At 37.1% G+C, this 144,179-nt stretch overlaps 1 pseudogene; it reads left to right on the top strand.

The window, feature by feature from the left end:
• The first annotated feature begins 39,831 nt into the window (after positions 1–39,831).
• LOC109563517 (UDP-GalNAc:beta-1,3-N-acetylgalactosaminyltransferase 2-like) lies at positions 39,832–122,325 on the top strand (annotated as a pseudogene).
• Positions 122,326–144,179: the final 21,854 nt, after the last annotated feature.

Below are 144,179 nucleotides of genomic sequence, written 5' to 3'. Positions count from 1 at the left end.
TCTTTAACAAGTGGTGCTGAGAAAACTGGTCAACCACTTGTAAAAGAATGAAACTAGAGCACTTTCTAACACCATATACAAAAATAAACTCAAAATGGATTAAAGATCTAAACGTAAGACCAAAAACTATAAAACTCCTAGAGGAGAACATAGGCAAAACACTTTCCGACATACATCACAGCGGGATCCTCTATGATCCACCTCCCAGAATATTGGAAATAAGAGCAAAAATAAACAAATGGGACCTAATTAAAATTAAAAGCTTCTGCACAACAAAGGAAATTATACGCAAGGTGAAAAGACAGCCTTCAGAATGGGAGAAAATAATAGCAAGTGAAGCAACAGACAAACAACTAATCTCAAAAATATACAAGCAACTCCTTAGCTCAATTCCAGAAAAATAAATGACCCAATCAAAAAATGGGCCAAGAACTAAATAGATATTTCTCCAAAGAAGACATACAGATGGCTAACAAACACATGAAAAGTTGCTCAACATCACTCATTATCAGAGAAATGCAAATCAAAACCTCTATGAGGTACCATTTCACGCCAGTCAGAATGGCTGCAATCCAAAAGTCTACAAGCAATAAATGCTGGAGAGGGTGTGGAGAAAAGGGAACCCTCTTACCCTGTTGGTGGGAATGCAAACTACTACAGCCACTATGGAGAACAGTGTGGAGATTCCTTAAAAAACTGGAAATAGAAGTGCCTTATGACCTAGCAATCCCACTGTTGGGCATACACACTTAGGAAACCAGAATTGAAAGAGACACGTGTACCCCAATGTTCATCACAGCACTGTTTATAATAGCCAGGACATGGAAGCAACCTAGATGTCCATCAGCAGATGAATGGATAAGAAAGCTGTGGTACATATACACAATGGAGTATTAGTCAGCCATTAAAAAGAATACATTTGAATCAGTTCTAATGAGGTAGATGAAACTGGAGCCTATTATACAGAATGAAGTAAGCCAGAAAGAAAAACACCAACAGTATACTAACGCATATATATGGAATTTAGAAAGATGGTAACAATAACCCTATATACGAGACAGCAAAAGAGACACTGATGTATAGAACAGTCCTTTGGACTCTGTGGGAGAGGGAGAGGGTGGGATGATTTGGGAGAATGGCATTGAAACATGTATAATATCATATATGAAGTGAGTCGCCAGTCCAGGTTTGATGCACGATACTGGATGCTTGGGGCTGGTGCACTGGGACGACCCAGAGGGATGATATGGGGAGGGAGGAGGGAGGAGGGTTCAGAATGGGGAACACATGTATACCTGTGGTGGATTCGTTTTGATATATGGCAAAACCAATACAATATTGTAAAGTTAAAAAAATAAAATAAAAATTAAAAAAAAAAAGAAATGAAGAAAACAATTTCATTTAAAATACATCAAGAATAAAATACCTAGGAGCAAATTTAACCAAGAATTTGGAAGACCTGTATTTTGAAGACTGTAATACATGATTAAATATTAAATATGATATAAATAAATGAAAGTATGCCCCATGCTTGAGGAGTGAAATTACTATTATTGTTAAAATGTCCATATCACCCAAATAATTCTAATTATTTTATGCAATCCTTATCAAAATACCCATTGCATTTTCAAAGAACTAGAATTAGAAACGAAGAAGGCAATGGCACCCCACTCCATTACTCTTGCCTGGAAAATCCATGGACGGAGGAGCCTGGTAGGCTGCAGTCCATGGGGTCGCCAAGAGTCAGAAACGACTGAGCGACTTCACTTTCACTTTTTGCTTTCATGCATTGGAGCAGGAAATGGCAACCCACTCCAGAGTTCTTGCCTGGAGAATCCCAGGGACAGGGGAGCCTGGTGGGCTTCCGTCTATGGGGTCGCACAGAGTCAGACACGACTGATGCGACTTAGCAGCAGCATCAGCAGCCGAACTAGAAAATTCTGAAATATGTAGAGAACCATACATATTTGTATCGTGAAGTCGCTCAGTCGTGTCCGACATTTTGCAACCCCTACCAGGCTCCTCCGTCCATGGGATTTTCCAGGCAAGAGTACTGGAATGGGTTCTCATTTCCTTCTCCAGGGTATCTTCCCAACCCAGGGATCGAACCCTGGTCTCCCGCATTGCAGGCAGACGCTATAACCTCTGAGCTACCAGGGAAGTGGTTTAGAACCAGAAGAGACTCCAAATAGTTTAAACAGCTTGAGAACGAAAAACAAAGATGAAGGCATCATACCTCCTGATTTCAAAAAATGCTACAAAGCTATGATAATCAAAATAGCATGGTACTGGCACAAAATTAGAAACATAGATCAATGAAAAGAACCAAGGGCCAAGAAACAAGCCCATGCTTATATGGCCAATTAATCTATGACAATGGAAGCAAGAATATACATTGGGAAAAAGACAGTATCTTCAACAAATTATTCTGGGAAAACTGGACAGCTATACAGAGAAGATGAAAATAGATCACTTTCTTACACCATATACAAAAATCAAGTCAAATTTGATTAAAGATGCAAATGTAATATGTGAAACCATACAACTTCTAGAAAAAATATAAACAATAAACTCTTTGAAAACTCTCTTAACAGTATCTTTTTGGATCAGTTCAGTTCAGTTCAGTTCAGCCACTCAGTCGTGTCCGACTCTTTGCGACCCCATGAATCCCAGCACGCCAGGCCTCCCTGTCCATCACCAACTCCTGGAGTTCACTCAGACTCACGTCCATCAAGTCAGTGATGCCATCCAGCCATCTCATCCTCTGTCATCCCCTTCTCTTCCTGCCCCCAATCCCTCCCAGCATCAGAGTCTTTTCCAATGAGTTAAGTCTTCGCATGAGGTGGCCAAAGTCCTGGAGTTTCAGCTTTAGCATCATTCCTTCCAAAGAAATCCCAGAGCTGATCTCCTTCAGAATGGCCTGGTTGGATCTCCTTGCAGTCCAAGGGACTCTCAAGAGTCTTCTCCAACACCACAGTTCAAAAGCATCAATTCTTTGGCGCTCAGCCATCTTCACAGTCCAATTCTCACATCCATATGTGACCACAGGAAAAACCATAGCCTTGACTAGATGGACCTTTGCTGGCAAAGTAATGAATATGCTTTTGAATATGCTATCTAGGTTGGTCATAACTTTCCTTCCAAGGAGTAAGCGTCTTTTAATTTCATGGCTGCAGTCACCATCTGCAGTGATTTTGGAGCCCCCAAAAATAAAGTCTGACACTGTTTCCCCTGTTTCCCCATCTATTTCCCATGAAGTGATGGGACCAGATGCCATGATCTTCGTTTTCTGAATGTTGAGCTTTAAGCCAACTTTTTCACTCTCCATTTTCACTTTCATCAAGAGGCTCTTTAGTTCCTCTTCACTTTCTGCCATAAGGGTGGTGTCATCTGCATCTCTGAGGTTATTGATATTTCTCCCCGCAATCTTGATTCCAGCTTGTGTTTCTTCCAGTCCAGCATTTCTCATGATGTTCTCTGCATATAAGTTAAATACGCAGGGTGACAATATACATGTTTCCTCATACAAGGGCAACAAAAGCAAAAATAAACATATGTCACTGTATTAAAGTAAAATGTCTTTGCAAAGCGAAGAAAATCATCAACAAAATAAATGGGCAACCCACTAATGGGAAAAGATATTTTCAAATTATATATGCAATAAAGTGTTATTATCCAAAATATATAAATAATTTATACAACTTAGCATCAAAATAACCTAATTAAATTCAGCAGAGGACAGCAATAGACATTTTCCCGGAGAAGATGTAAACATGGCCAACAGACATATGGAAAAATGCTCAATACCACTAATTACCAAAGAGTGCAAATCAAAACCACAATGACATATCACATCACACCTGTAAGGAAAGCTATTATTGTTGTCAAAAAGACAGAAAATAACAAGTGTGTGACAGGATGTGGAGAAAGCAGAACCCTCATGCAAATGGTGAGAAATTAAACTGTTACAGTCACTATGGAAAATAGTATGCAGGTTACTCAACAAATTTAAAAATAGAGATACCATAATCACCCAGAAATTCCACTCCAGGGTATTTATCTGAAGAAAACAAAAACCCTAATTCAAGAAGATAAATGCACCCACTGTGTTCTCTGCACCATTATTTACAATTGCTAAGATATTGATGCAGTCTAATGTCCACCATCCATAGATGAATGGTTAAAGAGTATGTGATACACACACACACACACACACACACACACACACACACACACGTATATCAGCTATACAAAATAATGAAAAAATCAAAACATAAAACTGTAACTCACATACATACAGAGAGTAATATATTGGTTGTCAGTGGGATGGTGATAGGGAGATAGAAGAATCAGGAGAAAAGAATTAAGAGGTACAGATGTATTACAAGAATGCACTGCACGGCATAAGGTATATATCAATAATATTTTAATAACTTTGTATAGTGACAGATGAAATGGTAACTACACTTATCATAGTGATCATTTTGTAATGATCCAGTGTAAGATCATCTTACATCAAATGTAAGATCATTGGATCATTATATGAAACACTAAAACTAACCCAATATTCTAAGTTAATCATACTTCACTAAAAATACAAATATATATATATATACACACACACATACATAAACATCATACATAACTTAGGGGTGTATATTTAGACTTTTTTGGGAGCAGTAATAAAACAAACATTTTTTTACTTGTCTTTATCATGATTTTATGAGTAATTCATGATTTTCTGAGTCAAAATGATTAAAATGTTTATTTTGATGGATATTGCCAAGTTGATAGATTACAGAATTGTTCCATATATTCATGACTGTTCCTATAAATCTTAACTTAATTTCTGGTCATAGACAACAAGGGAATAAGTGCGATATGAGTCTCATGTTTGAGAAGAAATTCAAAATTGGTAAGTTACAATTGGGGAAGTAGGTAGTGCTGTGCAGCTTAAAAGGGGATGAGGGTCTGGACCTAGTTTTACAGTTAGAAATGATATCCCTTATGATATGATATTTAGGATGAGTTAAAAGAGTGAATAGGAATAAAACATGGAACAGCAAAATTCATGTTACCCTTAAAAGGTACACAGTGATTGCAGAATTGAACTTTACATTAACGTATAATTATAAACCAAATAGGGATATGACGGATATCCTTTAGAAAGTCTAAGCAAATACTATTTCCAGAGTGTGGTACTTTATTTCATCTCTTAATATCTCTTGAATCAAGATCTTTAGTTTTTAAATAATGTTTTATAAAGCTTGAAAAAATATATACAATTCAAATTCCTCAAGTAGTTTACAAATGCATGAAGAAGGTTAAGTTAGCTAGGCTATAATTAAACAAGACAGAATGTGATGGCCAGGTCCTGTCTAGTTTTTTCTATGTTTAGATTTCATCTTGCAAACCATGTTGAAAAACATGTTCAATTTGTTTTAGCAAAGAAAAAGAATAAAGAATATAATCATTGAGTGTGGAATTATAATACAAAATCTTTTAAAGAAAATAGCTCCTATAACTAAGATTCACACATCTCTGTTGACTTGGCAGTTTGTATAATAAAATGAAAATAGTTTACCAAAATTCATGTTTACATTATGCAAGTGAATTAACACTGTGAAATGACTGAATTCATTTTTCTGCCAACTTAAAATACAGCTGTTATAATACTTACCCAGAACTCATTTGAAAGCTTTTATGCAAGGAGTTTGAGTACATATATCTAGATTTCCAGAAATAGGCAGAGGATATCATTCCTTTAATTCATAAAAGAAATGTCTATAAATGTTACTATATGACAGATACTTGTCTACCTAGTGAAATTTCTGAAATCTGACTCTATTTTTTTTCCTTCTCTAGCACTATATGTCATTAAAAGCTCAACTTTCATGAGTGGGAACTCTGGAGGAATACATGTGTTAGTGAAAGTCACTCGGTTCTGTCTGACTCTTTGCAACCCCATGGACTATACAGTCAATGGAATTTTCCAGACCAGAATACTGGAGTGGGTAGCCTTTCCTTTCTCCAGGGGATCTTCCCAACCCAGGGATTGAACCCAGGTCTCCAACACTGCAGGCGGATTCTTTACCAGCTAAGCCACAAGAGAAGCCAAAGAAGAAAGAAAATTCATTTATTTGATTAGAATGTCAAGCACTGGTTTCTCATTTATAACATACAAAGTAGGCATTAATCTTGATAATATTTTAGATCACGTTAATTAATTCCAATGGGAGTATAACAAATCCAGGCCTAAAAGGTTATTGGGTATTTGCAATTATTTAAGTATAGCAGTTACTTTCCTGGTGGCTCAGACAGTAAATTGTCTACTTACAATCCAGGAGACCTGGGTTCGATCCCTGGGTCAGAAAGATCCTCTGGAGAAGAAAATGGCAACTTACTCCAGCACTCTTGCCTGGAAAATCCCATGGACAGAGGAGCATGGTAGGCTACAATCTATGGGATAGCAAAGAGTCAGATACGAGTTCACTTTCGTTTTCTCTTTTTAAGTATGGCAGCACACTGGACACAGAAATAATTTAGTAAATCTTTTTTTTTTTAGATCACTACACAGAAAAAGGCTTTATATCCCTTCTACAGTAATATAACAATACTACAGAACTGGCAACTATGTATAAATAATTATGCATGCACACACACATATCCATGGTGGTGGTTTAGTTGCTAAGTCATGTCCAACTCTTGCGACCCCATGGACTGTAGCTTGCCAGGCTCCTCTGTCTGTGGGGTTCTCCAGACAAAAATACTGGAATGGGTTGCCATTCCATATCCCTACATAAAACAAATATTAAGATAAAATATACTGATATATATTCTTATTACATATATGGTGTCCTGAAGCTATATCTAATTTTAAACTCTGTGAAGGTTCTTATGGTAATTGGAATTAAACTTTATTAATATAAGACCTAAGAGCGACTTTTACATAAACTTTCCATTTTCTATTTCAGTCATAAGTACTTTCTATTTTACAAAACACGTAATTTATGTATATTAGTATAAATATTGCTTAGATATTTCAAGACAATCCAGAAAAATAAAACTCAAACTTTGTCTGCAGAGGAATTCAATTTACTACCTACAGTTTAAAAAGCAGTATAACACTGCTGAGAGATTTTCTTTAAGAGTTATTATTTAAACTATATTATTTTATTAATTTTAAGGCTGTGATTATATAAAATACTTATAACAGGAAAACAATAAAATATGGGAATGAGCCTCAAGATAATGTGTAAAAAAACATAGAAGGAATTAGAGGATTAATAAAGAAAAATTACAAAAGAATTAGTATATTTTATCCAAAGAAACACATATTCCAAAACCTCAAGTAAGTCAACTTCAATATTTTGAGTCATTTATAGGAGTTGGACACATTATTGTATATTCTCACATCTTAGAAACATTTGGAGTCTTACAGTAGAATAACTTCATTTATAGAATTCATGCTTATTAAGGATAAACAAATCCCATGAATTATTCTTTCTTAAATTAGATATCAGTAAGAGAAAAAAAATACCCAATACATATGTATCATATATATATATATATATATATATATATATATATATATATACATATACACATATATATATACACACACACACATAAGGGCCATGAGATACTGAAGAATATCTTATTAGAAAATATTAGTATTATTAGAAAACACATAGAAATATACATGAATAGGTGCAGAAGTAAAGATGTGAATGTATATCTTTTCTCTTGTTTTTTTTTTTCCTTCAGGATACTATTTAAAAAAAATATAACAAGCATGGTTTTTTTAATGGAAAAGCAATATTAAATTCAATAATAAAATATGCAAATGTGCTATGAGAAAATACTATAATAGATGAGAAATCAGAACATCAGGGGAAATGAATACACAATACTCAAGCATAAAAATGAGGACATTTGTAGAATTTTTATCAAGGGATAAAGAAAGAAGTATCTTTATAGAGATTATACAGGGCAAAACAGTTAATAAGGCCTTGAGGGAGAGATTAAAAAAGTATTAAGGTTAATGCCCAAGTTTCACACTGATAAAATTGAGAGAGTAATGGAGCTGGGAAGAGTGGAAGGGTGCTTAGCAGGAAATTTCAAGAGTCTGACCTTGTCACATTAAGTTTTAGATGGCAATGGAACATACAGGAAGATGTCACAAGTAAAGGTATAGATAGTGAATTGAATAAAGCAGAACATGTCATGGGTAGAAAGACCCATGGAATTGGAATTGATCGTATAGTAATTGAAGACATGAGAAAAGATGAAGACCAGTGGAAAGAGAATAGAAGAGAACATGAAAGGGTAATAAATGGTAAATATATTCTGTACAGTGAATAAAACTGAGAAATCACTGGTAAAGTTGCTGGTATTATAACAGGAAAGAGAATTATTTTATTCTGAACCGATATCTGACTGAGACATTTTTGAAGTGGAGTAGTAAGAAGAATATAAAGATATGATAAGGATAACAACATAGTGACAATTAGATCATGAGTAGGTATTTATAAGGAGATTGAGAGTTTAGGAATGTATAGGAAACACAGACCAGTTTATTTCATAAAGGCAGTAGCTAAAGAAATCTTAAGTGAGGATACAGGGCTGAAAGTGGATTGTAAGAGATCAAGATGAAGACTGGATGACTGAAAGCCTTAGTACTTTTGTAAATTGCCTCTTAAGGGACCACAGATATCAAGAAGATAATGGCAGTTGGAAAGAATAGGCATGCTTTGCAGCTGCAAAATCAAAGCAAGACTGACAAGGGGAAAAAATGAATGTGACAGAAAAAGAAGAGGCTGTGGGTTCAAGTATAGATGCCATGTAAGAGTAAATGAGTTTATCTCTGAAGTTGAAAATATTGAAAATTTCTCTTAAGAAATCTCTTCTCTGTTATTATGTTATTAACATCCATGTTTATTTATAGCCTGGTATCTGTTTACATATTCAAGACAAAGAAAATCCCCCGCTTTTGCCAACACTGTCTTTTCTCTCTCTCTTTTCAAGGAAATACCTTAAAGAAATAAAGCAGTGGCCAATGATTCTTAGAGCAAAAATTCAGCTAAAATTCCTATTAAACAAGATTACCTAAAATTCTGTTCAGAGCGTCATTGAAACAAAAAGAAATTCATACATACAAAAGTTTTAGACTATATCTTGGATTTTTTGAACAATAAAAACTATTTGGTGATTAAACGTTTAATTTTTTTTAAATTTTATTTTATTTTTAAACGTTTAATTTTATCCTGAGGCTTTTATTTAGAATATTCATAAATCAAAGTATAGGCAGAGAATAAAGTACTAAATCCCTCATCTCAGTTAGCCACCCTCTACTTCCTCCACACCCACTGACCACAGCAGTAATCTTTCTAACTTATCTAATTTATCTGGTTGGTTCATAACACTTTTAATATCCTCCCACATCTACAAATTATTCATTGTGCTCTCCGGAACTGCTCTTCCAAACCAGCAGATCCTCTGTGTCAAATGAGGAAACTACTTCCCTGCAATCTCCTTAGATGGTGAGTTCCAGTGTACACTGGAACTTTTCCCTTATTCCTTTTCATGCAGTCCTGTTCACCACATCCATTGAACACAGGCTCAATTTCCGTCCTCACCTCAAGCCTTGCCATTAATTTAGGGGACTCCAATAATTAACTGTATTACAAATCCTAAAGCCTTCCCTGTCAACCTCTTCACAATCTCATTTCAAGTGACCTCCTTTTCTCCACTTGAATAACCCATGCCCAAAGCTAAAATTTAGGTCACAATCACAAAAGTACTGATCTTTTTGCTTTTTCTAAATCCATTCCTCCTCTATTTTCTTCACTTCCCTTCTATTTAATTTGATATCCTATGGTCTATCATTTCAGTAACATATTCTTACCAGTGTCCTAATCTCCCTCACTTCTCTAAATTTTTTGGTTGCATGTGTCTAGCAAAACTCCAGCTTTTGATGAATCCAAATATTTGATTTCTCTATGACACATTTAAGGAATCTATTCCAATGACAACTAACCTTTCATATATATAATCTCACCTATGGAAAAAGAAAAACTGCTAATGTCTAAGCATAAGTGGTTTAGATGCTGTTTTAACAAGTCAAATTTGTATGTCAGACTAATGAATTTTTCCTCCAAAATTATACAAAGGGAACTTCAACTCTTTGACAGGAAATTATTAATTCTGCAATATACTAAGAGATTCAATAGTTTTCTGTACCAGTTGACATTGATTGACTTTAAAATGTAATCCGTAAAATACAGTGTATATAGTAACATCTAAGTAATCATGTTTATTATATAGGAGTTTATTCCACTTGTGTATTTATGTGGTACTGTCAATTGAAGAATACAACTTCATTTTTCAGGATTGTTAAGTATGTAAACAAGGCACTCTAGCATTCTGGATTATAAATCATAACAAAACAAGACATATGTCTTTAACTCAAAATATACTGGCCAACAGAATGTAAAATTGTCAAATAAATGGAAAATTTAGTATTTTTGCATTTTTTGTTTTTGAGGATTTCTGTTATTTCCTGATGGACTTTAGAAAATTGCTAGGTATATATTCAAAGTCAGCACCAACCATGCATGGCTATAAGAAAAGATCAATACTTTCTTAAATTGTGTGAGAAAAATGAAAAAGTCAGAAGGAGTCTGACAAATTTTTGTGATAAACATTTTAAGTGTTAGACCTTCAAAATCCTTGAAGGTTCTTTAAAACACCCTTTTAGACATTTCTTTTTTAACATTTTAGACACACTTGGCTTTTCTAAAGCTAGGTATCAAGACAAAGAGATTCTGCCGAACATGCGATATCCAATCTGTCATGGGAGGCTTTGCTGCCATTTCTGAGAAATCTCCTTTTGGGTATGATCCTTCCTAGAATAGAAAAGATTTACAACCTTAATACAACCTGCAGTGAAATGCTATTGCATCATTCTAAAATTACTTATAAGTCTCATTGGAAGTCATCTTTGTTCCTATATGAATAGTATGATAAACTTTCATGAAAGAAAATATGAGTAAAAAACTGAATTTATTACAGTAAAAGTTTAAAGGGTGACAATATGAAAAATATGCTTTATTTTCTTAAGTATGAACAGATTTGTAACTCTGGAAGTAAATAATTAGTCTTCCTTTATATACTGGCTGCAGTTGATTTAAACTGTTGTTGACATGGGTTGCCACTGATTAATTCATATATATATTCACACATATATTCTTTACATTTATATGTGTGTGTGCATGTGTATGTATGTTTATACAGTTAAAAAATCCAACTTTAATAATATGTGGATATTTATCTGGGCTGTAATCTTCAAAACATAATCCTTTGAGTGTCACAACTTAAAATATATGGCCATCTCTTTCTAAAGGAAATAATATATATCTTCTTAATGAGAATAACTGTGAAATAAAACTCTAACAACATATTTTTATATTTATTTAGATGTTTTAAGCAAATCCATAAAGTGCAATTATTTTTTTAAATATCTTAGAAAGAAAACATCCAAATATTCATTTGTTTCTGTTGTTCAGTTGCTAAGTTATATCTGACTCTTTGTGACTCCATGAACTATAGCACACCAGCCTTCACTGTCCTTTACCATCTCCCAGAGCTTGCTCAAACCATTGTCCATGGAGTCAGTGATGCCATCCAACCATCTCATCCTCTGTTGTCCACTTCTCCTCCTGCCTTCAATCTTTCTCAGTATCAAGGTCTTTTCCAATGAGTTGGCTGTTCGCATCAGGTGGCCAAAATATTGGAGCTTCAGCTTCAGCATCAGTCTTTCCAATGAATACTCAGGGTTGATTTCCTTTAGAATTGACTGGTTTGATCTCCTTGTTTATGCAAGGGACTCTCAAGAGTCTTCTCCCACACCATGATTCAAAAATATCAATTACGAGTAGCTGAAATATTTCTTTTAGCTCTATTCAGTATTGGTCCAAAGTGAAAGCACTGGTAGGTAGAAAATCTTTACAAAAAAAAGTCTTTATGTACAAATTGTGGGAGTTCATATAATAGAAATTATGATCACACTAAAGGCAAAATTTACATTAAATAAAATGGTAATCAAGGAATAATGAAAATTCAAAACAATTATATGCAGATTTAAGATATATCTGATGATTTTATTTCTTTATAGCAAGAAATCTCTCATTATATTATCCAAATATTAACAAAGATTGATATCATTGTTCAGAGGTATTATTTTAAAAAGGATTTTAATTAAGATGACATGTGCATTATTAAATTATTTTTTCATTGTCAGTATAGAAAATTAGCAAACTACTTCTAGCTTTATTGCTCTATCAACTTTGTATGATGTCATGATAGCTTGAAAGCAGAGCCTGGAGAATGCAACACAAATATGTTTACAGTTAGACTCATAAACAGGGAGTGAGTGACCTCACAGTCCCTGGTATAGTGAACCATCATCCAACCCCTCTAAAGGAGAAACCAGCAGTCCTAAGATGTTTCCTAACAAAAATAGCATGGGATAAAACTCATTATGAGAATGGAATTTCTCAAATAGATGCTTCATTCAGGCCAGTACACATTTGATATTTTAACTGTGCAGGTTAAGACATGGGGAGAACAATCGTGAAGAATCTGCGAAGCTAGTCTCCAATAGGAGAAATTAGAATTATCTTTCACAGAGGGGACATGGTTTAAATTGAAGGCTGAAACAATGGTACTACCATAGAAGTGATGACCAAATCATTGAAGAATTTTAGACTAGGCCTTTAAGAACAGACATATGTGAAAGGTAGCATTTTGATAATATGTACACTAAGTCGCTTTAGTTGTGTCCAACTCTTTGTGACCCTATGGACTATAGTCTGCCAGGCTCCTCTGTCCATGGGAGTCTCCAGGCAATAATCCTGGAATGGATTGCCATGCCCTTCTCCAGTGTATCTTCCTGACCCAGGGATCTAACCTGTGTTTATGTCTCATGCATTCGCTGGTGGGTTGTTTACATTGTCTACGAAGCTTCCTGGTGTTAATTAGGACCTCTTAGTAATTTTTATCTGAATTGTGAAGGTGAAGGGAAGAAGATAAACCAATGAAGTATAAGTTGCACCAAGTATGAAAGATGGCACAGGAAGGCATAGTATAAAAGAAAGTTTTTCGCCCATGGTGAGAAAGATGGTGAACATTAGACCAAAAACAGAAAGGCCGATTCCATTATCACTGTATTATAGTTACTTTCATATAAAACCATTAATCATGTACCAAGTTGATAAGAACCAAACTGTGGAAAGATAGATTAATGTCCAGGTTTCAGTAGAATGCACAGTAAAATTATGAATATGTGTTGGAGCCAATTTGGGTTTTTGTCTGCTTTTTTGTTCACAATGAATTTAGTTCATAGGTCTGTAGCACTGCAACCACATAGCTGGCTAGATTACCATAAGCAAAAGATAGATTTAAAAATAATTTCATATATATCTCTAATAGTTAAAAATTAAAATCTATTCTAAATGTCAATAAAGCATTCAATTTGATAATGAAATTTGATCAGTTAAGGGGAATATTCATGTATAACCAGAATCTAAAAATAAATTTACAGATAAACTTATTTATGAAACAGAAACAAACTCACAGAGAACAAACTTATGTTTGACAAGGGGGAAAATATGGGGAAGGAACTGATAGGGAGTTTGGGACAGACATGTACACATCACTATATTTAAAATGGATAATGAACTTCCTCCTATATAGCACAGGGAACTCTGCTCAGTGTTATTTGGCAGCTTGGATGGGAGTACACACCTGTAAGCTATGGCTGAGTCCCTCTGCTGTTCATCTGAAACTATCTCAAAACTGTTGATTGGCTATACTCCAATATAAAATGTTAAAGCTTGAAGTGTGATAATCAGTAAATAAAGCAAAAAGAAAAAAAAAAACAAAACTGACTTTCAGGCAGAAGTACTTACAAGGATATTATTTAAAAATAAAATAGGGTATGTAATCACATTCAATTGTATATTGAATTCAATTAATGGGATACAACTGATCTTTTCCCCTATTTTATCAGTAGGGAAATAATATATTTTATATGCTTTGATAGCATAAATTGTATCTCAAACTTTGAGCTTGCTGAGAATCTTCTAAAGAAAATATGAAATTTTGATAGACTTTTTAAAAACTATCTTATTTATATAATCACAGATTCAGAATCATCATTTTATGAATTATCTTTTTTCCCTGCATTATTAACATAATTTTTAATGAAACAACTTGGAATGTGTCTTAAAAGAAATCAAAACCACTGCTGAATTTATCATGTCTTATGAACCAATTAGAGAAAATTAATAATGACTACACAGTTTGCAGTTTGTAGAAGTTAGAATTGACAACATTATATCATGAGCAGTGATGATATAGCAAACAGAAACAACATTTGACTTCACAACCATATAAAAGATTACCTGTTGGAACATTTGAATTATAGTAAAGACTTTTCTGAGATTGCTTTTAAACAATAATTTTCCTCATGCTTGTGTCCCTCCTCATTTTAAATATCTCCAAAACACTTCAGTCCTAAGGCCATTAATTAATTGTCAATATAGCAAACACTTTTCTCTCTCTTTGTAGTGAGATCACAGTTATGACAATTGAATCCTCAAAGATAATGACCTAAAATGTGTTAAGTTGCAATTGAAAAGAAAGTGACCAGGAAAAGCTTTTAAATATTGTGATAGCTTTTTTTTTTTTTAATAAAATGTCTAAAATCAAATAAAATATCAGAATATTGGCAGCCATAAGTATCTGAACCAAGATTAGAGTTATGGTTAGTAAGAATAACTGTAACAATTTAAATAAGTGATTTCATTTCAGTTCAGTTCAGTTACTCAGTCATGTCCAACTCTGCGACCCCATGAATTGCAGCACGCCTGGCCTCCCTGTCCATCACCAACTCCCGGATTTCACTCATACTCATGTCCATTGAGTCAGTGATGCCATCCAGCCATCTTACCCTCTGTCGTCCCCTTCTCCTCCTGCCCCCAATCCCTTCCAGCATCAGAGTCTTTTCCAATGAGTCAACTCTTCACATGAGGTGGCCAAAGTACTGGAGTTTCAGCTTCAGCATCATTCCCTCCAAAGAAATCCCAGGGCTGATCTCTTTCAGAATGGACTGGTTGGATCTCCTTGCAGTCCAAGGGAGTCTCAAGAGTCTTCTCCAACACCACAGTTCAAAAGCATCAATTCTTTGGTGCTCAGCTTTCTTCACAGTCCAACTCTCACATCCATACATGACCACTGTTAAAAACCATAGCCTTGACTAGACGGACCTTTGTTGGCAAAGTAATGTCTCTAATTTCATTTAAAATTTTTCATTTTGAAAAAATTGAGTCAATTTCCTTGAAAACCATTATAAGTGATCACATATCTACTAAATCATATGAATTAATTACATGTTGTCTGTCAACTATTTCCAATCATCACTGCAACATTATTTTAATATTTATGTTCCTTATTTTTCTACATGGGGGATAGTTTTTCTGCTTGATTTATAAGAACTTCAAAACTTGTGTAAAAAATCGCAAACATAAAAAAAATGAAAAATTTATCAATAATGACCATAATCCTCCCTCATCCTGAAAGAATGCTATTGATATATGCTGGTAAAGCAATATTGAAGGAATACTAGATTTGGAGGATAAGTAGGAAACATCTTAAGTTGTTAAATTGGAGGTCTCAATAAAAAATCCAAGTACAGTAGACCACTGATTGGCTGGGTTAAACTGATTAGCATTTGATATGATGTCTGAGCTAGAAATACAAATTTGGGGCATGGGAACATAAGTGTAGAGAAATAAAAAGATGCACAGAAGCAGCGGCAGCAGAATGCTGAGAAATAAGAGAAATAGGCCAGGAAAACATTTCTGCAAGACTCCAATCCAATCTTTAGGGACAGACTAAGGAAAGGAAGCCAACAGTAGGAACTTCAAAAGAGACAGAGTTACCTTTGCCCTTTCCATTTCTTTAGCTGTACATCAAACAGCCATCAAAAGTTGTGGCCACTTCTATCTAATGTCACTAGTATATTGTATCTTCTTCTAATAATATCTGTAGTTTTACATATATCAGCTAACCACAAGGTAACTTCTCCTGCTTCAGTTAGCTCCTTTTCATTCTTCAGAACCACTTTATTTTCTGCTGCTCTTGAAAAAAACTTATGTAGATGTTTATGTCTTGCACACTCTACTATTTATAATGTCTACCGTATTAATCAGACTTTAGGGTGCGCAACAAACAGAGAAATTTGCAACAACTTCAATATAGAACATGCTAGTTTTATTAGATATGGTATTGAACTCACCTACTCACCTTCCTTTAGTAACAAGGCTTTATTGACTATGCCAAAGCCTTTGACTGTGTGGATCACAATAAACTGTGGAAAATTCTGAAAGAGATGGGAATACCAGACCACCTGATCTGCCTCTTGAGAAACCTATATGCAGGTCAGGAAGCAACAGTTAGAACTGGACATGGAACAACAGACTGGTTACAAATAGGAAAAGGAGCACGTCAAGGCTGTATATTGTCACCCTGCTTATTTAACTTCTATGCAGAGTACATCATGAGAAACACTGGGCTGGAAGAAGCACAAGCTGCAATCAAGATTGCCTGGAGAAATATCAATAACCTCAGATGCAGATAACACCACCCTTATCGTAGAAAGTGAAGAGGAACTAAAGAGCCTCTTGATGAAAGTGAAAGTGGAGAGTGAAAACGTTGGCTTGAAGCTCACCATTCAGAAAACGAAGATCATGGCATCTGGTCCCACCACTTCATGGGAGATAGATGAGGAAACAGTGGAAACAGTGTCAGACTTTATTTTGGGGGGCTCCAAAATCACTGCAGATGGTGATTGCAGCCATGAAATTAAAAGACACTTACTCCTTGGAAAGGAAGTTAAGACCAAACTAGATAGCATATTCAAAAGCAGAGACATTACTTTGCCAACAAAGGTCTGTGTAGTCAAGGCTACGGTTTTTCCAGTGGTCATGTATGGATGGGAGGATTGGACTGTGAAGAAAGCTGAGTGCCAAAGTATTAATGTTTTTGAACTGTGGTGTTGGAGAAGACTCTTGAGAGTCCCTTGGACTGCAAGGAGATCCAATCAGTCCATTCTAAAGGAGATCAGTCCTGGGTGTTCATTGGAAGGACTGATGCTGAAGCTGAAACTCCAGTACTTTTACCACCTCATGCGAAGAGTTGACTCATTGGAAAAGATCCTGATGCTGGGAGGGATTGGGGGCAGGAAGAGAAGGGGAGCACAGAGGATGAGATAGCTAGATGGCATCGCCGACTCGATGGGCATGAGTTTGGGTGAACTCCGGGAGTTGGTGATGGACAGGGAGGCCTGGCATGCTGCAGTTCACGGGGTCACAAAGAGTTGAACATGACTGAGCAACTGAACTGAATTGAACTGAATTTAGCATAGCTCTAACCTCTTTATGAAAGTGAAAGAGTAGAGTGAAAAAGTTGTCTTAAATCTCAACATTCAGAAAACTAAGATCATGGCATCTGGTCCCATCACTTCATGGTAAAAAGATGGGGAACAATGGAAACAGTGGCTGACTTTATTTTTGCGGGGGGCTCCAAAACCACTGCAGATGGTGACTGCAGCCATGAAATTTAAAGATGCTTACTCATTGGAAGGAAAGTTATGACCAACCGAGACAGCATATTAAAAAGCAGAGACATTACTTTGCCAACAAAGGTCCCTCTAGTCACAACTATGGTTTATTCAGTAGTTATGTATGGATGTGAGATTTGGACTACAAAGAAAGCAGAGCACCAAAGAATTGATGCTTTTGAACTGTGGTGTTGGAGAAGACTCTTGAGAATCCCTTGGACAGCAAGGAGATCCAACCAGTCCATCCCAAAGGAAATCAGTCCTGAGTGTTTATTGAAGGGACTGATGTTGAAGCTCTCACTTGAAAAGAGCCTGATGCTGGGAAAGATTCAAGGCAGGAGAAGGGGACTACAGAGGATGAAATATTTGGATGGCATCACCGTCTCTATGGAGATGAGTTTGAGTAAACTCCGGGAGTTGGTGGTGCACAGGGAAGCCTGACTGCTGCAGTCCATGGGGTCACAAAGAGTTGGACACACTGAGTGAATTAACTGAACTGATTTTTAATTTTATGAGAAACTTCCTTATGGTTTTCCACAGTGGCTCCATCAATTTACATTTCCAACAATGCATAAGGGCTCTCTTTTCTCCACATTCTTGCCAACACTTCTTATTTCTTGTCTTTTTGATTAGCCATTATAACATGAGGTGATATTTCATTATGATTTTGAGTTTCATTCCCACAGCATTAGTAATGTTGAGCATCTTTACATGTATCTTTTCATCATCTGCACACCTTCTTCAGAAAATTTTTTATTCAGATCACTGATTTTTAATAGGATTGTATGTTGTGTGTGCTAATATTGAAATGAATCCCTGTCATAACTCACTTAATTCAATGTTCTGGCCCCTGCAAAAGCAAATATATCATAGCGGATTACAGTGGTCTGGTCTAACTTTAACCACGTGATAGGCTCTATCATAGCTTCTCTAACATATGTAGTATCTTACTGAGACATATCACAAAACCCTGAACATTGGCAAATGGTTACTAATGTGGTCTTATTACCCCAGACCAGGATGGGAATCAGAAGTCATTTACATTCCTTTAGGACAGAAAACAGGACACATTTACTAGCTTTAGAGTTATATTAACATTCCTTCTCTGCCAGAGTAAAGTATGAAAAAGGCTAGACTCTGTGGTCAATGTACAGAGCATCATGCATGTCCTCCATATTGACAAGAACTGAATCAATTTTGGGGCTTTGACTGAGCCAACAGCAAGAGAGGAACCTGTATCTATTTCAAATTACAATACTAAGTAGTTCTGTCAATTGAGTCACACAACTTTGCAAATGCCATGATGCCAGAAAAAAGTCTATACCTTCCAAAATAATAATGTTATTAAAGTGTCCAGAAAGTAGATAAATATATGCAAATATCTTTATGCATTATCCAGAAAATTTAATGGAAAAAAGATTTCACATTTAAATAGCAACACCAATAAAATACCTAGAAATAACAGTAAAGAACATTGCTTGAGATTGACATGAAGAAAACAACACAATTTTATTATTACAAAAAAAGTCTAATACATTTGAGTTAGGTAAGAGGATAAACTTGTATCTCCAAACCAATATACTATGGTGTGTATGAATTGTACATTCCCTATATAATAAAACTTAAGGTTACCAGATGCTGATGCAAAGAGCTGACTCATTTGAAAAGACCCTGATGCTGGAAAAGATTGAGGTCAGGAGGAGAAGGAGACAACAGAGGATGAGATGGTTGGATGGCAACACTGACTCAATGGACATGGGTTTGGGTGGACTTCAGGAGTTGGTGATGGACAGGGATGCCTGGTGTACTGCAGTTCATGGGGTCACAAAGAGTCAGACATGACTGAGCGACTGAACTGAACTGAACTGAAGGTTACCAGAAATCTGATCATTAACAGAGTAGAATGACTGGCCAAGAATTTTGAATTTTACTTTGGTATTTTAGGAATGAGTTTGATAATTTGTGGATTTTGGAAAGGTCTGGCGCTGAAAGGTCTAATTTGGAATATCAAGAAGCCATAGTCCATAAAACAAGGTCTATATGACAATGACATAATTATTATTGGTGTGTATATTAATAAAAGAAGATTAACCTGATAAGATTAGTTTATAATTGAAATACTACTTAAGAAAGCAAAATACTCTGTTTCAATCTTCCCAAAGAAATATGTATGTGTGTGTGTATGTGTGTGTGTGACAGCTGTGTATAAAATTTAAAATGTAACCGTCACTGACTTGATGACTTTTTTTTAAAGTTTATTTATTTATTTATTTATTGGAGGCTAATTATTTTACAATATTGTATTGGTTTTGCCATACATCAACATGAATCCACCACAGGTGTACATGTGTTCTCCATCCTGAACCCCCCTCCCACCTCCCTCCCCATCCCATCCCTCTGGGTCATCCCAGTGCACCAGCCCTGAGCACCCTGTATCATGCATTGAACCTGGACTGGCAATCCATTTCACATATGATAATATAGATGTTTCAATGCCATTCTCCCAAACCATCCCACCCTGCCCTCTCCCACAGAGTCCAAAAGACTGTTTTATACATTTTTGTCCCTTTTGCTGTCTCGCATACAGGGTTATCGTTACCATCTTTCTAAATTTCATATATATGCGTTAGTATACTGTATTGGTGTTTTTCTTTCTGGCTTACTTCACTCTGTCTAATAGGCTCCAGTTTCATCCACCTCATTAGAACTGATTCAAATGTATTCTTTTAATGGCTGAGTAATACTCCATTGTGTATATGTACCACAGCTTTCTTACCCATTCGTCTGCTGATGGACATCTAGGTTGCTTCCATGTCCTGGCTATTATAAACAGTGCTGTGATGAACATTGGGGTACACGTGTCTCAATTTTGGTTTCCTCAGTGTGTATGCCCAACAGTAGGACTGCTGGGTCATATGGCAATTCTATTTCCAGTTTTTTAAAGAATCTCTACACTGTTCTCCATAGTGGCTGTACTAGTTTGTATTTCGACCAACAGTGTAAGAGGGTTCCCTTTTCTCCACACCCTCTCCAGCATTTATTATTTGTAGACTTTTGGATCGCAACCATTCTGACTGGCGTGAAATGGTACCTCATCGTGGTTTTGATTTGCATTTCTCTGATAATGAGTGATGTTGAGCATCTTTTCATGTATCTGTTAGCCATCTGTATGTCTTCTTTGGAGAAATGTCTGTTTAGTTCTTTGGCACACTTTTTGATTGGGTCGTTTATTTTTCTGGAATTAAGCTGCAGGAGTTGCTTGTGTATTTTTGAGGTTAATTCTTTATCAGTTGCTTCATTTGCTATTATTTTTTCCCATTCTGAAGGTTGTCTTTTCAACTTGCTTATAGTTTCCTTGTTGTGCAGAAGCTTTTAATTTTAATTAGGTCCCATTTGTTTATTTTTACTTTTATTTCCAATATTCTGGGAGGTGGGTCATAGAGGATCCTGCTGTGATGTATGTTGGAGAGTGTTTTGCCTATGTCTTCCTCTAGGAGTTTTATAGCTTCTGGCCTTACATTTAGACCTTTAATGCATTTTGAGTTTATTTTTGTGTATGGTGTTAGAAAATGTTCTAGTTTCATTCTTTTACAAGTGGTTGACCAGTTTTCCCAGCACCACTTGTTAGAGAGATTGTCTTTTCTCCATTGTATATTCTTGCCTCCTTTGTCGAAGATAAGGTGACCATAGCTGTGTGGATTTATCTCTGGGCTTTCTATTTTGTTCCATTGATCTATATTTCTGTCTTTGTGCTAGTACCATACTGTCTTGATGACTGTGGCTTTGTAGTAGAGCCTGAAGTCAGGCAGGTTGATTCCTCCAGTTCCATTCTTCTTTCTCAAGATTGCTTTGGCTATTCGAGGTTTTTTGTGTTTCCATACCAATTGTGAAATTATTTGATCTAGTTCTGTGCAAAATACCGTTGGTAGCTTGATAGAGATTGCACTGAATCTATAGATTGCTTTGGGTAGTATATTCATTTTCACTATATTCTTCTGATCCATGAACATGGTATATTTCTCCATCTATTAGTGTCCTCTTTGATTTCTTTCACCAGTGTTTTATAGTTTTCTATATATAGGTCTTTTGTTTCTTTAGGTAGATATATTCCTAGGTATTTTATTCTTTTCATTGCAATGGTGAATGGAATTGTTTCCTTAATTTCTGTTTCTATTTTCTCACTGTTAGTGTCTAGGAATGCAAGGGAGTTCTGTGTGTTGATTTTATATCCTGCAACTTTACTATAGTCATTAAATAGCTCTAGTAATTTTCTGGTGGCGTCTTTAGGGTTTTCTATGTAGAGGACCATGTCATCTGCAAACAATGAGAGTTTTACTTCTTCTTTTCCAATCTTCTTTTCCAATTCCTTTTACTTCTTTTTCTGCTCTGATTACTGTGGCCAAAACTTCTAAAACTATGTTGAATAGTAGTGGTGAGAGTGGGCACCCTTGTTTTGTTCCTGACTTTAGGGGCAATGCTTTCAATTTTTCACCATTGAGGATAATGTTTGCTGAGGGTTTGTCATACATATCTTTTATTATGTTGAGATATGTTCCTTCTATTCCTGCTTTATGGAGGGTTTTTATCATAAATGGACGTGTAAGGCTCAAAATGGTTGGCTTTTCAAATACATTCTATGGCTCAAAAACTGCAATCAGTCTTGCTATGGCTGTTGGTAGTTCTGATATCCAGACCAGCATGAGTGTTCCTGCCTTAGCGGAAAACTGCCAATCCCCTCAGTATCTATTAAGATTTCAGAATTGTTTTCTCTTTTCCTGATTTGGTTTTGATGTAGATATGTTACCAATGAACATTCTACTTCACTCCTGTCTAGGAATTTCATTTTAACACCATCTCTGAACATTAAAAACTAAAATAAAATCCCTTAAGGGTAAATAGAAATGTCTGGATAGAGATAAAACATAAAGTATTTGAAGGTGATTCTAAGGTTGGGGATTATGCATATATACATATGAAAAATCTAGTGCAATGCCAATAATCCCTTTGAACTTGCACAGAATAGATTATTCAAATGTATTTAAAATGAATCATCAAATTAGACAGATTCCATTTTCCAGATAGTCAACAAACTAAAGCAGCACTTTCCACATTGTACAGCTTTCTTAGATATAAATATGGTTAATAATACAATACAAAATCAATTAGAAGTGTTCATTCCATTATTAGACTTTTGTGAGATACAATGAAAAATATTTTGCATAGAATAACATTTGAAAATTTTAAGTCTCCTTGACTCTCGTTTCTAAAAATAAATGTTTATGTTTCTGCTCTGGCATGTAGGGTCATTCTTTCAATTAAAAAAATGCTAATAAGCTGAAAGACAACTCAGAGAATTGAGGTCAAAGAATAAGGTGTGGCCTGAAAATCTGAACAGAGACTCAGATTTGGAGATTCACAGAAATCACAACTTACTTGGTGCAGAAGCCACTGCTGGCACTGGTACAAGTAGGTAGACATAAACTGTAACTGAACAACTGCTGGCAGTTAAGTGTGGAGTATCATGAAAGTTATGCACTTTGGGGATCCTAGTGTTAGGAAGGAGAAGGCAATGGCAACCCACTCCAGTACTCTTGCCTGGAAAATCCCAAGGACGGAGGAGCCTGGTAGGCTGTAGTCCATGGGGTCGCTAAGAGTCGGACACGACTGAGCGACTTCACTTTCACTTTTCACTTTTCACTTTCATGCATTGGAGAAGGAAATGGCAACCCACTCCAGTGTTCTTGCCTGGAGAATCCCAGGGATAGGGGAGCCTGGTGGGCTGCCGTCTCTGGGGTCGCACAGAGTTGGACACGACTGAAGCGACTTAGCAGCAGCAGCAGCAGTGTTAGGGAGGCCACCAATGTTTTATGTAGTTTACCTTCAGGATCCCTGCCAGCTTCTCACTGTGTAAAGAAAAAAGGGAAAAAAAAAATCCCTTAGTTCTTTCTTCATATAGTATTGATTACTGTAGCTTCATAACAGTATTTAAAAGTGGATACTCTGAGTCTTTCCATTTTTTTTTTTTTAAAGTTGTTGTGGCTACTTAAAATCCTTTGATTTTCCACATAAATATTAGAATCAGTGTGCAAACATATGCAAAAATATGATGGGAATTTAATTGGAATTCCATCAGCTCTATAGTTCAAATGGGGAAGACTAGTAAATTAGCAATACTGAATCTTTAACTCCATCAACAGAATTCTTTTTCCACTTAACAAGGTTACTTAAAAATGTATTTGTATTTGGAATTTTCTTTATCCAGTTTTACTGAGGTATAATTGACTTACAACATTGTATGAGTTTAATGTATATAACAAGATGACTTGATACAGGCATATGTTGTGAAATGATCACCACAATGAGGTTAATTAACATACACACTTCACATATTTACAACTGATTTTTCCTGTGATGAGGACTTTTAAGATCTAGTCTCTTAGCAATTTACAAATATACAGTACAGTATTGTTATCTGTAATACTATAATATTATAATACCATCAGGCTTCCCTTGTGGCTCAGCTGGTAAAGAATCTGCCTGCAATGCAGGAGACCTGGGTTCGATTCCTGGGTGGGGAAGATCCCCTGGAGGAAGGCATGACATGACAACCCATTTCAGTATTCTTGCCTGGAGAATCCCATGGACAGAGGTGGTCTACAGTCCATGGAGTCTCAAAGAGTCAGACACGACTGAGTGACTCAGCACACAGTACATTATTATCTATTGTCATCAGGCTGTACATTACAGTTAGAACCAAACATGGAACAATGTACTGGTTCCAATTGGGAAAAGAGCATGTCAAGGCTGTATATTGGCACCCTGCTTATATAACTTATATGCAGAGTACATGATGAAATGTTGGACTGGATGAAGCACAAGCTAGAATCAAGATTTCCAGGAGAAATATAAATAACCTCAGATATGCAGATGACAACCACCCTTATGGCAGAAAGCAAAGAGGAATTAAAGAGCCTCTTGATGAAGGTGAAGAGCAGAGTGAAAAAGATGGCTTAAAATTCAACATTCAAAAAACTAAGATCATGGCATTCAGTCCCACCACTTCATGGCAAATAGATGGGGAAACAATGGAAACAGTGACAGACATTGTTTTCTTGGGTTCCAAAATCACTGCAGATGGTGACTGCATCCCTGATATTAAAAGCCCTTGCTTCTTGGAAGAAAAGGTATGACAAACCTAGACAATACATTAAAAAGCAGAGACATGAGTTTGCTGACAAAAGGTCCATGTAGTCAAAATTATGGTTTTTCCAGTAGTCATGAATGGATGTGAGAACTGAACCGTAAAGAAGGTTGAGCACCGAGGAATTGATGTTTTTGAACTGTAGTGTCAGGGAAGACTCTTGAGAATCCCTTGGATCCCTTGCAAGGAGGTCCAACCAGTCAACCTTAAAGGAAATCAGTCCTGAATCTTCATTGGAAGGACAGATTCTGAAGCTGAAGCTCCAGTAATTTGGCCATCTGATATGAACAGCTGACTCATTAGAAAAGACTTTGATGCTGGGAAAGATTAAAGGCAGGAGGAAAAGGGAATGACAGTGGACAAGATGGTTGGATGGCACCACTGACTAAAAGGAAATGAGTTTGAGCAAGCTCCGAGAGATGGTGAAGGACAGGGAAGCCTGGCATGCTGCAGTCCATGGGCTCATAAAGAGTAGGACATGACTGAGGGACTGTACAACAACAACATTACATCCCTAGGAGTCATTTATCTTATATTTGGACATTGTACCTTTTGACCACTTTCCCCATTATCTTACCCCAACTCAAACCTTTGCCAACTATCATCTTGATCTCTGCTTTTACAATTTTTTTTTTCCAGATTCCACATAGTAAGTGAGATCATGCAGTACTTGTCTTTCTCAGACTTGTTCCACTCAGCATAATGTTCTCAAGATTCATCTATGTTGGTGCAAATGATAGGATTTCCTTTTGAATAACTAATTAGCATCTATATCTGTACATCTATCCACCTGTTCCATTCTTTTTTGTATGTTCTATTCTTTTTTTCCCTCAAGGAATGCTAGTAATGCTTTCTCTAGAACTCTAAAATCATGGAGGAAAATGGGAAATATATATATACATTTTAATTGCTTTCTGTATAAAGACTGAACACTGATGTAGCTCACCAGCCATGTATAACTAGATTCAATAAACGTTATCTTATTATATTAGGGTGATTTTTTTTCCTTTTGTTTAATTCTGTATGTAATTTATTGCGTGAGTTTCACTTATATTGTCATAATATCTTATCGTTTGCAAAATAGCAGGCCCAATTTTAAAATGGGAATCCCTAGTGGCTCAAAGGTAAAGAATCTGCCTGCAATTCAGGAGACTGCCTTCAGTGCAGTTCTATCCCTGGGTTGGGAAGATCTCCTGGAGAAAAAAATGCCAACCCACTCCATTCCTGCCTGGGAAATCCCATGAACAGAGAAGCCTGGTAGGCTACAGACCACAGGGTCTCAAGAGTTATGCATGGATCAGTGACTAAACTACCACCTACTTAAAAATATTTCTATATGGTAGGAGTATTCCCATTTTAGATGAAGAAATTTTCAAAGAGGAAAAATTTTGATAAAGTTTACCAAGAAAATATACATTAAAGTTTGAAAATAAATTAGTGCTTCCAAAATCCTTGTCATTGTTCCATACTTACTCTGTGTTTTATGTAATGGTGCATTTAAACATTATAATAAAATTTAATGCTGAATGTATAACAATATGTTTATAAAACTGATTAATGGACTGTGAAGAAGGCTGAGCGCTGAAGAATTGATGCTTTTGAACTGTAGTGTTGGAGAAGACTTTTGAGAGTCCCTTGGACTGCAAGGAGATCCAACAAGTCCATTCTGCAGAAGATCAGCTCTGGGATTTCTTTGGAAGGATTGATGCTAAAGCTGAAACTCCAGTACTTTGGCCACCTCATGCGAAGAGTTGACTCATTGGAAAAGACTCTGATGCTGAGAGGGATTGGGGGAAGGAGGAGAAGGGGACGACAGAGGATGAGATGGCTGGATGGCATCACTGACTTGATGGACGTGAGTCTGAGAGAACTCTGGGAGTTGGTGATGGACAGGGAGGCCTAGAGTGCTGCGATTCATGAGGTCACAAAGAGTTGGACATGACTGAGCGACTGAACTGAACTGAACTGAATTAACAATTAGACTTTATATCTGTGTTGTGAGTAATCTGGGGATATAAACCTATTCATGAGTAAGATTTACCTAATCTAGATATCATAATACCATTATGTGGTTTAGACAGTAAAGAACCTACCTGCAATGAGGGAGACCTGGGTTCAAACCCTGGGTTGCAAAGATCTCCTAGAGAAGAGAATGGCTACCCACTTCAGTATTACTTACCTGGAGAATTCCACGGACTGAGGAGCCAGGTGGGCTACAGTCCATGGGGTCACAAAGAGTCGGACATAACTGAACGACAAACACTTTGACCTTCATTCAATATATCACGAATATTGGTATCAAGAATTTTTATTTTTAAATTTTATTTATTTTTTTAATTGGAGGATAATTGCTTTACAGAAACATGCTATATTTAAATGAATCTCTATCCAGGAAAATTACTTTGTCATTGATGGGCTATATAGGAAATTATTATTTAAGAAAAAAAGATATAATTTTAAAAATCCTCGCCTTCCCACTAGGAAAAAAAAGATTGAAGTAAACAGAAATATTAAATTATTTTAAGAACTAATTAAATAGATTTATTACTAAAGAAAAAGAAAATATTTTCCTATATTTTTTATTCTGTTCTTCTAAATTGAAAATATATTACTGTGCTAGATATCAAGCCAAACCTCCAAGAAAAACACTTAACAGTTTCATAGTTTCATTGACTAGTGTTTAAGATAGTTACTTTAAATCATAGCAGGATATGTGGAGTTAAATGATTTTATCTTGGCTTGAGAATTAACCAACAGCTGAGCATTTTACCTGAAAACTCACTCAATGTGATTTTAATGGACTAGTTCATGGGAAAATGCCATCACAATTAAAATGAATCTTTTAGGTTTATGAATCCTTGCAGAGACTAACACAAGAAGGATATCAACACAGGTTAAAAAGAGTTATTTCAAGCTTGAAATTATTTCTAATACCCTGAATAGGTGACATTTTTACAAACTCTTACAATTTACATATTTTCTTTTTTAATACACAAAAAATAATCAACTAAATATTATGTGCATATTTTTTAAAGTGCTATAGACCAGATGTTAATGGTATTCCTTTCAAGAGGATTATTTGCACTTCAGGGCTTTAACTACTCTCTAATATACAGAATTCTATACTGAGCAGTTTGCTCAAGTGTCCCTAATCCTCTGACTTTGAAAGATATTGTCATTAGAGGCATCAAAATTCTAGATCCAAAACAACAACAAAAAAATGCTCTTCATCTAGAAGGATTCTGGAATTAACAAAATCACTGGAGGCAGTTTCCAATCAGTTTTTCATTTTTTTTCAGTAAGATTACAGCATTATTTATTTCAACAGTGTTTAAAATAATTTTAATGGCAGAAGTGTTGACAGCATTAATAGTATGATAGATTTAAATGAAAAAGCAAATAAAAATTCATAAAGAGTACCTTGTTGGTAATAACACATAGGCAGGAAAGACAACAAAGACAAGTTGATAATTGGAAAGACACTTGAAACTGCAAGGATAGCGAGTCTTGGACTAGGATGGGAAATAAGGTACAGAATTAAAGGAGGTACTCTCAGATTCTTGAAAATGAGTGCCTCCCTACATTTTGTGCCCTAGGCTCTTGGCTTACCTCATCTTAGTCTAGACCAAGAAAAGCTGAATTAAATACTACACAGATTTCCTAAGTTTGGATATCTCAAAGGACTCATCAAACTTCCCAATGCATATACACATACTGCTTTTTAATTAAAATATGAAAATAAAAGACAGCAATAGAAAGAGAGTACAGACAAGTTCTAGAGGACTGAAAGATACTCAGTCCTCTACAGAATCTCTATAGACAATCTCTCTGTAGACAATCTCTACAGAATCCATAATGCACACTGGCTAGGCATTAACACCAACTGAGCTATCATGATCAACTGGAATGAAATGTGGGTCTTGCGAGCACTTAGGCAGAAGTAAGGGAGAGGGATTACACATATTTGGCTATGCAGTTAAGCTAATGTAGCTAACACGATACACGGGTGAAAACCACTAGTAAATCAAGCCCTAGGTGTATATAGGAGATTTCGACTTTTAACTACACCTTATAAATATGGCAACCCACTCCAGTATTCTTGCCTGGAAAATCCCATAGACAGAGGAGCCTGGTAGATTACAGTCCCTGGGGTCGCAGAGTCAGACACGACTGAGTGACTTAACCCAATGTATAAATATCACAGCCCTTATTTTCATTAAAGCTGACCTCCTATACCCATAAGAGAAGGATAGAGTTTTCCTAGAACACCTGAAAATCAATTCTATCCTATACATATTTCAATATGACTTCCCAAACCTTAAAGCCTCTGTGCAGAAACATTTTGACAGATGCCAGCTGGATAGCAAGTTAGTTTTAAAACAGTCTTAAGAATGCAAGAGATATTTTGAACAGATCTAGATGTAGCCCAGGACTCCCTGGTGACTTGATATTAAAGAATCTGCCTGCAATGCTGGAGACCCAAGTTTGATCTTTGGGTCTGGAAAATCCCCTGGAGAAGGAAATGTCAACACACTCCAGTATTATTTCCTGGGAAATCCCACAGACAGAGGAGCCTGGTGTGCTACAGTCCATGGGGTCACAATGGGGTGAGACATGACTTAACATGTCTTCCTAAGCCTCACTTGACTTCGTGAGCCTCAGGAAGGAAGCATCAGTACGAACAAAGCTAGTGGGAATGATAGAATTCCAGTTGAGCTATTTCAAATCTTAAAAGATGATTTTGTGAAAGTGCTACACTCAATATGCCAACAAATCTAGAAAACTCAGCAGTGGCTGCAGGACAGGAAAAGGTCAGTTTTCATTCCAATCCCTAAGAAAGGCAATGCCAAAGAATGCTCAAACTACCACACAATTGCACTCTTCTCTGCTGCTGCTAAGTCGCTTCAGTCGTGTCCAACTCTGTGCGACCCCATAGGCGGCAGCCTGCCAGGCTCCCCCGTCCCTGGGATTCTCCAGGCAAGAACACTGGAGTGGGTTGCCATTTCCTTCTCCAATGCATGAAAGTGAAAAGTCAAAGTGAGGTCGTTCAGTCTTGCCCAACTCTTAGCGACCCCAAGGACTGCAGCCTACCAGGCTTCTCCGTCCATGGGATTTTCCAGGCAAGAGTACTGGAGTGGGGTGTCATTGCACTTATCTCACACACTAGTAAAGTAATGCTCAAAATTCTCCAAGCCAAGCTTCAGCAGTACATGAACTGTGAACTTCCAGATGTTCAAGCTGGTTTTAGAAAAGGCAGAGGAACCAGATATCAAATTGCCAACATCTTCTGGATCATGGAAAAAGCAAGAGAGTTCCAGAAAAATGTCTATTTCTGCTCTCTTGATTAAACCAAAGCCTTTGACTGTGTGGATCACAACAAACTGTGGAAAATTCTTAAAGAGATGGGAATACCAGACCACCTGACCTGCCTCTTGAGAAATCTGTATGCAGGGCAGGAAGCAACAGTTAGAACTAACATGGAACAACTGACTGGTTCCAAATAGAGAAAGGAGAATGCCAAGGCTGTATATTGTCATCCTGCTTATTTAACTTCTATGCAGAGTACATCATGAGAAATGCTGGGCTAGAAGAAGCACAAGCTGGAATCAAGATTGCCGGGAGAAATATCAACAACCTCAGATATGCAGATGACACCACTCTTATGGTTGAAAGCAAAGAACTAAAGAGTCTCTTGATGAAAGTGAAAGTGGAGAGTGAAAAAAGTTGGCTTAAAGCTCAACATTCAGAAAACTAAGATCATGGCATCTGGTCCCATCACTTCATGGCAAATAGATGGGGAAACAGTGGAAACAGTATCAGACTTTATTTTGGGGGGCTCCAAAATCACTCCAGATGGTGACTGCAGCCATGAAATTAAAAGACACTTGCTCCTTGGAAGAAGAGCTATGACCAACCTAGATAGCATATTAAAAAGCAGAGACATGACTTCGCCTACAAGCTCTGTCTAGTCAAGTCTATGGTTTTTCCCTTAGTCAAGTAAGGATGTGACAGTTGGACTATAAAGAAAGCCGAGCACCAAAATATTGATGCTTTTGAAATATGGTGTTGGAGAACACTCTTGAGAATCCTTTGGACTACAAGGAAATCCAACCAATCCATCCTAAAGGAAATCAATCCTGAATATTCATTGGAAGTACTGATGTTGAAGCTGAAATTCCAATACTGTGGCCATCTGATGTGAAGAACAAAAGAGCCTGATGCTGGGAAAGATTGAAGGCAGGAGGAGAAAGGGATTACAGAGGATAAGATGGTTGAATTACATCACCAACTCAATGGACATGAGTTTGAGTAAACTCCAGGAGTTGGTGATGGACCCGGAGGCCAGGGGTGTGAAGTCCACGGGTTCACAAAGAGTTGGACCTCACTGAGCAACTGAACTGAACTGAACTGACTTAGCAACTAAACAAGTTATGTTCAAATGTGAGGGGTGGTACATAAAGAAGGCTGGGTGCCAAAGAATTGAGGCTTTTGAATTGTAGTGCTAGTACAATCCAGTCGCTCAGTGCTAGTACACTCCAGTTGCTAAGTCTCCTGGCAATCTTGATTCCAGCTTGTACTTCTTCCAGCCCAGTATTTCACATTATGTACTCTCCATATAAATTAAATAAGCAGGGTGACAATATACAACCTTGATGTACTCCCTTCCAGATTTGGAATTAGACCATTGTTCCATGTCCAGTTCTATTGTTTCTTGACCTTTATACAGATTTCTCAAGAGGCAGGTCAGGTGGTCTGGTATTCCCATCTCTTTAAGAATTTTTCTCAGTTTATCATGACCCACACTGTCAAAGGCTTTGGCATAGTCAACGAAGCAAAAGTAGAGATTTTTCTGGAACTCTTTTGCTTTTTGATGATCCAGCAGATGTTGACAATTTGGTATCTGGTTCCTCTGCCTTTTAAAATCCAGCTTGAACATCTGGAAGTTCATGGTTCACATTCTGTTGAAGTCTGGCCTGGAGAACTCTGAGCATTACTTTGCTAGTGTGTGAGATGAGTGCGTGTGCGGCAGTTTGAACATTCTTTGGCATTGCATTTCTTTGGGCTGGAATGAAAACTGACATTTTCCAGTTCTGCAGCCACTGCTGAGTTTTCCAGATTTGCTGGCATATTGAGTGTAGCACTTTCACAGCATCATCTTTCAGGATTTGAAATAGGTCAACTGGAATTCCATTTCTTCCACTAGCTTTGTTCATAGTGATGTTCCTAAGGTTCACTTGACTTCGCATTCCAGGATGTCTGGCTCTAGGTGAATGATCACACCATTGTGGTGCTAGAGAAGCCTCTTGAGAGTCTCTTGTACTGAAAGGAGATCAATCAATCCTAAAGGGAACCAACAATGCATATTCATTGGGAACACTGATGTTGAAACTGAAGCTCCAATTTTGGCCACCTGATGCAAGCAGTCAATTCATTGGAAAAGTTCCTGATGCTGGGAAAGACTGAAGGTAAAAGGAGAAGAGGGCAACAGAGGATGAGGTGGGTAGATAGCATCACCGACTCAATGGATATGAATTTGCACAAACTCCAGGAGATAGTGGACTGGGAAGCCTGGCATGCTGCCGTCCATAGAGTTGCAAAGAGTCAGACACAACTTGGTGACTGAATAACAACAACAATAATAACTGACTATAGAAATCTGAATACTCTGGATAGTTATCAAATTTTGCCTTTTCATTTTTTTGGTCCCTTCTTCACATGCACACCCTTTACATGTACTGAAGAATTCCAAATCTGAAAACCTGCATTATATTTAGCCATTTGCAATATGCTTAGACAATGTTGAGTGTTCAGTGACCTGATCCTTAAAACAGGTTTCTTTGGGAAATTTTCCAAAACTATATATTATCTTTGAACTCTTGCATGTACTTATTTGCTCTTTTAGTAGGTAAGAATAAAAGAAAATAAAGAAATTAAGTATAACCAATTTAAAATGGTTAGTAATCACATAGGTGAAACATTTAGATGAAATAGGAATGTTTGTATTATAATTAACACATTTCAGTGCCCAGTAGTAGTTGCCCAGTTGAATCTAACTTTGCAACCCCAAGGATTGTAGCCCACCAGCCTCCTCCATCTGCAGAATTTTCCAGGCAAGAAACTAAAGTGAGTTGTCATTTCCTTCTCCAGGGATCTTCCCAACCCAGGAATTGAACCTGGGTCTCCCTCATTGCAGGCAGGCTCCTTACCATCAGAGCCACAAGGAAAGCCCATAATAGCACATTTGGAGAGTTTAGATACAAAACCAAATGCCTGTGAGAATTTCCATATAGTTTGATTTCTAGTTTCCAATACAGTGTATGTAAAAATACTTTGAAATTATGTTTTTCTTTCTCACTAAGAAAAATTAATGAAGGTACCAAGATAGCATTAAGATTGAAAATACTCTGAATTTATATTTTATAGATAGAGTGTCTTAAGAATTTTATTTATAAGCATCTGTTCAGATATATTTTTATTTTCTATTAACATATTCAAAAAGTAGAAAATTTTTTCTGTCCAAAAATATTTTACCAAATAAATGTATAATATTAAGGCATACATTTACTATTTAAATTACACTGAGATTACCAAAGCAAAAATTAAGACTCGGAAAAATGTTTTGAAATTACATGTTTCTGTGAAATTAAAGTAGTTAAAGTAATTCTTCAACATTAAAATGATAGTTATTTTCTTCATTTAAATAAGATATTATACCGATTTAGATACATATAAGATGATGGAAATTTTTCATTGATTTATAAAATCAGAGCATAAAAAAAGAAATATTCAAAAACAGTAAATTATATTACAAATTCCAGGTGAATGAGGTCAATAAAGCCACAGAAATGTTTTGGAATTAGCAGGATGAAATGACTCATGAATATATGTGATAATGTACTACTTAGCTATTAAAACACTAACCTATGTTGTATAAATATGTACTGCTTAACATCTTTTATTATAATTTTAATTTTAGTTTTACAATTTTATTTTAAGCATCATTATCAATACTGTGTGATGGCATTATTTAAAGATGAAGAAAATTTAAGTTTTATAATTTTCATTAAAAATTTGAGAGAACTATATAGTAGGGAAAAAATCATTGGAAATGTTATAATTAAAAATTTTTATGAGATGAATGTATTTCTATTAATGTTAAAAAAGAACAACTTAGGAACTATAATATTTTGATATAATTTTGAATTATCTGAGTTACTTTCTTTAAATAGTGCCTCATTCTTTCTCAGTTTTCTAGATTGGTTGTTAGGGGACTTCAGTGGATGAGGATATTGTACATATTATACTTTCAGTAAAAAAAATTAAAAATCATATTTCCGTCAATGAATTTGAGACATATAGTAGTTCAGCTTTAGAAACAACATATTAATTCATCAGTTTTTTAAAACTCTTTTATATATTACTAACACTTAAGTCTATTAGAATAAATATGTAAGAATATCCTTTAAACTTGTTACCAAAAATTTTTTGTATGCCTCAGTGTGTAGTTTTATTACGCTCATACAATTAAATTCAGTTCAGTCACTCAGTCGTGTCTGACTCCTTGGGACCCCATGAATCGCAGTATGCCAGGCCTCCCTGTCTATCACCAACTCACAGAGTTTACTCAAACTCATGTCCATCAAGTCGGTGATGCCATCCAGCCATCTCATCCTCTGTCGTCCCCTTCTCCTCCTGCCCCTAATCCCTCCCAGCAACAGAGTCCTTTCCAATGAGTTAATTCTTCACATGAGGTGGCCAAAGTATTGGAGTTTCTGCTTTAGCATCAATCCTTCCAAAGAACACCCAGGACTGATCTCCTTTAGGATGAACTGGTTGGATCTCCTTGCAGTCCAAGGGACTCTCAAGAGTCTTCTCCAACACCACAGTTCAAAAGCATCCATTCTTTAGTGCTCAGCTTTCTTTAAAGTCCAACTCTCACATCCATACATGACCACTGGAAAAACCATACTCTTGACTAGACGGACCTTTGTTGACAAAGTAACGTCTCTGCTTTTTAATATGCTATCTAATTTGGTCATAACTTTCTTTCCAAAGAGTAAGTGTCTTTTAATTTCATGGGTGCAGTCACCATCTGCAGAGATTTTGGAGCCCAGAAAAATAAAGTCTGATACTGTTACCAGTTTGCCCATCTATTTGCCATGAAGTGATGGGACCAGATGCCATGATCTTAATTTTCTGAATGTTGCACTTTAAGCCAATGTTTTCACTCTCCACTTTCACTTTCATCAAGGGGCTTTTTAGTTCCTCTTCACTTTCTGCCATAAGGGTGGTGTCATCTGCATATCGGAGGTTATTGATATTTATCCAGGCAATCTTGATTCCAACTTGTGCTTCTTCCAGCCCAGCGTTTCTCATGATGTACTCTGCATAGAAGTTAAATAAGCAGGGTGACAACATACAGCCTTGATGTACTCCTTTTCCTGTTTGGAACCAGTCTGTTGTTCCATGTCCAGTTCTAACTGTTGCTTCCTGACCTGCATATAGGTTTCTCAAGAGGCAGGTCAGGTGGTCTGGTATTCCCATCTTTTTCAGAATGTTCCACAGTTTATTGTGATCCACACAGTCAAAGGCTTTGGCATAGTCAATAAAGCAGAAATAGATGTTTTTCTGGAACTCTCTTGCTTTTTTGATGATCCAGTGGATGTTGGCAATTTGATCTCTGGTTCCTCTGCCTTTTCTAAAACCAGCTTGAACATCTGGAAGTTCACAATTCACATATTTCTGAATCCTGGCTTGGAGAATTTTGAGCATTACTTTACTAGTGTGTGAGATGAGTGCAACTGTGCGGGTAGTTTGAGTGTTCTTTGGCATTGCTTTTATTTGGGATTGGAATAAAAGCTGACCTTTTCCAGTACTGTGGCCACTGCTGAGTTTTCCAAATTTGCTGGCATATTGAGTGCGGCACTTTCACAGCATCATCTTTCAGGATTTGAAATAACTCAACTGGACTTCCATCACCTCCACTAGCTTTGTTCACAGTGACGCTTTCTAAGGCCCACTTGACTTAACATTCCAGGATGTTTGACTCTAGGTGAGTGATCACATCATCGTGATTATCTGGGTCATGAAGCTCTTTCTTGTACAGTTCTCCTGTGTATTTTTGCCACCTCTTCTTAATATCTTCTGCTTCTGTTAGGTCCATACCATTTCTGTCCTTTATCGAGCCCATCTTTGCATGAAAAGTTCCCTCTATGTCTCTAATTTTCTTGAAGAGATCTCTACTCTTTCCTGTTCTGTTTTTTCCCCTCTATTTCTTCGCATTGATCACTGAGGAAGGCTTTCTTATCTCTCCTTGCTATTCTTTGGAACTCTGAATTCAGATGCTTATATCTTTCCTTTTTTCCTTTGATTTTTGCTTCTCTTCTTTTCACAGCTATTTGTAAGGCTTCCTCAGACAGCCATTTTGCTTTTTTGCATTTCTTTTCCATGTGGATGGTCTTGATCCCTCTCTCCTGTACAATGCCACGAACCTCAGTCCATAGTTCATCAGACACTCTCTCTATCAGATCTAGGCCCTTAAATCTATTTCTCACTTCCACTGTATAATCATAAGGGATTTAATTTAGGTCGTACCTGAATGGTCTAGTGGTTTTCCCTACTTTCTTCAGTTTAAGTCTGAATTTGGCAATAAGGAGTTCATGATTTGAGCCACAGTCAGCTCCCGGTCTTGTTTTTGCTGACTGTATAGAGCTTCTCCCTCTTTGGCTGCAAAGAATATTATTATGGCCATATATAGATTAAATATGCATACCTAAAATAAAATTGAATACAAAATGGTACAGAACTCCTAAAATGTGAAGTTCTTAACTTTGCCGTCCAATATGCAAGTGCCTTTTGTACATAAAAACTGCACTCATCAGAATGGTCATCATCAAAAAGTTTACAAACAATAATCGCTGGAGAGGGTGTGGAGAAAAGGGAATGCTCTTGCACCATTGGTGAGAATGTAATTTGATACAGCCACTATGGAAGATGATATGGAGATTCCTTAAAAAACTAGGAATAAAACCACCATATGACCCAGCAACCCAGCGACACCACTCCTTGGCCTATACCCTGAGGAAACCAAAATTGAAAAAGACACTTGTATCTCATGTTCATTGCACAACCTACAATAGCTAGAATATGGAAGAAACCAAGGTGTCCAACACAGATGAATGGATAAAGAATGTGTGTATGTGGTACATATACACAATGGAATATTCAGTTCAGTTCAATCAATCGGTTGTGTCCGACTCTTTGCGACCCCATGAATTGAGCATGCCAGGTCTCCCGGTCCATCACCAACTCCCAGGTTTCACTCACACTCATGTCCATCGAGTTGGTGATGCTATCCAGCCATCTCATCCTCTGTCACCCACTTCTCCTCCTGCCCCCAATCCCTCCCAGCATCAGAGCCTTTTCCAATGAATCAACTCTTCGCATGAGGTGGCCAAAACACTGGAGTTTCAGCTTTAGCATCAATCCTTCAAAAGAACACCCAGGACTGATCTCCTTTAGGATGGACTGGTTGGATCCCCTTGCAGTCCAAGGGACTCTCAAGAGTCTTCTCCAACACCACAGTTCAAAAGCATCAGTTCTTTGATGCTCAGCTTTCCTCACAGTCCAACTCTCACATCCATATGTGACCACTGGAAAAACCATAGCCTTGACTAGATGGACCTTTGTTGGCAATGTAATGTTTCTGCTTTTTAATATGTTATCTAAGTTGGTCATAACTTTCCTTCCAAGGCGTGAACATCTTTTAATTTCATGGCTGCAATCACCATCTGCAGTGATTTTGTAGCCCCCAAAAATAAAGTCTGACATTGTTTCCACTGTTTCCCCATCTATTTGCCATGAAGTGATGGGAGAAGATGCCATGATCTTCATTTTCTGAATGTTGAGCTTTAAGCCAACGTTTTCACTCTCCTCTTTCACCTTCATCAAGAGGCTTTTTAGTTCCTTTCCACTTTCTGCCATAAGGGTGGTGTCATCTGCATCTCTGAGGTTATTGAGATTTCTCCCAGCAATCTTGATTCCAGCTTGTGCTTCTTCTAGCCCAGTGTTTCTCATGATGTACTCTGCATATAAGTTAAATAAGCAGGGTGACAATATACAGCCTTGATGTACTCCTTTTCCTATTTGGAACCAGTCTGTTGTTCCAGGTCAAGTTCTAACTATTGCTTCCTGACCTGAATGCAGGTTTCTCAAGAGGCAGGTCAGGTGGTCTGGTATTCCCATCTCTTTCAGAATTCTCCACAGTTTATTGTGATCCACACAGTCAAACGCTTTGGCATAGTCAATAAAGCAGAAATAGATGTTTTTCTGGAACTCTCTTGCTTTTTCCATGATCCAGCAGATGTTGGCAATTTGATCTCTGCTTCCTCTGTTATAAAAAGGAACACATTTAAGTCAGTTTTAATGAGGTGGATGGACCTAGAACCTATTATACATAGTAAAGTAAGTCAGAAAGAGAAAGATAACTATTGTATTCTGACATGCATAGAGGGAATCTAGAAAAATTGTACTGAAGAATTTATTTATAGAACAGCAGTGGAGAAACAGACATAGAGAATAGACTTATGGACATGGGGAGAAGGGAGGAGAGGGTGAAATGTATGGAAAGAATAACATGGAAACTTACCTTTTCATATATAAAGTACCTAGCCAACGGGATATTGCTGTATGGCTCAGGAAACTCAAACAGGGGCACTGTATCAAGCTAGAGGGGTTGAATGGGGAGGGAGATGGGAAAGAAGTTCAAAAGGGAGGGAATATATGTATACCTATGGATGATTCATGTTGAGGTTTGACAGAAAACAACAGAATTCTGTAAGGCAATTATCCTTCAATTAAAAAATAAATAATAAAAAAAAACAAGCTTTAAATCCTCTCTACCACTAGGATAAAACGCTGAATTGAGACACGGTTAATGTATCAATTTGATGAATACAATTTATGCTAATTTCAATCAGCTTTGACTTGCGGCCACGTGTGCAGACGCAGATGAGGAGGTGAGAAGACCCAGAAGGCTGGAACTGTGTCTCTATTTAAATGACTATTCCTAAAAGGTGCAGAGAGTGGAGCTATGAGAGCCTAGGGAACGGTGACAAGAGGGACATGAACACCATGGCGCTGTCCCTGCTGAATGCACCGAGCCCCACGTGCTGCTGAGCCAGTAGCTGGAGGAGGAAGTGAAGCATTGAGGTCAGTTAATATACACTATGCACCTGGGCACCTGACTGCCTTCAGGAGGAAGGAAATCCTGCACTATACTGACGGTGCAAAGAGATGAGCATGTCGCGAAACACAACACCATGACCAGCGATCTCGCCTACAGTGTCAGGCTGGCCCAGAGGGACTGGGAGAACACCATCAGTTTCCGTCCATGACACTGTGTCTCCCACCTCCAGGACAATGCCTTGCACCTAGGGGGCCTGAAGAGCCCAGGACCCCAGCATCATTTCTCCAGTCCAAGTCTGTCTGCGGAAAGGTCCAGAGGCCTCAAGGCAGCGCCTTGTCTGAGAGCGGCTCTGGGCCTGCGGAAGCCAGTTGCTTGGTGATCCTGTTTCCTACTCTGCCAGGTCTTCCACATTTTTTGGCAGAGTACACCGTGGAAGCGGGGAGTCAACATCAAACAACACTTACGTTCCTTCACAAAATCGACTGGCTGCCCCACCAAAGTGGACAGTAATGGATCCCATGAGGCCGAACCTTGCACCTTTATCCCTGAGTGCACGCACACTGGGTGGCACCTGGTCCGGCCTCCTTTGTTCGGAAATAGCAGAGCGTCTGCATCACCAGTGAGAGTGCTCGGAGCACCAGCCCGTAAGCTGCTGGCTGCCTCCGAGCTGACGCCAAGTGCCTGTTTCTCCTCCCAGGAGACCCAGCGATTGACTGCCATAGGGTACCGGTGCCTCTAAGGGCCAATCTACATCAGAAAATGTGTGACAATCTATTACTAGAAGAAGATGAGCCCTTTGTTGACACTTTCATTAAAATCTACCAAGTATATTTTTTCCAGTAAAATCACACCAAGCGGCTTTAAAAGAGAGACAAAATTATCATTCCAAGTAGACACCGTGTAGTTCTTCTCAGAAAAAGCCATTTTGAAATCCCCCTGACGGTGAAATAGGTCATGGCTTGGGTGAAATGACTGATAAATGACATTCATATAAAGGCTCCATATTCTATGCCTTTACTCAAGACTCCTAGAAAATTATGTGAATCATTGTACTCTCTCACAGACGCCACTCCTTCTCATCTATACTCTTCATTTGGACCAGAAGTTTCTCAGATTTGTAAGTTTGAAATAGATGCAAAGCTGAGTAAAATTGCAAGTTCTTTTAGTTTATCCACAGTTGTTTCTTCTGAGAATATTAGGCAACATCTAGTGCTCTGGATACATTTCTTTCAGATTAAAAAAATACATATCATATACATATATACACACACATAGATACATGCCTATGTGAGATAAATTTCTATTTCTATATGGCTTTGAGTTAGGAACATTGTTTCTTTAATATTGAAGTGTTTCTTATATAACTGTCTTTTATATTGTCATTTCATGTCATCTAAAGTATTGCCTTTTAAAAATCCCTTCATTTCTGTTATGATTCTATAATCCTTTCATGTACTAGTGTGAATCATGCAGAAATATATTTGAACAAAAGTACCGGTCTGTTGTGCCATGACAAAGCAAGGCATGGCCATAGATGACAAAATCTTGTCTAAGCCCAAAATGAGAGCTATGCATTGCAGAACTTGAATAGGCCCTTGTGTTCATGTCAAAACAAATTCATCTTAATTCCTAGGAAACAGACTCAAAGTTCATAGTTACTGAATAATGACAGAATAACATCATTGGTCATTTATAGAGGACTGCACATACTGTGACTGCACTAGAACTGATTTTTATTTAACAGTTTCTTGTATCGCAAACTAATTTCTCAATTTTCTTAAGTTTTCTTAGTTTCAATTTTTATCTTCTCATAAGTTCTTATTTAGTAGTACCATTTTGAAAGAACTGCAATGTTTAATTTAGGCCATTTTGCTACTCATGATCAAACCATGAAAAGATTGTGAAGTGCAGTGTGAAAATTTCCACTCAATGAATAAAAAACTCATATGAAATGTATAAACTGAGTAAGAAAATGTTAATGAATATTTGATTTCTTGAACAAAATGTAGGAAGGTCAAAAATAGATTTAGAAGGTGATAATTTTAAATCTTTAGAAACACTTCAAGCAAACCTAAAATAAATAAGACTTATTAATAGAAGACAAATGCAAAGCTTGAACTTGCAAACGTACAAGAAACCCCAACAAAAACCATACATTTGATCATGAAGATAAACCTTTAAGCTGCAAACATGAAAAATCTTGTGACTACACATTTCTGATTACAATTCACTAGTATTGGAATTAACAAAAGAGGGATAGCCAAACAACCAAATTTTCCTGCTCAGATATTTAGTGCAAGAAACAGGCAAAAGCAAAACATATATTTAATACAAAAATGAAATTAAAGCAAATGTTAAATTTTTTGAGATTAATCAAACTTTATTGCAGAGCTTGTGTGGAAATTTAAACACTTAAATATCTTTATTGAAAAATATGAAAAGCTGAAAATAACTTAGCAAAGACATTAACTCAATAAGTTAGAAAACATGACAAAATAATCTTTAAAATGGAAGAAATATGAACATATAGTGGTATGAAGCAAAATCACAGAGTATAACTTATCAGTAAAATGAGAATATTTTATCATAAAACCTATATACATGAAACTAAACAGACATTTAAAGGAACTAAGTATGAAAAAAATAATTATTTAAAAAAGGAAAACATAAATGTAAGACAGTGAGATTTTAAATAATTAAGAAATTAAAACATTTTTATATTAATAATTTTAATTAGAGATAAAAGGACTTAATCCAGTGAAAAACGTAAATAGAAACCCCTGAAGAATAAGTAGAGTACATGCATATATTAATAATTTTGTAAGATCATTGAAAATAAACAAAAATTTGATACATAGATTTGTGGTTAGACTTAAAGGAACAAACCAAGATTACTGGGGCCCAGGGGACTAAAAACCAAGGAACTTCATTACCACACATAGGTGGAAGGTAAAAAGAACTGTATTATGGGAACCTGGGAAAAATTCAAGTCTACAAAATAGATCCTTTACCAAGAGTTGTAGCCCTTGGAAAAAGGATGGCTCCTGCTAAAATTTCAGTCCTAGAGAAAAGAATCAAGAAATAAGTACACTTGATTCTGCTGTCAACCTCTTCCATTAGGTGGATACAAAGGGGACCCAGAGTGTACAAAACAAGGTTCATGACAGTAATAGAGGTCAGCCTCCTAGGCCTAGAATAGGTAATTGGAAGATAGAGAAGTCTCTGAAGTGGCAAATACAAGTTGTCCCATTGCAGAAAAAGTAGTCCAATCAAACTTGAATATTGGTAGAGTAATCTTTGGATATGACATACCCTTTCAAAGCACTGTTTAGATTTGTTGTATCTTATGGACTATGCCAAAGCTTTTGACTGCGTGAATCACAATAAACTGTGGAAAATTCTGAAAGAGATGGGCATACCAGACCACCTGACATGCCTCTGGAGAAACCTATATGCAGGTCAGGAAGCAACAGTTAGAACTGGACATGGAACAACAGACTGGTTACAAATAGGAAAAGGAATACACAAGGCTGTATATTGTCACCCTGCTTATTTAACTTATATGCAGAGTACAACATAAGAAATGCTGGGCTGGAAGAAGCACAAGCTGGAATCAAGATTGCTGGGAGAAATCTCAGTAACCTCAGAGATGCAGATGACACCACCCTTATGGCTGAGAGAGAAGAAGAGCTAAAGAACCTCTTGATGAAAGTGAAAGACAAGAGTGAAAAAGTTGGCTTAAAACTCAACATTCAGAAAATGAAGATCATGGCATCTGGTCCCATCAGTTCATGGGAAATAGATGGGGAAACAGTGGAAACAGTGTCAGACTTTATTTTTGGGGGCTCCAAAATCACTGCAGATGGTGACTGCAGCCATGAAATTAAAAGACGTTTGTGCTTTGGAAGGAAAGTTATGACCAACCTAGATAGCATATTCAAAAGCAGAGACATTACTTTGCCAACAAAGGTCCATCTAGTCAAGGCTATGGTTTTTCCAGTGGTCATGTATGGATGTGAGAGTTGGACTGTGAAGAAGGCTGAGCACCAAAAAATTAACACTTTTGAACTGTGGTGTTGGAGAAGACTCTTGAGAGTCCCTTGGACTGCAAGGAGATCCCATCAGTCCATTCTAAAGGAGATCAGTCCTGGGTGTTCATTGGAAGGACTGATGCTAAAGCTGAAACTCCAATACTTTGGTCACCTCATGTGAAGAGCTGACTCATTGGAAAAGACCCTGATACTGGGAGGGATTGGGAGCATGAGGAGAAGGGGACGACAGAGGATGAGATGGCTAGATGGCATCACTGACTTGATGGACGTGAGTCTGAGTGAACTCCAGGAGTTGGTGATGGACAGGGAGACCTGGCGTGCTGTGATTCTTGGGGTCACAAAGAGTCAGACACGACTGAGAGACTGAACTGAACTGAACTGAATGCTATCTATTATGTATAGCTTATACGCAGAGTACATCATGAGAAACGCTGAGCTGGAAGAAACACAAGCTGGGATCAAGATTGCCGGGAGAAATATCATTAACCTCATATATGCAGATGACACCACCCTTATGGCTGAGAGAGAAGAAGGGCTAAAGAACCTCTTGATGAAAGTGAAAGAGGAGAGTGAAAAAGTTGGCTTAAGGCTCAACATTCAGAAAACTAAGATCATGTTATCTGGTCCCATCACTTCATGGCGAATAGATGGAGAAACAGTTGAAACAGTGGCAGACTTTATTTTTTTGGGGCTCCGAAATCACTGCAGATGCTGACTGTGGCCATGAAATTAAAGACGCTTGCTCCTTGGAAGAAAAGTTATGAGCAACCTAGATAGCATATTAAAAAGCAGAGACATTACTTTGCCAAGAAATGTCAAAACTATGGCTTTTCCAGTAGTCTTTTATGGATGTGAGAGTTGGACTATAAAGAAAGCTGAGTGCTGAAGAATTGATGCTTTTGAACTGTGGTGTTGGAGAAGACTCTTGAGAGTCCCTTGGACTGTAAGGCGATCCCACCAGTTTATCCTAAAGAAAATCAGTCCTGAGTGTTCAATGGAAGGACTGATGTTGAAGCTGAAACTCCAATACTTTGGCTACCTTATACAAAGAACTGACTCATTTGAAAAGAGCCTGGTACTGGGAAAGATTGCAAGCGGGAGGAGAAGAGGACAACAGGCTGACATGGTTGGATGGTATCACCGACTCAATGGAGATGAATTTGAATAAACTCTGGGAGTTGGTGATGGACAGGGAGGCCTGGCATGCTGCAGTCCATTGTTGCAAAGAGTCGGACATGACTGAACAACTGAACTGAACTGATGCTGTCTATTATACATTATTTTCACAGTTGTATTAAGTAGATTATTTAGTATTAGTAATAGTTGAGTTGCTTTTCATTTGTTTCTCCCTTTTATGGCTTTTGATATTCATTTTTAAAAGCATATTTACTATTATACCTCTTTTGTCTTATTGCCCCAGAACCTTTGTTTCAGTCTTAAATCATAGTAATGATAAACTCTAACCTTGTTGGTAATTTGCATGCATATACTTCTTCAACTTTGAGTATTGTTTATGCTATAAACCAAGTAGGTAGGTTTTGGTCTTTCCAGGTGGCACCATGGGTAAAGAATCCACCTGCAATGCAGGAGATGCAGGGAGATGTGGATTTGATCCCTAGGTCAGGAAGATCCCCTAGAGGAGGGCATGGCAACCCACTCCATATTCTTGCCTAGAGAATCCCACGGACAGAAGAACCCAGTGGGATACAGTCTATTGGGTTGCAGAGTTGGACACAACTGAAGCAACTGAGCATGCACACACAAATAGCTTTTGATAGCATTAAGCATTTTTTTAACTGAAATTGTATTTTGTGTTTATAGTATATGCTGCATACTAAGTTTTCAAATCATATATAAAATGATATCCACCAAGATAGGCACATAGACACATTATTACAATATGTTACTATAGTAACATAGTCCTTGCTAGAAATGGATTTATTGAAAAATTTTAGTAAAGGAGGGGTTTGGTCAGTAAGATAATATAACAGGCAGTATCTCACTTGTGTCTCTCCAGCTACCTGTGGATAAAAATGCCTTTGTATGAGCATTGGGATCCAAATAGGAGGTTCTGAAACCCTCATGAAGCCCAAGACTGAAGAGAAATACTTTGAGAAGACACACCATGCCCTGGTGGCAGACTTACTATGGTCCTGGCTACAGGCCCAGAAAGAGCCCCATTCCCCTGTAGACTCATCTACATCCATGTTTGGCCTTGACTGTGGCTCTAGTTCCACTCATAGAGTGACCTTGGAGGAGTAATGTGTGCCTGTGTCACAGGCAACAGACTGAAACTTATTTTACAAGGCCAGAATACCCTGATACCAAAGCCCTATGAGGCACTGCAAGAAAATAATATCCCTGGTAACCATATATGTGAAAATTCTCAGCAAAATATAGCAAGCTGAATTCAACAGCACATTTAAAGGATAATGCAGAAATATCTAATGAGATTAATCCCTAGGGTGCAAGGATAGTTCAACATATGCAAATCAGTATTTGTGAACACCACATTAATAGAATGAAGGACAAAAATTACATGATCATCTGGGTAGAAAAAGAAAAAAACTATATTTGAAAAAATTTAGCATCTTTTCATGACAAACTCTCAACAAATTAAGTGTAGAAGGAATATACCTTCTCATAATAAAAGCTCTATATGTCAAGTATACCGTGTGATATCTTACTCAATGGCGAAAAGCAGAAAATTTTCTTTTCAAGTTCTGGAACAACTCAGGTTTACCCAGTCTCATCACTTCTACTCAACACAATACTTAAGAGTCCTAGCCAGAGCAATTAGGCATGAAAAATAAATGAAAGACACATATATTTTAAAGGAAGAATACAAATTGTATCTGATTTCAGATGGCATGATCTTATTTGTAGAAAACCCTAAGTTCTCCACCAAAAGATATTAGAGCTAGTACACAAATTTATTTATTATAGGATACAAAATTAGTTGTGTTTCTACATACTAACAACAACTATTGGAAAAAGATATTAAGAAAACATTCCCATTATAATACAATAACATCAAAAAATAAAATAAGATAAAGTAGATACTTAGGAATAAGTTCACTAACAAAATGAAAGATCTGTACAATGAAAATTGTAAGACATAGATGAAAATAATTGAAGTAAAAAGAAATAAAAGATATTTTGAGTCCATAGGAAGAATTTGTTCAGTCACTAAATCATGTCAACTATTTGTGACCCCATGGACTGCAGCACACCAGGCTTTCCAGTCCTTCACTATCTTCTGGAATTTTCTCAAACTCATGTCCATTGAGTTGGTGATGCCATCCAATCATCTCATCCTCTGTTGCCCCCTACTCTTCCTCCCCTAAGTCTTTTCTAACATCAGGGTCTTTTCCAGTGAGTCAGCTCTTCCCATCAGGTGACCAAAGTATTGGAGCTTCAGCTTCAGTCCTTCTAGTGCCTATTCAGGGTAGATTTCCTTTAGGATTGACTGTTTTGATCTGCTTGCAGTTCAAAGGACTCTCAAGAGTCTTCTCCTGCACCACAGTTCTAAAGCATCAATTCTTTGGTGCTCAACCTCCTTTATGGTCCAGCTTTCACATCCATACATGACTACTGAAAAACCATAGCTTTGGCTAGATGGACCTTTGTGGGCAAACAGATGTTTCTGCTTTTTAATACATTGTCTAAGTTTGTCATAGCTTTTCTTCCAAGGAGCAAGAGTCTTTTAATTTCATGGCTGAAGTCACTGTCCACAGTGATTTTGGAGCCCAAGAAAATAAAATCTGTCACTGCTTTCACTTTTTTCCCAGGCATTTGCCATGAAGTGATGGGACTAGATGCCAGGATCTTACTTTTTTGAATGCTGAGTTTTAATCCATCTTATTTGCTGTCTTCTTTTATCCTCATCAAGAGGTTGTTTAGTTCCTCTTCTCTTTCTGCCATTAGAGTAGTATCATCTGCATATCTGAGGTTATTTCTCCTGGCAACCTTGATTCCAGAAGAATTAATATTGTTAAATGCCCGTACTGTCAAAGTAATCTACAGAATTGATGGAATCTCTTTCTAAATTCTGATGGTATTTTTCACAGAAAAAAAGAAGGAAAAGGAAAAAAAAAAAAAAAACTAAAATGAGATAACAAAAGACTTTTTTTTTTTAGTTTCTGCTGTCCAATGAAGTAAATCAGCTATATGTATACATATACCCACCTTCTCTTTGAACTCCCTTGTACTGTCTTCATCCCACCCATCTAGGTCAGGGAGCACTGAGCTGAGCTCTCTGTGTGTTATAGCAGGTTACTCTATTTTACATATGGTAGCGTATTTATGTCAAACCTAAACTCACAATTCATCCCACAATTCATCACAATTTCCTTTCCTTCACTGTCTCCTGACATCCATTCTCAATGTCTGTGTCTCTATTCCTGCCCTGGAACTAGATTTTTATAGATTCAACACATATTTATTAATGTGTGATATTTGTTTTTCTCTTTCTTATTTATTCCATGCTGTATGACACATTCTATTTCCACCCACATTTCTACAGGTGACCTAATTTGTTCCTTTTTATGACTAAGTAATATTCCATTGTATATATGACAAACATGATTTCAGGTTGAAAACTGCACCATTGTATGAAAAATGTCAGACTAGGTAGTAAAGGCAGGCTAAAGCAATTGACTAAATATATGAATGTTTACCAGACTTCCCAGATGGTGCTAGTGTTAGAGAACCTACTTGCCAATGCAGGTGATGTAAGAGACACAGGACCATCACTGGGCTGGGTAGAGCCCCTGGAGGAGGGCATGGCAACCTACTCCAGTATTCTTGCCTGGAGAATCCCATGGACAAAGGAGCCTGGCAGGCTGCAGTCCATGGGGTCACAAAGAGTTGGATATGACTGAAGTGACTTAGCATGCACACATGAATGTTTACCAGAACAATTATACTGTTATGCTGTTTATTCTCAAATGGTCAATATAAAACGTTTTAAAGTTAATCAGTATTAACTGGGCTTTTAAATACACTGAGCTATATTATATTTATTTATTTTGTCCAAGGTAATATAGTTCTTCAAAATAAGTTTGCTCCCACTTTCCTCATCTGATACAATTATATTATTTGTCACAAACAACAAGCATCATGTAGGGAAAAGAGAGTCTCTTACATTTTCTGTGATACTCTGTGATGCTTTCTCTGTCATTGGCATGAATCAAGTTGTAAACTTCCTGACAAAGTCAATGTGAACAAGCGAACTCAATTTAATGTTTGGTTGAAGATGTTCTTGGCCTACCTCAGAGGTCAAGGTGGGGTAATCCTTTTAACTTCCATGGCAAGTTTGAGGAGGGGTGAATTTGAAAGCAAAACATAAAGAGATATTTGGGGAAAAAATGCAGAAATGAAAGCTTTGGAGGACATTGAGACATTTTCATCATGCTCTTTCCAAAGTCATCATATACAATTCTCCTCAACTCTCAAATCTGTAGCTCCTTGGTTTCTTTATTACACCAGAGTTCTTTCTCTATTTACATGTATGATTGAGCCTCCTCATCTTTTAGTTTTTACACCTCAGAGAGACCTTCCATAGCTGTCTTGTATATGTAGACTCCCCTTGCCCTCCACCACTCTTATTTTTAACAAAATCTTGTGTTGTTTCCTATAAACCATACATCACAGTTTGATTTCTAAATTAGCTTTACATCAGACTTGTGTAAAAACGTGTACTTGTGTTTGTTTTTTGTCTATTTCTCCTTGTATAAAATATGTTCCACAAGAGTATAGGCTTTGCAACTTTTTTCAAAACTCCAGAACCTGATATAGTGTCAGATAACTAGGAGAGGCTTGTAGGTACTTTTTAATTAATTGATGATAATATTGTTGTCTATAATTAACCATGGGAGAAGACGTGTGAAAGTCATGTACCTCTATATTATAGGCAAAGAAAAGTAACCAGAATTTATAGTCCATGAATATTAAAAACCTAAAAAATCAAGCTGAAAGGCAAAATATACAATACAAAACAAGGAAATAATGCAAGATATTTATATACATGAATATGTTGGCACTAGAATGGGCCTTACTGAATATTATCTAGTGCAATTCCCATGTTAAGTAATTACAAAAATAAATACATAAGAGTAATAAATGACTGAGCTTTGCAAATAGGCTTACCTGTCTCAGAAAAGTCTTACTAATATAGTACACAGACTTGTTATAGGAACAGGCTGTGTATATCCTAATCTATTTCAATAATGTATTTTATTTATATATATTATACTTTCACATATTAATTCAGTTTATCTCTAGTTATGTAACTTGCATGCTTCTGTGTGTTTTTGAGTTTTGAGTGGAGTGAATACATTATATATCTCTATTTGAGCATGACTTATATTGCTCTGTTTTAGCCATAGACTCTTTTCCTTTCTTATCATTAAAATTGTGCTAAAATAAAATTAATCTAACTCCATTCAAATTTACCTAAAAGAATATACAATAATACAAGAATATACAAATAATACAAGAATATACAATAATACAAAAAGAGTTGTTACACTCAAGTAATATCTATTAGTGCCGAAGAATTGATGCTTTTGAACTGTGGTGCTGGAGGAGACTCTCGAGAGTCCCTTGGACTGCAAAGAGATTCAACAAGTCCATCCTAAAGGAGACAATAATAGCAAATGAAGCAACTGACAAACAACTAATCTCAAAAATATACAAGCAACTCCTACAGCTCAACTCCAGAAAAATAAATGACCCAATCAAAAAATGGGCCAAAGAACTAAACAGACATTTCTCCCAAGAAGACATACAGATGGCTAACAAACACATGAAAAGATGCTCAACATCACTCATTATCAGAGAAATGCAAATCAAAACCACTATGAGGTACCATTTTACACCAGTCAGAATGGCTGTGATCCAAAAGTCTACAAGTAATACATGCTGGAGAGGGTGTGGAGAAAAGGGAACCCTCTTACACTGTCGGTGGGAATGCAAACTAGTACAGCCACTATGGAGAACAGTGTGGAGATTCCTTAAAAAACTGGAAATAGAACTGCCTTATGATCCAGCAATCCCACTGCTGGGCATACACACTGAGGAAACCAGAAGGGAAAGAGACACGTGTACCCCAATGTTCATCGCAGCACTGTTTATAATAGCCAGGACATGGAAGCAACCTAGATGTCCATCAGCAGATGAATGGATAAGAAAGCTGTGGTACATATACACAATGGAGTATTACTCAGCCATTAAAAAGAATACATTTGAATCAGTTCTAATGAGGTGGATGAAACTGGAGCCTATTATACAGAGTGAAGTAAGCCAGAAAGAAAAACACCAATAGAGTATACTAACACATATATATGGAATTTAGAAAGATGGTAACAATAACCCTGTGTACGAGACAGCAAAAGAGACAGTGATGTATAGAACAGTCTTATGGACTCTGTGGGAGAGGGAGAGGGTGGGAAGATTTGGGAGAATGGCATTGAAACATGTAAAATATCATGTATGAAACGAGTTACCAGTCCAGGTTCAATGCACGATACTGGATGCTTGGGGCTAGTGCACTGGGATGACCCTGAGGGATGCTATGGGGAGGGAGGAGGGAGGAGGGTTCAGGATGGGGAACACATGTATACCTGTGGCAGATTCATTTTGATATTTGACAAAACTAATACAATTTTGTAAAGTTTAAAAATAAAATAAAATTGTAGTTGGAAAAAAAAAAGAAGTAAAACAAACAAACAAAAAAAAAATAAAAAAATAAAAAAAAATAAAGGAGACCAGTCCTGGGTGTTCATTGGAAGGACTGATGCTGAGGCTGAAACTCCAATACTTTGGCCACCTCATGTGAAGAGTTGACTCATTGGAAAAGACCCTGATGCTGGGAGGGATTGGGGGCAGGAGGAGAAGGGGACGAGAGAGGATGAGATTGCTGGATGGCATCACCAACTCCATGTACATGAGTTTGGGTGAATTCCAGAAGTTAGTGATGGACAGGAAGGCTTGGCATGCTGCAATTCATGGGGTCGCGAAGAGTCGGACACAACTGAGCGACTGAACTGAACTGAACTGAACTGAGCTCTAAAAATTACCACTTTAAAAATATTACTTATCCTTTTTCCTGAGAATGAGAAGAGTGACAGGAGTTGCCCATAATCTCACTGTCTTGGTTCTAGATCCCCCAAACTATTATTCTGTTTTGTATTCCAAATTTATTTCCCATTTCACCTCAAAATTATCCTTTGAACACGGAGGTCAGTCTGTTATATGTCAGTTTCTTTTCTTCAAGTGTCACTTTCTCCTTGAAAGTTTTTTGTTTTGCTTTGTTTTTCATTTCTTACTGACTTCTGGTCTCACTAGCAATTTCCAGTATTATTTTCTCTAGGTGCAATATATGCAGTTATATTTAGTTTTCATATCTCCACTGAAACTCAAGTATAACAGCCACAGTGATCAATTGTGTATTTCCAAGTCATTCAAAGTTATAGAAAATAATTTAATAACATAAAATCTTGCCTTCTGAAAGAATGGCTCACCAGTGCTTCTTTGTACCCAAGGATACCCTTTTCACAAAATACAAACTTCCAATACTCACAGTATCAAGGTCTCAAGCTAACTGATTATTCTTCTAAAGCAGGGCTACATTTCAGATTGCTGTTTTAACAGATGGTAAGATAAAAGGAGACTAGGGATAAATGTTTCATATGGAGTGATTCTTTTTCTCAGCTACTTTACCTGCTAAACTTACTTTCTAAGAGTGTAGGCCTCCAGGGCAAGGACTTGTCTTCTTTATGCCTTTTGTGTGGCTGCAACAAATGATAAGTAACAATGTTTAACACATTATGGTAACACAGTGCATTTCTTTAGTATAGAGTATTTTTTCAGTCTATACATTTAACTTTATCCAGAATTTACTCCATGTTATTTATTTATTTTTTTTAAGTTGGCTATCTTATAATAAGCAGTGAGGTAAAGTCAGATGAATTTTCTTTTACAGGGCCCTGTTTTAATGACCTATTAATTTGAAACAACTTGAGAGGAAAGTTTAAAATTCTATTAGAAGAATTCCTTATGCACTACTAATAACTAAAAACATGGTTTTGTTTCTTATTGGTTCTTCATTTAATTACAGTTAAACATGTTTATACAATTCATTGTATGATGTACAGTGTAAAAATGTAAAAGATGATCCTTCTTATTTTCCTGCTTTTAAAGTATCTAGATTTTTCCTAACATAAGTAAATTTATAATTGATGTGGAATATATGTAGAGACTTTCAATATTTCATTACACATCAATTTAGTAAGAGGTAGTTGAGAATATGACTAGCACTACTTAGGGACTGGTTCATTTTAGAGATTTATATTAATGGATATTCTTAAACTTTGTTCATGCTTTATCTATTATAGTATTCCCCAATGATTGCGTGAGTAAAAACAGAATCTTCAGAAGCAAAGTCATAAGACTATTAGATACTCAAAGAAAGACTACTTTTGGCATGGAATAGGTTGATTACAATATACATTAACTATGTTAAAGATATTAGGGAGACTTCACTAGTGGTCCAAAGGTTAAGACTCTGAGCTCCCAATGCATGGGGCATGGGTTCTACCTCTGGTCAGTCTGGTCAGGGAACTAAGATCCCACTGCTAAGATCTTACATGCTCCATGGCATGGTAAAAAAAAAAAAAAAAAGTTAGGTAGATAAAGGAAGGAAGTAAATAGAAGTCTGTCCAAATTTCATGCTTTTTATATAGCATCTTAGCTACAGTGGATATAAATCAATAAATACATGCATACCTGAACACAGGAAGTATACAAAAGTAATTTTAGTATTATACTTATTGTATTGTTATCATTTGTTTTTCTTTTAATGATTTGCTCCCTTCCAAATACCTTCTATTTACCTACCTATTTATCATCTAATTTTCTCTCTACAGGGTCAAAGATTTAGCTGGAAATAGGAATCTACACTCAAATAAAATATAGAAACCCCCTTTGTCTGCAGGGAATATATTCCAGTACCCCCAGTGGATGCTTGAAATGGATGACTGTACCAGATGCTACATGTCCTGTGTTTTTCTCTTATGCATACAAACCTATGATGCAGTTTAATTTATGAATGAAGCACAGTGAGAGAACATCTGAGTTCCCGACATCACTACTCATGTGCTCCAGGGCCATAATTAAGTAAAATAAGGGTTACTTGAACACAAGCACTGACTGTGAAACTTGGAAGGTGATCTGATGACTGAGACAGCCACTAAGTGACTAATGGGTGGGTAGCATATTCAGCATGGATACACTGGACAGAGGGATGATTCACATCCTGGGAGCAACAGGGTGGGATGGTGTGAGATTCATCATGCTACTCAAAATGGCCTGTGATTTAAAACTTATAAATTGCTTATTTCTGGAATTTTACATTTACTATTTTCAAATCTTGGTCGATCACAGGTAACTGAAAGCACAAAAAGCAAGCCCGTGGAGAAGGGGGACTACTGTAGAAAGGCCAACAATACTGTTCATCTTAACGAAAATTCTTAGTTTTCCTAAAATGGATGGCTCACAATGATCCCACATGAAATATTTCATGACATAGATGTACTTCTCAATAAGTTCAGCATCTGAGATGTTAATTCTTTATACTTCAATGATAATTTAGAAAGAAGCAAATTCCATAAACTGTTGTTGCAATTAGATACCTCCCACTACACATGAATCTTTAATATCAGATTGTTTTATCTGCATCAAGAAACTCATGCTTTTCTACCCATAAGTGGAACAAAATAAAGTTTACTGAAATTTATTGTTTTTATTTTTTTGAATATTCTATTTACTTGGTCCCTCAATACATTTCTAATATGTCCTAGTAAGTACTGTATTTTCCCTCTATTTTATTTCATTGCAATATAGTTTGTTTTTAAAATGCTTTTCTTCAAAAATAAAGCAGTGCCAGTATACTGAAAAACAGTAAACTGCTAAGGATGTTGTATGTTGCTGGTCTGTTCTCAGAAGGCCAGAAGGCCATGGAAAGGTCTGCATTTGGGAAAGCTATAGCTGCAGATTGTACTCTCTGGATCCAAAAGCACTAGGAAACATACCGAAAACAAGCCAATCAGCAATCATATCCTATGGTGCTGTTAGGATTTGACTACATTCTGCAACATGTACTATTTATTCTTTTGTGGCTTCTCTTTATGTCCTGGTGAAGCTTTATACCCATACTGACAGACAAATTTTGTGCACAAAGAAAGCAAAATCATGACTTAATGTAGATTTGTATTTCCTAAGGGTCAAGTTTCCTGAGGCTCAAGTTGCCTTTGAGGAAATAGACAATAAATATTAGCATGTGATTAGGATACAATGGAGTCATTTGGTATCATTAAGGAAAATATATACCGTATTGCAACTGGAGAGGCACTGTTCCTTGTTTGTAGGAAAGGTCACTTGAATAAACTGTAGTCAGGGATATGTTGGGGCTTTTAAGGTATTTGAAGAAAACAATGATTATCAGGATAAAAACCTTGGATAAAAATCCTGAATAAAACTGATTCTGTTAGCAGCACCATTTCCAGGAAAAGATAGTTATACTATTAAAAATCTCCTTGATACTCATAACAAACAAACTGATTATTGTAAGCTTCACAAAGCCAAATTTCACTTTCATTATGGAATGAATCGGTGAAAGCCAGAGATACATATCAATGCCTTATAGATGTCTTTTTTTTTAATTTTTTTATTATTATTATTTTTTTTACTTTACAATATTGTATTGGTTTTGCCATACATCAACATGCATATAAATAAAAATTTAAAAATAAGTATATATGTATAGGGTAATCTTGAATTCAGTTCAGTTCAGTCGCTCAGTCGTGTCCGACTCTTTGTGACCCCAAAATCGCAGCATGCCAGGCCTCCCTGCCCATCACCAACTCCTGGAGTTCACTCAAACTCACGCCCATTGAGTCGGTGATGCTATCCAACCATCTCATCCTCTGTCGTCCCCTTTTCCTCCTGCCCTCAATCCCTCCCAACATCAGGGTGCTTTCCAATGAGTCAACTCTTCGCATGAGGTGGCCAAAGTACTGGAGTTTCAGCCTCAGCATCAGTCCTTCCAATGAACACCCAGGACTGGTCTCCTTTAGGATGGGCTGAATGGATCTTCTTGCAGTCCAAGGGACTTGCAAGAGTCTTCTCCAACACCACAGTTCAAAAGCATCAATTCTTTGGCGCTCAGCCTTCTTCACAGTCCAACTCTCACATCCGTACACGACCACTGGAAAAACCATAGCCTTTCCTAGATGGATCTTTGTTGGCAAAATAATATCTCTGCTTTTTAATATTCTATCTAGGTCGGTCATAACTTTCCTTCCAAGGAGTAGGCATCTTTTAAATTCATGGCTGCAGCTAATAGTTTAAATCAATTCTAGCTGAAATAACTCTTGAGTGTAAATGATAATTCAATGCTTTTATGACTAAATTCTTATTCTATAAGTTAGTGACATATTTTGTGTTCTATTGATCACACACTGAGATTTCGAAAAAAATGATTTATAGCATGTGTTTCCTACCTTATGATCTGGTTTATTTGACTTCAACACTATAAGATTGTCTGAAAGCTTATTTCTGTTTTTTGAGATTCTGTTTTGATGTGGTGGCAACATGTTTTTAAGGAAGGAGAGAGACAATAACATAATTGCTGGACAGGATGAAGTAACAGAATTCAAGTGAATATCAGTTTGAAGTCACTGAACAATTTGTGTTGATATAAGATAAAATCTCAATAAAGATATTAGAATTATGAGAATTCAAATTCAAAATATCACACTGAAGAAATATTTCAAAATTTCAGGAGGAAACTGAACATACACATTTTAAAGGAATGAATTTTTATGCACGAATATGTGTGAAAATGTAAATGTTTAGCTGATAATCTAACATATTAAGTTATTAAAAAGAAAAATGTCTAGAATATTTTTAGTAATGTTGGGGGCGCATGTAATTTGCTCGATTTTGTCTTGTTACAACAAAAATTTAAAGTGATGGACGGACCAGTGTTAAAGACCCATGTAATTTCCTCAGACAGACCAATGTTACAGCTCTGTGTTACAGCTCAATTTTATTTATAAAGCAAAGGTGAATACATCCTTGAGGTGTGAGGGTGGGCTGACCCAAAAGACGTGAAGAGAAGTCCCTAGCCCAATTTTGGCTCCTCTTTTTATATGTTTTTTTTCCCCCTCCCTCTGGGCCTACCCTGTGTAAATTGGGCTAGCCAGGAGTGCTGTTTGTTCTACCTGAGGTCCTCATTCCAGTCTTCAGACCTTCCTTTGTTTTATTTTCACAGGCTTTTCCCTTCCTAGTCTTTTAGCCACCACCACTCTGGACTCCATTTTCCTATTCTAACTACCTAACAGTAACATAAATATTATAACAGAATTTTAATAAGCTGTGATAGGATGCACATATTTATCTCTACCCATCCAACTTTCACAATTCATATATATATATATATACATATATATATATATATATATATATATATATATATATATATAAAAGACTAAATCTTCATAGATAGATACAGGAAACAAAAATGACCACAGATGAGAAATGCTAACCAAGTTTGCCAAAGAAAGTAAATGTACAAATAATAAATGACATAGGGTTTGCTGTATCTATCTGAAGTGCCTAAATGAGTGTCCAAGATAAGGTGGAGAATAGTCCAAGAATCCCATAGGTTTCTTCCAGAGAATTCCTTCCAAATGCTCAGTGACTTGGGACCAATGCATCTCTCTGGAAGAATGTGTGCAAGGCAGAGATGCTGAAAGGAGGACTGCTTGAACATCTATGAAGATAATTGATAACCCTGTCACTAGCTAGCTAAGGGACTGCTTTCCTCCACTTCTGTCAAAAAAAGAAATCTGCTTCTTTGGAAAAGTGAATAAGAGAAATTCTGTCCTGGGCCCATTGAACACTGATGAAGCTGAGGAAAAGAAAAAAAAAGTGTCTTACACCATAAAACTTCTGATCTTCACCTCAAACCTTCTAAGCATACCTGGCCAAGCTTAGAATCCTTTTTAGGAAACTAAGCAGTTCAAGAGAGAGCCCATACATATAGGTTCTGGTGATGGGAATGGATACTCCACATAAATCAGCCAGGTCTTGTACTGCACAGTGGACCTAAAGGTCCATCAGTTTATAAATTGTTCATGCATCTGAGCCTTCTGGAAGCTTTGAATGCCTAATTCATAGGTATGAAAATATACACACCGAGAATCATCAGTTGTTGAAAAATATCTCAAAAAAAAAAAAAAAAAAGATGGATTGAAACAACAAAAAAATACCTCTTATTTTAAAAAAAAATGTATTTATATGACAACTTTCCTCCTACATACATCCCGATGCTAAGAATAATTATTATTAAAGATTTTACAACACTGACTTAACAGATATCCTTTATACCACACAGAGAAAGATCATTAGTGTATTTATGCTTTTAAAAGCCACATTGTATGAAACTCACTGCATGGGTTATGGTCATTAAGACCTATGGAACTCAAGAAAACATTTTCCTATTTTGACAAGTTTATGATATTCATTATTGAAGTGCCAGGATGTTTCTGTCAGGTTTGCTAGCCATAGACATTATTCTCATTTGCAGTCAGTAACTTGACTGGCAGGCAACTCCTAGAGAAAGTGAGGATATTTAACTGCTAGCTTTGCCACACTACATCATTTTACTTCATCTTTCAAGCATTTTTCATATGACACAGCACAGAAAATGCCACAGAACACTGCTTCATAATTAGTTTCCTATTTCCTTTTGATATTTTTTTTTTTATGAGAGGCTCTATATCTTATTACAATATGTCATCCTAACACTGTGTAGCCTATTGAAGATTTTATGTTGTGTCTTCCTTTCTTCTTTAAAACGGGGAGGGAGGTTATGGCACATTTTCAATGTAATTAATAATTCTCAGAGTCCAAAAACTATCTCCCTTAATTGCCAAATGTCAGGTTATAATATTTATTATTTTCAGTCTTCATTTAAGTCATGGTGTTGTTAGGAAAAACCCTTTTCATATATCACATATTGTTATATTGCAGTGGGTGAATTGTGATGCCATTTTGCTTTGATTGCTCCAATTCTACCCATAATTCCAACATCCAACAGTCCATAGTTTAAAAAACACATTAAAGTTTTGTTTTTTCTTTTTCCTCACAATTTTGATAGCAGAAGAAAAAAACATGGGTGCCTAAAATCTACAACTTCTGTGTCTGAGTTGATCACAGTTAATGGATTTTGAATTTCCATGAGAGAAATGTGTTATAAATCAAACTACTTTAAATCATTTATCTCTTAGTTAAATGGATGCAACTATGAGGAAGTCCTAAAATATTTATGACCAAAGTTTGAAGAAACTGGGGTGGAGACAGCAGTCATGCTCCAATCTAGAAAATGTATAGATATAAATACAAGTGTGTTCTGAATTAGTGGTATTTTGGTATTTCTCTCACTACAACATTCATGTGAATCATCAGCCTTGTTCATTTCCACAAGGCACACCAACTTTGGCCTCTGTCTGCCCTTGTTTCATAGAACTTGCATGTTCTCTTCTTTCTGCATGGCTTTTTTGCTTATATCTTAGAATACTTGCCCCGGTTTTGTATTTTGTGGCACAGTGCATATGTTCCTGTCATGAAGCTGTACAATGGTGAGTGAATTCTGTTGCAGCAAAACTATAGCATTGCTTACTGCAGTTATCAGCCAGTAGCTCATAGGGCAGAGAAGGCAATAGCAACCCACTCCAGTACTCTTGCCTGGAAAATCCCATGAACGGAGGAGCCTGGTGGGCTACAGTCCATGGGGTTGCACGAGTCGGACACGACTGAGCGACTTAACTTTCACTTTTCACTTTCATGCATTGGAGAAGGAAACGGCAACCCACTCCAATATTCTTGCCTAGAAAATCCCAGGGACGGGGGAGCCTGTTGGACTGCCGTCTATGGGGTCGCACAGAGTTGGACATGACTGAAGTGACGCAGCAGCAGCTCATAGAGAATCACGTCTGCCTCTCTTCTGCTCATCAAGTCTCATGTGAGTGAAATTATCTGACATGGCCTAAATGATACTGAGGATCCCAGCAACAAAGGACTACTTAAATATAGTGTTTTAGCTTTGCAACTTCTCCTGCTAAAAAGAGAGGACTGGAATAGCATTGAAACATGTATATTACCATATGTGAAACAGATGACCAGTCCAAGTTTGATGCATGAAACAGGGCACTCAAACCTACTGCACTGGGACAACCCAGAGGGATAGAAAGGGGAGGGAGGAGAAACAGGAGTTTGGGATGGGAGACATATGTACATCCGTGACTGATGCATGTCAATGTATGGCAAAGACCACCACAATATTGTAAAGTAATTAGTCTCCAATTAAAACAATTAATTTTTTTAAATTACTTTTAATTTTTTTTATTTTAAAATTTAAAAAAAAAGTAAAAAAAAGAGAGGAATGGAATTTGAAGCAATTTAAGTTACAGAGATATAGCTAGAGGTTGATGAAAATATGGTAGATAATAGATATTGTGGACTAGTAAAAATAATGATACTTGCCTCTGCACAAGGCTTTTGAATAAAGACCAGGCCTGTGAGAACTTGAGAAACATGTTAAGACAACCCTATTAGTGGATCTGGAAAAAGGTCAAGGAATTACTTTTCTGCATGACAAATTGCATGTTTTTGCATGTTCAGATGTCTTCAGGGAGTGATGCCTTTGTTATTATTTGGCTATCCAAAAGTTCTTAAACATGCTTTGAAATATTCTTCAACTTTCTTCCTTTGAAACTTTAAGCCTCCTAATAAATACCTACTGAAAGCTTTTTATATATCTTAAAAATGCCGCCAAAGATATAAGACATTTTAGTCTTTTGTTTAATCATTTCCCTTAAAGAGAGTTTTACTGAGTATCCAATGTGACTCAGATTCTTCACTGGAGACAGTCCATCAGTGAAATAGAAAAATGAACTAATAGTTGCATTCTGTGTAGTAAGTGCAAATCTCTATATTTGAAGAATCGAATGAAAAAGCTATCCATGTTGATGGGGTCAGTTGATCCAGGCAGGGAAAGAAGAGTCAACCAAGCTCCAAGGCCTTGAAGTTTACATCAGTTCAGTTCAATTCAGTCCCTCAGTCATGTCCGACTCTTTGCGACGCCATGAATTGCAGCACGCCAGGCCTCCCTGTCCATCACCAACTCCCGGAGTTCACTCAAACTCATGTCCATCGAGTTGGTGATGCCATCCAGCCATCTCATCCTCTGTCATCCCCTTCTCCTCCTGCCCCCAATCCCTCCCAGCATCAGAGTCTTTTCCAATGAGTCAACTCTTTGCGTGAGGTGGCCAAAGTGTTGGAGTTTCAGCTTTCGCATCAGTCCTTCCAAAGAACACCCACTACTAATCTCATTTAGGATGGACTGGTTGGATCTTCTTATAGTTCAGGGGACCCCCAAGAGTATTCTCCAACACCACAGTTCAAAAGCATCTATTTTTTGGCCCTCAGCTTTCTTCACATTCCAACTCTCACATCCATACATGGCCACTGGAAAAACTATAGCCTTGACTAGACGGACCCTTGTTGGCAAAGTAATGTCTCTGCTTTTGAATATGTTATCTAGGTTGGTCATAACTTTCCTTCCAAGGAGTAAGCATCTTTTAATTTCATGGCTGCAATCACCATCTGCAGTGATTTTGGAGCCCCAAAAAGTAAAGTCTGACACTGTTTCCATGGTTTCCCCATCTATTTGCCATGAAGTAATGAGACCAGATGCCATGTCTTAGTTTTCTGAATGTTGAGCTTTAAGCCAACTTTTTCACTCTCCTCTTTCACTTTCATCAAGAAGGTTTTTAGTTCCTCTTCACTTTCTGCCATAAGGGTGGTGTCATCTGCATCTCTGAGGTTATTGAGATTTCTCCCAGCAATCTTGATTCCAGCTTGTGCTTCCTCCAGCCCAGCATTTCTCATGATGTACTCTGCATATAAGTTAAATAAGCAGGGTGACAATATATAGCCCTGACGTACTCCTTTTCCTATTTGGAACCAGTCTGCTGTTCCATGTCCAGTTCTAACTGTTGCTTCCTGACCTGCATATAGGTTTCTCAAGAGGCAGGTCAGGTGATCCGGTATTCTCATCTCTTTCAGAATATTCCACAGTTTATTGTGATCCACACAGTCAAAGGCTTTGGCATAGTCAATAAAGCAGAAATAGATATTTTTCTGGAACTCTTGCTTTTTTCATGATCCAGCAGATGTCGGCAATTTGATCTCTGGTTCCTTTGCCTTTTCTAAAACCAGCTTGAACGGAAGTTCATGGTTCACGTACTGCTGAAGCCTGGCTTGGAGAATTTTGAGCATTACTTTACTAGCATGTGAGATGAGTGCAATTGTGTGGTAGTGTGAGCATTCTTTGGCATTGCCTTTCTTTGGGATTGGAATGAAAACTGACTTTTCCAGGCCTGTGGCCACTGCTGAGTTTTCCAAATTTGCTGGCATATTGAGTGCAGCCCTTTAACAGCATCATCTTTCAGGATTTGAAATAGCTCAATTGGAATTCCATCACCTCCACTAGCTTTGTTTGTAGTGATGCTTTCTAAGGCCCACTTGACTTCACATTCCAGGATGTCTGGCTCTAGGTCACAGTGATCACACTGACGTGATTATCTGGGTCGTGAAGATCTTTTTGGTACAGTTCCTCTGTGTATTCTTGCCATCTCTTCTTAATATCTTCTGCTTCTGTTAGGTCCATACCATTTCTGTCCTTTACATAGGAAAAGCTAAAAAGAGATGGAATCTTCATGTCTTCAGCTATTATCCCAGGTCTTCAGCTATTATCCGGGATCTTAACACGAATGTTTGTTTATGTGATTGAATGAATGAATCTGTGTATGAATGTGTGGAATGACTGTGTTTATGTAAATTCATAGGAGGAACAATGCTGTTAGGTTTCCCTAAGTCCATGTTAGTAAGTGTTCTTGGAAAGGACATGATCTATAATAGCTCTTTTCAACTCTAAACTGGTTTGTGTAAAGTTATACCTTTTTGTTTCCTTTCCAATCACCTATTCTTGATTGGTTTCTTAGTCTTTCCCATCACCTCTGTAACCATTTCCTGCATTAAATTCCTTCTGTTAAAAATTCTTAGAGTGGTTTATGTTTTCATAGCTAGATCCTGACTAATAGAAACTTATCACTAATAGAAGTAATAAAGTATTTCTACAAAATTGTGTATTCTTCCAGAGTTCAGCAATGCATCTTTGAATGAAAGTGAAAGTTGTTCAGTGTTGTCTGACTCTTTGTGACCCCATGGACTATACAGTCCATGGGATTCTCCAAGCCAGAATACTGGAGTGGGTAGCCTTTCCCTTCTCCAACGGATCTTCCCAACCCAGGGATTTAACCCAGGTCTCCAACATTGCAGGTGGATTCTTTACCAGCTGAGTTACAGGGAAGCCCAAGAATACTGCAGTGGGTAGCTGATCCCTTCTCCAGCAGATCTTCCCCACCCAGGAATCAAACCAGGGTCTCCTACATTGCAGGCAGATTCTTTACCAACTGAGCTATCAGGGAAGACATGTAACTGAATATGATGTATAATAACCCAGGTACACTTACTATCAGATATATAGTGTCAAAGTTTTGACGTAGATTCCCACTTGGTACTTCAAAATCTCTGCGTATATATTGACTTCAGCTGTGAGGAATGCATTGCGATTCTGGCTCTCCAAGTGATCAGATGTGGACGGTCACTTGGCATACTTGATACTGGCTAGATATTGGATGAAATCTGCAAGTGTTTCAACATGACACATAAGAACATTGAATGTCAGGTCCTTGATATCCTGAATTATAGCTTAGTAAATGTGAGCTACTCAGATAGCCTGTAGAGGCTCCATTGTAGCTCAGGCAGAACTAGAACATGACGGGATAAAGGCCTTACTTCTGCTACAGCTCTGCTAATAGGGTGAGGGATATTGATGACCTTGATGCTGATTATATGTAGATACTCACTGAATGCTGTGCCTTAATCATAGTGAAACTATGAAAGCTACATATAAATACAGATACATTTTGTGGAGACCAGAGTATCCACTTTCCTGTCATGTATCAACAATTTGGTCTCACATTGAAAAATATAGAGCCATGTCAAATGTTTACCTATGGCCAAATTCCTTGACAGATCTTTGAACCTTGTACTACTGAAGGTACCTGGAACCTATACAGACATTGAATTATACTCAGATTACAATACTTATTCAGTCTTGCTTTTCTCAAACCAGGTACTTGTTAGTACATCATCATGAGCCTCAGTTTCATGGCAGATCTGTTTCTGCCTTTTTGGACCTTAGCTCTGAACACCGTTTCACTTACTGCCACGGTTCCTAGTATCCAGCCCTGCAGCACAATGTTATAATAAAGGAACACATCCTTTACTTTGGATAGGAGGAAACTATATAAAAAGTTTGGGCTTCCCTGGTGCCTCAGTTGGTAAAGAATCAATCTGCAATGTCGGGGACCTGGGTTCATCCCTGGGCTGGGAAGATCTCCTGGAGGAGGGAAAGGCTACCCACTCCAGTATTCTGACCTGTAGAATTCCACTGATGGTATAGTCCATGGGGTTGCAAAGAATCAGACATGACTGAGCACACTACAGTGTATTAAAAAGTTTACTTATGATAAGAAATATACATTATTTACGTTTCCTCTAGTGTAAAATCTCCCTGTCAAAGTTAATGATAACCTCATTTGGTTTACTAGGTTTTAAATACAATGCCCTTATCAACCTATATGTGGCAATTTTCAGCATATTATTTAAATGAACAAAACTTTTGATACTCAAGCATTTTATTTCATGACATTTTTATTAACTAGTGCTGGTTCCTTTTCAAGGAAGGCTTGTAATTTTTTATTTGTTATCTTTTTCTTAAAATAGGGTCTTAATATTTATTGGCATATATATATATATATATTTTTTTTTCTGTTCAATTGTCATTGCACAGCCTAGCTAGAACAGCTGTCTCTGCATGGTGGTGTCCTGTGTTACACTGAGATCTTTCTCCAGCTTGGAGATCATGAAGTGTCCCACTCCTCATCCATTCCTACTTTCTTATTGTTGGTCACAGGTTATTTCATAATTGGAGGTTGTGTTCTGTGTAAGAAAATGGGGCTTTTGTTAAAGATTTAAAGCAAAGAAGAAAAATTATCTTAGTTTTAGAGATGACATGATATGTATCTAAAATCTTAATTAACATATAATTATTAGAATATATAAACTTAGCTATATTTTAGGTTGAGGGATACATTTAAAACTATAAATTTATATGTACTCTCACAAATAATTGAAAGTAAAGTTACTATATTATGATACCATTTCACCCAGAAATAGAAATGAGTTTAACAGGATATTCACAGTTTTTACATTGAAAGTTGCAATATATTGCTGAGAAAAGCTGGGCAAAATCTAAATAAATAAATGGAAGGATATATCATAATCACAAATCAGAAGGCTCAATATTATTAAGATGTCAGTTTTCCTGAAATTGGTTCAGAGATTCATTGTATTCTGAATCAAAATTTCAGATGGGCTTTTATAAGGAACTGCTATACTAAGCCTAAAGTTTATGTGGAATGCAAAGGAAATGGAAGAGATAAACAGCGTTTTACAAGGAACAAAGTTGGATGCATTTACTGCCTGATTTCAAGATTTACCATAGAGCTATAGTCAACAAGACAATGTAGTATTGGCACAAGGCATTTCAAATAAATCAACAAGACAGATTAGAGATACCATAAATAGACCAGTGTTTACATGGTTATTTGATTTTTATCAGAAGTGCTGAAGCAATGCACATATAAAATGACTGGGATCACATTTTTATTTGAATTTCTCCTATTTGGAAAAATATTTAAAATTTGATAGTATCAATTATTATAAGCATATGATGAAATAATTTCTGTAATGCCCGGATGGCAGAGTGAATTAGTATAGGCAATTTGGAGAACAACTGGTATTATTGACAAAAAAAAAAGTAGAACTCTCTGGCAAGATAGACTCTAAGCAGGGGACAGTGATTTCTTCTTAAGGTGAGGAAGTGAAAAGGTGCTTTTCATTTGTGAGGAAAATGTTCCACGGAGGCTTGCTTTATCTGTTCTATATAAGAGTAAAGGAGAAAGTATGCATATATTAGACTGTTTAAAACGTATGTATAGTATAGATAGGTTGGAAGTAAATGTTGAGTTATTTATTCTATTTAAATATGTGTATATATTGACTTTTGGTAGCTGGTTTTTTTTTTTTTTTTTGTATTCTGTGTATTAATTATTACACCATCTGCAAGACCTGCAATTGATGCAGTCAGTCCTCAAAAAGAATGCTTTCCATCAAGTTCCTGACTTCTTGTTCCCATCCCATTCCTCAGATGCAGGAGCTTTGTGCAAGCCTCGACTCTCAATACTTGGTTCTCAGGTCTCTCTCTCCATGTAAGCCTTCTCATCCTATTACCAAAATGGGCTTACCTTAATCCTCTTGCTATCAGACATTCAATAACCTAGAATATCCCTGCATGAGTTTCTCTCTGCAGAAGGCTTGCTCTAGAGCCAGCAGTTATTCAAACACATGCAGCTTCTCCTTTTTGTTTATTCTACACAGCACCACCTAAAGAGTGGGGTCCTTTTTATCTCTCCATCATGGCTAATGTTCTATCATTCTGTGTGTGGGTATAGTCCTGTGATAACTCTAGTATGTTTTATCCCAACTTCATAGAAGCTACAGACAGGATCACCGTGCTTTTGGTAACCGGTTCTCCTTTGATTAAATACTGTACTTTAGGCATCTGGTTGTCTCTTGGCTACACTGTTGCTGCTGGTTGCTTGTTGTAAGCATTTGGACAGGGCTTTCCTGTGGATGGGATCCAATTTGAGGTTTCATATTGACTAAAGTCTCTCTCCAGCTTTATCATCTCACACATGCACCTTTCTCCTTTTTTTACAATCAGTATTTTTTACTACACAAAGGGTTTGTTGAGACTTTCTTAAATGCCATAATCAAATATTATGCCATCCTCATAATTAGACATTTTACAGCCATGTTTAAGAAAAGTGGCTCTGTCCTCTAAGCCATGGTTCTGCATTGACACCTGTCTTTATGCCTATGCTGTCAATATCACACTCGACTCTTTGTGGCAGAATTGTCACTTTCTGTATATCAGAGATTCTGTAATGACTGAAAAGATGTCTCAGCTTCTGTAGCTGCAAATACTCAGTATTCACACTTCCATTATCTCTCTCTCAAGGTATTTTTATACATAAAACTATTTTTGCTAACTGAGACAGAACCCCTATGCAGTACCTAAACAGAGTCACTATCTTTCTAATGGTTTTCCAAAATGCCTGCCCCTATTATTCCAGAAATAACTTTTCCCTCTATGTTCTCTTTGGCACTGCTCTGATTATTTTCTTTTGTCCTAAGTTCTGTTGTGGGTTGGAAAGGTTATCCAAGAACTCGTTATATTTTGGTTGGAAAACAAAAAAAAAAAATCCACTTTTAGAAATGTCAGAGTTGGCACTATAGAATGGAATGTTATTATATGCTAGTGGTATTTGATACAGAATTAAGCATCCTTTGCTTGGCTTCAGCAACCAATGGTTTTACAATTTAACATGATTTGTTAGTTTAATATATTTTGTTAAGCAAATCCCACCAATACTTTCTACTTAATGAAATTCTAACAGTCCTTTTATTTACAAGTTTGAGTTATAATCCTTGGAAATTTTCTTGATGCCCCTTTGGAATTAATTGATCCTTCCTCTGCATTCCCATGTTATTTTTATCTCAGTGAAACTACTTGCTTCTGTATAGGTGGAACTAATAGTTTGTGTCCTTTTTTTTTTTTTTTTAAATCTAATACCCCTTCCCAAATACGAGCTTCATTTTTAACAGGAACTTTCATGTCATCTTGCTGAGAATGTAGCACACTTAAAATAGTTGATATTAAAAATATGTTTTGAAAACTCAACTTTTACATGTTTAGAAGGATAAGTATAGACTAAACTTCAGACATTTAAGTGTATAACTAGATGAATTTTCAAAATTAAATTTGAGATAAGGAATGGTACCTGTAACACAGAAACCTACTTTGATCTTTCCTAGTCAATAACATCATTATATATTAGATCTGTCCATTTTTTTAAACTTGGGTTAATGAGACAACAGAGTATTAATTTGTTTCTGGCTTCTTTCATTCAACATATCTGTCAAATTCATAACTATCTTTGCATATACTTGGGGTTCATTTAATTTACTGTATGAACATTCCACATTGTAGTTAGTTATTCCTTCTACTGTTAGTGAACCTTTGTTTCAAGTGTTTGGCTATTGTGTACATATATGTATTCAGGATAGCTGAATGCATGTCTAAGAATTGATATTATAAAGTGTGTGCTTAGTTGCTCAGTCATGTCTGACTCTTTGTGATCCCATGGACTGTAGCCCGCCAGGCTCCTGTGTCCGTGAGGATTCTCCAGGCAAGAATATTGGAGAGGGTTGCCATGCCCTCTTCCAGGAGATCTTCCAAACCCAGGGATCAAACCCAGGCCTCCCACTTTGCAGGCAGATTCTTTACAGTCTAAGCCACCAAGGAAGCCCAGAATAACGTATGTAAGTACATATGTTAAGTTTTGGAAGATTTTGAGTTTTCCAAAGGTTAATTAACCTTACTTACAGTATATGGGACTTTCCGATATCCACATTATCCTCAGCACTTGCCAGCACTAAGACAATTTTTTTTTTATCTTTCGTATTTTAAGCTATTCTCATAGTTGTGTGTCAGTATCTCATTTTAAATGGCATTTTTTATTGTTGACTACTAATGTTGAACATATGAATATTGTGTTTTTGTATGTCATATTTGATTATTCCTGGAATAATGCTCACTTATCAGTTTTGTATATCATTTTTATGTATTGTTGGGATTAATCTCCTAATATCTAGTTTAGAATTGTTGCATCTATATGCATGAGAGAAATTGGATCTACCATTCTTTTTATGGGGCTTCCCAAGAGAGCTAGTGGTAAAGAACCCACCTGCCCATGCAGGGGACATAAGAGATGTGGGTTCTATCCCTGGGTTGGGAAGATCCCATGGAGAAGGGCATGGAAACCCACTCCAGTATTTCTGCCTGCAGAGTGCCATGGACAGAGAAGCCTGGCCGGCTACAGTTCATAGGGTCACACAGAGTCAGACACAGCTGAAGCAACTTAGCACAGCACTGTATCCTTCTTATAATGTCCCTATTGGTTTAAAATTTATTAGGGCCTTATAAAATAAATTGAGACACTTTTTTTTCTCCTTAATTACTTAATTAGGTACATTATTTTACTTATTTCCTTCTATAGTTTTTCATTCTTCATTAACTCTTTAGGATTATGTCAGAGAGTACTATATGCTGCCTTGATGTATTAGTGTCTATTTTAAATTAGTATTCTTATCACTTCCTGAACAATATGAGGCCTACAAAAATTTTAATTTCATTTTTTTCTTCCCCATCAGCCTTTCTGCTGTTATTTTCAAATCTTTTAATTCTATGTAAGTTTAAAAGCATACATAACCTTCTTATTATTTTCAACAGTATACATTTTTCACACATAGCTATCTTTTGCAATAGTTTAAATTTATTCCTGTATTTCCTTCCTTGCACATGGATTTTCTATTTGTCTGAAGACCATCCATTAGCGTTCCTTTTGGTAAGTTTTTCTGGTGATAATTTATATTCTATCATTTTTTGTTTGATTGAAACACTGTATTTCTCTCCTATTTTTAAGATATTTTTCATTGGCTATAGAATTCCAAGTCAGCAGCCATTTCTTTCAAAGACCTAATTCAACTTTTATATCTCTAACACTGTTAAAAAGTCTGCCATCCGTCACAAGATTACTCTGTTAGAGATAGTTTGTGTTTGTGTGTGTTTAATCCTGCTTTTAAGTTTTCACTTCATTTTCTGGTTTCAGTAGTTTTATTGTAATGTGACTATTTGTAGTTCTTGCTGCTGCTGCTGCTAAGTCGCTTCAGTCATGTCCAACTCTGTGCGACCCCATAGACGGAAGCCCACCAGGCTCCCCCGTCCCTGGGATTCTCCAGGCAAGAACACTGGAGTGGGTTGCCATTTCCTTCTCCAATGCATGAAAGTGGAAAGTGGAAGTGAAGTCGCTCAGTTGTGTCCGACTCTTAGCGACCCCATGGACTGCGGCCCATCAGGCTCCTCCGTCCATGGGATTTTCCAGGCAAAAGTGCTGGAGTGGGGTGCCATAGCCTTTTCATAGTTCTTGGGGTCCATCAAACTTGAATCAGTGACTTGGGATCTCTCATCAGATACAGAAATATAAGTCACTATTTCTTCAAATATGACCTCTATGCCTTTTGCTGCTGAGATCACAACAGGCTGTAAAGATTATGTACAATATTTCCCTTTAGCTTTTCCTTAGTCCTTTTGATTTCTTTTTGTCCTTGAATTTGGATATTTTTAAACTGATGAATATGAGTTGCCTAAATGGAATCCCAATTGTTGGCATATCTGATGATTTTGTTCCTAAATTCTGGACATTGCATATGAAAAAACTTGTCAAACTCTATGTGGTATTTTCCTCCAGTGTAGGGTTTTTAAATTTTTTTTAATGATCTTATAAAAGATCATTTGATTCTGTCTTCTCCAATTTAGCAATTCAGGTGCCATGAGAACACTCCATTTGTTTTATGCTTAGTTTCTCTGTCTCTCTATCAGCTTAAAACCTGAAACATTATTGAGAGGAAATTGCAAACAGAAATTTTGGCTCACTTCTTTAAGGTTGCATTCCTTCTGAAATCCTGGTTTTTCAATTTCACCCTTTTTTGCCAATTCTGAAATCTAGCCTCTGTCTCCCCTACCTTGGGACACTCAGATGCCCCAAGATGCTGCTTTGTACTTGGTGTCTATCTGCAGACATGGATATTGGCAAATTCCTGCAGTTGCCACTTACTTTGAGTGGTCCTATACTAAAGAGGAGAGTTAAAAACAAACCACTGTTACAGGCCACTCCTGGTATCGATTTTTTTTTTTTTTTTTTTAATGTACAAGGCAAGAATTTCAGAATACCAGAAGAGATACATCAGACATGCCTTTTAAGGTGAATTTCAAATGAAGACTCAGGTCTGAGAGAATGAGATCTCTTGAGTGGGTACTGCATGAGACATCCTTTTAGGGACTTTTCTCTCTTGTAATAGTTCCATGGACTCAGCAAGGAAGAAATCCTAGGTACAAGTAACACTCGACTTATTAAAACGCAAATGTGTGAATTCCAGGAGTTATTTATAATTGGTTTTACTATTCCAAGTCAAGATACAACTTACCAATCGGAAGTCATTTTTATCATAAGCAGTTTGCCTAGTAACACAGGTGATAGTCCATCTTTATCAAATTTCTAGTAAAATATGAAAGTTTAACCCAAACTTAATCTCCCACAGAGAAAGAGATCTTGAAGACTTTTATTCATGTAAACTGGTGAGTGAGTGAGTGAAGTTGCTCAGTCGTGTCAGACTCTTTGTGATCCCATGGACTGTAGCCTACCAGGCTCCTCCATCCATGGAATTTTCCAGGCAAGAGTACTGGGGTGGGTTGCCATTTTGTTCTCCAGAGGATCTTCCCAATCCGGGGATCGAAGCCAGGTTTCCCACATTGCAGGCAGACGCTTTACCATCTGAACCACCAGGGAACCCATGTAAACTGGTAGAAAATTAGAAATTTATTTGGGCTTCACCTCAGTGTGCCACCCTTTTCTATGGACATCAGAGTTTTGATGTCATGATTGTTTTCAGTGTCTTTAAGCAGTTGGTTTATATATTTTATGCAACCGTTGATGTACTTACCTGGGGTGTTAGTGTGATAGAATTATTCTACTACCTCCAGAGGTAGAAGTGAGTCAAAAAAGTTAAAGTTGTATATAGGTTAGCTTTTATTATTTCCTTTTTTTGGCTTCAAAGAGATTTATAAAGGTCATGACCCTGGGAGCTGTAAGCTATTTATATTTAGTGGAATCTTTGAACAGATTGTAAATTGTAAAATAGTCTTCTGTATACATCTGAGGATATTTCAGTGAGAGTTGCATGGGAAATGATGATACTTGAGCTTCTAAAGAGAAGAAAATTGACAGTGTACATCATTACTCTCTAGAGACCACTTTATGTTAAAAAAAATATAGCCACCTATTATACATATGTTCTATTAAATTCAAATTATTACACTGTTCTCTATATCTATGAAAAGATCATATCAGAATATTAAAAAATCAGTTATTATAGCAAATTTGGTACAATTTTCATATATTTTTATTTACCCCCAGGAAGAGACAGATAAGAAATAAAACTAAAGTAAGGAAGTAAAATATATAAATCATCTAAAAAGTCAATTGATAATATTTTAAGAACATCCAGAATAAAAGAGGTAGAAACATCTACTATAATTCTATGCTAAATCCATAAATTAGGAGTTGGTGGTAATTCAAGAACAGAAATTTGCCTTTCATAGTCATCAAAGTATTACTTAAGAATTCAGCAGTATTAACAGTTGCAGATTGTTCAGATTTTTCTTGGAAAAGATACTTATGAGACTTAAAATAGTTTATTTGAAAGTAACAGATTCTTACTAATTCCTTCTGTCATGAGAAATGATGCTCTGTTATATAGAAATCTTTTAAAACTTTGGATGATGTGCATGATCCATACATAAGAAGTTTTAGTGTCAAAAATATAATAAAATGAACACATTAGTTTTCACCTTAAATAGAGAGAGGATTAAGCAAACTATGTATGTTTTGATTTTTACATTAAAAATGACTTTTTTGCTGTGATTAAATGTTATTTTTCTATTGTGTAGTAATTAACATTGGCTTATGACTATATTTGTTGACTTCAGTACACACTCACAGACACATATCTTTGTATCTACCTATCTATCTATCATCTGTTATATGTCATTTAAAAAATTCTACAGATCTCATCCCTTTGTGAGAGGCTGTAACCAAGATTGGAAAATAAAAAGATTCTGAACATTGTAACTGTCTTTCTCTGGTGTTGTCACTTTTTCCTTTTTATTTATTTCGTTTTTCAAGATGCTTTCTCTCTATGACCTTATATATTCTAGTTTCATCTCATGACAGCACTACTCCTATTTACTCCAGAATGTAGGTGGCATCTGTACACACTGGTTACGATAGGTAATCTGGTATAATTATAATGTTTTAATGTATCAGCTAAATTTCAGTTTCTCTCATCTTTGTTCCTTAAGAGGCCACTGAATTATCTTAATTCAGAGTTTTACTAATTCAAGTTCATTACCATAGTCATTTCCTTCTGGTTTTATTTATTTCTGTTATCTCATTTAAAAAGTCACTCTTTTTCTCTTTGACACAGCCTTATACACACATCTCAGTTACTCTGCAGATAAAAAAATCAAGTAAATGTAAAACACTATCAATAGTTACTAAGAGTGAATGATTGAGAATGCCCTAACTTTAGTGAACTCAAAATGGGATTTTATTTTTTTCTTTGTGTGTGTGTGTATATATATATATATATATATATATATATATATATATATATAATTGAGGTATAGTTGAGTTACAATGTTTTAGATGCACAGCCAAGTGATTCAGTTATACATATACACAAGTATTGTTTTTCAGATTATTTTCTAAGTTATTCTAAGATACTGACTATAGTTCCCTGTGCTATACAGTAAACCTTTATTGCTTGTTGCATATATATTCTTTAAATTAGAAATTTAGCATTCTATTTTTATGAAGTCAAACAAGTACAATCAAAATGTCAAATTTTTTAGTTAGGCAAAAATTCATGTTTTCTAAAATATATATATTATGCATAATGTTTATATATATATGTATATGTATATATACACAAAAGCTTTTCTACTATGCTTGATAAAAGCTTGAGAAAGAACATCAAAACAGAGAAAGAGATGGAGAAATTGGAAAACATAAACTAAATGAAATGTGAGCACTAAATATGAAAGAGAAAGTGAAGCAAACTGCTACTGCTAAGTCACGTCAGTCGTGTCCAATTCTGTGCGACCCCAAAGATCACAGCCCACCAGGCTCCCCAGTCCCTGGGATTCTCCAGGCAAGAACACTGGAGTGGGTTGCCATTTCCTTCTCCAATGCATAAAAGTGAAAAGTGAAAGTGAAGTCGCTCAGTCATGTCCAACTCTTAGTGACCCCATGGACTGCAGCCTACCAGGCTCCTCCGTCCATGGGATTTTCCAGGCAAGAGTACTGGAGTGGGGTGCCACTGCCTTCTAGACAAAAGTAAAAGATCATCATATAGTTGTTTTTAAACATGGTTGCTCATTAGAAATATATCTGGAGATTTGAAGGAAAAAAAAGCAATACGTGGGCATTTGTATTTTTCAGAAAATTTTCCAAGGTAATTCTATATGCATCTGGATTTTAAGAAGTGATTACAGTTTTTTTCTATAAATGTTAGTTTTGGTGATATAGACATATTTTCCTGTTGACCAATCATGATACAGTGGTATTAAGTGAATAATAATTACAGAATCACGATAGTAAAATATGTTTATAAGTTTTCACAATCAATATCGAGACAAAAAGTAAAAGATAATTACAATTGCAAGCCATCATGGGAACATGATTGATCTAACAATATAAAATAATTATATACAATTTGGGGGGGTCAAGCAGAGTGATGTGGTAAGTGTACGTGCCACATGTTTTCATCTGTGCAGCCACTCTATGGCTTTTGGTCAGTGCATTTAATTTATTTACATTTAAGCTAATCATTGATATCTTACAATTGGAGAAGACTCTCGAGAATCCCTTGGACTGCAAGGAGATCCAACCAGTCCATTCTGAAGATCATCCCTGGGATTTCTTTGGAAGGAATGATGCTAAAGCTGAAACTCCAGGACTTTGGCCACCTCATGCGAAGAGTTGACTCATTGGAAAAGACTCTGATGCTGGGAGGGATTGGGGGCAGGAGGAGAAGGGGACGACAGAGGATGAGATGGCTGGATGGCATCACTGCCTCGATGGACGTGAGTCTGAGTGAACTCCGGGAGTTGGTGATGGACAGGGAGGCCTGGCGTGCTGCGATTCATGGGGTTGCAGAGTCGGACACGAATGAGCGACTGAACTGAACTAATCATCGATATGTATGATCCTATTATCATTTTCTTAATTTGGGGGAGTTTATTTCTAGTAGGTTTTCCCCTTCTCTTGTGTTTCCTGCCTAGAGAAGTTCTTTTACCTTTTGTTGTAAAGCTGGATTAGTGGTGCTGAATTCTCTTACCTTTTGCTTCTTTGGAAAACTTTTGATTTCTCCATCAAATGTGAATGAGTCTTGCTAGGTAGAGTATTCTTGGTTGTAGGTTCTTCCTTTTTATCACTTTAAATATATTGTGCTATTCCCTTCTGTCTTGTAGAGTTTCTATTGAGAAACGGACTGATATCATGATGGAAATTCCTTTGTATGTTACTTGTCATTTTTCCCTTGTTGTTTTTAATGTTTTATATTTGTCTTTAATTTTTGTCAGTTTGATTACTATGTCTCCCAGTATGTTCCTCATTGTGTTTATCCTGCCTGGGACTCTGTGCTTCCTGGTCTTAGTTGACTGTTCCCTTTTTCATATTAGGGAAGTTTTCAGCTATTATCTCTTCAAATATTTTCTTAGGTCCTTTCTTTCTCTTTTCTTCTGGTACCCCTATAATGCAAAGGTTTTGAATTTAATGTTGTCCCAGAGGTCTCTTGGGTTGTCTTCATTTTTTTCATTCTTTTTTCTACATTCTGTTCTGTGGCAGTGATTTCCACCATTCTGTCCTCCATGTCACTTATCCATTTTTCTGCCTGTTAGTTTGCTATTGATTCCTTCTAGTGTATTGTTCATCTCTGTTTGTTTGTTCTTTAGTTCTTCTAGGTCTTTGTTAAACCTTTCTTGCATCCTTTCTGTTCTGTTTCTGAGATCCTGGATCATCTTCACTATCAATATTCTGAATTCTTTTTCTGAAACATTGCCTATCTCCACTTCATTTAGTATTTTTTCTGGAGTTTTATTTTGTCCCTTCATCTGGGATATAACTTTCTGCTTTTTCATGCTGATTAACTTTCTGTAATTTTTGTTTTGTTTTGTTTTGTTCTAGTTGCTGTGGGATTGTAGATCTTGCTGCTTCTGACTGTTCTCTAGTGTATGAGGCTATGAGGCTTCTATAAGTTTCCTGATGGGAAGGACGGAGTGGGGAAAACTGGGTCTTGCTTTGGTGGGCAGGGTCTTGCTCAGTAAAGCTTTAATCCAATTATCTACTGTTGGGTGGGGTTGCACCCCCTCCCTGTTAGTTATTTGGTCTCAGGCAAGCCAGCCTCAGGGTCTAGGGGCTTTATGGTAGGGTTAACTGAGACCTCCAAGAGGACTTATCTGAAGGGGGACCTTCCAGGACTGCTGCTGCCAGTGCCCCAATCCCTGTGGTGAGCCCCTGCTGACCCACTCCTCCACAGGAGAGCTTCCAACAATAGCAAGTATTTTGGGTTCAGTCTCCTATGGGGTCACTGCTCCTTTCCCCTGGATCTTAGTGCATGCAAGATTTTGTGCCCTCCAAGAGTAGTCTATTACCTCCAGTCCTGTATAAGTCTGATAATCAAATGCCGCTGATATTCAAGGTTGGATTCCCTGGCTGGGAAGCCTGATATGGGGTTCAGAACCTTCACAACAGTGGAAGAACTACTTTGTTATTATTGTTGCCAGTTTGTGGGTCACCCACCCAGTGAGTATGTGATTTTATTTTATCGTGATTGTGCCCCTTCTACCATCCTGTTGTGGCTTCTTTGTGTTTGGATGCAGGGTATCTTTTTTTGGTGGGTTCTAGCGTCCTTCCATTGATAGTTGTTCAACAGCTAGCTGGGATTTGGTGCTCTAGCAGGGGGAGATGAGTGCATGTCCATCTTGAAATGTAAGTCCTCAAAAATAGGATTTTAAATTGCTTCAGAAATTATTGTCATAATGTCATGTGTGTCATTTTAAAACTGAGTTAGTTATATCTATACAAAGTATAAATTGAATTAACAGATAATTCTTGATACATATTAATATTTGTGTATCATATTATAGCAGAGGGAAAAACCTGTTACCATAATTGTTTTAAATGTTTAATGTGAAGGACAAGCTCAGTTATAGTGACTTTATCATGATGTTTGTAAAAAAATTTAAGTTCCTCTGAGAAAGATAGTGTTAGAGAAATTTCAAAAATAGAATGTCTCATTATGATTTACCTATGAGAAAAGATTCCTCACATATGCAGTGAAGAGTAAGATATTTTTCCTTTAAACAATTAATATTCAGATTATTTCATTTCAGTGACCAAATGGATGACATATTTGGATTTTTTCTTGTATGCATGACACTTTTTACCTCAAATTTAGCTCCCACATTTATCACCATATTTTCACTTCCAAATAAGTGGGCATAGCAAATGCATAGGATATTCCCATTTTTCATTTTAGGAGACAAAAGCATTGAACTTAATTAACTTGTCTGAGGAGAAAAAGCAGGAGTGGTTACAATTTGCTTCTTTCCAGAATACAAAGGGACAAATTAATTTCTGTGTTATGTTCTGTTTAACCCTTCTTTCAGCATATATGTATAATTTGCTAATCAATAAACCTGCCAAGTAAATCAGAATATGCAATAAAAGGTTGTGTTCATATTTCAAGCATTATAGTTGAAGATTTTCGAGCTCTTGTAATATATTACCATCTATAAAGGTATTTTGCTTGGCCTATTTTAAATGGTAAACAAAAGCAGCCCAGTAGTCTTATTTTAAACCTGCAGTAGTTTTCTGCATTAGAGAACCACTTATAATTATGACAGACCATGAATGTAATAGCTATTAAAATAGAGTTCTTTAAGTTAGGGTTGAGGCTATCATTCCCAGGTTAAATGTATGATGTCCAATTACATGGAGAAGGCAATGGCACCCCACTCCAGCACTCTTGCCTGGAAAATCTCATGGACGGAGGAGCCTGGTGGGCCACAGTCCATGGGGTCGCTAAGAGTCGGACAAGACTCAGTGACTTCACTTTCACTTTATACTTTCATGCATTGGAGAAGGAAATGGCAACCCACTCCAGTGTTCTTGCCTGGAGAATCCCAGGGATGGGGGAGCCTTGTGGGCTGCTGTCTATGGGGTTGCACAGAGTCGGACACGACTGAAGCGACTTCGCAGTAGCAGCAGCAATCCAATTACATGTCACTTTTAATTAAACAGTGATTATGTGTGTCTGTGTGTGTGTGTCCCATTTATATATTTGAGGCATACCATACTATGAAAAATGGATATGATCCTTGAGTTGGGAAGATCCCATAGAGAAGGTAATAGCTGTCCACTCTATTATCCTTGTCTGGAGAATACCATGGACAGAGGAGCCTTGTCGGTTACAGTCCATAGAGTATCAAAGAGTTGGAGACAACTGAGTGACTAAGCACACACATGCAAATACTAAAAAATATTTATACTTCATATGAGATTAACATTTAGCTAGATATCCTATATTTTTATCTTCTAAATTCAGCAACCCTAATGACAGTGCATTGACACACTTTTGAAGATACTATTTGTTCGAAGTCCTCTGCCTATACAGAGAAAGTCCAGGTAGTTTCTTTTTTTCTTAATCACTAAAGCCTCCTAGAGTTAAGTTGAAAAAGAGATAGAGATATGCCTACCTAACTATGTAAGACTTAATTATATAATTCACATATTTCAATATATTGAATTAAAATATCAAATTACCCATTAAGCATTTTAGTATGGACTCCATTTAGTTCATTTTGGGAAACCTGAATTATTAACACAAATTTTTTTCTTATATTTGTAAATTATTTATTTATTATATATTCTTATATTTGTATATTATTTATTATATATTCTTATATTTGTAAGTTATTACTTTCTTATATATTGTAATTTGGATTTCTTTTTATTAAACACAAATTTAAATACTACCAAAATATCCGCAGGTATAAAGAATATTCAATATTTTTTTCAATTCTTTTCAGTTGGCCTTGTAAAAGCAAAAATAATTAAAATGCATAATGATAGTGAGACAAACATGAAGGTGTAAATATTTTTCAAGACTATCAATGCCTTGTAATTTGGGAACATTTCATAGATGACAGAAGAACATCCATTTTTTTCTTATTGTGGTAAAATATGCATAACAATATTTGCTGTATTAACCATTTTTAAGTATACAAAACAGTGGAATTAAAGAACTTTATATTGTGCAACCATCACTACCATTCATCTGCAGAACTTTCTTCATCTTGCAAACCCGAGGCTCTGTCTATGGAATGATAACTTCGCAAGACACTCTGTCCCTAAGCCCTGGCAACCATCATTTAACTTTTATTTTTGCTTTCATTTTTTAATCTTCCCCTGGCCTGGCTCCTGGTAACCACCATTTCTGTTACTATGAGTTCAGTGTTTTTTTGTTTTTTAGAATCCACTTGTATGTGAGATTATGTAGTATTTATCTTTGTGAGTCTGGTTTGTTTCACTTCAAGTTCATTCATGTTGTCACAAATGGCAGAATTTTCATGTTTAAAAGCTGAATAATATTCCACTGCAGCAAACAGCCTAAATATCCATTGACAGATGAATGGATAAAAATGTGACATATATATATATGTGCGTGTGTGTATGTTTATGTGTTTATACACAGGCATATATATGTATATCTATTAATATATATCCATTATTTAGAGAGGGGAAGAGAAAGTGGCTATAGAGAAACTCAGATTGCATTCTAAATACTAAAAAAAAAAGCCACATTTTTTATGTATACAATACTAAAAGTATGCTTATTTCTATCACCCAAATACTCTGAATTTTTTTACATGGACTAATTTTCTGTATACTCATGAAGAAAAACATGTTCATAAATAAAAATCTTCTGATTTTATAAGCAAAATATAGTAATAATTAAAGAGGGAACAAAATATTCACATTTTTCATATTTCTGTCAAGGTATTTCTGAATGTCTTGCTTGCTTTTGTCCCAGAATAATTTTGGGCATGAAATATATATTGGTGAGTTTCTTAACATAATAGATATAGAAAAATGCCATTAGGCACTTTATAATACTGAGTAAATTTGTTATAGCTACATATAATCTGTTCCTTTTTATATCCTGTGTTTATTTTGCTGAAACCAATATAAGATCTAGTATCCTATATATAAGGAATATCAATATGACCTTCTCCTATGATTTGCCTCCACAAAGCCAAGTACTTACTGAATTAATATTCAAGTCTGGTATGTTTTAGTGAATTTTTCAATTCATATCATTATTTTGTTCATACCTACATTCTTGAAATGGTCTTGAAAGATAAGGCTAAGAAAGACAAAAGAATAGATTTGTTTATGGAGAGATTATTTTAAGCTTGCTGGAAGCAGCAGAGGAGTCTCAGGGGAGGAAATCAGAAGCGGAGAGGCAATCTCTGTGTCTCTCATCTTCTAGCTGTTCCTAGAGGTTATATATAAGAAGATTAGGAAGCAAAACAGAATTACAATTGAAAAGCTTTCTAATGAAAACAAGTTTACCATGTTTGATTGCTTATACTTGTCATCACTTTTCGACAACAGCACAATATTGAGAGATGATTCAATAGAAGAAAATTATTTCCTATGTAAACAATTTGTTTGGGACAGTTTGGGTTCTGAAACACAATTGATATTTCCCTCAGTTTTAAATGACAATTTTAGTGCCCAGACCTAATTTTTAAAAGAATGGGCAATAATGAAGACATTGTTCCTACTAAATGGAGACTGTTGTTAGATACTTATAGGTTTTATATGAATATTTGACATAAAATATGCATTGCTTAACCTTATATATGGTAAGCATTAAGGACTGTCTTTTTCTGTATATTTATATTATAGACTGCACAATAATATGTTTTCCTTAATATTGATTATTTCAACTTCATAATGCAAAGAAGTATGTGAGCAATTAGTAAGGGTATTTAACAGTGAATACAAATGCCTAATACTTTTAGGTGGAGGGTGGACTCAGAGGTATACTATTTAATTTATTGTGCTAAATTATAGTTGATGACTTCTCTGATTCCCTAACTCGGTGCCTTCTCCCCCTCGCTTCCAGCTCTTTTAGACCTTCACTTCCTAAGCTCTTCCTACATTTGGGTGAGGCCACTTCTCTGTAATGCTTTTCCCCACAACATTAAAGTATTTATAGTTCCCTGACTAAAAACAGTTGATACATTAGTATCTGGTGGTTTAGTTCTGTTGCAGTGTGAAGACTGGCATAATTAGTGACTTAAAGCAACATGTGATTGAGAGTAAAATTTAATGATCTTTTATAAAATATAATATTAGAAATAGTCAGTGACATTTTGAATAGTCAAGGAAGGCCAAAAGAAGAAAGTGATATTTTAGGTGGGTCTCACTCATGTTCAGTTGTGTCTGTTTTTTTTGTGTGTGTGACCTCATGGACTGCAGCCCACCAAGCTCTGTCCCTGGGATTTTCCCAGCAAGAATGCTAGAGTCGGTTGCCATTTCTTCCTCCAGGGTTCAGACCCATATCTCCTGCATGTCCTGCCTTGCAGGCAGATTCTTTAATACTGGGCCACCAGGGAAATGCAGTTTGGTATTTAATGATAAATAGAGGGTAGAGGGAGAGAGTCCAAATAGGGCATTGTTACATATATTAAATTATATACAGAGTCAGGGAATTAGGAAACTTGGCATGCCATGAACGTGGCACATAGCAATTGGAGGAGTAGAAACATGATTAAATAAGTGTCTGGCTTTAAAGGAAATTTTCTTTAAGAATGTGGTCACTGCAGTTGCGTCTAAGGAAAGTTTCAACACTTTGTCACGTCAGGAAAGTTACTTAAATCTTCCAAAAGAATTTCTGCTCTGTAAAATGAAAGAAGCATGATGTTTTCTTCATGTGATTTTTGAAAGATTAAATAACATGATAATTTCAAAGAGTTCAGCACAGTATCCAGGCAGCAACCAGTAGTTGTTGTAAATATCAATTGTATGCATTATGCATTCTGTTCGTCATAGGAGTCAATTTGAGACAGTAAGAAATCCTTAATTCAAGTATCAGTTTGAGATAGTAAGAAATCCTGAATTTGTGTATCTGATTTTGGATTATGTTCACACATCGACACTAATTTTTAAAATTCTAAATTCAGTTGTTTAGTCACTCAGTTGTGTCAGACTTTTTGTGGCCCCATGGGCCGCAGCATGTCAGGCTTCCCTGTTCTTCACTAACTCCCTGAGTTTGCTCAGACTCATGTCCATTGAGTCGGTGATGTCATCCAACCATCTCATCTTCTGTCATCCCCTTCTCTCTTTGCCCTCAATCTTTCCCAGGATTAAGGTCTTTTCCAATGAGTTGGATCTTCGCATCAGATGGTCAAAGTTTTGAAGCTTCAGATTCAGCATCAGCCCTTCCAATTAATATTCAGGATTGACTGGTTTGACCTCCTTGCTGTTCAAGGAACTCTTAAAAGAGTCCTCCAGCACTACAGTTTGAAAGCATCAATTCAGCAAACAATTTATTAAATACTGAATACCATCCAAATAACAAATAACATTTGCCTGAGTTGAATTTCTTTTTAATAGAGTGTGTATACTCAGCTACATTTTAACAAAACCACTGTTTTAAAGTGAAGCTTTAAAGTGAAGTCTCACAAACTTTTAAAATTTATATATGTTTTATTTTTAGAAAATGACAAACCCATATGATGCATGGAAATAGAGCCACATGGGTATTTATTTTCCTGGTCTCCTGTATTTTTCACTCATTTTCCCCCTTTTTGACATCAACTTCTCAGCAAGATGGTTGCAGTAGCTATGAGGTCTGTATAAACTCTGTATAATGCAACAATCTCCATATACAGATTCATATCCATGGGCAGAATTTGAAGGTAACTACTGTGTCACAGCATGTGAAACATTCTTTTACAGCACAGTGATACACATCAATCTCTTTTTAAATAGCCAACAATAATCAGTAAAAGCAGCATGCAGTCATTCTCTGAAATTCTCTTTGGACACAGAAGTACCTTGGTTTCTACTAACCTACACATCCTCATTACATTCTAGTATTGTAGGTTATGCATCAACACGCTTAATTTCTTTTTTGATTTTTAAAACAGGTAACCAAGGTGTAATTTACTAATGATTCCTGAATGCCTTCTTTATTTATGGTTTGGGGCTATTTGCATGGCAGTCATTTAGCAAATTAATGTAGATGAAAAGCAATAATTTTACAGATGTTTGTTGCAATCATGCTGTCATCCCCTACTTAATATGCTAATCTATTGACATCTACTCATTAGAGACGAGCTCCACTTACTTTGTGACACTAGTATTTTATAACCTGGGGTGTGTTGAAGTAGGATGAAAGTCAAATTTTTAACCATCCCATTCAGAATGTATTTTTAAGGGGTAAATGCATTTTATCCTTTATATCTTTAACTCTATTTCTTCCCAAACCAGGATTACAGTCTTCAAGTAACCCTTTGCATACTGCCCTCTACAGATTAGATTTTTATATTAATTCTATGTCTCAAGTGGCAGAAAGTAGACTAGCATCAGCAAATGGTCTCTCTGTTGATTGAAAAATCCTCAAAGTTTTCAACAATTAAACCAGGTAAACGTCAACTGTGTAAAGGGACCCAGAATGAATTATGATAAAGATTGAATATCACCAGGAGCTCTGTATCCTTTGTTGGAATTTCTCTAAGTCAGATTTATTTTCCCTGGGGTTTTGATATTGATATACCTGTGGTCAACGGACTGAACATTTTTGGGATGTGACTCATTCAGTTCAGTTCAGTTTAGTCGCTCAGTCGTGTATGACTCTTTGCAACCCCATGAATCGCAGCACGCCAGGCCTCTGTGTCCATCACCAACTCCTGGAGTTCACTCAGACTCACGTCCATCGAGTCGGTGATGACATCTAGCCATCTCACCCTCTGTCGTCTCCTTCGCCTCCTGACCTCAATCCCTCCCAGCATCAGGGTCTTTTCCAATGAGTCAACTCTTCACAGGTGGCCAAAGTATTGGAGTTTCAGCTTTAGTTCAGTCCTTCAAATGAACACCCAGGACTGATCTCCTGCAGAATGGACTGGTTGGATCTCCTTGCAGTCCAAGGGACTCTCAAGAGTCTTCTCCAACACCACAGTTCAAAAGCATCAATTCTTCAGCGCTCAGCTTTCTTCACAGTCCAACTCTCACATCCATACATGACCACTGGAAAAACCATAGCCTTAACTAGACAGACCTTTGTTGGCATAGTAACGTTTCTGCTTTTGAATATGCTATCTAGGTTGGTAAAACTTTCCTTCCAAGGAGTAAGCGTCTTTTAATTTCATGGCTGCAGTCACCATCTGCAGTGATTTTGGAGCCCCAAAAATAAAGTCTGACATGGTTTCCACTGTTTCCCCATCTATTTCCCATGAAGTGATGGGACCCGAGGCCATGATCTTCGTTTTTTGAATGTTGAGCTTTAAGCCAACTTTTTCACTCTCCTCTTTCACTTTCATCAAGAGGCTTTTTAGTTTCTCTTCACTTTCTGCCATAAGGGTGTTGTCATCTGCATATCTGAGGTTATTGATATTTCTCCTGGCAATCTTGATTCCAGCTTGTGCTTCTTCCAGCCCAGCGTGTCTCATGATGTACTCTTCATAGAAGCTAAATAAGCAGGGTGACAATATACAGCCTTGACTACTTTTCCTATTTGGAACCAGTTTGTTGTTCCATGTCCAGTTCTAACTGTTGCTTCCTGACCTGCATACAGATTTCTCAAGAGGCAGGTCAGGTGGTCTGGTATTCCCATCTCTCTCAGAATTTTCCACAGTTTATTGTGATACACACAGTCAAAGGCTTTGGCATAGTCAATAAAGCAGAAATAGATGTTTTTCTGGAACTCTCTTACTTTTTTGATAACCCAGCAGATGTTGGCAATTTGATCTCTGGTTCCTCTGCCTTTTCTAAAACCAGCTTGAACATCTGGAAGTTCACGGTTCACATATTGCTGAAGCCTGGCTTTGAGCATTACTTTACTAGCGTGTGACATGAGTGTAACTGTGCGGTAGTTTGAGCATTCTTTGGGATTGCCTTTCTTTGGGATTGGAATGAAAACAACCTTTTCCAGTCCTGTGGTCACTGCTGAGTTTTCCAGGTTCAGTTCAGTTCAGTCGCTCAGTCGTGTCCGACTCTTTACGATCCCATGAATTGCAGCATGCCAGGACTCCCTGTCCATCACCAACTCCCAGAGTTCACTCAGACTCACATCCATCGAGTCAGTGATGCCATCCAGCCATCTCATCCTCTGTTCTCCCCTTCTCCTCCCACCCCCAATCCCTCCCAGCATCAGAGTCTTTTCCAATGAGTCAACTCTTCGCATGAGGTAGTCAAAGTCCTGGAGTTTCAGCTTTAGCATCATTCCTTCCAAAGAAATCCTAGGGCTGATCTCCTTTAGAATGGACTGGTTGGATCTCCTTGCAGTCCAAGGGACTCTCAAGAGTCTTCTCCAACACCACAGTTCAAAAGCATCAATACTTCAGCGCTCAGCTTTCTTCACTGTCCAACTCTCACATCCATAGATGATGACAGGAAAAACCATAGCCTTGACTAGATGGACCTTTGTTGGCAAAGTAACATCTCTGCTTTTGAATATGCTATCTAGGTTGGACATAATTTTCCTTCCAAGAAGTAAGCGTCTTTTAATTTCATGGCTGCAGTCACCATCTGCAGTGATTTTGGAGCCCCCAAAAATAAAGTCTGACACTGTTTCCACTGTTTCCCCACCTATTTCCCATGAAGTGATGGGACCAGATGCCATGATCTTCGTTTTTTGAATGTTGAGCTTTAAGCCAACTTTTTCACTCTCCCCTTCACTTTCATCAAGAGGCTTTTTAGTTTTCCAAACCCCAAGCTAAATCTAGTGCAAACCGTTGGAACAATCAAATGGAACAAGGGAACAAGATGATATAAAATCTGGAACTCACACTGGAGCACTGAGAATTTGGTGTGAATGTAGGTGAGTCACACTTCTGTGTAAGGTTGTGCTGCCAAAAATGCATGGAACTCAGTAAATATGGGAAACTATTAGTACTTGAATGGAGACGATTTCATTTTCATGTTTGATGTTTGAGATATAAATATCTCAGAATGTTGCAGCATTTCATTTTCAAAATTAACTTTCTGATTTTAAAACTATAGCATGATAAATATTATTAAATGTGTTGTCTCTGTATTTTCTTTCAGGCATTAGCATATATATTCCAAATTCATTTGTATTCCAAATACACACATATGCCTTCATTTACTAATATAATTTCATTAATGAATAGTTGTGTTCAAAACAATACCCCTTCAGTGCTTTAAATAGGCACATAAATTAATAGATTTGCTTAAAGTATGATCCCACTCACCATTCCCAAATTCAAAAGGTACATAAGGTCTTGAATACCCCTCATTTTTTTTCTGCATCTACGAACTCTTATAATTTACTGTGTCTTATTCTCATCAACATAGGAGATTGTCCTACATTATCCTGTTTAATAAAAGTGAAAAACATTAATTACCATAAATAACTCTTATGTATTCTAATATCCCTGTATTTATATTTAATTAATTTAATTTACTTTTACATTCTTAAATTCACTCACATTGAGTCTTGCTCACTTGGGATTATGTAAGTCAATATAGGGGAAGATGATGAATTTAGGAATCAGTCAAATAGATATGAATAAAATTTTTAAGTTAGGTGAAAATAAATCCCTACATTGATCCTCTTGAAAACTTGAATATCATCTTTTGCTTAACATTTGTTTATTTCTTTCTTTTCCAACAGCTACTGTGGACAAATTCCTATAGTAATACAAATATATGGTAATCCATCTCTCCACTCTTTTTTTTCTTTTTTCTAACTGAATTTCCTGAAACTGCTGTTTGCATGTTACTTTATCTCAACCCTGGAGACTTTAGTTCTAGACTTTAGTTCTAAATCGAGTTTAAGTTAAAACTCAGAACTCAATTAGCTTGACTTTATAGCTAGCTAAGCCTGACTTTGCAAACTTACGTATCTTCCATATCCTCTATTACTATTTAACTACAATTTCAGGCCCCCAAACCTTGTTTTTCTCCAAATGCGCTATGCACAGTATTGATTTTATAGATGTGGCAGTGCCCATTGGTTAAAATTTGGGGTCTTGTGCTAGACAGTTCAAAGTTCAAGTCAGGCTTGGGGACGTCTGTGAAAATGTCACCAATATATTTGATATCTCTATATATTTTTCTTCTTTATCTGTGATAAAAATGTAAATAGAAAAAGCATCTGCTTAATAAAGTTGGATAGATTAAATAGAAAAACCAGGAAAAATGCTGGCCACAGCACTGAGTACTCTTCCTCCTCCATTTCCCCTTCTGCTTTTTCTTTCTGTTCACCATTACTTGTCTGCTGAGCTCTGCTGGAAACTGCTGTAGAATGAATTCGAACCTCTCTGAATTTATGATACGAAACCTCAGTTTGGTGCTTCACATTCCATTATCTTTCCCTGTTATTTTTGGTACATTCACTACACTTTCCCTGAAACAGCAATTACACATTCCCTCCTCTATTCTCAAAAATATATGCGCTCCTTCTGACTCTCTTCACTCTTAGTAATTCACCTTGTTTTCATAATGCACTGAAGAAACAGAACTTTCTAAATATCATGTCCCCAAATCTGGATGAATAAGCAAGCAGGCAAAAGCCACATCTACATATGTAATCTTTACTTGTAGGGGAGAAAATTTATTTCAGTAAATACCTCACCTATTCTCTGGATCATGCTCACCATCCCCAAACTCAAAAGGAACAGAAGGTGTTGAATGTCCCTCCTTTTTCTGTATATCTGCATTAGAAATGCGTTGTCTTCTCATCAGCATAGGAGGTCATCCTACTTTTTTCTGATTTAATAAAAGAGCAAAACATTAATTCTGATAAATAAATCTTATGTATTCTAAGTTCCCTAGTAATATCGGCTTAAATATCCCTTTCAGAACAATTTGGAGAAAGAAATATTTCTCCACAATTCTTGCACGAATTAATACTTTTTAAGCTTCTCAAACATTCTGATCTGGCCTCTGCCTATACTGTCTACTGAAATGGTTATTAGGTTGATTAATAATGACAACATTTCTGCTTGTATAGGCAGTTATTGTCCTTATCTTAGTGTCAATAGCAATTAATATAGAAGAGGACTTCTGCCCTGAAATCACTGCTTTCTGTAATATTGTAGTTTCCTAGGTTTCACCTTCTCTTTGATCCCAACTCAGTCTTCTTTTTGGACTTTTCTATAGCATTTCATAGATTTCACCCTTTTGAGATATAACCTACTTTGTTTGTTAGCAGCTAGTTATGGTTGTAAGAATCATAAAATAATGATAGTTTTATGCCAAAGTTATTTCCACACCCTTACACATAACTGCTAATTAACATACTTTAATAATAATGGGTATTTGTAGAAAGAAAAAATACTAAAGGCTGAAATTACTAAAACATATAAGAATAGGTTAAATATATTTTAAGGATGTATATTATATATGTTGGAAGTTATTTTATTCATGGAAAAGTTACATTTAAAATGCATAATATCAATCCTTCCTGATTCTTTAAAAAATGTAATTACTTTGTATTAAAATTAAATTGCATCTAATCATTCAGAGCAGTATATTTTAATGCATATCCATTTAAATTTCAGTTCAGTTCAGTTCAGTCACTCAGTCATGTCCAACTCTTTGTAATCCCATGAAGTGCAGCATGCCTGGCTTCCCTGTCCATCACCAACTCCTAGAGCTTGCTCAAATTCATGTCCATCGAGTTGGTGATGCCATCCAACCATCTCATGTATAAGAAATGAGAAGAATTTACAGAGATACACATAGTGGCCATTAGATTCCATATCTCTCAGTATTTAATGTAATTTTATGTCTGGTAACAAAAGCAACCCATTTGCAGTGAAACCCTAACAAACTGTATGTGTGCTCAACAGTGTCTGACTCTTTGTGATCCCATGGGCTGTAGCTCACCAGCTCCTCTGTTTTGGGATTCTCCAAGGCAAGAATACTAGAGTGGATTTCTATTTCCTTTTCCAGGGAATCTTCCTGAATCTTTATCTTTAATAGCTTCAAATTCTTCAAATTATACCTTGTATTAAGGTAGAGATTGGTTAGTCAGAGGGTTTTTCTCAGTTCCTGATCCACTTTCTGATGAAGTTCTCCCTTGTGAGTAGCTCTGAACTCTTGATGCAGTATTTCACTGTTACTTTACTTGTAGCCTGGTTGAGAGTGAGGTTGTAGGGGAGTTCTCTGTCTTCTGCTTAAGCCTCAGTCTTAGGTTAGTACTGTATCCTTTGGTCTTGGCAATGTGTCTCTCTCCTTGATCCTACTCTTAATGCACTGTAGTTTTGGGTCCAGCACATATTTCTACCTTTTATTTTTTTCCCCCTTTTTCATTTTCTTTAACTACCATTGTTTATTGCTGCACTAGGGTGACCATTAATGTAGCCCTACCACTCTCTTCTGAATTGTAAGCCTTTTACTCAATAGGAAAGGTATGGGAGAAGGATCCTAGTGGGGCTTTATGCCTTTCTCACAGTCTCACCCCCAGGACTACACCAAAATGATGCTTGCTTAGAATTTTCAAAAAGCAGTTTTTGTGAATTTAAGAGATCCTTATAGAAACATCTTCAGATGAGTCCTGCTTCCAACATCACCAATATTTGAACCCACCAAGGAGTTCCAAACTATCAGCAGCCGACACCCAACTTACACTAATTTATTAATAATTCTAGCTCAGTTTTTCTTACCAATGTTTGAGACATCTAGAAAGCAAGTTTGTTCTTCCTGTTTTTCTTTACTGAACTTCTTAAACAGTATTATTAGAGGTAGCAGTGATATTTTTGTCAGTAACTGTGTTTGACGATGGCTAATTAAAAGACCCTTATTCCTTGGAAGAAAAGTTATGACCAACCTAGATAGCATATTGAAAAGCAGAGACATTACTTTGCCAACAAAGGTCCATCTAGTCAAGGCTATGGTTTTTCCTGTGGTCATGTATGGATGTGAGAGTTGGACAGTAAAGAAAGCTGAGCACTGAAGAATTGATGCTTTTGAACTGTGGTGTTGGAGAAGACTCTTGAGAGTCCGTTGGACTGCAAGGAGATCCAACCAGTCCATTCTGCAGGAGATCAGTCCTGGGTGTTCTTTGGAAGGTGTTCATTAAAGCTGAAACTCCAGTACATTGGCCACCTCAAGTGAAGAGTTGACTCATTAGAAAAGACTCTGATGCTGGGAGGGATTGGAGGCAGCAGGAGAAGGGGGCGACAGACGATGAGATGGCTGGATGGCATCACCGACTCGATGGATGTGAGTTTGAGTGAACTCTGGGAGTTGGTGATGGACAGGGAGGCCTGGCGTGCTGCGATTCATGGGTCACAAAGAGTTGGACACGACTGAGCAACTGAACTAACTAACTAACAGATTTTTAGGGAAATATTAGCTATAGTAAAATTCCTGATAGTAACTTTGTAAATAGTGACAAAGTTGTAAAAAATTTATGTATTTTTATCTGATGCCTGCTGCTGCTGCTAAGTCGCTTCAGTCGTGTCCGACTCTGTGCGACCCCATAGACATCAGCCCACCAGGCTCTCCTGCCCCTGGGATTCTCCAGGCAAGAACACTGGAGTGGGTTTCCATTTCCTTCTCCAATTTGATACCTAATCAACATATAAATTATATCAGTTTCAGGTGTATAATATGATGATTCAATATGTATATATATATTGTAAAATGATCATCAGGGTATGTCTAATTAACATCCATCAGCACATGGTTACAGAATTTTTTCTTAGGATGATAACTTTCAGGATTTAGTCTTTTAACTTTCAGATATACAGTACAGCATTATTAACTATAGTCTTCATGGTGTATATACATTACATCCATAAGATTACTTATTTTATAACTGGAGGCTTTTACCTTTTTTACAACCTACACCATTTGACCCTTTCACCACTCTTGTTGTTTTTTTCCTTCTTCTTTTTTTTTGAGAGAAAAAAAGTGCTTGATTATTTCCCAAAGTCAACTGAAAGAACTATGTCCAAAGAGGGTCATTGGTAGACCCTGTAGATGGTGCCATAAATAGCTGACTGGCGGTCTTTCTCCAGTTCTCAGGTTGCTTTTCTGCTTAGTCCTTGGAGTAGCTTGCTGTTCTCTAATCTTGTCTAAATAAATAAGAAAAATATAATTAGAAGGAAATTTCAGACAACTGGGAGTGGCAGAAATGGAGGAGTTGGAGCAGACAGCATTCATTTTATTTGGAAGGCAAAAATGCCTGAGTGTCTTCTGGGTCATGAAAGTAACTAAGGGAGCTGATTGCATGGCAGAATAACCCCACAGAAAGTGTTTATACAGCACACTGTCTCAGCCTCATTTCCAGATTAGCAGTATAGCGTGAACAGGACTTCTCAGTTTTCCCAAGAATGAACGCTTCCCAGATTGTGTGACTTACAGTGCTAAAACCAAAAAAGCCCCCAGCAAAGCAAGCTGATTGGGCTGGTGGTAGCACCCAATCAGTTATTCGCTGGAGAAGTTCTGATCAACACAGGGAAAACAAGTCAGTAAAAAGAAACCTGTAGGGAGAAAACAATGGGTCATAATTTATTTCTACTTCAGGTCCACTGAACTGAACTAAGGGATAAAAAACCTTGGAATCAGGTAGAAGATGAAGTATTTAAACTAATCTGAAATGTTGAATATACCTAAGTAACAGGGAAATTGTAGAATGTGCCCAAACAATAAGAAAGCAGAAAAGAGTGATTTGAGAGACCATGTTTAAAGACAATTACTGAAATTTGCAACTCATCATTACATTGTTGTTCAGTCGCTCAGTCGGGTCCAACTCTGTGACGTCATGGATTGCAGCATGCCAGGCTTCCCTATCCTTCACTATCTCCCAGAGTTTGCTCAAAATCATGTCCAATGATTTGGTGATGCCATGCAACCAACCATCCTCTGTTGTCTCTTTCTCCTCCTGCCCTCAATCTTTCCAAGCCTTAGGGTCCTTTACAATGAGTCAGCTCTTTGCATCAAGTGGCCAAAGTATTGGAACTTCAGCATCTTTCCTTCCAATGACTATTCAGGATTTATTTCCTTTAGAAATGGCTGGTTTGATCTCCTTGTTTTCCATAGGAATCTCAGGAGTCTTCTTCAGCACCACCAGTCAAAAGCATCAATTCTTTGGCACTCAGCCTTCTTTATGGTCCAACTCTCATATGAATACATGGCTACTGTAAAAACCATAGCTTTGACTATGCAGACCTTTGTTGGCAAAGTGATGTCTGTGCTGCTTTCTAGGTTTGTCATAGCTATTTTTCCAAGAGCAGGTATCTTTTAATTTCATGACTTCTATCACCATCCACAGTGATTTTGGAGCCGAAGAAAATAGTCTGTCACTGTTGCGTTTTTTCCCCATCTATTTGCCATGAACTGTTGGGACTTTATGCCATGATCTTAGCTTTTTGAATATTAAGTGTTAAGCCAGATTTTTCACTCTCCTCTTTCATCTTCATTAAGGGGCTCTTTAGTTCCTCTTCACTTTCTGCCATTAGGGAGGTGTCATCTGCATATCTGAGGTTATTGATATTTCTCCCTGCTATCTTGATACCAGTTTGAGCTTCATCCAGCCGGGCATTTCACATGATGTACTCTGTGTATGTTAAATAAGCAGGGTGACAGTATACAGCCTTGATGTACTCTTTTCCCAATTTTAAACCGGTTTGTTGTTCCATGTCAAGTTCTAACTGTTGCTTCTTGACCTGCTTATAGGTTTTCCAGGAGGCAAGTAAGATGGTTTGGTATTCCCATCTCTTTAAGAATTTTCCAGAGTTTTTTGTGATCCACACATTTAAAATCCATTAATTTTTATTAAAAAAATTTTTTTAAGATGAATCTGCTGTGGGCACAGAAACTTAAGTTTAAAATTAATAATTATTGGTTTATTTAATGAATTAAGCCAACTTATAAATTAGAAAGTTTTTTTTTTTGGTAGGAAATTGTCTTAATTCAATTTCTAGTTCCCGGGAACAAATGATTTTACATCTATGATAACCTTCAGACAAATATCCCTTAGCGGGACAACAGTTTTCCTCTTAAGACAACAAAGAAGCATCAATCAAGCACGGAAGTGATCATGGGGAAAAAAAGTCAAGTTTTCAATAGAAATTTGGACCAGTAATATGCCCAGGCAATACAGAAGAAGAATGAGAGTGACTTATTTGTAAATACAAGTATTACTCCTGAAAGTTTTAGAAATATTGTTCATCATCACTGAAAGAAGATGAATGTCCTGAATATGTATGTGGAAGAAATGAGCTTTTTAAAAAGATCATTTTATTGTCACTGATTCATCAGTATAAATGTACATATTATATTTGTGACAACAAAATAATCAGAAGGAACTGTAATCTAAGCCAGAGGAAAGGGAGCCAATTCAGAATAGATTGCTGGGAACAGTGATCCAGACTTGATTTACTTCTGCTTTCATATCAGTTTACTCTTGAACCAGCACTCAGTGTAGAAGAGATACAAAATAAGAATGTAGATTTGCAGATGCACAGTCTCATTGATGATGCCCCATTTCCTCATAATGGTACACGAGTATTCTGACACTCAGGGCATGGTTTGCAGGACATGAGAAACACTCTAGGTTGGAGAGGCTAAGGAACCAGAAGCTCCGGATGTTATAGCATTTTATAACAGAAGGAGAGTCATGTTGGTGCCTAAGAATGTAACTGCTAATAAGAAAGGGAGATACTCAGAGCCTCACAGTCACACATTTCTATATTTCTATAATCTGTTTCACACCAAACTATTGGATTTGCTGTCCAGCATGCTAATAATGATCACTGTCAAAAATAAAGTTCAGGAATATATGGTATTCTAGAAGTCAAGAAAAATATTCTCAGGAAAAAGGCATGATTGAATCTCCCAAGGAATACGGGGATATACATCTGACCATTTGTGCTGGTAAAGTGGAAGAACCTTCTGAATTCACAGTATTTTTATCACCTGATAGAAAAATATCTTTCATTAAGAAACTAGCATTAAACCCATATCACAGACTTGCATGCATGCCTTTGCACACAAAGTTTAAAGCTATTGAGATGAATTTACTTTTGAAAGGAATTAGGTAGTAGAAGCCAAAGATGAAATAATTTGGATAAAATTATAATTTCTAAAAGTTTTTAAAATAGTTGATTTGTTAAATGTAACTTTTAGCCATCAATTGTTAAATGTAAAACCAACATAAAGATATGGAACATAAAATAGTAAAATTTAAAAAAAACCTTCATTTTGGGAATAAAATACAAATTTTCAGCTAAAAAGTATAAACTATAAATATAATATTGGATATTTAGTTGGAACTAATACAGAAAGAGCAAATTTCTCTGTAGTACAGGCCCTAAGAACAGATCAATCAATGCATAACTGAGCCACTAATTATGATACATTTGTGACAGAATAAAATGAACATTTTAATTGCATATCTGTAATTTGTTTTAATGAGTCAAAAATATTTTAATTAAACAAACTTAAGTAACATGATGAAACTGAATGCAATAAGTTAATTACAAAAATAAATGTGATAAAATTAAAGTGCTTGTATTAAATTAGAAAATGTCCAAAGGAAATATATGGTTTTGTAGTTACAAAGTAAAATTGGTGTTTTAATGCCATTATGGCCCTTTTAGCAACCATGAGACTTTAAAGAAAAACAAATAAAGTCTTATAAAAGCCAAATGAACAACAGCTATCTAAGATGCTCTTTAAATTCTACAAAGTAGTTATAGCATCTCTTATACAGTGTAAGACATTTATACAAATTTATGAACAAATTTTCAAAGAAGGTAAGCATTTCCATCATTTTTTTCACTGATGTATCCCAGATGTTTATAACAGGTACTGTACCTGGCACATAATAGTGATGCTTAATAAATATGAGTAAATTTTTAAAAGTATGTTTCAGATAATAAAAATGAAATAAATGTCTACATTTCTTATAATGCTTAGTTTGTTGGTCTGCATGTTCAGAATTTTAGAGTAGATTATACTAAATAAAAGTATTTTTAGGGATAATGCTCCAAAAATTAAATATATTCAATTTATTGCCTCAAAATCTTTGAAGGTTTATAATTAAGTCAAGTTTTAGCAATTGAATAAACTGCCCCTAAAAGGAAGAATGAAATTTTCAGGAAAGCCATCTTCAGTAATCTTCATTAGTGCTGTATCACTATAAATATATTATACATATATTTTTCTTTGAGTTCATGTTGAAAAAAAAGAGTCAATATTCTATTTATCTGCTTCCAATATATCAATTTAAAATATTTACTCAATCAAGCCATTTTGGGGGTAGGGAAATGGCAATTCTAAGGAAAACAGTTTAACATCCTGAGCTGAAATTGAACCATGAATAATATTTAAATCAAATACATTAACATTTAGCTATTTTCATCTCACTTATGTGTCATCACATGTGCACTGAAATATAATCTAGAGCTCAAATGAATACTCTAGGGAAAAAAAACAACAACAAGTAATACTACTTTTCTGTCTAAGGGAACAGTTTATATCCAGATAAAAATTTTTTGTCCCATTCAACATTACTGTTAAACATTGAAAATAGTTACTGCTAAACAGTGCCTCCAGCTTTAGATGAGAATTGTTGCATGAATTTGAAACTACATAGCTCTATCCTGGAAAACTTTCCCCAGGTTTCTCTATTTGTCAGACTATAAAAGTAAACATTTAATGTTTATTGAGCAGGATTTATGAAGCTGTCAGAGAATTGACACACGGCAATAAAAACGTATTGAGGCTGGAGTCTAGATAATCTGCAGCTGAATGAATTACACTAATTCTGGTGCTTGCATATTCATGCTATGGAAATAATTCTTGTAACGGATTTCTTCATTGTCCACAGGTGCCACAGCATGACTAGAAGTAGAGTTAATTGCACTCCAGGACATGTGGGAATTCACACATACATAGACCTGGCTTGTTTTCTGAAAGACTATTCTAGATTTGTGTAAGGAAGCCAAAACACCCATAATTAAATTATCAGAACTGCAAAGACTTAACTTTTGAGAAGATATTTTAAAAAAAGCAGAAATTTCTTACTATTATGTTGATATCAAAATTTTATCTGAATCTACATTCCAATTAATATGTACACTTATGTTCTGAATTAAATTGATACATTGAAAGCAGATATAAATGGATATCTGCCCCAAACTACCTCAAAATCAAATATAATCTAGTCTTCTCCATTAATTCCTTCCAACATGAGTGAATCTAGCCACTGCTAGATCCAGCTGTGAGAGAGCCACACAAACATTGGCTTTCTCATGGATTTATGGTCATTAGTTTCTTTCAGGGTTCAGTCTGAATGTATGGGAACATTTATTGAGGGTTTTTCTCATTGTCTTCTTTCAGATCTTGGTTGGTGTTTTGCACAATGTTTCTTGGATTTCATTTAGCTACCACATAACCTTTTGTGAGCATATGCAGGATAATTTAAGATTTGCTCATTCGACTCGGGAAGTGGGGGAAACAGAACTATAAACTATACATTATAAAACTGAATGGGGACAGAGAAATATAGTCTTCCACTGGTCTCTTGGTGCTCCATAGTTAACTACACTGTGTCTCACTGTGTTCTTTTTCCAAAGCAAAGATTTAGTCTCACAAGCCCACTGATTATCCCACTTTTAGACAAGGATATTTATCAGTCCCTAACTTGGTAGAAAATATAGTGAGAAGGGGGTTGTAAAGGAGGGACATGAATGCATCTGTACTCCTTCATGCTCGGAGAAGATTCCCCTTCTTTCCCCTTGTATACTACCTAGGGCTATGAAGGTTAAAAGGAAAGAGTTTTGAGTTATAGAAGTGAGGATTTTGCACTAGTTCTGCTAAAATGGACTGTTACCTGAAAGCCCCATGAGAAAGTGATTAAACTCACAGACTTAAAGTTTCTGAACTCATCAGTTTAGTTCAATTCTGTCACTCAGTCGTATCCGACTCTTTGTGACCCCATGAATTGCAGCACACCAGGCCTCCCTGTCCATCACCAACTCCCGGAGATCACTCAGACTCATGTCCATCGAGTTGGTGATGCCATCCAGCCATCTCATCCTCTATCGTCCCCTTCTCCTCCTGCCCCCAATCCCTCCCAGCATCAGAGTCTTTTCCAATGAGTCAACTCTTTGCATGAGGTGGACAGAGTACTGGAGTTTCAGCTTTAGCATCATTCCTTCCAAAGAAATCCCAGGGCTGGTCTCCTTCATAATGGACTGGTTGGATCTCCTTGCAGTCCAAGAGATTCTCAAGAGTCTTCTCCAACACTACAGTTCAAAAGCATCCATTCTGGAACGACCCAGAGGGATGGTACGGGGAGGGAGGAGGAAGGAGGGTTCAGGATGGGGAACATGGGTATACTTGTGGTGGATTCATGTTGATATATGGCAAAACCAATACAATATTGTAAAGTTAAATAATAAAATAAAAAAATAAATTAAAAAAAAAAAGCATCAATTCTTTGGCGCTTAACCTTCTTCACAGGCCAACTCTCACATCCATGCATGACCACAGGAAAACCCATAGCCTTGACTAGATGGACCTTTGTTGGCAAAGTAATGTCTCTGCTTTTGAATATGCTATCTAGGTTGGACATAACTTTTCTTCCAAGGAGTAAGTGTCTTTTAATTTCATGGCTGCAATCTCCATCTACAGTGATTTTGGAGCCCCAAAAATAAAGTCTGACACTGTTTCCACTGTTTCCCCATCTGTTTCCCATAAACTGATGGGACCAGATGCCATGATCTTCGTCTTCTCAATGTTGAGATTTAAGCCAACTTTTTCACTCTCCACCTTCACTTTCATCAAGAGGCTTTTTAGTTCCTCTTCACTTTCTTCCATAAGGGTGGTGTCATCTGCATATCTGAGGTTATTGAGATTTCTCCCAGCAATCTTGATTCCAGCTTGTGTTTCTTCCAGTCCAGAGTTTCTCATGATGTACTCTGCATATAAGTTAAATAAGCAGGGTGACAATATACAGCCTTGATGTACTCCTTTTTCCTATTGGGAAGCAGTCTGATGTACAGTTCTAACTGTTGCTTACTGACCTGCATACAAATTTCTCAAGAGGCAGGTCAGGTGGTCTGGTATTCCCATCTCTTTCAGAATTTCCCACGGTTTATTGTGATCCACACAGTCAAAGGCTTTGGCATAGTCAATAAAGCAGAAATAGGTGTTTTTCTGGAACTCTCTTGCTTTTTCCATGATCCAGCAGATGTTGGCAATTTGATCTCTGGTTCCTCTGCCTTTTCTAAAACCAGCTTAAACATCAGGAAGTTCACAGTTCACATATAAGGCAATTAGCACAACTAAACTTAAATAGTCTGCCTGTTGGACTCTGGTGGTCATTTCTAGGGAAAGGGAAAAAAAAAAAAATTAGCCCTACTCTAGTCATTGTGGTGTTTTAGTTGCTAAGTTGTGTCCGATTCCTCCAACCCCATGGGCTGTAGCTGGCCCAGGCTCCTCTGTCCATAGGATTTCCCAGACAAGAGTACTGGAGTGGGTTGCCATTTCCTTCTCCAAGGGATTTTCCTGTCCCAGTAATTGAACCCAGGTCTCCTGAACTGGAGGCAGATTATTTACTGACTGAGCTACAAGGGAATAACTCTAGTCATCTACTCATGTTAAAACAGTGAAAACAGTGGACCCAGGGAATGCTTTCATAGGTAGGAAGATGCCAACTAACTTCTAGCATAAGACTTGATAGGAATATTTTAACAGCAGTTGGTTTTGAAAAAAAAAAAAACTCAAGAGATAACCAGAACTTCATTCACAATGAAAATGTGTATAAGGAAGAAACAGCAGGCCAACAAAAGAAATTTGAAGTACAATAATCATGTTGAATTTAAATTTTAGATTAAAAGATTTGCTTCATAAGAAACAAGAAAATTTCATAAAAACTCTTCCTTGAAAAATACTGTTCCAATGAACTCTGAAGCACTAAAGCATAACTAGATTAAAAATAAAAGAGCACCAATATCATTTGGGGAGATCTTTGTAAAGATTCTACCATTTAGAACACCACAGTCAATTGAGAGAATCAAAGTATGAAGATAAGCACACAATATATTTAAATCCTGATGGAATTCATATATAACATAAACAAAGCCTTGTATTAGTATGAAAGAACCCAGATGATTAAAATAATTTTCAAAATACTTCTTAAATGACACAAAAAAGTATTTAGGAAGAAAGGCTGAAAATACCACAACAAAATGTTAAAATTCTACATGGCAAATAAAACACAAAATATACTTGAAAATATTTATAACAAATGTATTGCACAAAAAATAATTATTAAATATAAAAATAAATCTAAATATGTGTCTAATCTACATCTAAACAGGTTTCTCCTCATTGCCAAATTCAGACTGAAATTGAAGAAAGTAGGGAAAACCACTAGATCATTCAGGTATGACCTAAATCAAATCCCTTATGATTATACAGTGGAAATGACAAATAGATTCAAAGGATTAGATCTGATAGACAGACTGCATGAAGAACTATTGACAGAGGTTCGTGACATTGTACAAGAGGCAGTGGTCAAGACCATCCCCAAGAAAAAGAAATGCAAAAAGGCAAAATGGTTGTCTGAGGAGGCCTAACAAACACTGAGAAAAGAAGAGAAGCTAGAGGCAAAGGAGAAAAAGAAAGATATACCCATTTGAATGCAGAGTCCCAACGAATATCAAGGAGAGATAAGAAAGCCTTCCTCAGTGCAATGCAAAGACTTCCTCAGATCAATGCAAAAAAATAGAGGAAAACAATAGATGGGAAAGACTAGAGATCTCTTCAAGAAAATCAGAGATACCAAGGGAATATTTCATGCAAAGATGGGCACAATATAGGACAGAAATAATATGGACTTAACAGAAGCAGAAGATATTAAGAAGAGGTGGCACAAGTACACAGAAGAAGTATATAAAAAGATCTTCACAACCCAGATAATCATGATGCTGTGATCGCTCACCTAGAGCCAGATACTCTGGAATGCAAAGTCAAGTGGGCCTTAGGAAGCATCACTATGAACAAAGCTAGTGGAGGTTATGAAATTCCAGTTGAGCTATTTCAAATCCTAAAAGATGACACTGTGAAAGTGCTGCACTCAACATGCCAGCAAATGTGGAAAACTCAGCAGTATCCACAGGACTGGAAAATGTCAGTTTTCATTCTAATCCCAAAGAAAGGCAATGCCAAAGAATGCTTAAACAACTGCACAACTGCACACATCTCACCTGCTAGTAAAGTAACACTCAAAATACTCCAAACCAAGCTTCAACAGTATGTGAACTGTGAAATTCCAGATGTTCCAGCTGGATTTAGAAAAGGCAGAGGAAGCAGAGATCAAATTGCCAACATCCACTGGATAATCAAAAAGCAAGAGAATTCCAGAAAGCATCTATTTCTGCTTTATTGACTATGCCAAAGTCTTTGACTGTGTGGATCACAAAAAACTATGGAAAATTCTTCAAGAGATGGGAATACCAGGCCATGTGACCTGCCTCCAGAGAAACTTGTATGCAGGTCAAGAAGCAACAGTTAGAACCAGAAATGGAACAGCAGACTGAGTCCAAATCAGGAAAGGAATATATCAAGGCTGTATACTGTCACCCTGCTTATTTAACTTATATACAGAGTACATCATGTGAAGTGCCAGCCTGGATGAAGCACCAGATGGAATTAAAATTGCTGTGAGAAATATCAGTAACCTCAGATATGCAGATGACACCACCATTATGGCAGAAAGCAAAGAAGAACTAAAGAGCCTCTTGATGAGAGTAAAAAAGTTGGCTTAAAACTCAACATTCAGGAAACTAATATCATGGCATCCAGTCCCATCACTTCATGGCAAATAGATGGGCAACAGTGAAAACAGTGACAGACTTTATTTTTGGGCTCCAAAATCACTTCTGATGGTGATTGCAGCCATAAAATTAAAAGATGCTTGCTCCTTGGAAGAAAAGTTATGAGCAACCTAGACAGCGTATTAAAAAGCAGAGACATTACTTTGCCAACAAAGGTCTGTCTAGTCAAGGCTATGGTTTCTCCTGTAGTCATGTATGTATGTGAGAGTTGGACTATAAAGAAAACTGAGCACTGAAAAATAGATGCTTTTGAGCTGTGGTGTTGGAGAAGACTCTTGAGAGTTCCTTGGACTGCAAGGAGATCTAATCAGTCCATTCTAAAGGAGATCAGTCCTGGGTGTTCATTAGAAGGAATGACGCTAAAGCTGAAACTCCAGTAGTTTGGCCACCTGATGCAAAGAACTGACTTACTTGAAAAGATCTTGATGCTGGGAAAGATTGAAGGCAGGACAAGAAGGGGATAACAAAGGATGAGATGGTTGGATGGCATCACCAACTTGATGGACATGAGTTTGAGTAAGTTCTGGGAGCTGGTGTTGCACAACGAGGCCTGGTTTGCTGCAGTCCATGGGGCTAGAAAGAGTCAGACATGACTGAGCAACTGAAAAGAACTGAAATATGTGTCATAAAAATAAACAATTCAGAGACCCATTCCAAGACACATTATAATTAAAATGTCAAAAGTTAAAGAATAGGAGGAATGCATTAGAAGTAATTGTGCAAGACAGAAGCGAGTAGCATGATATACTCAAAGTGCAAAAAAGGAAAACAAAAAACAAAAAGCCTACCAGCCCAGAATACTCTACCTAGGATAGTTATCATTCAGAATTGAAGAAGAAATGAAGCGTTTTCCAGATAAGCAAAAGTTTAAGGAATTCATCACCATTAAACTGGCCTTAGAAGAAATGTCATTTGCTTGCATTTGTCAGTTCCAAATAAGAAAGAAAAAAAGTCTTCATATATACATATATATCTGTAGATTGTGTAAGTGTATGTAAAGTTCTTATTTCTGGAAAATAAAATGAGAAAAGAAACACTATTTGTTGCAAGATAGAATATAATGGCGTATTATTTTCATAATATTTTAAAAATCTTTATACTTTTTAAATATACCTGTTAAAAATTAATTAAAATAATGCATATTGCATAACCTTATCTAATGACTCAATATTGAATTTCTCTAATACTATATACAAGTTTTTGATTTGTTATATGATCTTCAAACAACTACTATGTACATATTAAGACTGCCAATTTTAAAGTCATTTTCCTGAAAACCTTTTAGTAGCTTTAAAAAGGGAAAGGACAAATACTTCTATTTCCAGTCTAGTATGTCCTTTTATCACACAACATAACCCGAAGCATAAAGCATAAATAAGTGTGGATACATTTCAAATGTATAATTTAAGAATAAAGTAACAGGAAAATAGATATGGATATCACAGAAATGGAGATATGTTGCAGTTTTTCTCTACTTCAAGATTTGGATTTATTAACAGAAAATCCATTAGTAAAGTATAAGGCCTGATCCTCCTTTCAAATGAAGAAAGTGCTTATCAAGAGTACACAGACATTCGATGTTTCATTCCCAGTGCTTTCGTATGCAGTACCTATTCCTTAATTAAACCAGGTATCTTTCTTAGCAAACCTTATTCTAAATAAGCTCCATAGGATTTCAAAACATCAATCAGTAAAATACATTTACACTTGCCTCTGAGTCTTTGAAGAGGCCTGCGAAACAAAGAGGATTTCAAAATTTGCTGTTTGCCAGGGAGGTGAGGATTTTTATGAAATTACCTATGAAATTATAAGTGACATACAAAATGACATTCAACAGTGAGTAAAAGTTCTGATTTATTTTTGTAGGATATATCATCACATTGTATGCTTTCTACTATATCAATGTATAAATCCTATTGTTTCATATTTTATGCACCTACTTTTCAGAATACTTATTTATTTATTTATTTTTTTTCTCCAATTTTATTTTATTTTTAAACTTTACATAATTGAATACTTATTTATAGTCATAAATTATATAGATAGTGGCTCCTAACTGGTTATATTTCAAGTCATAGTTAGTGCACTGTAAGGATTGTACACTTTCTAGCTGTGAACACTGATTTTCTCTGATCTATATCTAGAAATAGATAATGTATGTAACATCAATGAACCAAAATTATTTAATAACTGAATTTACAATCCCCAAAAGAATAATAATAAGAATAACAAGGATAAGAATATTATAGTGGTTGCTGTTGTACCTTGATGGGATTCCCCTTCAGGACATGGGCTTTTACTCCCTCAACTGACTGCTCACAAAGTGGTCCTTCCTCAGCAATTTCCAGAGAAATGACTAGTTGATTTTGAGGTAAAGAGAATAGTCCCCATTTCACATTTTAGGGCACCTCTAAATGTAACCAGTGGAATTGATTATCTGATACACACATACATATATCTAATTTCTGTACTGGTTACACACCTGACAGTATATTAATACAGTTTTTACTTTAAACAGCCATATTTGTTTTATTTTTAATTTTTAGAAATTTAATCATGTATTTACCATTTCTGCTACTGTTTGTTTCTTTTATTTTTCTTTTCAATTTTTTATTGGAGGATAATTGTTGACAATTCTCTGATGGTTTCTGTCATATATCAACATGAATCAGCTACAGGTATACATATGTCCCCTCCCTCTTGAACCTCCCTCCCATCTCCCACCCCATCTCACCCCTCTAGGTTGTCACAGAGCACTGGGTTGAGCTCCCTCTGTCTATCTGGTGTGTCCTTTTCATTTTGTGGAAGAACTTTCAATAATATTTCTTTCAACACAGACTTACTGATAGTCCATTTTTTTCAACATTTTTTGGAGAAAAATGTTTATTTTTGGCTTCATTTTATTGTAACTTTATTAAATTTAATTAACATGTAATAAACTGCACATGTTTAAGTTGTATGATTTGACCAATTTTGACATTCATATAGAGACATGAAGCCATCATCACAATCAATATAGTGAACACATGTATCACCTCGCCCAAAGTTTCCTTGTGCTTTTTTCAATTCCTGTGTGGTTTTCAAAAAATCTCGTAATTATTTATTACCACATTTTAGCTTATATTTTCTAGAATTTTACATAGATAGAACTATATACATGGGTCCTATTGTTTGCTTGGTTTATTTTACTCAGTGTGATTTTTAGATTTATTTGTACTGTTATCAGTAGCCTGTTCCTTTATATTGCTAACTAGCATTTCATTCAGAGAAGGCAATGGCACCCCACCCCAGTACTGTTGCCTGGAAAATCCCATGGATGGAGGAGCCTGGTGGGCTACAGTCCAAGGGGTCGCTAAGAGTAGGATACAACTGAGCGACTTCACTTTCACTTTTCACTTTCATGCACTGGAGAAGGAAATGGCAATCCACTCCAGTGTCCTTGCCTGGAGAATCCCGGGGACAGAGGAGCCTGGTAGGCTGCCGTCTATGGGGTTGCACAGAGTCGGACACGACTGAAGTGACTTAGCAGCAGCAGCAGCAGTATTTCATTATATAGATATTCCACAGTTTGTAACTCTTTCAGCTGTTAATGATTGAGTTGCTTCAGTTTTGAGTACACATAAAAATCTATGTTTGTGTGTGTGTGTGTGATGTGTGTGTGAGTGTGCATGTGTATATTTAGAGTTCTAAGTTGACAGGTCTCCTAGAGTACTTTTAAAAGATGACAAGCCAATTCCTCATGGCTTTTATCATGATAAGAATTCAGTCTTTCTTATTTTGTTCTCTTGAATTTAATGACGTTCAAATACCTTAGTACCTGGATATGCATCTTAGATTTGATCAGAGACTCATGAGAACTCCTGTGTAGATACCTGAAAATCTTCCTTTGGGTAACTCCCTCTTTGATTTTCTGCTGCACAAGTCTAGATATCCCAGTCTCTGTGAATTCTGGGTTGTCCTGTAAGCTCAGTAAGCCTACTGTACCTTATATGCAGCCACCTCCTGTGTTTGGGGCCTGTGGGTATAAAGCAGGAAGATCTTAGACCATCTTAAGGAAAAGCTTTAGAGATGTCTTTTGTTGCATTTCTCTTAGAGGTTACAGCCCTGACTGTCTGTTATCCAATGTCTCGAAAACATTTAATGTACATCCCTCTGATTACTAATGTGGTTGAATATACAGTTTGCACTCCAACAATGTGGGTTAGGGGTGCCATTCCCCATGAAGTCCAAAATTTGAGTATAATTTTACAGTGAATCCTCCATGTCCATAGTTCTATATCCACAGACTCAGCTGACCTCAGACCATGTAGTACTTAATTTTTGAAAAAAATATGCATATAAATTGACCCACATAGTTCAAACCCATATTGTTCAAAGGTCGATTGTATTTTTATATAAAGAATTTCACATAAATATTTGATAAGATGGGAGATACAGTGTACGGCATGGTAACATAATACTGTATCCTATTTTTGAAATTGCTAAGAGAGTAGATCTTAAACATTCTAATTAAAAAGCACTTTTTTGGTTGTTCTATTTTGTATAATATCTATTATTTATCTTTGATTGTGCTTTGTCACTAAATTTATTTAAGGCTCTTCTTAACATTTGGATAAAAACCCTTTGCTTTTTACATGTGTAACAGATACTTCTCATACTTTGAATGTCTTTATTTTTTTTTCAAAAACAAATGTTATTTTTAATTCTATTGACTGTATCTTCAAAATATATTTAGTAACTGACTACTTCTCACCAGTATCATTGCTAGGACCTGGTACAAGCCATCTGTATTATGTTGGTACTACTCTGTTTTCCTGGCTTCCACATTTAAACCTATAGAAAGCCCATCCCTTTTGATTTTCTGGGGTCTGTTTTGGTTGTTTTTTGCTAATTTTCAAGTATTTCCATTTTGCTATTATAATTTCCCCTGTTTGGATGATAATTCACAAGGTCATTCTACCAATGGTAGATTCTCTAGCGAGCAGCCAGAATCATATTCTAATCGTTCCTAATATGTAAAATTAAAACTCATTTTTAGACATTAAGCTTAGATTGTATAACTTTGCTGTACTGTGTTATTGACTTTAATCATTTGTTGATCCTTTGAGGTTTTCTACATAGGCAATCAGAACATTTGTAAACAATGAAAACTAAATACCTCTAATCTCAATCCCTACCACCTTTATCTTCTTCTTGTACCAAATAAAACCTTATTTAAGAAAATTGGTTCTGGAGTGAAACTGGATAGACTAAAACTTCAGTGAAATTAAACCATTCAATTACAGTATAAGTTCTCTTGAAGGTCTTCCTAGGTGAGTGCAGTATATGGTTGGAGGGAAGTCTTGGATAAGTGTGTGATTGTTGGTGATACAGCAAAGAGAGTGCTCCAGGAGTAGTAAATGGCTGTTACATTTGATTTTAGGATTGATGGACCTGATTCCTCAAGGATTAGGTCTGCTGAGTCAGGTTTATTAAGTGAGTGGCCAGAGCCAAATTTTTGCTGACAGCTGAGTAACTGAACTGTCACCAGGCTCCTCTTCCCTCTCTCTGTCCCCACACAGCCTACAGGCTCTTTTCCCTTATGAAGGAATATCACAGTCTGCTCTGTTGAGTTGTTACCTTGATAAGACACCACACTTTCTAGAATATACACTCCATGGAGTGTATAAAAGAATTTATAATTACCTCTGGTTCTATATCAAGTTATTATTATTTGTTTCATATTTGTGAGTGTTTCACTTGCTGAAATGTAACTCTCTGAAGGATACATATTCATGCTTATGTTTTTCCTTTACCCTAAATGCATTTCTCAACACTAAATCATTCTGTTTTGCTTAAATTAACTTTGAAACCTTCCTCAGAAGTTTTTTTCTTTTTCCTTCAGGAGGAAAATTATGCTATTTTTTGCTTAGTTTTTTTTTTTTTTTTTTTAATAATTCAGAGCTTCCCTAGAATATGTTTTAACTGCAGATTAGCCATCATGGTCAACAAAAGAGTCCAAAATGCAGTACTTGGATGAAATCTCAAAAACGACAGAATGATCTCTGTTCATTTCCAAGGCAAACCATTCAATATCACAGTAATCCAAATCTATGCCCCAACCGGTAATGCTGAAGAAGCTGAAAATGAACGGTTCTATGAAGACCTACAAGACCTTTTAGAAAAAACACCCAAAAAAAATGTCCTTTTCATTATAGGGGAGTGGAATGCAAAAGTAGGAAATCAAGAAACACCTGGACTAACAGGCAAATTTGGCCTTGGAATACAGAATGAAGCAGGGCAAAGACTAATGAGTTTTGCCAAGAAAATGCACTGGTCATAACAAACACCCTCTTCCAACAACACAAGAGAAGACTCTATACATGGACATCACCAGATGGTCAGCAACAAAATCAGATTGATTATATTCTTTGAAGCCAAAAATGGAGAAGCTCTATACAGTCAGCAAAAACAAGACCAGGAGCTGACTGTGGCTCAGATCATGAAATCCTTATTGCCAAATTCAGACTGAAATTGAAGAAAGTAGGGAAAACCACTAGACTACTCAGGTATGACCTAAATCAAATCCCTTATGATTATACAGTGGAAGTGAGAAATAGATTTAAGGGCCTAGATCTGATAGATAGAGTGCCTGATGAACTACAGACTGAGGTTCGTGACATTGTACAGAAGACAGGGATCGAGACCATCCCCATGGAAAAGAAACGCAAAAAAGCAAAATGGATGTCTGGAGAGGCCTTAAAAATAGCTGTGAAAAGAAGAGAAGCAAAAAGCAAAGGAGAAAAGGAAAGATATAGGCATCTGAATGCAGAGTTCCAAAGAATAGCAAGAAGAGATAAGAAAGCCTTCCTCAGCGATCAATGCAAAGAAATAGAGGAAAACAACAGAATGGGAAAGACTAGAGATCTCGTCAAGAAAATCAGAGATACCAAAGGAACATTTCATGCAAAGATGTGTTCAATAAAAGACAGAAATGGTATGGACCTAAGAGAAGCAGAAGGTATTAAGAAGAGATGGCAAGAATACACAGAAGAACTGCACGAAAAAAGATCTTCATGACCCAGATAATCACGATGGTGTGACCACTGACCTAGAGCCAGACATTCTGGAATGTAAAGTCAAGTGGGCCTTAGAAAGCATCACTACGAACAAAGCTAGTGGAGGTGATGGAATTCCAGTTGAGCTATTTCAAGTCCTGAAAGATGATGCTGTGAAAGTGCTGCACTCAATATGCCAGCAAATTTGGAAAACTCAGCAGTGGCCACAGTACTGGAAAAAGTCAGTTTTCATTCCAATCCCAAAGAAAGGCAATGCCAAAGAATGCTCAAACTACCACACAAATGCACTCATCTCACACGCTAGTAAAGTAATGCTCAAAATTCTCCAAGCCAGGCTTCAGCAATATGTGAACCATGAACTTCCTGATGTTCACGCTGGTTTTAGAAAAGGCAGAGGAACCAGAGATCAAATTGCCAACATCCTCTGGATCATGGAAAAAGCAAGAGAGTTCCAGAAAAACATCTATTTCTGCTTTATTGACTATGCCAAAGCCTTTGACTGTGTGGATCACAATAAACTGGGGAAAATTCTGAAAGAGATGGGTATACCAGACCACCTGATATGCCTCTTGAGAAATTTGTATACAGGTCAGGAAGCAACAGTTAGAACTGGACATGGAACAAGAGACTGGTTCCAAATAGGAAAAGGAGTACGTCAAGACTGTATCTTGTCACCTTGCTTATTTAACTTATATGCAAAGTACATCATGAGAAACACTGGGCTGGAAGAAACACAAGCTGGAATCAAGATTGCTGGGAGAAATATCAATAACCTCAGATATGCAGATGACACCACCCTTATGGCAGAAAGTGAAGAGGAACTAAAAAGCCTCCTGATGAAAGTGAAAGAGGAGAGTGAAAAATTTGGCTTAAAGCTCAACATTCAGAAAACGAAGATCATTGTATCCAGTCCCATCACTTCATGGGAAATAGATGGGGAAACAGTGGAAAGAGTGTCATACTATATTTTTGGGCTCCAAAATCACTGTAGATAGTGACTGCAGCCATGAAATTAAAAGATGCTTACTCCTTGGAAGGAAAGTTATGACCAACCTAGATAGCATATTCAAAAGCAGAGACATTACTTTGCCAACAAAGGTCCATTTAGTCAAGGCTATGGTTTTTCCTGTGGTCATGTATGGATGTGAGAGTTGGACTGTGATGAAGGCTTAGTGCCGAAGAATTGATGCTTTTGAACTGTGGTGTTGGAGAAGACTCTTGAGAGTCCCTTGGACTGCAAGGAGATCCACCCAGTCCATTCTGAAAGAGATCAGCCCTGGGATTTCTTTGGAAGGAATGATGCTAAAGCTGAAACTCCAGGACTTTGGCCACCTCATGCGAAGAGTTGACTCATTGGAAAAGTCTCTGATGCTGGGAGGGATTCGGGGCAGGAGGAGAAGGGGATGACAGAGGATGAGATGGCTGGATGGCATCACTGAGTCGATGGACGTGAGTCTGGGTGAACTCCGGAAGTTGGTGATGGACAGGGAGGCCTGGCGTGCTGCAATTCATGGGGTCGCAAAGAGTGGGACACGACTGAGCGACTGAACTGAACTGAACTAATCACATGCAAGGATAATGTTAAATGAACAGATGATTGATGTAGTTTGTGTATATTGAGTCTGAATTATGTGAACTTTGAAAATCCACTTTCTAATTCATTATTAGAATATGTTGATTAAAATTAATGCATTTCTTAGTTGATCACAAAAATGTAACTTTCCATTATATACAAAGTTCTAAACGTTGGACAGTGATCTTAGCCTCACACTCTACTTCCATTTATTCTATTTTTCTAGGTACCTTTTTATCTATCTACCTTTTGTGTGTGTGTGTGACACAGAGGACAGAAACCCACTGAAATGATACTAAGCAAATAGAGCAACCCTTGCTTCATTCTTTGGTTTAGCTGTTAACACTGAAGGAGAGAAAGAGACAAACAGGCAATTCTGGGGTGTCTTGGGCAGTAATGTTCAACAGCACTAAGCCCCTTTCTCAGTCTCTCTATGTGTCTCTGTCTCCCCCTCTCCTCTGTCTCCTGTTAATCCTTTTCTCTGCTTAGCTTTTTCTCATCTACTAAATATGTGTTTTTGTCACATGGCTGTTAACATTGTTAAATTAAGGTTCTCTTAAATTTGACGTCCAAAATAGAAAGCCAAGAAAAGGGACACAAATGACATACCTTGGATTAAACTTTTGAACTCTTTAGCTAAGTGGCTAACATTTTGTTACATTCTTATCAGACTCACGTAATTGGAATAGAAAATAAATATACCCCCAAGCTAGTTCAAGTGCTTTTCAGACCTAGAGAACATGTACTTACTACCTATAAATTTCCCTGTTTTCATCACATGTATATGTGGATTTTTGCATATTAACATATCATGAAAATTTGGGGTTTGGATATTCAAAACATATATGTATAATATATGTATAGTATATACACACATATATACTATATACACACATATACACATATGTGTATATATGTATACTATACTTTTAGTGTATATAGATCCACCAAAGTGGATATAGTGCACAGTTGTTGATACGCCTGGTGATGAAAGTAAAACCCAAAATACTGCAAATAACAGTCCTGGAATGTTAGGTTCATGAATCAAGGAAAACTGGACAAGATCAACATGAGATGGTAAGAATAAACGTCGACATCCTTGGAATCAGCAAACTAAAATGGATGGGAATGGGAAAATTTAATTTAGATGACTGTTATAATCTACTACTTGGGGCAAGAATCCCATAGAAGAAATGGAGTAGCCCTCATAATCAACAAGAGTCCAAAATACAGTACTTGGGTGCAGCCTCAAAAATGACAGCCCGATTTTGGTTCATTTCCGAGGAAAGCCATTCAACATCAGAGTAATCCTAGTCTATGCCCCTACCACTGATGCCGCAGAAGCTAAAGTCGATCAGTTCTGTGAAGATCTAGAAGACCTCCTAGAACTAAGACCTAAAAAAGATGTTTTATTCATCATCAGGAATTGGAATGCAAAAGTAGAAAGTCAAAATATACCTGGAGTAACAGGCAAGTTTGGCCTTGGAGAACAAAATGAAGCAGGGCAAAGGCTGATTGAATTCTGCCGAGAGTGTGTATCAGTCATAGGAAATACTCTTTTTCAACAACACAAGAGACAGCTTTACTCATAGACATCACCAAATGGTAAATACCAAAATTAAATTGATTACATTCTTTGCAGCCGAAGATGGAGAATCTGTATACAGTCAGCAAAAACAAGACCTGGGGCTGACTGTGGCTCAGATCATCAGCTTCTTATTAGCACAATTCAGGCTTAAAGTTAAGAAAACCAGGAAAACCATTAGGCCAGCCAGCTATGACTTAAATCAAATCCCATATGAATTTGCAGTAGAAATAAAAAAATAGATTCAAGGGACTAGATCTAGATAACAGTGTGCCTGAAGAACTATGGACAGAGGTCCATAATCTTGTACAGAAGGTAGGGAACAAAAACATCCCAAAGAAAAAAGAGAGAAGAGAGTAGAAAGGGAGAGAGGGAAAGGCATATCCAATTATATGCAGAGTTTCAAAGAATAGCTAGAAGGGACAAGAAGGCCTTCTTCAATGAATAGTGTTTAATAATAGAAGAAAACAACAAAGACTAGAGATCTCTTCAAGAAAACTGGAAACATCAAGAGAGTATTCTGCTGTAAGACGGGCACAATAAAGGATAAAAATGATAGAGACCTAGTAGATGCTGAAGAGATCAAAAAGAGACGGAAAGAATACATGGAAGTACTGTATTAAAAAGATCTTAATGAACCGGATTACTATGATACTGTGGTTAGTCACCCAGAGCCAGACATTCTGGAGTGCAAAGTCAAGTGGGCCTTGAGACACGCTGCTGTTAATAAAGCTAGTGGATGCAATGAAATTCCAACAGAACTATTCAAATCCCTGAAGGAGGATGCCATCAAGGTTTTGCATTCATTATGTCAGCTAATCTAGAAGACCCAGCAGTGGCCACAGGACTGAAAAAGTTCAATCCTAATCCCAAAAACCAAGAAGGGTAGTACCAAAGAATGTGTTAACCATTGGATAGTTGCACTCATCTCCCATGCTAATAAGGTCATACTTAAAATCTTGGATGGTAGGCTTCAGTATTATGAGAACCAAGGACTTCCAGATACCCAAGCTGGATTTAGAAAAAGAAGAGGAACTAGAGATCAAATTACCAACATTACCTGGATTGTAGAGAACAAGGAAATTTCAGAAAAAAACATCTATCCCTGTTCCATTGACACACTAAAGTCTTTGACTCTGTACATCATGACAAACTTTAGAAAGCTCTTAGAGAGATGCAAATACCAGACCATTGTACCTGTCTCCTGAGAATCCTGTGCAGGTCAGGAAGCAACAGCTAGAACCCTGTACAGAACAACTGATTGGTTCAAGATCAAGAAAGGAGTATGACAGTGCTGTCTGCTATCATTGTGTAACCTTTAGGCTGAGCATATCAATGCCAGGCTGGATGAGTTACAAGCCAGAATCAAGATAGCCAAGAGAAATATCAACAGCCTCAGATATGCAAATCATACCACCCTAATGACAGAAAGTGAAGAGGAACTAAAGAGACTATTGATGAGGGTGAAGGAGAAGAGTAAAAGAGCTGGCTTCAGATAAAATATTAGAAAAACTAAGATCATGGCATCCAGCCCCATTCAGGTCAGTTCAGTTCAGTTGCTCAGTCATGTCCGACTCTTTGCGACCCCAAGAATCGCAGCATGCCAGGCCTCTCTGTCCATCACCAACTCCCGGAATTGACCCAGACTCACATCCATAGAGCCAGTGATGCCCTCCAGCCATCTCATCCTCTGTTCTCCCCTTCTCCTCCTGACCCCAATCCCTCCCAGCATCAGAGTTTTTTCCAGTGAGTCAACTCTTCGCATGAGGTGGCCAAAGTACTGGAGTTTCAGCTTTAGCATCATTCTTCCAAAGAAATCCCAGGACTGATCTCATTCAGAATGGACTTGTTGGATCTCCTTGCAGCCCAAGGGACTCTCAAGAGTCTTCTGTAACACCACAATTCAAAAGCATCAATTCTTCGGCGCTCAGCCTTCTTCACAGTCCAACTCTCACATCCATACATGACCACTGGAAAAACCATAGCCTTGACTAGACACACCTTTAATTGGCAAAGTAACATCTCTGCTTTTGAATATGCTATCTAGGTTGGTCATAACTTTCCTTCCAAGGAGTAAGCGTCTTTTAATTTCACGGCAGCAGTCACCATCTACAGTGATTTTGCAGCCCCCCAAAATAAAGTCTGACACTGTTTCCACTGTTTCCCCATCTATTTGCCATGAAGTGATCGGACCAGATGCCATGATCTTAGTTTTCTGAATGTTGAGCTTTAAGCCAACTTTTTCACTCTCCACTTTCACTTTCATCAAGAGGCTTTTTAGTTCCTCTACACTTTCTGCCATAAGACTGGAGTCATCTATATATCTGAGTTATTGATATTTCTCCTGGCAATCTTGATTTCAGCTTGTGTTTCTTCCAGTTCAGCGTTTCTCATGATGTACTCTGCATATAAGTTAAATAAGCAGGGTGACAAGATACAGACTTGACGTACTCCTTTTCCTATTTGGAACCAGTCTCTTGTTCCATGTCCAGTACTAACTGTTGCTTCCTGACCTGCGTGCAAGTTTCTCAAGAGGCAGGTCAGGTGGTCTGGTATTCCCATCTCTTTCAGAATTTTCCACAGTTTATTGTGATCCACACAGTCAAAGGCTTTGGCATAGTCAATACATGTATACCTGTGATGGATTCATTTTGATATTTGGCAAAACTAATACAATTATGTAAAGTTTAAAAATAAAATAAAATTTAAAAAAAATAAATAAATTTTAAAAAAATAGCAGAAATAGATGTTTTTCTGGAACTCTCTTGCTTTTTCCATGATCCAGCGGATGTTGGCAATTTGATCTCTGGTTCCTCTGCCTTTTCTAAAACCAGCGTGAACATCAGGAAGTTCAGGGTTCACATATTGCTGAATCCTGGCTTGGAGAATTTTGAGCATTACTTTGCTAGCGTGTGAGATGAGTGCAATTGTGCAGTAGTTTGAGCATTCTTTGGCATTGCCTTTCTTTGGGATTGGAACGAAAACTGACCTCTTCCAGTACTGTGGCCACTGCTGAGTTTTCCAAATTTGCTGGCATATTGAGTGCAGCACTTTCACAGCATCATCTTTCAGGACTTGAAATAGCTCCACTGGAATTCCATCACCTCCACTAGCTTTGTTCGTAGTGATGCTTTCTAAGGCCCACTTGACTTCACATTCCAGGATGTCAGGCTCCAGGTGAGTGATCACACCATCGTGATTATCTGGGTCGTGAAGATCTTTTGTGTACAGTTCTTCTGTGTATTCTTGCCACCTCATCTTAATATCATCTGCTTCTGTTAGGTCCATACCATTTCTATCCTTTCTCAAGCCCATCTCTGCATGAACTGTTCCCTTGGTTTCTCTAATTTTCTTGAAGAGATCTCTAGTCTTTCCCATTCTGTTGTTTTCCTCTATTTCTTTGCATTGATTGCTGAGGAAGGCTTTCTTATCTCTTCTTGCTATTCTTTGGAACTCTGCATTCCGATGCTTATATCTTTCCTTTTCTTCTTTGCTTTTTGCTTCTCTTCTTTTCACAGCTATTTGTAGCCATTTTTCTTTTTTGCATTTCTTTTCCATGGGGATGGTCTCGATCCCTGACCTCTGTACAATGTCACGAACCTCAGTCCATAGTTCATCAGGCACTCTATCTATCAGATCTAGGCCCTTAAATCTATTTCTCACTTCCACTGTATAATCATAAGGGATTTGATTTAGGTCATACCTGAATGGTCTAGTGGTTTTCCCTACTTTCTTCAATTTCAGTCTGAATTTGATAATAAGGAGTTCATGATCTGAGCCACAGTCAGCTCCTCATCTTTTTTGTTGTTGTTGTTGTTGACTTTATAGAGCTTCTCCATCTTTGACTGCAAAGAACATAATCAATCTGATTTTGGTGTTGACCATCTGGTGATGTCCATGTGTAGAGTCTTCTCTTGTGTTGTTGGAAGAGGGTGTTTGCTATGACCAGTGCGTTCTCTTGACAAAACTCTATTAGTCTTTGCCTTGCTTCATTCCATATTCCAAGGCCAAATTTGCCTGTTACTCCAGGTGTTTCTTAACTTCCTACTTTTGCATTCCAGTCCCCTATAATGAAAAGGACATCTTTTTTGGGTGTTAGTTCTAAAAGGTCTTGTAGGTCTTCATAGAATTGTTCAACTTCAGCTTTTTCAGCATTACTGATTGGAGCATAGACTTGGATTACTGTGATATTGAATGATTTGCCTTGGAAACGAACAGAAATCATTCTGTCGTTTTTGAGATTTCATCCAAGTACTGCATTTTGGACTCTTTTGTTGACCATGATGGCTACTCCATTTCTTCTGAGGGATTCCTGCCTGCAGTAGTAGATATATTGGTCATCTGAGTTAAATTCACCCATTCCAGTCCATTTTAGTTTGCTGATTCCTAGAATGTCAACATTAACTCTTCCCATCTCTTGTTTGACCACTTCCAATTTGCCTTGATTCATGGACCTGACATTCCAGGTTCCTATGCAATATTGCTCTTTACAGCATCGGACCTTGCTTCTATCACCAGTCACATCCACAGCTGGGTATTCTTTTTGCTTTGGCTCCATCCCTTCATTCTTTCTGGAGTTATTTCTCCACTAATCTCCAGTAGCATATTGGACACCTACTGACCTGGGGAGTTCCTCTTTCAGTATCCTATCATTTTGCCTTTTCATACTGTTCATGGGGTTCTCAAGGCAAGAATACTGAAGTGGTTTGCCATTCCCTTCTCCAGTGGACCACATCCTGTCAGATCTCTCCACCATGACCCACCCGTCTTGGGTGGCCCCACGGGCATGGCTTTGTTTCATTGAGTTAGACAAGGCTGTGGTCCTAGTGTGATTAGATTGACTAGTTTTCTGTGAGTATGGTTTCAGTGTATCTGCCTTCTGATGCCCTCTTGCAACACCTACCATCTTACTTGGGTTTCTTTTACCTTGGGCGTGGGTTATCTCTTCACGGCTGCTCCAACAAAGCACAGCTGCTGTTCCTTACCTTGGATGAGGGGTATCTCCTCACCACCGCCCTTCCTGACCTTCAAGGTGGGAAATTGCAGCCCCATTACTGCATGGCAAATAGAAGGGGAAAATGTGGAAATAGTGACAGATTTCCTTTCTTGAGCCCCAAAATAACTGTGGATGGTGACTGCAAACATGAAATCAGGAGACAGTTGCTTCTTGCCAGGAAAGTGATGACAAACCTAAACAGTATGTTGAAAAGCAGAGACATTACTCTGATGGCAAAGGTTCGTATAGTCAAGGCTATGGTCTTTCTAGTGGTCACGTTTGGTTGTGAGAGGTGGACCATACAGAAGGCAGAATGCCAAAGAATTGCTATCTTCAAGGTGTGGCGCTGGAGAAGACTCCTGAAACTCCCCTGGACAGCAAGATCAAACCAGTCAATCTTAAGGGAGATCAACCCTGAACGTTCACTGGAAGGACTGGTGCTGAAGCTGAAGTTCCAATATTTTGGTCATCTGATGCAAACAGACAACTCATAGGAAAAGTCCCTGATGCTGGGAAAGATTGAGAGCAGAAGGAGAAGAGGGCCTCAGAAGATGAGATGGCTGGATGGCATCACTGATGCAATGAACATGAACTTGGGCAAACTCCTGGAGATAGTGAAGGACAGGGAGGCCTGGGGCGCTGCAATCCATGGGGTTGCAAAGAGTCAGACACAATTGGGAGACTGAGCAACAACAACAATATCTATCTATCTATCTATCTATCTATCTAGTTGATTTTCCACCCCTCACCACATACTCCAGCCTTGTGTTGAAACTGAGCTATAAACCTCCCTGATATTTATTGCCAGCATTTTGTTCTTGAAAGAGAAAAATATATAGCTTTTTGTTGAGAAATCTTACCATATTTGAGGAGAAATTAAGTAAGAACATTTATTTTTAGGTCTAGAATAAATCACAAACTCTGAATCCTGTTTATAATATAAGTTGGTTTGAAACATTTAACTTTTCTCATATAAGTGAAATGTTTCTTTGGGTAACCCAAAGCAAAATCTAATTTTATGGTCCAATTCACTTAATTCAAAACAGCAAATATTTTTAACTACCTACTTGTTGAACATATAGTATAGATTGTATAAAGATGTGTAAAAGAGTTCATTGTTTCTAATTTTCCAAATGAATGAAATTGCCCTTAAAAGAAATGCTACAATATTCACTACAGTTTACCACAAAACAAGTTTGGTGTGAAAAGCAAGTTTGTATCATGCCTGGCTTACTTTGTCCTGTAGACACATCTTTAGCTTCCTTCTTCAAAATAAACACTAAAGAGCCATAAATAATGACTGGAAGTTAACCCATGAGGTCAAAATTTTCTTGATATTCTTAGTAAATAGTATTTCTTCTTACTTATAATCCATGGCCATAGTTTTTTAAATTTTGTGTAGTATTTAGCCTAAATGATATTAACATCATCACCATTGTGTATAGAATAAACATGCACAGCTTTTTTTTTTTTTTTATGTTTACTACCTATTTAGATTTTAATACCCGTGTGATCAACATTAAGAACTTGAGAAAGAGATTATGGAGGGAGTAAATATAATTACATTAATAAAACTCTTGAGAAAAGAAAAGCACTGGATAATGAACAAGTTGAGACAAGGGCTAAAAATAAATAACCATTATCTGATAAAATGGACAACTCAGTCATCAGGAAGGAACTATTACTGATGGAATACTTACAGGAACATCTAATCTTTTTCTCACCACAATTCTATGTAATTATAATCATATCACTGAATAAAAACTGGTGAGTCAAATGGTTGAGTTATTTTCCATACTTAACACAGATAACAAATTATTAAAGAAAGGAAAACAAACAAACAACTAACTTGGCTTTAAAGTCTATATTTTCTCCTCTCAATCATGCCACATTCTTCAAATATGAAAGTTAAGGTAACCACAAATATAAGAACGTTGTCACAAACTCACTCTGGTTAGAGTTTGTATGATTTGAGAGAGGCAAACAGTGTATGTGGGTCATGTCCTGTGATGCTCTAGTCATTGTAAGAGATGAATAATTACAACAATATGTTAAAATAAATTATGTTTAATTTCTTTTAAAACAATATGCTTAATTGAAATAATGTTCTTTTAAAAGAGACAGAATTCAACTGATGAAATTAATGAATGAAATAAAAGATGCCTTGATATTTCAAGTTTCAGTTTTAGAACAAAGCTCATATTATTATAAGAAAGAACTTTCAGTTAATTTATTGTTATTTACACTTGGTTTCTTCAGTATTCTCTTCTAGGTACAGATGAAGGAAAATGACAAAAGTGGGAAGAAAAGGATTGTTTAGGGAACTATTGGGAGTAAATATGTTTGTTCCTCATTTTCCTTGGTATCCTTCAAGAGTATGGCATATGCCAATTGACAGTGACTTCAGTATTAAAATGTTTATTTCTTCACCATTAAGTAGAATACTTAAGTAGAATACAATAAAAAGAGATAATCATCCTGATTCATGCAACAGCATCAATGCATCTCAAAAATGTTGTGCTAAACAAAAGAAATCAGAGGTAGTCAGGAGGCTATTTTTTGTCCTTATATAAACCAAAGACATTTGCTTCAAAGTTCATTTGTTAATTAAAAACTTTCATAGATATAATTTATTTTTGAGACTTAGATCATATGCAGTTTTATATAAATATTTATTGAGGTACTGTGCTTTGTGTTGGGAACCAGTTTGAATAATGGAAAGTTCCTTGATATCAAGGAGCTCATAGTTTATTTATAGAGATAGGTAAAGCTAGAAATTTCAATGGAATAAAAAAAGAAGACAGTTTAAGACCTTAATAAATGTTGTTATTTTTAAAGTTAAAGATACAATACAGTCTACCTCCATACCCACACATTCTGCATCTGTGGATGTGGATTTAACCAATCATGGACTAAAAATATTTGGGGAAAAACAGCATTCCAGAAAGTTCTAAAGAGATAATCTTGAATTTGCCTTGTACTGGCAATTATTTACATTTGTATTCTATTTACAGCTGTTTATATAGTGTTTCCATTGTGTTATATGTTATAGTTATCTGTAATAACTAATCAAGAGTTGGAGAAACTCTACGCAGTCAGCAAAAAAAAGACCGGGAGCTAACTGTGGCTCAGATCATGAACTCCTTATTGCCAAATTCAGACTTAAATTTAAAAAAGTAGGGAAAACCACTAGACCATTCAGGTATGACCTAAATCAAATCCCTTACGATTATACAGTGGGAGTGAGAAATAGATTCAAGGGACTAGATCTGATAGAGTGCCTGAAGAACTATGGACGGAGGTTCATGATATTGCACAGGAGGCAGGGATCAAGACCATCCCCAAGAAAAAGAAATGTGAAAAGTCCAAATGGCCGTCTGAGACCTTACAAATAGTTGTGAAAAGAAGAGAAAGGAAAAGCAAAGGAGAAAAGGAAAGATATATCCATTTGAATGCAGAGTTCCAAAGAATAGCAAGGAGACTTAAGAAAGTTTTCTTCAGTGATCAGTGCAAAGAAATAGAGGAAAACAATAGGATGGGAAAGACTAGGGATCTCTTCAAGAAAATTAGAGATACCAAGGGAACATTTCATGTAAAGATGGGCACTATAAAGGACAGAAATGGTGTGGATCTAACAGAAACAGAAGATTTTAAGAAGGGTGGCAAGAATACATAGAAGAACTATACAACAAAGATCTTCATGACCCAGATAATCACAATGGTGTGAAAACTCACCTAGAGCCAGACATCCTGGAATGCTAAGTCAAGTGGGCCTTTGGAAACATTACTATGAATAAAGCTAGTGGAGGTGATAAAACTCCAGTTGAGCTATTTCAAATCTTAAAAGATGATGCTGTGAAAGTGCTGCACTCAATATACCAGCAAATGTGGAAAACTCAGCAGTGTCCACAGGACTGGAAAAAGTCAGTTTTCATTCTAATCCCAAAGAAAGACAGTGTCAAAGAATGCTCAAACTACTGCACAATTGTACTCATCTCACCTGCTAGTAAAGTGATGCTCAAAGTGATGCTCTCCAAGTCAAGCTTCAACAGTACGTGAACTGTGAAATTCCAGATGTTCAAGCTGAATTTAGAAAAGTCAGAGGAATCAGAGATCAAATTGCCAACATCTGTTGGATCATCAAAAAGCAAGATTGTTCCAGAAAAAAAAAAAATCTATTTCTGCTTTATTGACTATGCCAAAGCCTTTGACTGTGTGGATCACAATAAACTGTGGAAAATTCTGAAAGAGATGGGTATACCAGACCACCTGACTTGCCTCCTGAGAAATCTGTATGCAGGTCAGGAAGTAACAGTTAGAACTGGACATGGAACAATAGACTGGTTCCAAATCTGGAAAGGAGTACGTCAAGACTGTATATTGTCACCCTACTTATTTAACTTATATGCAGAGTACATCATGATAAATGCCAGGCTGGATGAAGCACAAGCTGGAATCACGATTGCCAGAAGAAATATCAATAACCTCAGATATGCAGATAACACCACCCTTATTGCAGAAAGTGTGGAAGAACTAAAAAGCCTCTTGATGAAAGTGAAAGAGGAGAGTGAAAAAGTTAGCTTAAGACTCAACATTCAGAAAACTGTGATCGTGGCATCTGGTCCCATTACTTCATGGAAAATAGATGGGGAAACAGTGGAAACAGTGTCAGACTTTATTTTGGGGGCTCCAAAATCACTGCAGATGCTGACTGTAGCCATGAAATTAAAAGACGCTTACTCCTTTGAAGAAAAGTCATGATTAAACTAAACAGCATATTAAAAATCAAAGAGTTTATTTTGCCAACAAAAGTCCATCTAGTGAAAGCTATGGATTTTCCAGTAGTCATGTGTAGACGTGAGAGTTGTACTATAAAGAAAGCTGAGTGAGCAAAAGAATTGATGCTTTTGAACTGTGGTCTTGGAAAATTCTTGAGAGTCCCTTGGACTGCAAGGAGTTCCAACCAGTCCATCCTAAAGGAAATCAGTCCTGAATATTCATTGGAAAGACTGATGCCAAAGCTGAAACTTCAATACGTTGGCCACCTGATGTGAAGAGCTGACTCATTTGAAAAGACCCTGATGCTGGGAAAGGTTGAAGGCGGGAGGAGAAGGGGACTCAGAGGATGAGATGGTAGGATGGCTACACCAACTCAGTCGACATGAGTTTGAGTCAACTCCAGGAGCTGGTGATGGAAAGCGAGGTCTGGCATGCTGCAGTCCATGAGGTCTCAAAGAGTCAGACATGACTGAGTGACTGAACTGAACTCTAGTAATCTAGAGATAGTTTCAAGTATGTTCATGGGTTTTATGTAAATACCACACCATGTTTTATAAGGGACTTGAGTACCTATAGATTTTGGTATTTACAGGGGTCCTAGAACCTATCCCCTCTGGATATAAAGAGACTTACTGTGTTTCACTGAAGAAGAATATCTAATATAGACATAAGTGAAGGATTGTAAGTGCTTCTGAGTACAAATGAGAAAGCTAAACATCATGATTTTGAAGGTTGTTTATCAAAATAACTGGTGGTGCATATAAAAATGTTGAATGAACTTAATTTTCAATAATAAACTATATAGAAGAAAAGTATTATCATCTTAACAATTTTAGACAAAAATAACTTTTTTTTACAATCTGTTCACTAGTAAATGATGAGATCAGTTTTCAGAATTCACGTAGAAAACGTAATACTGCTACAGGAGATACTCTGCTTTTGAATCACTTCTTAGAGTAGTTTATGTAATGATATAATTGTGTCACCACTGTGTGCATTTACATTTGACCCTGCTTATGCCAACTATCTCAGGGACTGCTTTCCATTTTGTACAACCACTATGAACAGCAGAAAATGTCAGAGTGAATCAGTGGGTACCCTTTTTTTTTTTTTTATAAGAAAACAATTAAGTAACTGATGTGGAAGACCCATCAAATTTACTATAGTTCCATACTTGGCCTGTTCCACACTGTAAGTCTTCTTTGGCATTTAGACACTTTTTTTTTTTTTTTTTTTTTACATTTGATTCTTACTAAGCAAGTATTGTTACTTGCTACTCAACATCATGAATCCAGTTCTGAATCAGGAGATTAAAGCATTCAGTCTTTTGGAAGACACTTCATCAGGGCTCTCTGAGGACCGAGTTGTCAGCGTAAGCTTCCGGGTTCTCTATCCAATCGTTATTATGAGTCTTGGGGTGTTTTATGATGCCGGTGATGTGGGTTTCCAGAGGAACATCACTGTCAAGCTTTATCACGCAGAACAGGAGGAGGCCCTCTTCAATGCTCGCTTCAGTCCTCTGAGCTGTGGTGTGCAGGTGAACAAGCTGTGGTACAAGCCTGTGGAGCAATTCATCTTACTTTAGAGCTTTGAAGGTACAATCCTGTGGGAGAGCCAAGACCTCCAAGGCCTGGTGTCAAGGAATCTCCACAAAGTGACAGTTAATGATGGAGGAGGAGTTCTCAGAGTCGTTACAACTGGGGAGGGTGCCTTGCCTCATGAACTCATGGAAGGTGTGGAGGGAGTTGCAGGTGGTTTTATTTATACTATTCAGGAAGGTGATGCTCTTTTAAAAACCCTTAATTCTCGCCCTCAAAGACTTCTCAATCATATACATAATCTCCAAGAGGAGGATGACTTACTAAAGGAAGAAAGCAGCCTCTATGATGACATTGTGTTTGTGGATGTTGTTGACACTTATTGAAATGTTCCTGCAAAATTATTGAACTTCTATAGATGGGGCTCCATCAGTGACCTCAGTGTCCTTTATCAAGGAAGTTTATGCAGTCCATGGGGTTACTAAGAGTTGGGCACGACTGAGCGACTTCACTTTCACTTTTCACTTTCATGCATTGGAAAAAGAAATGGCAACCCACTCCAGTATTCTTGCCTGGAGAATCCCAGGGATGGAGGAGCCTAGGGGACTGCCATCTATGGGGTCGCACAGAGTTGGACACGATTGAAGCGACTTAGCAGCAGCAAGCAAGTATTGTAAAATCCGAACTGTAAACATACATTATGTGTGTTGTGTGCTAAGTCACTTCAGTCATGTCCTACTCTTTGTGACCCCATGGACTGTAGCCTTCCCAGCTCCTCTCCTTGGGATTCTCCAGGAAAGAATACTGGAGTGGGTTACCATGCCCTCCTCCAAGATATCTTCCTGACTTAGGAATCAAACCCATGTCTCTTTTGTCTCCTGGATTGACAGGAGTGTTCTGTACCACTAGTGCCACTTGGAGAAGCCCTGACATACATTATAGGCACACCAAAATAAGATGAAATATTCCTTTCCTTTATTTCAGATACTACTAAGAAAGGATGATCTTAATAATTTTTAACTGTATTTTCCCAAACCTATCTGTCCCCAAACCTATCTAATCCCATGTTCTAAATGTCAGCAAATCCTGTTGGCTTCATCCTCAAAATCTATTACAAATATGACTGCAGCTCACCATCTACACCTCTGCTATGCTTATTCAAGCCCTCATTACCTCTCATCTGGACTGTTGTAATGAGGCTTTTACTGAGTTTCTCATTTTCTGTCTTTCCCTCCTACAGTCTGTTCTCCACAGAGTAGACACTGTGGTTCTTTCAAATTGTAAATCAAAGACTTATTCCTCTGCTTAAAATTATCTAATAGCTTTTCATCTCTTCCAGAAAATAATTCAGAGGTCCTAAGTGACCTCTGACCTCTGCTACCTCACTGGTTATTCGTAACCACTGTCCCATTTAGTTCCTTCTGACAGCTCTGTGGCACTCTGACCTTTTGCTCCGTGACCTTGCCAAGATAATGCTATCCAGGCCCTTCCTGTGCCTGCTATGTCTCTTCATGGGAAGCTTTCCAACTGGTATCCAGACAGTGCACTACCTACCCATACTCAAATCTTTGCTCTAATTTCATTTTCCAGATTATTTCTCTACTATATTTTATTTGATCACTACTATTACAGCCTAAAATGCTGTATATTTATTTTTTTTCTTTTTCCATCCTCTTTCTTTAACTGTAAGAAAAAAAAAAAAAAAAAACACCTCTGTGACAATTAAGACTTTTTAATTTTTGTCTATAGTTGCTTCTCCAACACCAAGAAGAAAGCCTAGCATATACTAGGCATTCAGTAATCACTTCATGAATGATTGAATGGATTATATAGTTAGTGTATGGCTGTATTTGTTCAGAACGAAGAACTATTTATTAATATATATTAACTATCCATTCAGTTCAGTTTAGTCGCTATATCTTGTCCAACTCTTTGCGACCCCATGAATCGCAGCACGCCAGGCCTCCCTGTCCATCACCAACTCCCAGAGTTCACTCAAACTCATGTCCATCGAGTCGGTGATGCCATCCAGCCATCTCATCCTCTGTCGTCCCCTTCTCCTCCTGCCCCTAATCCCTCCCAGCATCAGAGTCTTTTCCAATGAGTCAACTCTTCGCATGAGGTGGCCAAAGTACTGGAGTTTCAGCTTCAGCATCAGTCCTTCCAATGAACACCCAAGACTGGTCTCCTTTAGGTTGGACTGGTTGGATCTCCTTGCAGTCCAAGGGACTCTCAAGAGTCTTCTCCAACACCACAGTTCAAAAGCATCAATTCTTTGGCACTCAGCCCTCTTCACAGTTCAACTCTTACAAACATACATGACCACTGGAAAAACCATAGCCTTGAAGATGGACCTTTGTTGGCAAAGTAACATCTCTGCTTTTGAATATGCTATCTAGGTTGATCATAACTTTCCTTCCAAGGAGTAAGGTCTTTTAATTTCATGGCTGCAGTCACCACCTGCAGTGATTTTGGAGCCCCCCAAACTAAAGTCTGCCACTGTTTCCACTGTTTCCCCATCTATTTCCCATGAAGTGATGGGACCAGATGCCATGATCTTAGTTTTCTGAATGTTGAGCTTGAAGCCAACTTTTTCACTCTCCTCTTTCACATTCATCAACAGCTTTTTAGTTCCTCTTCACTTTCTGCCATAAGGGTGGTGTCATCTGCATATCTGAGGTTATTGATATTTCTCCCGGCAATCCTGATTCCAGCTTGTGCTTCTTCCAACTATCCATTAACATGTATTTAATGTATGCAGTACATGCTTATAGTTTTTGCAAGCTGATCAGTAAGTGACGAAAGTTTATCTGTTAGTAGGAAAGGGCCCACATTGTGAAAGAATTAACAGCCAGAGAAGAAAGAATCATATTACCCCTAGGTTGCATGTTTTTGAGACGGTTCCATAAACCAAGCCTAAGCAGGATAATTATATCTATTACTAAGGAAAAGTTAAAATAAAGCTTGAAAATTTAAGTTAAATAGAAATATCTTTTGATATTAATCAGTCATCTGTAGAAAATACCTAAATATTTTGTAGGACATTTGTGAGTTAAAAATAATATAGACAATAAAAAGGTATGCATGAGTATTCTGAGAAAATAATAATTAATATCAGATTCTGAGTTCATGTTTCAAGTTTTCCTTTATGCCAGTGTGTTCTTGGTAAGGCACCTTAAATCTTTGAACCTCAGTTGAATCACATTAAATCAAGTAAGACATGATTTCATTACTATCTATTTCTTACTATTATAGTAAATAAGATACAGTATATGGTCTTGTTAATCATAATGGATTGTTATATAAATCTTAGTTATTATTATTAGTGACATAAATTATCTTGATAAACACCCTGTTATTACTCATTCACATTTTGCTATTAGTCAGAGAACCCAGGGTCCACTCAGATAACAATGCAGAATTTATTATTATTTATTCTTATATAACCCTGGAGATTTTTGTATTAACAATTGTGTCTCAAGATCCCTTTTTTCAAGGATCTTGCAGAACTCATTAAAATTCAGTAACAGACACAAGTGACATTTTAACTTACTTATATTTTTTTAAAGGAGCCAGATTTATGTAAGTATAAGTATTTTCTTTGTTATTAAGAAAGTACTTTGAAAAAGCAGTGGATTGCTTATCATAGATGTCTAATTACTTTGTCCTAATTGTCTAAAATTTCCTACACTTATATAAATTTGCCCATTGCTAAAGTTAATACATCCCAGTAGTTTGTCACTGTTCACAGAGCCAGCAGTAGTATTATGAGGCACATTAACACATCAACTTCTAAGTTTCAGTAGGTCACCCAGCAGTCAGTCAGTTCAGTTCAGTTCAGTCTCTCAGTCATGTCTGATTCTTTGTGACCCCATGAATCACAGCACACCAGGACTCCATGTCCATCACCAACTCCCGGAGTTCACTCAGACTCACGTCCATCGAAGCAGTGATGCCATCCAGCCATCTCATCCTCTGCCGTCCCCTTCTCCTCCTGCCTCCAATCCTTACCAGCATCAGAGTCTTTTCCAATGAGTCAACTCTTTTCATGAGGTAGACAAAGTACTGGAGTTTCAGCTTTAACATCATTCCTTCCAAAGAAATCCCAGGGCTGATCTCCTTCAGAATGGACTGGCTGGATCTCCTTGCCGTCCAAGGGACTCTCAAGAGTCTTCTCCAATACCACAGTTCAAAAGCATCAATTCTTCGGCGCTCAGCTTTCTTCACAGTCCAACTCTCACATCCATACATGACCACAGGAAAAACCATAGCCTTGACTAGACGGACCTTTATTGACAAAGCAATGTCTCTGCTTTTGAATATGCTGTCTAGGTTGGTCATAACTTTCCTTCCAAGGAGTAAGTGTCTTTTAATTTCATGGCTGCAGTCACCATCTGCAGTGATTTTGGAGTCCCCCAAAATGAAGTCTGATACTGTTTCCATGGTTTCCTCATCTATTTCTCATGAAGTGATGGGACCAGATGCCATGATTTTCGTTTTCTGAATGTTGAGCTTCAGGCCAACTTTTTCACTCTCCATTTTCACTTTCTTCAGGAGGATTTTTAGTTCCTCTTCACTTTCTGCCATAAGGGTGATGTCATCTCCATATCGGAGGTTATTAATATTCCTCCCGGCAATCTTAATTCCAGCTTGTGCTTCTTCCAGCCCAGTGTTTCTCATGATGTACTCTGCATAGAAGTTAAATAAGCAGGGTGACAATATACAGCCTTGACGTACTCCTTTTCCTATTTGGAACCAGTCTCTTGTTCCATGTCCAGTTCTAACTGTTGCTTCCTGACCTGCATGCAGGTTTCTCAAGAGGCAGGTCAGGTGGTCTGGTATTCCCATCTCTTTCAGAATTTCCCACAGTTTATTGTGATCCACACAGTCAAAGGCTTTGGCATAGTCAATAAAGAAGAAATAGGTGTTTTTATGGAACTCTCTTGCTTTTTTGATGATCCAGCGGATGTTCGCAATTTGATCTCTGGCTTTCTGCCTTTTCTAAAACCAGCTTGAACATCTGGAAGTTCACAGTTCACGTACTGCTGAAGCCTGGCTTGGAGAATTTTGAGCACTACTTTACTAATGTGTGCTGCTGCTGCTGCTAAGTCGCTTCAGTCGTGTCTGACTCAGTGCGACCCCATGGACAGCAGCCGACCAGGCTCCTCCGTCCCTGGGATTCTCCAGCCAAGAACACTGTAATGGGTTGCCATTTCCTTCTCCAATGAGTGAAAGTGAAGACTCTCAATAGTGTCCGACTCTTTGTGATCCCATGGACTGCAGCCTACCAGGCTCCTCCATCCATGGTATTTTCCAGGCAAGAGTAATGGAGTGGGGTGCCATGAGATGAGTGCAATTGTGCAGTAGTTTGAGCATTCTTTGGCATTGCCTTTCTTTGGGATTGGAATGAAAACTGATCTTTTCCAGTCCTGTGGCCACTGCTAAGTTTTCCAAATTTGCTGGTATATTGAGTGCAGCACTTTCACAGCATCATCTTTCAGGATTTGAAATAGCTCAACTGGAATTTCATCACCTCCACTAGCTTTGTTTGTAGTAATGCTTTCTAAGGCCCACTTGACTTCACATTCCAGGATGTCTGGCTCTAGGTGAGTGATCACACCATCGTGATTATCTTGGTCATGAAGATCTTTTTTGTACAGTTCTTCTGTATATTCCTGCCACCTCTTCCTAATATGTTCTGTTAGGTCCATACCATTTCTGTTCTTTCTCGAGCCCATCTTTACATGAAATGTTCCCTTGGTATCTCTGATTTTCTTGAAGAGATCTCTAGTCTTTCCCATTCTGTTGTTTTCCTCTATTTCTTTGCATTGATCGCTGAGGAAGGCTTTCTTATCTCTTCTTGATATTCTTTGGAACTCTGCATTCAGATGCCTATATCTTTCCTTTTCTCTTTGCTTTTTGCTTCTCTTCTTTTCACAGCTATTTGTAAGGCCTCCTCCAACAGCCATTTTGCTTTTTTGCATTTCTTTTCCATGGGGATGGTCTTTATCCCTGTCTCCTGTACAATGTCACAAACCTCTGTCCATATTTCATCAGGCACTCTATCTATCAGATCTAGTCCCTTAAATCTATTTCTCACTTCCACTGTATAATTATAAGGGATATGATTTAGGTCATACCTGGATGGTCTAGTGGTTTTCCCTACTTTCTTCAGTTTAAGTCTGAATTTGGCAATAAGGAGTTCATGATCTGAGCCACAGTCAGCTCCCCGTCTTGTTTTTCTTGACTGTATAGAGCTTCTCCATCTTTGGCTACAAAGCATATAATCAGTCTGATTTTGGTGTTGACCATCTGGTGATGTCCATGTGTAGAGTCTTCTCTCGTGTTGTTTGAAGAGGGTGTTTGCTATGACCAGTGCATTTTCTTTGCAATACTCTGTTAGTCTTTGCCCTGCTTCATTCCATATTCGAAGGCTCATTTTCCAATTAATGTCCCTTAATTTTCGCTTGAGCAACTCCATTCAGGATTTCTTGTAAGGCAGGTCTAGTGGCAGTAAACCCACTTGGTTTTTGTTTGTTGAGAAAATCTTTATCTCATCTTCATTTCTGAAGGACAACTTTACTGGATTAAGTATTCTTGATTGACTGTTTTGTTTTTTGTTTTTTTCTGCACCTTGAATGTAGCATTCCAATCTCTCTGGGTCTTTAAAGTTTCTGCTGAGAAATCGGATACAATTATGATGGTTTGGTGGTGGCTCAGTGGTAAAGACTCTGGCTGCGAATGCAGGAGATACAGGAGATGGTTTCGATCCCCTGGCGGAAGAAATGGCAACTCACTCCAATATTCTTGACTTGAAAGTCTCAATGACAGAGGAATCTGGCGGGCTACAGTCCATGGAATTGCAAGGAATCGGACCCAACTGAGCATGCACACAAACATGTTAGTAACAGCCTTGTTTTGCTGTTTTCAAGATTCTCTCTTTGCCTTTGATTTTTGAAGATTTTAACATAATATGTCTTGGAGAATATTTCCTTGAGTTGAATTTGTATGGAGACCTGTGAACTTCATGAACTTTAGTGTCCAAATCTCCCCCATATATTTAGAAAGTTATCAGTTATTGTTTCTTTAAAAAAAAAAAAATCTTTCTTCCTGTTTCTTCTCTTCTCCCTCTGGGATTCTGGTAACTTGTAGATTATTTTTCTTAGTTATGTCTTAGTTATTCCTGTAGCTTTGTTCATTCCTTTCACTTGTATTTATTTTAGCTGTTATTACTGGATAATTGCAAATGGTACATCTCTGTGTACACAAATTCTTCTGATTAATCTAGTCTGCTATTAAACCATCTATTGAATTCTGTAGTGCCTACATCTTATTATACAACTCTAATTTTTTGTTTGGTTCTATTTTTCACCATTTCCATTTATGTTGAACTTCTTGTATTTTCTAGTAGTATTTTCCTGATTTTGTTAGATTATTTATATCTGTATAGCTCTCTTAATTATTTAAAACAACTGTTTTGAATTCTTTGTCAGACTATTTATATATATATTTTTCTTTGGAAACAGTGTTCCTGTGGTGGTGCCATGCTTCCCTGATCTCTGTTACCTTGCATGTGTGTCTGCACACATGAAGAAGCAGTCACCTCTCTTAGACATTATGAATTGACTTTGGTAAGAAAGACCTCAGTCTGTGGGTGAAATCGCACTGGCATCTTCTGTGATGCTATTTATAGTGGTGCAGAGTGCTAATACGGGGATTTTTGGTGGCTCTGGTTCTGGAGAAAAGTGGTGTCCCACTATCTTAGGCTGAATCCATAGCATTGACAGCTGTGTGGTCCTGGAAAATACTTCAGGTATCCTGTAGCCACTGGGGTCCATGCCAATAGTCAAAGTCTCTGCAGGTTCCAGGGTGCCCAGGGTTGGCCCTGGTCATTTCTTCTAGGTGGCACCTATAACTCTTACCGCCAAGTGTGTGCACATCACTGACTCTAGCCACCGTTTCTGCCTGCTCTGATCTCTAGCTTAGCTTCTGGACCTGAATGCCCAGCTGACAACTCAATAACACTCACAGTTACTCCAGACATACTGTGCCACTCACAAGAGACCATACAGTTGTTGATGTTATGGACCACAGTGACCTGAGACAGTGAGACCTCATGCAATCCAAAATCTCCCCTGCTGTGATCCCACCACATGGGATCAGAGCAAGGAAGGCCAGTGATGGGATTTGGCCCAAGAGAGTGCAGGTACACAGCTACAAGGGCTAGCAGTAAGTAAGCTCAGAAGTGCAAGCCCATGACATGGGTCAGGGCTGGAGATAGACTAACCAGCAGGTTTGGGGGCCTTGGCTGGTGGCATGCACTCCCATGGCTATAGGGTCTTGCCACTGGAATGCACATGGTAGTAGAGGTCAGTGACAGGAGCCAGGCAAGTGGCAGGAAATGCATAGCTGCAGAAGCTATTCCCCAGTGCATGTGCAGCAGCGTGTGTCAGCCGCTGGGTCTAAAAAGCAGTCACAGAGGGTGCGGCTGCCTGCCAGTGTAGATCCTGGCCTTCAGAATGAAGTGAGAGGAGAAGTTGAGGAGGAACTGAGGTGGTTAGTGTCTGCAGACACAAAATTTTAATGAGCAAAATCTTGGTGTAGACTGCATTGGCAGTTTCTTAGGCAATGAGAGCAGGCCATTGGGAATTGCAGTTGCTCCTGTAGGTCACTGACACTAGTTGACCCTACCCTTCTTTTCTTCCTTCTTATGTCCTGTTTATTATGTCTCATCTTTGTCTTTCTGGGTAAAGTAAAATTGAAACAGTCTCTTTCTGCACTTCCCCCAAAAGCTACAAATGCTAGTTGCTCACCCTATACTCCTTTGGCTCGCTTAGAAACTCTTCAGGGCCATGGAGTTTCCTTTTGATTAGGGCCATGGCATTTCCTCTTGGCATTGAACAGTGCCTGCCTGGGGAATGATGCAGACAAAATGAAACTGTTCTTCTTTCCATTTTAGTGCAATTATTCTCAACTTTTATTGTTGCACTGTGTTACTAAAGGAGAAGGCAATGGCACCCCACTCCAGCACTCTTCCCTGGAAAATCCCATGGACGGAGAAGCCTGGTAGGCTGCAGTCCATGGGGTCGCAAAGAGTCGGACACGACTGAGCGACTTCACTTTCAGTTTTCACTTTCATGCATTGGAGAAGGAAATGGCAACCCACTCCAGTGTTCTTGCCAGGAGAATCCCAGGGACGGGGGAGCCTGGTAGGCTGCTGTCTCTGGGATCGCACAGAGTCGGACACGACTGAATCGACTTAGCAACAGCAGCAACAGTGTTACTAAAGTTTCTTAAGGGGATTCCTGAACTCTCCTACAGCTATTTTTGCTCATACGTAGCTGTCTAATTGTTGATCTTTCTGCAGGGGTGCAGAAGGGGATCTTCTACCTTTGGAGATATTCTCAAAAAATGATGAAAATTAATGCAAATATGGCTGGGGATTCCAATTATTTACATTTAATTTATTATTTAATACAAAATAGTTCTCATTTAGAATACTACATTTTAAAATATTTTATAAACATTCTTACTCAAACTTCAAAAGCACATAAGGAGGAACAAAACTTAGCATAAGAAAAAGCATAATTCTGTACTTTAGAGCCTCTAAAACCTACATTAAACTAGATAAAGAATTTAAAGTTTTCCTACTTCACAATCATTATGAAATCTCATCATTGTTTGAATCCTAAGTAGATAGCAGCCAGCCATTTTGTAGCATATGGGATTGCTTTGGAAGTCCATATGCTTTGTAACAGTTGGTGTTCAAATGAAAATGTGTGAAGTCAAATAAAATGTGGCCCAGACAACAAAACCTAATTACCAGCACCATCAAACTGCAGGCTTTCTTTCAAACTACCTATATCACTATTTTTGGTGCTTTATAAATAATTCTTTGGTAAAAATAATTTTTGAAAAACCCATAGATAATATTAATACAGCCTTTTTTGAAAAAAAATGAGGTTAAATATTATAAAGATAACTTTTATTCTAATTTTAACTGATAAATAAAGATAATGGTTTCCTTATTCTCTGAAAACTACATAAAATCCAAAAGCAAGAAGATAAATAGAAAAAAATAAAAGAGTCATCATTTATAAATCTAGGAGTAACTGTATTGTAGATGTATGTATGCATTTACGTGTATATTTATGTATCTTTGCAATTATGTGTGTAGTTCAGGACTGCAGGAAGACATTTAGAGGGAATATTCCTGGCTACATATGTAAAATAAGGCAAACAAAAAATGTTATTTTTGAAATTAAGTAGCAGAATCTGAAATTAAAACCTAATATTACCTTTTGGAAACATGAAAACATATATGCAGTCTTTGTTGCTGTTTAGTTGCCAAGTTGTGTCCAACTCTTTGTGAACCCATGGAGTATAGAAACCAGGCTCCTTTGTCCATGGAATTTCTCAGGTAAGAATACGAGAGTAGGTTGTCATTTCCTTCTCCTCAGGATCTTCCTGACCAAGGAATCAAAATCATGTCTGCTACATTGGCTGGCAGACTCTTTACAGCTGAGCCACCAGGGAAGCCCCCAGATGTGGTCTAGATGGCTATATTCCTGAACTGGATTTTGGTATTAATTCTTGAGAAGCAGGAAAGGTAGGGTTGTAAATGAACTATGATAAACAAACAAAACAAAAATGTTTGGAAGAAGCTTGCAGCTGCCTAGAAGAGAAAATAAAGAGGCAGTCTACATTGTGACTTATCTTTGTAAGTAATATTTGCTGACCATAAAGACATAAAACTTAAAAGAGCTCATACTGAAGAAGGATAAATCCTTTCATTCTGAAAATTATCTTTATTCCTGTTCAGACATGAATATCCAGAAAATAATTTGTTCAGGAAGCATTAATAACCTTGCAATAAAATAAGAGTTAGCTGAGGATCAATATACATGTATTATAAGATAAAATAAGAGAAAGATTTATGGCAGTTGAAGTGGCAGTGGCACAGAAGACATGAAAATTGTGATTTCGTAAATAGCCATCAACTAAATAATTATTGAAATAATCTCATGTATAAAATAAGATTGTAGAGATTAAAAAATGAAATGAGTGTGTGTATGTGTGTGTGTGTGTGTGTGATAGGGAGACAGTTATGTGATGGCAGAAATGGAAAAAAAAAAAAAGATGCCTACAAAGAATGAAAGCAAAATTGAAAGCATTACAAAGAGATTGTTGAAAACACAGTAATGTCCTTACAGGTCAATGTTGAAGGAGAAAGCAAAAGAAAGTAAACAAAGAATTGCTGCTGTTAAAAAGTATAAGAAGTAAATTTTGGTGTGTGTTCTTCAGTTATTTGGAAAACATTTTTTTGTATAAATGTTTGGTATTTCTGTGGGAAGATTGCAAATAAATACTTCCCTGTACCCAGCCTGTAAAAGAAATATTAATACAATTCTGTTGCTCTGCATTGCTAGTCATTCATTACTTCTCCATGAATTGTGATTACCACTGTTTTATTTAAAGATATAGTGAATGATGGTTTATGAAGCCACAAAGCACATATATATTTATTCTGACCTACATTTGTACAGTTTCATGGTGTTGTTTCTAATTATTGATGAAAATTAATTTCCTTTGAAATTGTGTATTAGTCTCTCAGTCTTGTCTGACTGTTGTAACTCCGTGGACTGAAGCCTACTAGGCTCCCTGTCCATAGAGTTCTTTTGGAAAAATCTAATGAAATTGATATTTACTTAGAAAGTAGCTAAAAGCTTTAAACAGAATTTTGATAATTTAAAGTTGGTTTATTTCCCTGGGTTCTTTTCTTGTTATAACAAAGATTTGGAAGGACAGACTAATTACAGCTCAAATAGTCAGGATTTCTTGGCTCTTTCCTCATCATAACAGAGATTCGAAACAGCAGACTAGGTATAGCTCAAGGAGGCAAAACTTTCATTAAACACCTAGTGGATAATACACTCCCGATACATGGGAGTAGGCCGACCCTAAAGAAGTGACCATGATCAGGCTTAGCTTCCATTTTTTATACTTCCTGTCTTTTCCTCTTGGTTCTGTCCTATGCAAAATAGGGCTTGTATGTGCCACCAATTAGAAAAGGAACTGTAAATGGGTGTATGATCAAGACCAGTCAGGGAAGCAGGTGTGTCTGGGGACATGCAGAATAGGGCTTTTACGTATTCATCTAGGTGGGCCTGGACTGAGATTTTTGATTAACAGTTGAAAGTTCTATAACAACAGGCACTATTGTGTATGTCTTTCCCATAATTCAGTTCAGTTCAGTTCAGTTGCTTAGTCGTGTCCGACTCTTTGCGACCCCATGAATGGCAGCACGCCAGGCCTCCCTATCCATCACCAACTCCTGGAGTTCACTCAGACTCATGTCCATCGAGTCAGTGATGCCATCCAGCCATCTCATCCTCTGTCGTCCCCTTCTCCTCCTGCCCCCAATCCCTCCCAGCATCAGAGTCTTTTCCAATGAGTCAACTCTTCGCATGAGATGGCCAAAGTATTGGAGTTTCAGCTTTAGCATCATTCCTTCCAAGGAATCCCAAGGCTGATCTTCAGAATGGACTGGTTGGATTTCCTTGCAGTCCAAGGGACTCTCAAGAGTCTTCTCCAACACCTATTACAATCAGATGTATGTATGTATAGCATATTTATGAATCCTTAATGGGTTCTTGGGCTTCCCTGGTGACTCAGACAGTAAAGGACCTGCCTGCAATGCAGGAGACCTGGGTTTGATCCCTGGGTTGGGAAGATCCCATGGAGGAGGACATGGCAACCCACTCCAGTATTCTCGCCTGGAGAATCCCCATGAACAGAGAAGCCTGGTGGGCTACAATCCATGGGGTCACAAAGGGTCGGACATGACTGAGCGGCTAAGCACACAATGGGTTCTTGGCTGCCTAAGGTTACTTGATGAAACAGCTGTGCGTCAAGGGCCCATGTGCCAAATTTGGAAAAGTCCTTGTGGTTTATTTCTATCCACCGTGTGCCTCAGTCGCATGCTCAGAAATTGGAAAAGTCTCTGTGGTTATTTTTGTAACATATTTGTGAGCTCTCTTGGGCCACACTGGGGCATGTCTGGGGTAGAGTTTAGACATCATCTTGAATCTTTTTCAGTCAGGCCACCCCTTGTTCATGCCTAACTTTCTACCTAACAATATGAAAAGCAAAAAATAAATTAAAAGGGATATTGAAACTGCACCTAAAAATAAGTACCCTGAAACAGAATCAAATCATGGAAAAATAAGAGAAAAAATTATCAAAATTTAATGAGTATTAGGACTTTTTTGGGCTTCCTTGGTGGCTCAGATGGTAAAAAATCTGCCTGCAATGTGGGGTACATTCAATCCCTGGGTTGGGAAGATCCCCTGGAGGAGAAAGGCTACCCACTCCAGTATTCCGGCCTGGAGAATTCCATGGACTGTACAATCCTTGGGGTCACAAAATGTTGGACACGAGTAAGTATTCTTGTCTGGAGATTAGCGGGCTATAACCCCTGGTGGGCTATAGTCGTGGGGTTGCAAAGACTCAGACATGACTGGGCAACTAACACAGGACTTTCTCGGTGGCCCAGTGGTTAATATTCCACACTTCCACTGCAGGAGGCATGATTCTGATCCCTAGTCACAAAACTAAGATCCGATATGCTGCATGAGAAGATCAAAAAAACTAAAAACTGAATATTAAATCTTGAGTTTTAAGTTTTCTGTGTATCGCAGGAAAGATTTGTATCAAACCTTCAAAACATATGCATCTCATTTTAACATACACACAAGCAAAAAAATTTTTAAATCTATCAGGTATATAAATTCTCCATATTAATATATATTGCTTTCAAGGAAATAAAGTGCAATAAATATTAGATACAATTTAAATATCAAACTTTCTATAATTTCATAATGGAAGATACACATTTTCATGTACCCATGAAACATGATATAACATTGATCATTATTTAGACTACAAAGGAAGTCTTCATAAATTACAGAGAATGATTGAAAATTACAGATAATACTTTTAGGTCGTAATAATATATGAAATTAATCTAGGAAGAAAAAGAAACTAGAAGTTGAAAAGCCTGACACCTATAAATTAAATATGTTAATACACAGAAAAGTATACATTCTAAATTATAAGATAACTCAAAACTTAGATCACATAATATATAAGAAAATAAGGTAAACTCTATAACCAGAATCTAATAGTCACACTAAATGAAAATTCATAGCTTGAATAAATAGTGTTAAACAAGACAGACTTAGAAAAGATACGTTAATTATTTCCTAAAGAAATTAAAAAAAAAGAATATAAAATCTCTGGAAAGTAGGGGGAAAAGTTAATTGAAATTTAAACATAAAAGACTAAAACTGAAATAAAAATGGTTAATACAGTGAGCTGTTGTTTTGGAGAGGGTGAGTGAAGGCAAGAATCTAATGTTCAAAAACAACAAGAAAAGTTATGAAACCACAGGAAAAGAAATGACAGAGTAGACATAATCACTGTTAGAGAGGAACTTGGAGAAATCATAAAATAATTCTTAATGATGTGTATACAGTTAAAGGATCTGTATAATGTAGGTAATTTTAATATATAAATTAACAAGCAGCTACACTGAAGATGGAGAAAATTGCCAAAGTGGACCAGGCTTATACATTTCTATCATGCAGATAACCTTAAAAAAAAACAGAAAAGTATAATACTATTTTAACTAGGTTTGAGGAAGAATATTTCTAAATTTTGCAAAGGAGTTTTTGCACCACTTCATTTTTATTTAAATAGCTACTGGAATTTTATTTTAAATTATAATTATATATTATATTAATATATTAATACAATAATTATTAATCAACATTATAAATATACATTACAAATTATTATAATTATTATAAAATTTTAATAAATTTTAATAGTTAATATTATATATAAGAATAGGGATTGTGCTGATACAGAAATGTTAATTTTTAAGAATACAGAAATTATTTATACTTTATTAATTAACACATTACATAAAAGTATGGCATCTGGTTTAATAGGTCCTGTTATTTCAATGTCATAGTGACTTAACCATAGATGAAAACATCTGTAATATCTAAATTCTTATGAAAATATCTGCAATATCTATAAGTGAGTAAGTTACAGTTAGGGCTAATACTATTAGTATTTGTTGCCTACATTCATGATCAAAGGTAATAACTATTTTTTCAGTTCAGTTCAGTTCAGTTCAGTCACTCAGTCGTGTCTAACTCTTTTTTTTTTTTTCCCTAATTTTATTTTATTTTAAAACTTTACATAATTGTATTAGTTTTGCCAAATATCAAAATGAATCCGCCACAGGTATACATGTGTTCCCCATCCCGAACCCTCCTCCCTCCTCCCTCCCCATACCATCCCTCTGGGCCGTCCCAGTGCACCAGCCCCAAGCATCCAGCATCATGCATCGAACCTGGACTGGCAACTCGTTTCCTACATGATATTTTACATGTTTCATTGCCATTCTCCCAAATCTTCCCACCCTCTCCCTCTCCCACAGAGTCCATAAGACTGTTCTATACATCAGTGTCTCTTTTGCTGTCTCGTACACCGGGTTATTGTTACCATCTTTCTAAATTCCATATATATGCGTTAGTATACTGTATTTATGTTTTTCTTTCTGGCTTACTTCACTCTGTATAATAGGCTCCAGTTTCATCCACCTCATTAGAACTGATTCAAATGTATTCTTTTTAATGGCTGAGTAATACTCCATTGTGTATATGTACCACAGCTTTCTTATCCATTCATCTGCTGATGGACATCTAGGTTGCTTCCATGTCTTGGCTATTATAAACAGTGCTGCGATGAACATTGGGGTACACGTGTCTCTTTCCCTTCTGGTTTTCTCAGTGTGTATGCCCAGCAGTGGGGTTGCTGGATCATAAGGCAGTTCTATTTCCAGTTTTTTAAGGAATCTCCACACTGTTCTCCATAGTGGCTGTACTAGTTTGCATTCCCACCAACAGTGTAAGAGGGTTCCCTTTTCTCCACACCCTCTCCAGCATTTATTATTTGTAGACTTTTGGATTGCAGCCATTCTGACTGGTGTGAAATGGTACCTCATAGTGGTTTTGATTTGCATTTCTCTGATAATGAGTGATGTTGAGCATCTTTTCATGTGTTTGTTAGCCATCTGTATGTCTTTTTTGGAGAAATGTCTATTTAGTTCTTTGGCCCATTTTTTGATTGGGTCGTTTATTTTTCTGGAGTTGAGCTGTAGGAGTTGCTTGTATATTTTTGAGATTAGTTGTTTGTCAGTTGCTTCATTTGCTATTATTTTCTCCCATTCTGAAGGCTGTCTTTTCACCTTGCTAATAGTTTCCTTTGATGTGCAGAAGCTTTTAAGGTTAATTAGGTCCCATTTGTTTATTTTTGCTTTTATTTCCAATATTCTGGGAGGTGGGTCATAGAGGATCCTGCTGTGATGTATGTCGGAGAGTGTTTTGCCTATGTTCTCCTCTAGGAGTTTTATAGTTTCTGGTCTTACGTTGAGATCTTTAATCCATTTTGAGTTTATTTTTGTGTATGGTGTTAGAAAGTGGTCCAGTTTCATTCTTTTACAAGTGGTTGACCAGATTTCCCAGCACCACTTGTTAAAGAGATTGTCTTTAATCCATTGTATATTCTTGCCTCCTTTGTCAAAGATAAGGTGTCCATATGTGCGTGGATTTATCTCTGGGCTTTCTATTTTATTCCATTGATCAATATTTCTGTCTTTGTGCCAGTACCATACTGTCTTAATAACTGTGGCTTTGTAGTAGAGCCTGAAGTCAGGTAGGTTGATTCGTCCAGTTCCATTCTTCTTTCTCAAGATTGCTTTGGCTATTCGAGGTTTTTTGTATTTCCATACAAATTGTGAAATTATTTGTTCTAGCTCTGTGAAGAATACTGTTGGTAGCTTGATAGGGATTGCGTTGAATCTATAAATTGCTTTGGGTAGTATACTCATTTTCACTATATTGATTCTTCAAATCCATGAACATGGTATATTTCTCCATCTATTAGTGTCCTCTTTGATTTCTTTCACCAGTGTTTTATAGTTTTCTATATATAGGTCTTTAGTTTCTTTAGGTAGATATATTCCTAAGTATTTTATTCTTTCCGTTGCAATGGTGAATGGAATTGTTTCCTTAATTTCTCTTTCTGTTTTCTCATTATTAGTGTATAGGAATGCAAGGGATTTCTGTGTGTTGATTTTATATCCTGCAACTTTACTGTGTCTAACTCTTTGATACCCCATGAATCGCAGCACTCCAGGCCTCCTTGTCGGTGATACCATCCAGCCATCTCATCCTCTGCCGTCCCCTTCTCTTCCTGCCCCCAATCCCTCCCAGCATCAGGGTCTTTTCCAATGAGTCAACTCTTCACATGAGGTGGCCAATGTACTGGAGTTTCAGCTTCAGCATCAGTTCTTCCAATGAACACCCAGGGCTGGTCTCCTTTAGAATGGACTGGTTGGATATTCTTGCAGTCCAGGGGACTCGCCAGCCAGCACCACAGTTCAAAAGCATCAATTCTTCAGCGCTCAGCTTTCTTCACAGTCCAACTCTCATATCCATACACGACGACTGGAAAAACCATAGCCTTGACAAGACGGACCTTTGTTGGCAAAGTAATGTCTCTGCTTTTCAATATGCTATCTAGGTTGGTCATAACTTTCCTTCCAAGGAGTAAGCGACTTTTAATTTCATGGCTGCAGTCACCATCTGCAGTGATTTAGGAGCCCAGAAATATAAAGTCTGACACTGTTTCCACTGTTTCCCCATCTATTTCCCATGAAGTGATGGGACTAGATGCTATGATCTTAGTTTTCTGAATGTTGAGCTTTAACCCAACTTTTTCACTCTCCTCTTTCACTTTCATCAAGAGACATTTTAGTTCCTCTTCACTTTCTGTCATAAGAGTGGTGTCATCTCCATATCTGAGGTTGTTGATATTTCTCCTGGCAATCTTGATTCTAGCTTGTGCTTCCTCCAGACAGCGTTTCTCATGATGTACTCTGCATAGAAGTTAAATAAGCAGGGTGACAATATACAGCCTTGACGTACTCCTCTTCCTATTTGGAACCAGTTTGTTGTTCCATGTCCAGTTCTAACTGTTGCTTCCTGATCTGCATATAGGTTTCTCAAGAGGCAGGTCAGATGGTCTGGTATGCCCATCTCTTTCAGAATTTCCCAGAGTTTATTGTGATCCACACAGTCAAAGGCTTTGGCATAGTCAATAAAGCAGAAATAGATGTTTTTCAGAAACTCTTGCTTTTTCCATGATCCAGCGGATGTTGGAAATAGGATCTCTGGTTCCTCTGCCTTTTCTAAAACCAGCTTGAACATCTGGAAGTTCATGGTTCATGTACTGCTGAAGCCTGGCTTGGCGAATTTTGAGCATTACTTTACCAGAGTTTGAAATGAGTGCAATTGTGTGGTAGTTTGAACATTCTTTGGCATTGCCTTTCTTTGGGATTGGAATGAAACTTTTCCAGTCCTGTGGCCACTGCTGAGTTTTCCAAATTTGCTGGCATATTGAGTGTAGCACTTTCACAGCATCATCTTTCAGGACTTGAAATAGCTCCACTGGAATTCCATCACCTCCACTCGCTTTTTTCGTAGTGATGCTTTCTAAGTCTCACTTGACTTCACATTCCAGGATGTCTGGCTCTGGTGAGTGATCACACCATCGTGATTATCTGGGTCGTGAAGATCTTTTTTGTACAGTTCTTCTGTGTATTCTTGCCACCTCTTCTTAATATCTTCTGCTCCTGTTAGGTCCATACCATTTCTATTGTTTATCGAGCCCATCTTTCCATGAAATGTTCCCTTGTTATCTCTAATTTTCTTGAAGAGATCTCTAGTCTTTCCCATTCTGTTGTTTTCCTCTATTTTTGCATTGATCGCTGAGGAAGGCTTTCTTATCTCTTCTTGCTATTCTTTGGAACTCTGCATTCAGATGCTTATATCTTTCCTTTTTTCCTTTGCTTTTCACTTCTCTTCTCTTCACAGCCATTTGCAAGGCTTCCTCATACAGCCATTTTGCGTTTTTGCATTTCTTTTCCATGGGGATTGTCTTGATCCCTGTCCTCTGTACAGTGTCATGAACCTCTGTCCATAGTTCATCAGGCACTCTGTCTATCAGATCTAGTCCTTTAAATCTATTTCTCACTTCCACTGTATAATCATAAGGGATTTGATTGAGGTCGTACCTGAATGGTCTAGTGGTTTTCCCTACTTTCTTCAATTTCAGTTTGAATTTGGCAATAAGGAGTTCATGATCTGAGCCACAGTCAGCTCTGGATCTTATTTTTGCTGACTATATAGAGCTTCTCCATCTTTGGCTGCAAAGAATATAGTCAATCTGATTTTGGTGTTGGCCATCTGGTGATTTCCATGTGTACAGTCTTCTCTTGTATACTAACTATATTTTAAGTTAGTACAAATATAGTTGTGATTTTCCCTAATAAACAAAATGGACTCTCTGATATCTCTATGTAAACTATTTTAATCACAAAAATAGAACAATTTTTTAAAGTTTTAAGATTTTAGCTTTAGAGTTATGCCTAAAGATGATATGGAGGGCACAAAAGACTGTTACAGTTTTAGAACATCAATGATAAATCTAAATTTTCATTTCCTAATTTTGTTAGAGACATGTTGTTTGTGTACTGACGTGGAAAGTTTGCTATAAATTACAGAACATTGTGTAAAATGTGACACCATATTGTAAAACAATGATATGAACACACACATTCATGCTTATAATATGAATCTTTCATGTTCATATGAATATATGTTTTATGTAAATATATCCATATATTTATATATAAACATACATGCTTATATGAGTTGCAGTTAAAGTAGATACACAGGGAGGAAGAAGGGAACCTAATATATTGGAGTGTTAAAAGATAAACAGAAGAAGATTAAAATTTTAAAGATTTTATTGGAGTATATATTGATATGAATCTGGCAACACTGAGTCAAAAGTGTCCAGGAGTACTCCTCCAACATGGACTAGAAAAGAGGTATTTATACAAGTGAAGCAAGGAAATTATTTGATTGACTGAAGCTTAAGTTGGTACCTTTTTGGGAAGGCCTAGTTGGCTGTTCTTAAATTTTTTGGATTCTAGTGCATTGAAGGCAATGACACCCCATTCCAGTACTCTTGTCTAGAAAATCCCATGGACCGAGGAGCCTGGTAGGCTGCAGTCCATGGGGTCGCTAAGAGTCAGACACGACTGAGGGACTTCACTTTCACTTTACACTTTCATGCATTGGAGAAGGAAACGGCAACCCACTCCAGTATTCTTGCCTGGAGAATCCCATGGACAGCCTGGTTGGCTGCTGTCTATGGGGTCGCACAGAGTCGCACACAACTGAAGCAACTTAGCAGCAGCAGCAGCAGTGCATTGAATCTGGCCTAGATTTTTGTTTGCATAGGAGTCACTTTAAAAGCCTCATGGCCTCTTTGTTTAATTTATTTAACAGAAGAACCAGAGTAAGCAAGATTTGCCTTCACAGTGTACTTTCCTTATTTTGTACATTGTAAAAAGTTTCTTTCTTAACTCTTCAAAAGTCAGTAGAACAAAAAAATCAAATAAAACATCAGTGAAAACATAGGAACTATTCTATGTTTAAGAAAATAATTGTCTTAATTATTGGAAACTATGAAGCAAATAATTTAGATATAAATGCATTTTTGTTTATTTAATTTTTATTTTCTTTGGCCACACCACATGGTATGCATGAACTTAGTTCCCAAACTAGAAATCAAACTCACACCACCTGCAATGGAAACACAGCATCTTAACCACTGGACCACCAGTGTATTGAGTGTTAAGTCACTTCAGTCATGTCCGACTCTGCAATCCTATGGACTGTAGCCTGCAAGGCTCCTCTGTGGGATTCTCCAGGCAACAATACTGGAGTGGATTGCCACGCCCTCCTCCAGGGCATCTTTCTGATCCCGATATCAAACCCATGTCTCTTACATCTCCTGTATTGGCAGGCAGGTTCTTTACCATTAGCGCCACTTGGGACCACCAGGGAATTCCTTAAATGTACTTTAAAAAATGCTTGAATACTCTCTTTCAGTGTGCTTAAGCTTGTATAGCTAGGCTATCAATATAAGTCCAAAGCAAAAAAAGATATATCAGGGCATGTAGAAGGGACATATTTGAAATGGATAGGTTGCCTAAGAATTTTTAAAGTTTCCATCAACTATGTATTTGACAGTCCAATGATGGCAGAGAGTGTGGCCTGGGGATATGTAAATATATCCACGTGACATTTTCTGCAAGCCTACAATAGATTTCAGGCTGACAGTATTAGGCAGCTGGACTTGTCAATAGCTTTCTGACAAAAATAAAACATGGCAAAGTACATATTCTTCTGTGTCTGCTCTATCAAAGTCCAGTGTGTCACACTGCAGAGGAAAGATGCTGCCTGACTTTGGATTATGCTCATATCCAAGAATTTGCAGATGTCTGAATATAGTATTACAGTGAAAAACAAATTAAAACATTTTAATTTTTTTCTGCTTAATCGTAGAATAGTAACTGCTCCAACATGATCCAGGTTTCATTGAACATCCTATTCTCTTTCAGTGGAAAACTATGCCAAAATGTTCATTAGCATCCTTTATATTAGGCAGCAGACTAGTCCATATATATATGATTCTGTGTCCCAACTGTATATTAGATAGTGTTAAGCTATTTCAGAAATTACTGAAACTCTAAGCATCAGTAATATCCTCTCTAAAATAGGGACACTTATATGTATTTGATGCTGTGGTAATGAGGCTTAAATAATATAATGTATATAATTCTACTTAATAGAGTGACAGACACATTCTGAGCTTTCAAGTAATGAGCTATATAGGTAAAAAAAAAAAAATGTAGCCCATCCTTTCACTGGCTGAATTAAATTATTCTTTCACTACATATTAACTGCCTTGTCCAGTTGGTTATCCATTGGTTATTTATTATCTGACTCAGTTTACTTTCCTGTGCTACACGAGAGCTTATACCTCTGGGAACTGTTTAAAGAATTAGAAATTTGCACATACATATACACACACAATTATTAAAGTAAGTTCTGATAAATAGTAAGTGCTCACTAAATGCTATTATTATAACTCAAAGCACAATATTACATTCTTAATTCATGTTTCCACTCTATGTATATTTGTTTTTTTCCATTCTACATATATTAGGTTCAAAATTCTCACTCTTTAGTTACACAATGAGTACTCAAATAAGTTTAAAGAGTTTCTAATTATTGCCAACATTTTAAAATTTAAAATACTTTTAATTATTTCTAAAATTTAAGAACAA

Source organism: Bos indicus, chromosome 9, assembly GCF_029378745.1.
Source record: "Bos indicus isolate NIAB-ARS_2022 breed Sahiwal x Tharparkar chromosome 9, NIAB-ARS_B.indTharparkar_mat_pri_1.0, whole genome shotgun sequence".
Classification (NCBI taxonomy): domain Eukaryota; kingdom Metazoa; phylum Chordata; class Mammalia; order Artiodactyla; family Bovidae; genus Bos; species Bos indicus.
The sequence above is the reverse complement of the archived record's forward strand: the minus strand, read 5'-3'. Positions and strand labels throughout refer to the sequence as shown.